Source organism: Sciurus carolinensis, chromosome 1 (assembly GCF_902686445.1).
Source record: "Sciurus carolinensis chromosome 1, mSciCar1.2, whole genome shotgun sequence".
NCBI classification, from domain to species: Eukaryota; Metazoa; Chordata; class Mammalia; order Rodentia; family Sciuridae; genus Sciurus; species Sciurus carolinensis.
Genome location: NC_062213.1, coordinates 109,918,040 through 110,028,105, shown reverse-complemented (window position 1 = coordinate 110,028,105; position 110,066 = coordinate 109,918,040). Strand labels below are relative to the sequence as shown.

The following is a 110,066-nucleotide window of genomic DNA, read 5'->3' as shown; positions in this document are numbered from 1 at the left end:
CCCAGCCCAGGGCTCTTGCATTCTTCTCAATGGACCAAAGCTCTTCCTCATCACCAATCCCTTCTCTATCAAGCATCATCCTCTATGTTCTTTTGAGTGTTTGATTCTCTCTATATCGTTGTTATTTCTCCATATCTGCTACAGCCAACCCTTCCACCCAGAGACCTTAGAGTCCCCTTTGCAAGTCCCAGTCTCTTCCCCTGACTCCATCCCCAGAATAATACATTTTTATTTCCTTCTCTGGCATCACTGTTTCCCAGCCCAGACTTGGGAGCTCTTTCTCTCCCCTCCCATCTCCTGGGCATGGGAAGTCTCTTAATTCTCAGTGTTGAAATTCCACGCACTAGTGGCCAGTAAGTTGCTGCAAAAAGAAACTTGGTCTGTATCCACAACTATAAGGCCCATAAGGGTAAGGATCACATGTGTCTAATTCACTGCTCTGTCTGCAAAAAGAAACAAAAATGCCACATTTGAACTGGGCACAGTGGCACACGCCTGTAATCCCAATGACTCCAGAGTCTGAGGCAGGAGGATCATGAGTTCAAAGCCAGCCTCAACAACTTACTAAGACCCTAAGCAACTCAGCGAGACCCTGTCTCTAAATAAAATATAAAAAGGGTTGGGGGTGGCTCAGTGGTTAAGCACCCCTGGATTCAAGCAAAAAGAAAAAAGAGAAGGAAGAAAGAAAAGAAAAATGCCACACTTAAGGGAAAACTCTTTGAGCCTGTAGGATGCAGACATTGCAGAAAGTGACTCTCCTTCCATTCATTCTTGACTCCCTGGGGAAGAGACAGCTGCCAAATACAATCTCATTGTGTACTCTACGTTTGTGTCAGGAGTCTGTGTATTTGTTTCAGGAAGAAACTATTTGCAAAGAACTTTGCCTTTCAGAAGAAATTAGACACTAAGCTTGGGTTCTACATTGTCCTCTCTCTCGGTCCTTGTGGACTCAGTTTCTTCTGACTTTCTTTCGAGGTTCAGAACCTGAGGATTCAGAAAAATCAATATCGTTTCATTCATAGGGAGTAATCTTGTCATTCATGGTGACAAAAGTATATATCAGGTACGTGTCCAGACACGGATCCCCATTCTTAAGGATGAACTTGGCTAGTTCTGGCGAATACTGGGACACATTGGTAAAGTTACACAGTAGCTTATAAGCTAAGCCTGAGAGCAGAGAGGGGCAATCAAAGTGATGGGAGACTCCATCTCATTTTTCTGATGAGCTCTTTAAGGGAGAATAACCTAGGAGTTAGTATAGCATGTACTAGCAGATGCTGCTCCATGTCTTCCCTATGTCCATGGAAGACCTTGCTAAACAGTCTCATCTGAGTAAAACCTAAGCACCTTTTGTGATCCAGAAATCTTTAAAAATCAATTAGAACCAATTTATAAAATAAAATCAATTTGCCACTACAGAAGCAAATGGTCAAGGTAATTATGCTCCTCAAGTACTATATCTAACTTCACATATACATACTGTTCAAGTTCATTATTGATAAAATAGCTCTCACTTGTAAATGGCATACAATGCAATTGATGCTTTATATGGAGGCTTTAAATACATTATTTTGATTAAATTTTAATTCTCACAACAATTCTAAGGAAAACATTAGTATCCTTATTTGTAGGTGAGGCTCAGAAAATCTGACTTCTTCAGGAATGCAAAGTTAAGATTAATACTAATTTATTTCTCCAAATATTTATTATGCATCTACTTTTTGCCAGGCAGTCTTTTTTTTTTTTTTTTTTTGGTACTGGGGATCAAACTCAGGGCCTTATGCTTGCGAGGTAAGCACTCTACCAGCTGAGCTACCTCCCCAGTCCTCTGGGTGGTCTTAACGTTAAAGTTTATACTTTTCCCACTCTCCTCTCCTGGGTCCCCTTTCTGGCCTTAGTCATGTCTCATGTCTATAACCCAATGCCCAGGAATGAGAAAAAATGTGAGGATGTGTGGGGGAGGAGAGACAAAGAAAGTGTAGAGTAATAGGCAATAGAGCCTATACACTCTTAGCGTCAGGATGCAGGTGTAAGTGCTGATGCTGAGTAATGAAGCACAAGTCACTTCTCTCTAGTTTTCTCACCTATAAAGTGAGGAGTGTGAGATCAATGATCTATATTCTCCCTCTCAGCCTGACCTTCTGGGATCCAGGAAAACAAGCTGGGGACTTGAAATTCTAGTCCTAATTTCATCATGGAAGGGGAAGGAAATGCAGAGCTAGAAGAAAGCAGAGACAGGAGATAACTAGCAGGAAGACTGGAGTAAGGAGAGGGGTTGTGCCTGTAGCAGAACAGCAAGTTGGAAACAAAATATTCAGAACAAGGACCTCCTCAGGGCGTCTTGGCATCTGCTGCTACCTGTCAGAGTCTGTCAGAGTTTCAGGGGCATTTGGATTTTTCAGTGGCTTTTCTCAAGGCCCCATTTCATCAATCCCAGGCTTAGAGCTCAAGTCCCTTTACTCAGAGCCCAGAGCATGAGAACTTCATGTAGAAACCGCACCGAAACAGACACCTGCCCTCTAGTCTCATTCCCAGGGACAGCCCACAACCTGTGAAAAGGAAAAAAGGGGGGAAAAAAGGGTGGGAGACTCTCAGGCCCAGAGCAGCAGCATCCCCATCCTGTCTCTGCACCAACCACCTTGTTTGGCGTCTTGGTTCAACCTTATATAGAGAGACCCTCGTTATCACTTTTGGGGCGGCACAGTTGCCACCTCAAAATCACAGGTCCCAAGGTTAACACCTTCCTATCTCCACCCACCCCAGACTTACCAGAGCAAACATCCCCCGGTCCCAATCAGAGGGAGAGAAACTAGGCAAAGCTCCCTCCCCAGCACAGCAGGACAGCTCCACAGAACTGCTTGCAGTGAGGGGCCCTAGGTAGGCCCTGAGGCTGAGTCCCAGGACTTGGAAGTGCAGGGAGAAAATGAGGGCTCGGTGTTGGGGATTAGGGCCCCAAGATTCAGATCCAGGACCAGGAAAGCATATGGGAGGTACAGCTGAGATATCAGAGCATTCATTTAAAGCATATAGTGTCCCACCCACAGGATGGAGCCCAAAGTCAATGGTAAGGGTCTTGGAAGGGAACCAGTTCAAGGGAGGAGTGCTACTGGCCTGCTCATGCACTCCCATTGTCCCCTTTTGCTGCCATTGCTCTAGAGAGAAAGAGCAGGGGCAGTCACAGGGCCAGCAACTGCCAGCCCCCTTCCCTTATCGCACCCCAGGGCACACACAGGGAAAGGGCAGCTGCTGCCAGAGGACCCCGGCCCCAGTCCTCACCCTGAGGTGCATGGGAGCAGTAGGGTATAAAGGACATTGTGACTTCTGCTGGAACCTGACTCTAATAGGCTAGAATTGGAGGAGACAGAGAGAAAGAGGCAGGAATTGCAGGTTCAGGCCTGTTTGATCTCACCTCGATGCCCAGGAAGTCACTGCCAGTCGCTACACCCCTCAGAACTGGGGCCAAGCCAGGTAGATAAAAGTGGACGTAGGGACAGGGACAGTTACCAGCCTCGGCCTGAAAACAGATCCTCAAACTGAATCAAGAACATCCTCAGTGCGTCTAGCTTCCTTTCAATCTGCTCAGGAGGGAGATGATTCATATCCCCTGAGTGCCAGGCTCATCGTTGGATCTCTGGTACCTGGCAAAGACGAGGCATTTGGTAAAAGTTGGTTGAACAACTTTTCCTCAACAGTTCTGGTGCTGGGCAATCTTCAATCACCATGCTATTTCTGATGCTATTTCTGATGCTATTGATTGTCTATCGCTGTATGATAAATTACTCCAAAGCTTAGCTATTTACCACAATAAGAATCATGTATTTCACATAGTTTCTGCAATTCAGGAGCAGCTTAGCTAGGGGATTCTGGTCTTGATCATTTCATAAGGTTACAGTCAAGCTGTTGACTGGGGCAGTCATTGAATGCGTAACTAAGTCTAAAGGATCCACTCTAAAAATGACAACTCCACATGTCATTGCTGGCTGTTGGTGGGAGGACCTAGTATCTTCTCTGTGGACCTCTCCATAGGCCCACGAGAGTGGCATCTGGCTTGGATTAGTTGGTACTTACTTACCAGGTAATCACTAAGTAATCCAAGAAACAGCATGATAGAAATCACATTCCATCATATCCACAATATCCTATGGTTACACAGGTCAGTCTTATTCAGCATGGGAAGGGATTCACAGAGCACAAATGCCAGGAGGCAAGAATCCTCGAAGGCTATTTTGGCCCTGAAGACAGTTTCCACGCTAACATGGCAGTTTTTGAACGACCACGGTATTAAGGATTCTGTAGTCCCCATCCCCATCCTCACTTCTCGCCAGAAACACAGATACTAGTTGAAGAGATCAAGGCATTAGGGAATGTCATGGAAGCACAGGCAGGAGTACCAGGCCCATCCTGAATTGTTTAACAATAGACTCCCAAATTTTGACTTACCCAACTAGAATTTTTACTAGAGTGTCAGATTTTTATCTAACCCACTGATCTTCAGGAACACATGACACATGGAGAATGGTCAATAAATCCTTTGTTTTACTCTTCTCCTTTCTCCAGTTCTGATTCCTGCCTCAGGCCCACTTTATTAGTGGGGTCATGATGGGTCTCACTCCCTCAGTTTGCTGACCGGGCTTCACCCAGCTGCTCTACTGTCCTTACTGTGTCCTGTGCACATACTGACAACTCAGCACAAGACTTGCCTGACTACGGCCCATATCTATGGTGCCTCCATCAACCAATTACTCCCAGATAATGGGCCAAGCTACATCTTTTAGATTAAAGATGTTGACTCTCTCTTCTTTACTGTTTTTTGCCGGGGATCAAACACACATGCTATATAGGCGCTCTACCACTGACCCACACCTCCAGCCCTTCTTCAGTTCTTCTTTGATGGTTAAAAAATACATTGACCTACAGAAGTGCAGATAATCCATCTCAAGATCTTTCTAGGAAATTAGTAGAGTCTTACTAAGTTTATAAAAATTAGTCCTCAAGATCCACAATATTCTCCTTACTACTTGTTTAACACCTAAAATAGGGTTGTTTATTCCCTTGAGAGAAAGCCCCCCTTTCATTTCACAGACCAAAAATTGACATGGAAATATCTTAGATCCCCTGAAAGAGAACTTATCATTCACCTCCTCCTTGCATCACTATGAGAACCCAGTAGCCTGATTGGCGTGAGCACTGAGTCACACATACTCATTGACATGATGGGAAAAGGAAAATAGAATAGCATTTAAGGAAACCTAATAGTTTGAAGAAAGAAAACCAGTCGGGAACCATGGCATACATCTGTAATCCTAGCAACTCAGGACACTGAGGCAGGAGGATCACAAGTTCCAGGCCAACCTCAGCCACTTAGCGAGATCTTCAACGACTTAGGGAGCCTCAGTCTCAAAATGTAAAATAAAAAGGAGCAACCCTAGGTTCAATCCCCAGTAACAAAATAAACAATAAATTAAAATTAAAAATAAAAAAAAATTTAAAACATATATTTTCTTAACTGCTCTAATGTATTTTTCTTGATGAATCTTATCATCAATTTGTTAAATTAAAATGAACATATCTATATCCCCACCCTGTATTTGTCTGTTTTCTGTTACTATAGCAAAACAACTGAGGCTGGGTACTTTACAAAGAAAAGAGCTTTATTTTTCTCACACATCCAGAGACTGAAAGTTCAAGATAAGGTGGCTACATTGGATTAGCCTCTGGTTAGGGCCGAATGGAGAATGGCATCATGGTGGGAGTACATGCAAGAGAGAACAGTGTCATGATGAGATAGGAAGGAAAAGAGCCTTGTATCACAAAAGAACTATGTTAATATTTTCCAAAGGTATGCCGCCAATGACCTAAGGTCTCCTACTAGGTCCCACCTCTTACAGATTTCACCACCTCTTAACATTACCACACTGAGGACCATAAAATGCTGGGCAACATACTTAAACCATATTCAAAACATCACACTTTCCTTTGAGAATTTCAATATATTATTTAGTGTTTAATATGTGAGAGCTAACATATTTATAATACTGAGTTGTCTCACCAAGAGGCACAATTCTTTTTTATGAATTCTTTTTTTTTAAGCTTTTTATTATGTAATACCCAACTATAGCCAATAACTATCTTGCATTAAAAAATCTTGTTATCTGAGAATTTAGATGTATTTTAAAGGCATTATTGATTCTTTTGTTCCCTTTAAAGCAAATTTATGTATCACACTTTTCTGAGAAAAAATTGTTTCATTCAAGTTTTAATTTTTGTGAGCTAAAACAATATGCATATTACAAAACAAAACAAAACAAAACAACAAAAAACATGCATCTGAGTTAATTTAGATATTTACAAAAGCAAAAAACATTCCAGAGTTGGTTGAGTTTATATGACTGAAATATTTTCAGACATTTCTTTTTTATGAATTCTAAAAATCACAAAGAAAAGAATTTTATGTATCTTGTTGACCTCTGAGCCCCAGAACATAGAGAATGCCTGGAAAATAATATATGCTCAAAAAATATTTGCTGATTCCTTATCAGGTTTAGGTTAAAGGTTTATGAATCATGAAAACATTTCTATGCTCTGAAAATATTTAATTGTTTCTAAATGTTTGATAGGGCCACCTGGTTCTGCTAGCTTAGGGGGACTGGACACAGGGCATCTCACACGCTAAGCAAGTAAGTGCTCTGCCACTTAGTCACATCCCCAGCTTAATTATTTTTAATAGAACTTTCAATATCTTCCAGGGTTGTTAGTCTGGTTAGGTTTTCTATCTCTTCTTATATCAATTTGTTTAATTCATATTTTCCTAGAACCTGTTTCCTCTAGACCTTTTAGTGTATTTACATACAATTTTTGTAGTGTCTGTTTATAATATGAATTACTTTTGTATTGATAATAATCTCCTTAAAGGAAACCACAGACTAATTCCACATTTGGGTATGGCTAGAGTGAATTCATCACTGGAACAGTATAGACCACAAATACTCTGGAAACCAAACTGATCAGGGAGATAAAGGTACTTCCGAACCCAAAACAGAAAGAGTGAATCATGGCAGACATGCTGGACTTGGAATCAGATAAGTGCATATTTAAATGTCCTCTATCACATATTAGATATGTGACCTTAGCCAAGTCATTTCACCTCTTCAAGTTTCAGTTTTTCTGTGTATAAATGCCGTTTTTATAAGGTTGTTGTAAAAATTAAATGTACTACTTATGTAAAATGGAGTTTAGTTACATAGATACAAGAAAAAATAAATGCTCAGTAACTATTATTATTAAGATATATTGTTAGATGATTTCTGGATTTGGTGAGCCAATGGAAAGAGTTGTATTTTCTTTTTGTAGTTTTAGATGGACAGTATGACTTTATTTTATTTATTTATTTTTGTATGTGGTGCTAAGGATTGAACCCAGTGCCTCACACATGCTAGGCAAGTGCTCTACCACCGAGCCACAGCCCAGCCCTGGAAAGAGTTATTTTTAAAATTTGTTCCTGAAGCCAGGTGCAGTGGTACATACCTGTAATCCTAGCTACTGGAAGGTTGAAGCAGGAGGATCACAAGTTCAAGGTCAGACTGGGTAATTTAGTCTGTCTCAAAATAAAAAATAAAAAGGGGTGGGGATACAACTTTGGTGAAAGAGCAATTCCAAGTACTGAAAAAAAAATTGTTCTTGCAGACTCAAAATGAAGGTATTTGACCATACAAAGACTCTAGAAACTATTTCTCAAGGCAGCAAATTAGCATGAACTTGCAGTGTGGAGGAAAAATGGATTCCAATGACCCTAGAAATGAAGACTAGTGGATCACATTGTAAAAGAATAAAATAATAATGTTCATTGCAGTTGCTATATGTGTAGATAAACTTTTTTTTAATTATTAGCTGAGTCTCTCAGCAGAAGTTGAGGAGTATGGAAAAGCCATGGAAAAGCATTTATAAAATGACTTAGAGGAAGTTAAGGTGTTAATAACTAGAGCCTGTTAGGTAATCCAGCTTCCCAAATCCATCTGTCAATCTGCCGTTAAGCCCACCTTTCCCGTTACAGGAATTTCCGGCTTACATCGCCGTAACCTTCCTGCCTCCCACATTACGTTCCAATATGTCATTGGTCCATCAGTCAGTCTGTAATAATCCTCCTCCGTGATTGGTTCCTCCCAGCCCGCGAAATTCCAATACAAAGAACCGTGCGCCATCTTTATTCTCCCTTTTCCCTTTCCCCTTTCCCCCGAGCAGACATGTTTTGTCCGCTTGAATAAAAGTTCCTCGTGTGAGACCTGGATCTGCGGAGCGTCTTTTCTGGGAGTTATCGACGAACCAAAACTGCTCCCCTTTACATCTAACTAACAGAGCCAATATTAGCATGGTTGAGCACAGGTCAGTATTGTCATGAAAGACCTTGTGCAAAGGCAAAGAACATGATCAATAAGCTTGGATCTTAAGTATTCTCAGTGGGTGTGCACACACACACACATACACACTCCCCAATGGCTATTAAGTTCAGGGTGCTCAGAGAAAGGCAACCAACTCTCCAGGAGGCCTGCAGAGGACAGCCTCTCTCTTCCTGGCTCATCATGCTCCAGGGTGGGGGGGTAGAGGGGGTTTGGAATTCACAATGAAGTTGAATTCCAATACACATTTTCCACAGCCTCTGAGAGGTGGAGACAAACCAGGACCCAGTCAAGGATCTTCATGGTGCTGAATTTCAACCACCCATCAACATTCAGGACACAGTGCGAGAGCCAAGGGTTGGGGCACACAGAGAAAGGTTGAGTGTCATTTTATACCCTACAGTTCCTGCACTTTGAATCTCTAGGTGTGGGGGCACTCCTAATTTTGTATCAGTTTATGTGCCTACACATTCATGGATTGGGTGTTTTTCCCTTTGATATGCAACAAGGACTTTCACATCCACTGTGTAGTAAATTTACAAAGCAATTAGAGACTTTGTTGATGGAATCTAACAATTAGAGTTTGATCACAAATATAAAATGCAGGAAAAAAAGATCCTGGTGTTTGGGCCTATTGAGAAATGGGTGCTGGCAAGCTTCTGCCAGAACAATGGAACAATGTTCTCTTTGACTCCAAAAGACAGGTGATTTTTTTGAGATCTACAGTCAACTCTACTTCTTCCCCTCCTCCTCTCTCTTCCTCCGATTATAGCCCCCCAAGATCACACAGTTAATGAAGGAGGAACTAGGATTTCAAGGCTGGTTTGTCTGAACTTGGAACCTCAATCTAAACACAGCCTCTTTCAGGCCTGGTGTACTGAAGCTGTCTTTGCTTTGATGTGAGTGAAGGTATAAAATTTAATGATAATGCTAAAGAGATTTACATTTGATTTAATTTTTTATAATTTTGATTATATTTTTTATAATTACTTTTCTCACAGTTTTCTTCCAGCCTCCATAAAGAATGGTAACCCTGTATGCTGCTGCCACCTGCTGGTAATATTCCTAATTTACAAAAACGTGTTTTTGAAAAGTTGTTATCAGTCTTTTATGTGACTCTTTAACGTTCAAGCCAAAAAATGACAATAGCTCATAACTTCTCCATGACTCTTTCCTAGACAGGGACCACATGCGCCTGTTCATGAGTCTGAGCCTGTTCCCTGCCCCCATTTCCACCCATGTCAAAACAATTAAACCATCACCTTTCCAGCAGTTCTAAAGACATCTCCCACCTGACATCTTTTAACACTCCAGGCTCTCTTACTGAACTCAAAAAGTCTTCCTTTCAGCATCATACTATATATAAACTCCCTAAGACTGTTTCCTTGGCATGAGATAAAATAATGCACGTAAAAAGCAACCTGTGAATTCTCTCAAATACATCATTGGAATACTTGTCTGATCTCTCATTAGTTTTCTAAGTCTTGAAGGAACCTGGTTCCTAACATATCATCCACTGTATTTAGTAGTGAGTTCCATGTAGTAGATACACAAAATCTTATATATAACTATATGGAATGAGCCATGAATCTTACATTTCTACTTCAGTCTTTTGCATTTGATAACTTTGCATTAATAGGCTAGCAATGACATAGACAACTCCGTAGATGAGAAAGAACAGTCAGAATTCTAAGTATTCTGTTAAAAATACATATTTTGCTTGTTTCAGTTCATTAAGGAGCTCCCATTCTTTTGCCTGCAATTTAGATTTTCAAATAACTGGAAATGATCAGGCTGCACACATTTTCAGTGAGAATGAAAGGAGGTAGGGACAAAGTCCTAAGCAACTGATGATACTGGGAAGATCAGCAGGGAACTATCTGTGGAGTCACAGGAAAGAAGGTGACAGAGTGAAAGACTGCCTTTCTAGAAATGAGGAGAAGCCTAAGCCCTTTGCTATGAGTTCACTATTAGACTACATTGATTCTAAGGTTTCCACATATCAACTGACATCTTGCCTTACCTCTTTCCTAAATAATTAAATTTCACTTGTTCTTCCCTGCCTTGGTCTTTTTCTAGAACCTGACTGTAATCAGCATTCCTAGTTATAGCACCAACAACACTGGAATATTGCAAAAATAACATGTGCCAGAATGTTCCCACACCAGTTGCAAAATTTCTGGGCATCTTTATGTGGGAGACAGAAAATGCTAATTTCTACACCAAGAACTATGGCTCTATAGGCATCCTATCAAATATTTTTACCAGAGGAAGCCCCACGGTCCTCCCATGAGCATTCTGTACAATAAAAATTCTGTTCCTGAACAGATTAGAATGGGCAGAAGTTACTCAGGGAAATTCCTGTCTTCTTGTAGGATAAATTGTTGGATAAGTTATTAGGAAGTGGCAAATCATGTGTCTGAACATGGTTTTTCCAACAAGATTATCATGAACAGAATCACCCCTGTCTTCTCTCCTTGTTGGTATTGATAAGGTTAATTGTAATGTTTCTTCTGAAACTTTTTTGCCAACTCCATTTTGAGCAGGAACCCATAAGCAGACTTGGTAAACAGTGATCAGTTTTACTAGAAAATACCCTCTAAAGGCAAATGAGAGACACACAGAAACCCATACTTTAGCTGGGTGCTATGATGCTCACCTGTAATCTGAGCTACTCGGGAGGCTGAGCCAGGCAGGAGGATGGCAAGTTCCAGACCAGCCTCAGCAACTTAGCAAGACCCTGTTTCAAATTTTTAAAATAGAAAGAACTGGGGATGTAGCTCAGTATAGTGTCCCTGGGTTGAATACCTGGGGGGCTGAGGGGGAAGAAGGAGAAGAAAAGGAGAAGAAGGAGAAGGAGAGGACGAGAAGGAAAAAAAATCTGTCATAAGCAAACTATGGTATTAACATAAACCAAACACATTTTGTGTCTTAAAAATGTCAGAATTTAGTGAATAATAATAAATTCATAGCCTACACCACTTTCAGTTCACCTGGTAGTCAGAAGCTGGGCCAACACAAGTTTTTTAATTCCAATACTAATTTCCAGTATGTATAACATTCAAGTCACACATCATATTTGACCCAATTTACACATACACACACACACACACACACACACACACACACACCTTGTGACTGTTTATAGATATACAGTGTAAAGTGGTGACAAAGCAGGGATGTGGTGGTATGGAAAAGTAAGAGAACAAAATAGTAACACTTTTAAAGTTCCTTTCCATCATCTATTTTGTTGATCTCTTCCTTTATTTTCTTTAACATAATCATAGTTATTTTAAAGTCTATTTGCAAGTCATGCTAGGAGTTCAGTCACCTATAGTTTATTTCCATTGTGTGCTTTCTTGATCTCTTCCTTCCCACTTCTGATACTCAATATTCCAGGATATTTCTCCCTTTACACACGCATTCACACACACACACACACACATAAACACAATTCCCCTTTATACAACAGCCTCTGCCTCATAAGGTCTTCCTCTTTATCATTTCCACAACTTAGATTCAGTCACATGCCTTCCTCTTATCTATTCATAAATACTACCATTAAAGAGGAGCACAATTAGTAGCTGTTGTGATTTGGAAATGAGGTGTCTCCCAAAAGCTCCTCTGTTAATACAGGATGAAATGATTATATCATGAGAGCTGTAACATAATCAGTGGGTTAATGATTTGAATGGACTAAGGGTGGTAACTGTAGACAGGTAGGGTTGGCTAGAGGAAGTAGGGCAGAGTTTAATTTCCCTAGCACCTTACTTGCTCTTTCTCTGCCTCCCAGCTGCCATGAGTTGAGCAGTCTTTCCTCCATCACACCCTTTGTCCATAATGTTCTGACTCACCTTCAGCCCAGAGCAATGAAGTCAGCTGACCTCTGAAACCATGGACCCAAAATAAATAGACTGTACATTGTCCAAATTGTTCTTGTCAGGTATTTTAGCCACAGCAATGAACACCTAACTAACACAAGAGTTGTAAAGGGAGTAACATTACCTTGGAGGAGTCAGCCCCAAATTCTCAGGCAATGCTTCTCAGGGTGAGTAACTTCTGTATTTTTAAGGAGAATAATTTACTACATAACTAGCACTCTAGAAGTATCCTTGTACTCCTTTCTACACACTAACCCAAGGGCAACCACTACACTGACTTAGTAGTTTTGTCTGGCTTTGTACTTTATAAAAATGGCATCATGCAGCTAGGCATGGTGGCACACGCTTACAATCCCAGCTACAGGACGCTGAGGCAAGAGGACTACAAGTTCAAAGCTAGCCTCCGCAACTTAGCAAGAACTTGTCTCAAAATTAAAAAAAAAAAAAAAAAAGCATAGAAAGGGCTGGGAATGTAGCTCAGTGACTAAGCACTCCGGATTCAATCCCTGCTACCAAAAAAAGAAAAAAATGGCATCATACATGTACTCTATTGCACTAGTCTTCTCTCAATCAATGTTATATTTTTAAAATTCATCCACATAGTAGTTGTCAATGATTTATTCTTTTGGCATGTGTAGTATTTCACAATGAAAGTATACTATGATTTGTTTATTCTTTCTATTGTATTTTGTCATTTGGGAAGTCTTAGATTTTCAAGTGTTAATAATAGTGTTGCTATTCTAGTGTGCACTGAACAATACAGTAGCCTCTAAATATTGTGGCTATTGAAATTTTAATTAATCAAAATTAAATAAAACTTAAAAGTCACCTCCTTGGAGTTTCATTAGCCACATTTCAAGTGCTGTTTATAAAACATCACCATTGCAGAAACTTCTATTGACTAGCATAATTCTAGTGCATGTCTTTTATTGAACATACATAATTCAGTTCATTTTTTATGGATTTTAATTCTCTGGTGAAATTCTCAATTCTATCATCTATTTTGTTGATCTCTTCCTCTATTTTCTTTAACATAAGAATCATAGTTATTTTAAAGTCTATTTGTATGCAATGCTATGATTCTAGTCATCTATGGTCTGTTTCCATTGTTTGCTTCTTCTCTTCATTCTTAACCATATTCTTTTGACTCTTTGCATGTCTTGTCATTTGTAAGTATATATAAGTGAAATAGAGGCTCTGTATTTGACCTTCACCTAGAAAGTGTTCTCCTTTCCTCTTATGCAAAGAGGACAAGGGGGATTGAGCTGGGTCAGAGTTGAGTTCATCTATTTCTAATTTGCCCCTGTACCTCTGATATGACTCCCTCCGGATTTTGTTTGAGAACCGGTGATATCAATTTCATAAGTCCTAAAAGATGGAAAGGAATTCAACTCTCCATCTTCCTGACCCATACAGCTGCAGATCCTGAAGTAAGCACATGTTTCAAGTAGATCCCTTCTCAAGGTATGTCTTTTGTTTCCTTAACATCATGAGACTATAGAATTCACTCTGCCTTTCAAAACTTTTGGTGAGGTTTGCCAGTCTCCTGCACAACTCCTAAGCCTAGCAAATGCCCTTTTAAGTTTTCTATGACATTCTGATTCTATGTGACCTTTAAATATTTTGCTGACCTCTTTCCTTAGCTATCATTTTTTTCTTAGCTACATCCCAGCCCATGTGCAGAATTAGTAAATGCCTGCAGACAATAAAGATGACTGGCCATGTTCATCTCACCTCAGAAAAGTTCTCCACTCTGTGGTATTTTATTGGTTTACCTCGTCTCAGTCACCTCCATAGCACTCAGATACATTTAAAAACATGGTAGTTATAATTTAGCTGACTTTTACTAGTTGTAGCAGGAAAAATATTTTCTTTTGTGTGTTCAGAATGGAAGCCCCCTTGTCTCTAGTAGATTTTTTTTTTTTTTTGCCTTAAAATGTGTTTTTGTTTGTTTGTTTGTTTGTTTTTTGCAGTGCTGGGGATTGAACCCAGGGCAAGTACTCTACCAACTAAGCTATATCCCCAGACCTAAAAAGTGTTTTTCAATAATATCAATGTAGTTCAAATGTTTTTTCTTTAATACTTTAATAGTATATTTTCACACCATTCTACTTGTAACTTTTCTGTGTCTTTATTGTTTAGGCCCTTGTAAACAAAAAGGTAGACATGAGTTACTCTAGGCCAGGGGTGGAACACTAGGGTTTTAAAACAGTTCAAATTCTCTAACTCACATGTTGGAATTTAATACCCACTATGAGGTTTTAAAAGGGTGTGAACTAAGTCTGACCATGGTGTTTAGAAGTGGGGCCTTTGGAAGGGATTAGGATTTAATAAGGTGCAAGCCCCATCGTTGAGCACTGGTAGCTTTATAAGAGAGACAATTCACAAGATACATACACATACAAATATGCACACACCCTGTCTCTCACTGTGTGATGCCCTGTGCTACCTCAGGGCTGCCAGCGAGGAGGTTATCACCAAATGTGGTCTCTTGAACTTGGACCAGAACTGTGATCCTAAATAAACCTCTTTACTTAATATTTGACCCAGTTTGTGGCATTGTGCTATCAGCAAAAGAAAATGGACTAATATGCAACATCAGTGATAGAAATTATACCCACTCTGTGAGGCACTGGCTCCTAGAAGTGAAAAGCTGGAACCCGGTCCTGTCACTGTAGTAATTGGTGAGAGTCACTCATACCCTGGGAAATGCTCCCCAGGCAAACTGCAGTGCTTAAAGTGTGGGAGTCAGTGTCTCTGGAGGAGACCTAGGAGCAAGGTACTAGTAAAACTATAAAATAGTTTAAAATACTATTTTGCCTTCTCAACCTCTTCTCGAGGAGAGATCAGATGGGGGTGTTTTTCTACCAATAATTGAGATTTTACCAGGCAGAGAATATAACTGGAAGCCTCAATTTCCCCCTCCTTCTCCCAGCTCCTCTTGAGGACTGTGGGAAACCCACAGTCTCCTGAAGAAATTCTGGCTCTGACCAACAGTGAAGTGAACGGTTGCTAATGGAAGGAGGAAGCCCATAATCAACACTAGAAAGCATTATTCTAAACTAGACACAACCCCCTTTCCAAAAATAGTACTAGGGGAAATGACCCTGAAAGGAGGAAGCAGGACAGGTCATTTTAAGCAAAGAATCTCAGAGACCTCAGGTGGATTCTTGTGTTTTCAGTTTATTCAACAGAAAAGACACTGACCCACTGTGGCTTTGTTGCCTACTTCACCCCATGAGCAACCGGGATCAAGTGGCTTCTATCTAAGACAAGGGTTTTGTCTAGTTTAAGCTTAGGCTCCTGGATCCACACTAGTGTTCTCTTCTTTTAGAGAGAGAGCACTTGTTGGAAGGATCACCAGTTGACATAGGAATTGTTCCCTTTAGTGGGAATAAAGGGATTGTCAGAAATAGGAGGAATATGTCTTGGGAGCCGGATGATGGGGTTAGAGGACAGCATCTTGTTTTCAACTTCCATCTTTAGACCAATCTCACCCACCCTGGGGTCAGTTCCCACTACAGAACTCAAATTCTTCCTTTGTACAATCAAAAATTGCTTATTATAGGTGACTGGCATCTTTCTGGCGGGGACAGTAACCTTGTCAGGGAACACAGACTTTACACTAGGGGTCATTGTCTTCTTGCTGAGAGTCTCTGTCTGAAGATGCACAAGGGCTTCAGTCGTCCCTGCAGTAGTCACAGACCGATGGTTCACTGAAGTCATAGTCTTTGTCCCAGGGACCTCGGTCCCTCGTAGAGCTACAGTGTGATTTCCAAGGGATGCTGTTTCCCTTCCAAGGGTCATGACTCCACCTCCAGGACCTGAAGTCATATTTTTATGCCTTCCATGGACCTCAGAGGCCACAGCTTCTCTTCCTGGGGACAAAATCTTAATAATATCAGTGTCTAATGCCTTTGTCACAGTCAGCCTTTCAGAATCAGATACTGAAGAACTCATAGCAGGTGAGAACCCAAATTGTGGTAAAGGAGTTGAACTAAACTCTAGAGAAAATCATCAGCAAAGGATAAGATTCCTACCTCTCCCTCCCTACCCTGCCCTACCGGAAGGACTACAACCACTCCAGGGCAGAAGCACCCTGCTCCAAAATTCCAGAATTGGACTTCTATTGCATGCCCAGCAAGACCTGTCCCTCAAGGCCTTATTCCTTACTCGTTAAATCCTCAAGCAGAAACCTCCTGTGTCTGTACATTGTAGAAGGCTCCAGGAACAACTCTGAGGATAAGGAGCTCTAGACAGCATGTTGTGAACAATTGAGCTGGAGTCCACCTGAAGACCTGACCTGCCTGAGCTCCAGTCTTGTCCATAAAGTGAGGCTTATAAACAATCCCTAAGGATTTGCAGCTCTTACATGCTAGGTTCCATCTCCTAATTGCCAGGGAAGCCTCTACTTTCAAAAAGAGATATCCAAAGAAACCAAACTCCCTTTTCTAGTCCTTGCCCATGAAAGCAGAAGAAGGAACAGAGAAATAAACTAACATATATATTTTGAGTGCTAACAATGAGCCAGTGCAGTTTTGATTCCATATCTTATTTAGTTCTCCTAATGATGTCATGAGTGTAAGGATTATTTCCATTTTACAGATTGGACAAAGGAAGTTCAAGGAGGTCAAATAAAGTCCAAGTGTCCCAACCAAGATTAGAGAATACACTGGCTGACATCAAAGTTTACTGTCTTCCTTCAGTTTCATGTCACTTCATCAAAGAATTTAGACCTAGCAGAATGAACCAACCCAGTGCCTGGTTATACAAATTCCAGTCACAGTTCCCAGGTCCTAGTTACTTACCCTCTTGCACCAGGAGGTAATTCAATGTGTACAAAAGGGGGAAAGGGCCACTGCCACAGAAAGCTCCCTTGACGTCATCCATGTCCAATGTCCACACCATGGCCCCCCCAAAATGCTCTGTCTTCACAAAATTTGCCTGTAAAAGCAACAGTCAGTCAACATCTTGTACTGGCCATCCTCCAGACTGGGTACAACAGCAAAACCTGAAGATGAACTGTCAGGAGACAACACAGCAGGTGGCTTAGGGGTGTAACCTGCATTTAACAGTAGCCTCTACCACTTCTTGGCTATTGACGTCAGGTAAGTTACAAAATTCTTATGTGTCTCAGTTGCTTCATTTGTAAAAAACTAAAAATTAATAATAACAATTTTAGGATAAAAATAATTCCTACATACACATACTACAACATGGATGAAAACTTGAAGACATTATGCTAGTGAAATAAGTCAGATGAAAAATGACAAATACTGTATGGATCTACTTCTATGAAGGACTTAGAGGAATCAAATTCATAGAAACTTGTGAGTCATAGACCTGCTCAGAAACGTCCCCTTAAAATGCCCACAGGTTGAAAACTAAACTTCTTCACCAGCATTTACATCCTTTCATTAAAAAACCTTTGCTCCGCCTAAATTCTTATTTTTTTAATTTTTTTATATGTTCTAATTGGTTATATATGACAGTAGAATGCATTTTGACACATTATACACAAATGGAGTATAACTTTTCATTCCTCTGGCTATATATGGTTGCTGAGTCACAACAGTAGTGTAATCATACATATATATAGGGTAATAATGTCTGTCTTATTCTACAACCCTTCCTGTCCCCTAAGTTTTTTAAACCTGTGACAAACTTTCTACCCCACCAAGTCTTTCCCCCATGCAACCTTCTCCTCCTCCAGCTCACCTCCCTCAGGAAGCCCTCCCTGACTTCCCCATCCTTGCCATATGTCAGTAATATCCATGGAGTGCTTAGGATGATCTACCCTGTATTATCATACAATCATCTGTTCCAAATTGAAAAGAAGAGATTGTCACTAAAAAGCTTTGTGACTGAGAAATATGTATTCCCTCAGAACTGAGATTCCTTATTATCAAAATTAGAGGACTGGACTAGATGGGATTATGGAATACTGCACACATAACATTCTCATTTTCTCTCTCTTTCTTCCTCTCTCTCTCTCTCTCTCCAAATGAAGGTCCATGGAAGCCAGTGGGAATCTATATGCTGGAGCAAGAAAGAAGTAAGGTCTCACCTTCTCATGGAAGCTCCTGATGTCATCATAGCCAACCCACTCCTTCCCCTTGTAGGCGTATGGGACATGCTGATAGACAATCCAGTTCTTTCTTGCTTTCTGAACAAAGGAGCAAATCTGCCAGGAGGGCCACAGGTGAGTTCCATGAAGTGCCATGGAGAGAAGCACCACGCCCTGGTGTAGAGAATGCCGGAAGCCCTCCCCTGGGCACGGGAAGGTAGCTCGCAGAGGGAGTGGGAAAGCCCCTCACGAAGGACCTCCTCTCTCTCCTGACTTTTCTTTTCCTCTCTTTCTCTCTCTCTCCCCTGAGTAAGTTTCTCCCTTTAGCTGTTCCTTCCTTAGTGTCCATGAGGGAAAAGAGAACAAGGACTGTGAAGTACCTAAGAGGCCAAGCCAGGGTTTGGTAAATAATACCAGCATCAAAGTTCTAAGAGGAACATACCAGACCTGTGCCTTTTTCAAAATGTTTTCGTAAACAAGTCTCTCCTCTGTTCATTTGCTCTCAATACAAACTTGCCTGATAGGCAGCTATTAACTAGCACTTGATCCTCTAGAGTTAAGGTCTTGAAAGCAGGGAGAACTAGGTTGTTACACTCTATCAAGCACTTGAGTACCTGCTAGATGGCCAGCATTGTGCCAGAAACTATACTGCAAGGAGGTAGAGGGGTTTAAGTTGTGCTACAGTTAATGTCGAAGCCATTTCTTTTTTCTTCAGTGCTTTAGATCTTCTGTCAATCAAAGTCTCTGATTCATTATGTCCTTCCAAAACATTATTACAACTATACCACCACTTATAACCACGCATCACTGGATTGAAAGAAAAATATCTCCAGCCATCCAGCATAGAGCAGAGCTCTGAGAGATGCTCAGCACCTCCACTATGCCCCATGGGAAGGTTATAGTTCTGCATCTGGTGCCCTCCACACCTGGATCTTTGTACCCCAGTCCTGTACCTGTGCACCAGGATTCTCCTGTGCTTCAAATCTACTCAAAGTCCACCTGCTCCATAAGACTTTTCCAGATCTCTATTTGCCACACACTCAGTTGCCTCTTAGCATCTCCTCTCATGTCTCACATTCCCTTAGGTGCATGTCTATGTCCTCTACTCCACTCCATGGCAAGCTTTGTTAAGATAGACATTAAGGGGGGAATTGGAGCAGAGGAAAAAGAACCTGTAATAAAAGATGTCTTGGAATTACCTCAAAATAACCTTCCAGTGGGGAACTGGGAGGCAGAGAACTTAGATGAAATAAGACTGGCCTTGGATTAATAATTGAATTGGGAGCTAGACAGAGGGCCCTAACCCCAATACCTCATAATAAGCCAAGATGCCAGCTTGCTTGGTGTACTTCCCTGGAGACGCTGGTCCTGTTGCTGCAGCCTGCAGCCCATTTTCGGAGGCTTTGAGGAGGCGAAAGGTGCGCCCATAGGTGGGGAACCCCATCATGAGCTTCTCTGAAGGCGCCCCAAGCTCCCGCCAGTAATTCATAGCATATGCCTAAAGGCAGGAAGAGCATAACCCTCCCTGTTATTAAATGCCAGTGTCCTGGGCTCAGCAAAATATGTCTGGGCCACCTGAAACCTTCCCTTCTCTTACCGAAGATTTGGGGTCTTCAGGAAAAGAGAACAGGGGGCTATTGTGTCCTGTGAACTTTTCCCAGCTTCCATGAAAGTCATAAGACAAGACATTGATAAAATCCAGAAGTCTGTAAGACACACAGGAGCAGATACAAAGATTGGGCAGGCAGAGTTTCAATTCAAATCATCACAGTGCTAACTAGCTAAAGAGGTGCACATTAGTCACCTGGGTTTCCCTGCTCTTCCTGACTATGGGGCTGGTCCAGGCTGTGCCAGCCCCTGAGAGATGGAAAAAACTGCTTGTTAGGGACAGCTGTGCATCAAGTTCTATGCATCCTCAGAGTAACTGTGGAGTTAGCCAGGAATCAGAAAAAACAAATACATGCAGGCCTGACTTGTACTAAAAGAGGTCTGCAGAAATCACCATGAGTAAAAGCAACACTGTTCCATAGCAGTTAAAAAAAACTTCTGTCCTTCTACCACTCCTCCAGAAGACTTTCATAACGATCAGGCAGACATGGGCATGTGCCAGGTGAGAGGTATAAGGATTTACACAGATTTCCTAATTCAATTTTATCTGGTCAGTTCCCTGAGTACCATGCCTTTTTCCATTTTAAAGCAGAATTTGAAACTCAGATAGGCAATTAATCTGCCTAAAGTCATCCAGTTGTATGAAGGCAGAACTCTCAATCCTGCCTAACTACAAGATTCATACTAACCAACTCCAGTCCCACTGGGTCCCTCATCTCTCCTCCCACACTGAAACAGCCCTCTAGAGCAACCACACTCAGAAACACCACATACACATACTCTCTTTTTCTGCATCGATTTCCTTATTTGTAAATACTTAGTTTTTGAGATTCAAGAAAATTAGCACACAGCCAGCTTGACCAGAAAGACTTATGTGCTATTCATGTCTACCTTTTTAACTTTTGCAAAGGAGATCTGAATTGAAAATTGTGTGTGACTGGGAATTCCTGTTTTGGGTTTTGTGGCTTATGGTTGTCAGCTCATCTGCCCATTGCTGCCAGCATTTCCTGCACAGTGTTTGTTTATAGCTCTGGGGAGGAGGAGGTCTGGCCCATGACATTCTCTCCTGTGAGACCCAGCAATGGGCCATCAGAAGATTCTACCCAAGATAATGTTGTTGGGGGTCAGTGCTAAGCACCTCCCTGTGTTCTTCTAAAAGAAAGTCCCAGGGTATGTATAATGGAGCTGACTCTTGTCCCCACCTATGATCCTCAGCCCACCCTACCCCAAACCTCAGACACTAGGACAGGTACATGGCAAGCTCAAGGACAGTGCTTGTTATGGTTTAGGTATTAAGTGTCCCCTCAAAGCTCATGTGTGAGACAATGCAAGGAAGTTTGGAGATAAGTGATTGAGTTATAAAAGGTTTGACCTAATCAATGTATTAATCCCCAGATAGGGATTAACTTGGTGGTAACTGTAGGCATGTAGGGTGTGACTGTAGAAAGTGAGTCCCTGAGGGTGTGTCTATGGGGTTTGTATTTCGTTCTGGTGAGGGGCTCTCTCTCTCTCTCTCTCTCTCTCTCTCTCTCTCTCTCTCTCTCTCTCTCTCTCTCTCTCCCTCTCTCTCTCCCTCCCTCCTCTCTGCTGTGATGTCTTGTGCTGCTTTCCTCCATCACACCCTTCTGCCATGATGTTCTGCCTCACTTTGAGCCCCAAGGAATGGAACCAGCTGTCTATGGACTGAGACCTCTGAAACAGTGAGCCCCAAAATAAACTTTTCCTCCTCTGTGTTGTTCTTGTCAGGTCTTCTTTGTCACAGTGGAAAAAGCTGACTGAAACTGCTTGAGCAGCTCTGAGGTCCTAGGCTCAATCCACTTACCTCCCTAGAAGGGGTACATCATAAGATGTTTGGATGATGTGTGGGGCACCAGAGACAGCAGCAGAGAGCAGCAGCCTGGGACGCTTGGTGAGCAGTGCCTCCTTCTGGAAGGCAAGGAGGAGCTCCTAGGAAGAAAGAACCAAACAAAACAGTTGGATAGAGAAGGCATCATCCAGGAAACATTGACCGGGCTCCTTGATCATGATCTGGGGACAGGTGTGAGGAAGACAGGTGAGTCAGCAAGGTAGTGATTTGCCAGAAGGGAGGCAAGCGAGCTGGGAGAATCCAGACTGATGCTGCCTGAGGAAGACCAGGAGACTGCACCAAGAAGGCACCACCCAGGCTACAGGGCTGGAGCAAGAACTTCACGCAAACAGAGAAAAGAGCAACCACAGGACCTCTGCTCAACAGCAAGGTGGCCCAACGGCTCCAGCATGATGGCATTGAAAGAGCAGTCTGTTTCTTCTCTCCTGCCCCTGTCCTTTTGCTCCCCCTCTGCCATGAACTCAAATATGATCAAAAGTAGAACCATTTCTGGATTCCGAAGCTTCCAAACTGGCCTTACTTCAATTAAGAAAAGAAAATTCCATCGGTCACTCATGGGGCTGTTCCTCAGTCCAGGGTACAAGAAGAAAAGGTCGAGACCATCGAAGTCATGTGTCCTCAGGAGGGATATAACTGAATCAATAAACGTTTCACGGTTGGCGTATGTGTACAGCATGTTGGTGAACCTGCAGGGAGAGCCGGGCTGAGGCCAAGAGCACTGTCCATAGCAGCACAGCCCGCTTTGGGGGCCCTTGCAAGTTTACCTGCTGGCAAGGAACTTGGCCTCTCTCTGCTGTCTCCTTAGTAACTACTCAATTCCCACCACCTGTCCTAGTCCTGACATTCTTTCTTGGACTGGACTGGGGAGGAGACATGAGCCAAGGGCCAGCACTTCCAGAAGGATCAGTGAACTAATCTGGGCCTGGGCTGCATAAATTGACACAAGAGATCGGGGCTGTGATAAGGGGTTCCTGGTCCCTGGCTCCTTTGTTAATTTGTTTCTTTGATTTTCTTTTTCCCATTTTAGTTTGTTTTCTCTTCCATAGTGAAGATACTTTGGGGAAAATTAGATCTTATAGAAGTTGAATTTCAAGCAATTCTAGGATAGCCCTGTGGACAATGATTAGAAAATAACCAGACTCAAAGATAGATGGGCCTGGTTCCATTGTCTGTTTGCCACCTCTCAGCTGGGTGCACTTTAAGGGACATTTGGGAGAAATCTGGCAAGTTCCTTAATACCTATGACTCTTCTTTTTCTATCATCTTGGTATACAAACAACCACTTCGTAAGCTTTTCCCCCATGGTTAAGAGATAATGCCCTAGCCCAGCATCTGGCATATGGTGTGTGTTCGAGTGGGAAAGGACAAGCCTAGGTTCAGGCTGAGCCAGTTGTTAGCTCACACCTGAAATCCTTTCTCCCTCATATCTGAAGATTCCTGAAAAAGGACAACCTCACACGCTCCAGGCCACCCACCAGCTCTCCCTCTAAGGCGAAAGGCCCGCAGGCCTCAGCCCTCTCCACATTGCCTTGAGGAGAGTGCAGTGTTGACCGGAGCACTAAGACTGGCACTTTATTCGTTGCTTCTTTTTCTCAAGCACTGCCCTTTAAGGTTGACACCTCTGGCTCCATTTATAAGGCGAGGAAACCCAGGCCCTAGGAGGTTTGGGGTTTATGCTTCTTGTCCTAAATAAGATTCCTCTCCTCAGAGACAAGCAAGACCCTTGCTTTTTATGGAGGACTGAGGGTTCTTTGTGAGTACCCTGTTTGTCTCTCATTTCCTTTCACCCCCTTTTTCACCACCTGCCAGGACTTTCTTGTTCCCAGCGACCTTCCATGGGCCCTTGAATCCAGAGCCATATCAGGACTTGGGGAAGGGTCTGCGCTAGCTTTGCTGTCTCACAACCAAGGTGGCTCCCACTCACTTCTAGCCCGCCCACTCCACCTCCCAGAGAACACGATGACAGCAGGGTCTTACCTCAATGTGCCAAAGTTCCACCCTCCAATGGACAGCAGTGTTTTCAGCTCCCTGTTCCTAGGATGTGGGAGAGAGGATTGGTAAGCTGGGTCCTCCACACCAGCAGGCAGCTACAGTCACTGTTGTTTTTTCCTCCACTCAATAAAAGAACAACAAGAAATGGGGGCTGGGAGACAGGGACAGGAAAGGGAGAAGGCTGGTGAAGGGAAGGAGAAAGAAGAGCACAGGATGGAGGGGAAGGAAAAGAGGGACTTGCAATTCGCCCAAGGGTCATCACAGCCCCACAGCTCCAAGGTCATACAAAGTTCACCAAATTCCCTATGTCCCACAATGTTTCCAGAACAAAAGAGTAGTCAGAAATGTTTCTCTTCACTTATCTTCTTACCTGACAAATATTGATTGAGCAATGACTTAGTGCCACTGACTGCTTTAGGTGCTTGAAACACCACAGGGAACAACACAGACATACAAGCTCCTCACTTTCAGGAAGCTTGTGACCCGGCCCATCTATAGCCATCCATACAGTGACAAACCTTCCCTTGGGCAGGGAAAGAGCCCAGAAGTTCTGGGAGGAGAGTACTTAAGCGAGCACTTACTGAACACCAACTCAGTGCAGGTACTGACCTAGCTGACTGACTGGGTGACCTAGAGACATAGGAGGCACTACCCCTACCCTTGAGGACCTTGCAGCTTAGGGTTTGCAGGTGACAAATGGTAATAAAAACACTAACATTTGTTGAGCATTTGCAATTTCATGCCCCCTTGAAGCACTTTAACATCATTAATATCAGAAATCCTCACAACTGGATTCAGGATGAATAGGGGTTTGCCAGGCAGAGAAGAGAGAGATGACATTCCAGGGGGAGACAACAGCAACTAGCAAGGCAAGGAGGCAAGAAGGAGCTTAAGACCCTTGTCAACATTCTTAAGTTGGGAATGCTTGGGCGCCTCATTTGAGGATTGGACTGCAACGATCAGAAGAAAGAAAGTAACAGGAAGAATGAGCATATATCTATAGCTATAAAGTCTTATATGTATAAAGTTTGAAAATACAACCCCACCTCCAAAATGAACAAACCTCTCCTTGAGTTTGTTGAACTGTGGGTAGAGAATTTCTTCATCCTGGAGATTCTCGGCAACGATCTGATTGTTGCTCATTGAGGCAAAGGCAAATATTAGGTGGGTACAGAGAAAGGGGTCCAGGTCACGGGGCAAGATGGAGGCAGAATCCGGGCGTCCGTGTGCCCAGTTGGTGAAATAACATACCAGTTTGTAGGCAGCACCTGATAAGCAATAGCATGCATTAGTTGGTAAAGATCAAGGGAGTGGGGTGGGGCCAAGAGGCCACCTTCGCACCCACACGCCCCAAAGTCCCTTGAGCTCCAGTCCCTTCCCCACCACTGAAGTTTCGGGAACCGGGGGATGGGTTGTGAAATCCTGTTCTGAATGGATCCTCAGGTCTGGATTCTGACACAACAGGGAGTAACACAAACAGCAGGTGATCAAACTTCCTCTGCAAACCTGCATGAAATCAGCAATCCCTGACCTAGGAGCCTGGGCAGGATGGAGCTGTAAGGGACACTCAGTGCAGAGGACTTAACAACCAGAGAATCTCCTTGGCTCTGGAAGAAAGAACACAATTTTCTTACCTTCCTGATGTTTCAGTACAAGGAACAATGCTGCAGAAAAGAAAGAAAGGAGTTACACACAGATTCATATACACACCCAGAGTGGCATGCCCATGTACACCATCCAGTCAGCAAGTACCCCCACCAACATGGTACCATGTCCAGATGCAGATACACACTTGGAGACACACACATCATTCACACATTCCCTCTCCTCTGAATTTGAGCCAGTAGAGCTAGGCCTACATTCCTCTTCTCTAATAAAAACTACAGGTATACACACACACTTTGCACAGGAACAATAAGTTAGACCTCCTAGCAAAAGTTCTAAGCCAGTGGTTCTCAGTCCTGGCTGCAAAGAGGAAGGTACTGGTATCCTGGCTCTTCCCTCAGAGATTCTGATTTCATTGCTCCAAAGTGGAACTTGGGCATAAAAATACCAAATATGCAGGAGAACCACTGCTCCCATCCTTCTTCCTTGGTTATCTCTGACCCTTCACTATGTTCCAGCCCATCTCTGTCTAATCCAGGCCCCCAGAGTCCCAGTCAACAAACTCATGAAACTCGGAACCTCTTGGACCAAGTGACATTGCTGGAAACTATCATACTCACCAACCCATAGCCACAGCTTCCCCATCTCAGTGGCTTAACAACTGTGAGGCCAAAGCTTGGACCCATTTATAGGAGCAAGCTGTAGCACTGGGCAGCCCAGCTACACACACACACACACACACACACACACACACACACACACTAGTGCCAAGACCAATGATTTTTGAGAGTCACAGTGACCCCAGTACCTCCTCTCCTCCCTCTCCAGAATAGCTGTAGCTCTTGGAGCCAACAAAGCCACAGCCCTTGGCTGACACAAACTGAGTGACCACCATGGGCAATGGCAAGGGTAGGGCAGCATTCCTGAGCTCTACCTGGTTCTCAGTCCCACTTCCTAGTATTCAGCCTCACATGGACTGAGGATTGGGGAGAAACACTATAAGAAAATTGTTAAGTCTATAGTTATAAGTTTATTGGTTGGGGAAGCAGTGTATTATAAATTTTAAAAGCCTCAGCTTAGACTCAGACTTTGAATCCAAGACTTGAGTCTCATTGTCACTGCTTAGAAGTTTCATAATCATGGACAAGTTACTTAGCCTCTGTGAACTTCACTTTATAAAATTAAGATGACAGCTCATACTAACCTTACAGGGTTTATAGAGATTAAAGATGTATGAAAATTTGTTAGTTCAGTGCTGTGCATATAATAAGGGCTCAATGAATGGTAGCTGTTGTTAGGGATGTCAAAAGGATTGCCCAAAAGAGCTGGGTTCTCAAACTCATATGTTGACACTCACCAGGCAGGCCATGTAAACATAAAATGAAGCACGCTTTACATTATTAGAATAGCAGCTAGAGCCCAGTGACATACATCAATGGACATGAAGCCTCTTAGGAGACCACAGAGATCAGTATGACCAGGGGTCATTCTCTGAGCAGCTCCCAATGGTTGTTCTGCAGGTGAATGGACCCAATGTTGATAGAGTCTTTGATTTCTCCAGAGAAGATGAAAACCTGAATTTTTATGAGTCAACAATATTTGAGCTAGTATATGAGCCAGGAGTGAGTATGTATCATGAATCTCAAGAATATGATAAATATTTAAAAAGTCTAAAATTCACAAGGTAAAAAAAAAAAAGAACATGATGAATATGATACTGGATAACTGAGTCAATTTTTTAAAAATATAGCAACAGTATAAAGATAAGCAAAATAGGTCTGTAAGTCAGATGCTTTTATGATTCATCAGTTTTCTTTCTCTGATGCAGAGATTCTCAACCATATTCCCATCCTCTCAGAGATTGATGCTGCTAATCCACATGCACTTACACAAGGTACTGACCAGATATTAGTGTAATGTGTGACACAGGAAATGATAATGACTAGCGATCAAATCCCCACAACATCTATCTTCATTTCTAGTATGAAGAAACCAGGAAAGTCATTGTTTTAAAATCAGTAATTTGCTTGGATATAATGGAATAAAGACAATAAGTGGTACAGAATGCTTGGGGTGGGATATTTCACTGAAACTCTGGGAAATCCTTATGGACTGCACCCAACAGAGATGGTGTGTCCATTTGTTCATCCATCTTTGCCTTCCATTACATATTTAATAAACATTTCAACAAATATTCATTAGGCCTGTGCCAGGCCCTGATGGGCACTAAAAACTCAGTTCTCCTTTCAATGACCTTGTGGTCTAGTGAACAGATGGATCACAACCCCAGGGCTGATGTGTGTCTTTTTGGAGAAGTAGCATTAGGGGTGCAGTGAGGAAAACAAAAGGAGTTTTCTTGTCAAACAGACATGATATCCCATCACTGGGGCCAATTGAGTCTGACCTGTACCCTCCATTCCAGTGGCTACTATTAGTCTAATAAAGAGATGATAATTACACCTCCTGAGGCCAACACTGGGTCAGAAGTGGCAACAACTTGTACCATTGGGGAGAACACTCCTGGTGTGTTTAGTAACTCCAATGACAATGCTCTTACTTCTTTCCAATTCCTACCTGCATGCCCTAATTCTTGTTACTGGGTCTGTTTGGACATCTATTCCTGTTCTGCAACCATTAGCACACAGTTGGTTCTTAGGGTCTGGGGCCTAAGTCATGCCAGACTCCCTCTACTGTACAGCCTAAGACCACTCTCAGTCTTTTAAGGCCTTCTTAATCTGGAATGCCTGCCTCTCTCTACTTCTCAGACTCCCTATCCCACACTGCACCCCCTGCCACCAAAGATTTCACATCACTGAGTTTCCCTATTAAGTTTGTGCCCTTCCACTCACACTTCAGCCAAGGCCAGCTATTAATGCTCTATCTATCACAGAAGTCAAATTTCCTTGCAGATCTGAACCTCATTCATCTGCACCTGAGTAGGTTCTCTGGGCTCCTAATCTACTGCAGTGCTTGTGGCTGGATCTTAGACCTGACCTCTCCATATCAGCAAAAGTGACTGATGATGCTAAGAATGCCAAAATCTAACAATGGGTGCTCAAGAATGACCTCTGCTTAATTCAGACCATGCCAGAATTTGCAATTACAACTATGTGTGTGTAGCAAATGATGAATAATAAAATGCTGAATGAGGGTTATGTTGAAAATCAGCGTGTCGTGTCGCTCTGTTTGAGCAAATTCTCTCCCTTGAGTTCTTGCTGTCAAAGGGAATAATAAACACAACCAATGCTTTTTGTTACACACCCACCCAGATACTTGGAAAATATCCCTCCTTGGTGCTTAGCCTGTTCTCATGACATTTACAAATGTCTTTTACTTGGGAACTAAAGAAATTCCTAAAGCAGTGTGACTTTGCTTGTATTTAACAAGACTCATCTAAGATGAAAGAAATAACCAAAGCATTTGACCAAATCTTTCATGATATTCATGTGAATGAACTGGAGAAGTATGATTGAATAAAATCAGTTAGTTGAATATTATATGAATCCAAAGACTATGCTGTGGTTCAGGTAAGCTTGAAAGAGCCTTTCTAGTCAAATACCACATCTTTAAAGTAAAGGATTTCCAAACTGGGTAAAGATGATTGTTGTGCATGAAGGATTTTTAAATTTTTTATATTTAATGTTTTTTGAATGTGGACTAGAAAATATAATAAAGTGAAGCCATGCTTTCATACATCTTATTTTTATTCTTTTCATTCCAACATATGTAAACTTTTTCACATGAGATTTAAAAATTATAGAAAATGCTTCATTTATGAGCTCTTTTAGTGAATTATCCATGATTGATTTCTCTTTTTTTGACCCCAGAACCAATGAATTAAGTGGTCTGCCTTTGGATGAATGAACTGAAAAAAAAAAAAAAAAAGAAAGAAAAAAGAAAAAACACAACCAAGGAGGCACTAGTGGAAACCCAGTTAGTGTCAAAATTTCTGTGACAGACAAGTTGCAGAGATTGCAGAACCAGAAGCTAATTTAGCTTATGCACATAAAATACATTTTTTAATGCAACCTTCGTTACTTAGCTGAGAGCCTAGAGTAAAAATTTTAAGTTCAGAACTAAAATTCCTAATGTTTATAACTCAGTATCCCAAAGTGAAATCTTGACTGGAAACTGGCATCCCATCATCACAGGGAGAGATGAAATATATCTGTATTCACTGAAGAAATTTTCAACAATGACACTGACTGGGCACCCACCAGGATATTTGGGGATTAAATGTTTCATTTGAATTTTGATGATTCATTCCTTACACACTAAAGCTGCAGAACATCTTTTACAAGACAGGAGTGTTTCCACAATAAGGGGAGGACCACAATAAACATAACACTGATCACAAGACTGTAGGATCATGGATTGTTGTCTCTACCACCTAAGAACACAAGTCAGTTCTTCCTTTCCAGATATTCACTCCTTCCTCAGCCTTCTGAACTGTTCTTGTGCTGTGAACATGTAAATGAAGACAAGACTCCATAACTGACCCTTTTGGGTAAAGAATTTAACAAGCAAATATGTTTGGGGTTCCAAGTGACCTACTTACTAGACACTTAAAAAAAAAAAAAAAAGGAAGTCTTACAGGCTGTAGATGAAGTTCTTAAAACATATTTTAGTTAGCTCAAAACAGGCTAAAGCTTGCTTACCCTTTTCCAAAGCACAATTTCCTGTTCAAGGGATTCCAATGATTTGTTCAGTGTGACCCACAGATTGGAAATAAGCAGCTCTCGCCTTACATATGTTGATTCTCCTTAGATGCTCTAGAGCTTTCCAGAATGCATTAAAACACTTTATTTAGGTGGGATAGAAGTTCATTGGATTAGACAAATAGGAATGAAGGGAAGGAAGGGAGGATGAAAATAGGAATGACAGTAAAATGAATTGGACATAACTTTCCTATGTTCATATATGAATACATGACCAGTGAAACTCCACTATCATGTATAACCACAAGAATGGGATCCTAATTAGAATAAGTTATACTCCGTGTATGTAAGTCAAAATACACTCCATTATCATGTATACCAAAAAAGAACAAATTTTTGAAAATAATAAAAATAGCCTGGCACGTCATGCATGCCTGTAATCCCAGCAGTTTGGGAGGCTGAGGTAGGAGGATCATGAGTTCAAAGCCAGCTTCAGCAATTAGCAAGGCCCAAAGCAACTCAGCAAGACCCTGTCTCTAAACAAAATATGAAAAAGGGCTTGGGACGTGGCTCAGTGGTTAAGTGCCTCTAGGTTCAATCCCCAGTACAAAAATAAATAAATAAACAAACAAAAACATTTTGTCTCTTACTCAAATGCTTAGTAAATAGATTTTGGCATGTCTTTTTTCAGTTTTCATTTAGTTTGTAGACCCAAAGTTAAGCCAAACTACTAAAATACAAAGAAAATATAAGACATTGCACAGATCATCCAAATGCACCAATATCTTTTAAAAAATCAGAGACCTTAATTTTGAGGTCTAGATGTGGTAAGAACATTTTAGAGCCCTCTGAAGTTGAATCTGATTTTTAAAATACAGGGCTGGAACCTTCTGGGAAATTGAGGCAGCAAGCAGGACCTGCCCTTCATACCCCAATTCTTATGATCAAGTCAAAGATTTCAGACACGTTGCTCAGAGTAACAAACAGGCATGTTTATTGAAGGGGTAGGAAAGAGAAAAGGGACATTCTCCAGGAAGAGTGGGTCCTCTCAGAGAAGAGGGACAGTGTGCCTCTTCTGCTCTCATTTTATTGGGGAAGTTTCCATCATCTCTTGACTTTTGACATCAGACTTTCAGGTTACCACTACCAAGACAACTTTAGGTCACTTAGGCCCATGTTCACTGGTTCTACTTGGATTCTTAACTATAAATTCTTACAGATTGTACAGTCAGGAGGAATTGTCATTATCTCTGAGTTTCAGGAGCTGGTTTGTGAAAAAGGTCACAAAAGTGTCCCCCTTCAGGGTAACTTGGGTTCCTCTTATTGACATTATTTGGGGCCTGCATTTCTCCTGCAGCCAACTGGTAGTTTTCTAAGGAATATGACATATCCTGTCCACTTAAGCCAGACAGGGCTGCAGGTAAATTGCTTCTTGTAAAAGGAAGCATGTGGAGGACCAGCCCAGTGAGCTGGTCCTTTAGCCTCATTTTCCCGCTGTTGACATGTCTGTCCCCTAACACCTACATCTCCTGTCCTTTCTAACATACTGTCCTGAGGAAACATGGCTAGAGATCCAAAGCAATTAGCGCTTGGGTGTTTCTGATGCTGCAATGGGATTGTGAACCAGTAATGTTCCCTGAATCTAGTGAGATCCCTCCAGATTCAGCTCAATGTCTGATACCAACTGAATCTATAGGTAAACCTTCTCCAGTGTTGTTATGGTTCCAAATACTACTCAAGGAATGAACCTCTTAGACCTTGCCAGGGATCAACAGTGAAATACAGTGAATCAGGCTAATAATGGACTTCAGAGTAAGAATAATTAAGTTGGGAAATGGATTCACTTCCATGTTCAGAAATTTGTACCAGTGAAATTAAATGCAAGATGTGTATTTTTTTTTTTTTTTTTTTTTTTTTGAGAAAAAGGAAAAAAATTAGTTTTATTGCTTTTCTAGTAAAGGAGAAACATTGAGGACTCCTGTCCCGGAGTCTGTGACTCTGCCAATCAAGGGAGAACAGGTTTTTAAAGAATTGACTCAAAGGCTACACTTCCCTCCCCACAACCATGTACCTGACAGGGGTTAAAATTCAGTGGTTAATTTTGGAGATTTCTATTTCATGTGGTGGGTACTCTCAAGGACAAAGAAGTCATTCGAAGGCAACACCCCTTCCCCACCATCACCTTGTACCTGACTGGTGGCAATTCACTTGTTAATTTTGGAGATTTCTACTTCATGTGGTGGGTGTTCTCTAGGACAGATTACTCAGCCTAAAATGGGGAAGAAGGGTAATCTTGACCCCTTCCCAAGATCAGGGTGTTATATGTTTTAAAACAAAATTATTCCATTGCACTGTCATTAGTGAAGTCCATGCTCTCACTACTAAAACTACTCTCATGACAAAGACCTAGTGAATTGCCCCATGGGATATCACATTTGTGATTATTTTGAGGTCCCCTTCTATTTTGAACTATATTCTTTGCTCAGCATAACCTACACTGAAAATTGTGCTGGTCCCTCCTGTTACTTTGCTTATGTTTACATGTCTTGTGGCATCATCAACAGATGTGAATTACTCCTTATGTAACAAATCAGTATTTCTAATTCTCTCCCTGATGCTGGATTTCAAAATGGGCACAGATCCATCTGAAGCCAGATATTGTTCTTCTAAAACTGCTTTCCTTCTTTAGTGTCATTTTAACCAGTCAACACATACACACATTTCCCTGGAGTCTCATCTCTTTCACTTAGTTTTTTCCTCCACTATTCCTAAGCCCAAGAGGAAAAGAATCCTGCAAATATAATACCCATGTTATGTCCCTTCCTTACTTCCTCTAAGTAACCACAAAAATTAAGCTTTTATCTCTGAGAAGCAGAACTTAATTCCACTTAATCATCCTACTCCTCCCCAGGAAGTAATAGTTAAGAACAGTGGAAGAATGTATTCCTTCCCTGCCCCAACCCTGGGAGATCACTTGACTACAAATTCCCTTGAGAACAGAGTTCAGGATTAGCAAGGATGAAATACAGAAGCTTTACCTAGAAATATTTTGCCCATATTCAAACTCTCCCAGTTTCACATGATTATCCCTAAATTAAATTTGCAAAGTTCATACATAATTGATTATATTTTGTTTCAATATAAACAGTAATATATCTGTTATTTTAAATGGCAGTGGCCAGTTAAAACCAACCCGAGTAAAGAAACATTACCTTAAGTTCTAATTAACTATTTTGGGAACTAAGGAAGTATAGAAAAGATTGTAGGCTAAGACTGACACTGATAATTCACAGAAGTGAAATGTGTCTAAGTGCAGATAACACAAAAGCATCAAAAAAGACAGGCAAACAATGCCTAAACTCTTTATTTCACCCATCAGTATTCTAATTCTCTCCCTGATGCTGGATTTCAAAATCTTAGGAGTCTATCAATACAGTAGACACCCTATATCCAGAGAAAGGGCCCAGAGACAGAGGGTCAGTTCTCAGGCTATTTTGGGATAGCAAAAGTGACAAATATTTCTGTTAATAGTCTGTGTCAGTTTTCTAACTTCACTGAAATGCTTTAAGCTCTCACCACCCCTAAACTTTGCTCTGTGAAGCTATGCCAGAAAAAAAGTTATCTTTCATACATACAAAGCCTTAGGGGTCAGGGGGGCATCACACAGGCACTAGCCAAACTTTTTATTCAGCCAGAAAAAAATGGATTTCGATTCAGTTTAGGCAAGGAACTGTGCAAAACTGTGGTTAGTGTATCCTACCTCTATGTCAAAGTAGCTGGGCTGGATTTTTGTGAATGGAAGCACTTCCTGTGATAATGGTAAATCAAGCTATATTTGAAAAATTAAAAGTTGTACCCATCTTTATGAGTAGCTAGAGTTTCTTCCAAGAACCCAGGGATGCCTACATCCCATACCCCATTCAGACATGGCCAATTCTTTGTAGAAAACTACATGGGAAGCATAAAACCTTTTTGTCAATTTTTGGGGAGAGAGCAAGGTGCTTGAGAAAGATGGAGGACAATTCTTTTTGGTTTCCTCAAAAACTACAGATCTTCATATACAGTGAGGTACACACACATATCCATTTTCGAGAAAGTTTTTCCTCCCTGTAACTAGAGGATACCAAAATTTAGCCTCCCTCACACTGAGAAACGATGTCTATTAACTGCACAGATCTAGTGTATCAAAGTCCAAGGCTCCTCTGTTGTCTCAAAAATTGAGGGGTCAGGGGCAAAGGAGTGGATTCTCATGAGGGGTTTACTTTCTTTCTTAAATCCAATCTACTCAGCAACACTCTCAGGTCCAGGGGCTGGGAGAGGTTCTGTGGGCACAATATGGTGAATAACCTGATGGTCCCAGCCCACTGTGGTGAGAAGGGAGTGATTGAGCGGAGACCAAGTAGCATCTCTCACAAAATCTCTATGGGTTCGGCTTCTAAACCTAGAACAGAGAAAAGGGGAGAAAAAATGTTTGCATATGGCTGAGACAAGAAGAAAAAGCAGACCTGAAGAAGAAAGAGAACCCAACACCCGGGGAACATTTTTTGATGTATTAGATACATTTCACCATCTCTATGGCCTCATCATCAGGAGAGCAGTGTAGCTATCCACAGTGGATGTCATCAGTCATCCAATCCAGTCCTCTATTTTCATAGATGAAGAAATGGTGGATAGAACGAGGTAGTGATGTAGGCCAGCGTTAGGCAGCAAATCACGGCAAAGAGGGAAGTACAACTCAGATCATCCGTCCAGTGCCTTTTACCCTAGAGCAGGATGCATTTCATATCCATGTTCTCCACGTGAAAAGGGTAGACTGCTCCGTTGTGTGAGAGGGCTGGAATGCTACTTAGAAATTCCACCCACCACCCGCAGTCCTCTACCAGGGACACAGCTGGTTGTGAATCAGCCCCAGGACTAGGGAGGTGGTCTACAGTGTGCCTGCTCCAGCACCCAGTCCCCTTGGATCAGTAGGAGAAATATCCCTCCAAAGAGGCAATGTACTTTCCTGAAGAGAAAAAGGCCCTGCTTGCCCACTGCATCCCCTCCCTGATATGAATGAAGCACTCCTCTTCACACTTACACCTCAGAAAGGCTCGAATCCAGAACAGCAAGTGAGCAGTCTTCACTGAGAGAGGCCAGGAAGGGAACACTAGCAGAGGGCACAAAAGGTAAAGTCCATGACTTTAAGACAAAGGCCCAAATGGGCAGGTCCCAACCCATTTTAAACTGACCCAGAGGAGAAGGCAGCCTGTTCCCCACTTTTGGTTAAGATCTGGCTACCAAATTCCAGGGAAAGATAAGGGAAATGGAGCAAAGCCAAGGTTCACAATCATCCTTTCAATGAACCATCCCACCTGGTCCCTCTACTGCTTTAGCAAGAACCCAGGAACACAGGTTTTTTCAACCAACTGTCCTAGAACCCCACAATATTAATCATTTTGGGTGTTGAGCAAGAATGAGACCACATTTTGGCCATTTTCAGACAGACTGTACAACCCAAATAAGGAATCCACAGTCTCAAGAGATCTTTGATACTTGGAAACCTCAGGTACAGCATAGCCTGCTTTATGGAACAATCAAATCATTTAATGCTTTGCCAACATATGCATCCCCCTACCCCCGTCACCAGCCCATTCACATCCACCCAATCTCTGATGACAAAGAAAAGTACCTGTGTGCAGAAAACACCAGCCTAGTGACACACTGGGAGTGCACAGCTGAGCTGAGGGCACAGCTTGCATTCTTGGTGTCCACAAGGGAAACAGTTCCATTCTCATCACCTATACAAGAGAGCACGTCACGGTGATTAAAAGCATGGGCTTTGGTGTGAGGCAGAGCTAGATCTGAATCCTACTTTCTTAAGCTTGAACAAGTTAACCACTTTGAGCATTGGCTTTCTCTTTTGCAAAGTGGAAATATTGAGTGATCATGAAAATTAAGATGAAGTAGTTATGATTTTAATCAAATTGTTACAATACACAAGCCTCCACACATCACAGCACTATACTCACCCACAGTAAAACAGAATACTCTATCTAGCAATCCACTCTCTTTGTGGCAAATTTCTAGCCATGCCCAGAACAGGGGAGCCAGAATAATCAAGAATTCAATCAACTGGGGGGAAAAACCATTGTCTCCAAAGTTACTAAAATGAGCACAATTCATCTAGTGCCCAAAGAGTCAATGACATCGAGGAGCAAGAGTATGTGCAGTGTGGATTAGTTCTTCCTCATCCTCCCCTTCTCAGAGTCAATATGCAATCTGACATGCTGCCTTACCAAAGACAAAGACTTCACTTTGTTGAGGATGCCAAGCCAGGGAGGTAGGAAGGTAGCCAGAGGCATTGCAGCCTGCAAAGAAGAAAAGGGAGGTTTGGAACAGAACTCAGAACTCAGAAGAAGTAATTTCTCAAATGCAGTCAACTTTAAATCTTAGGAGCACCATTTTTCATTTTCCAAAACACTCTGGCAGTCGTGTCCTCATCCTTGAGTCTAATAACCTATATTTATCCATCAGTTTTCTACTCTTTGTGGGCATGAGTTACAGGCAAGTTTCAAGCACAATACATAAAATAACAATTCTAGCCCCTTTGCTCAGCTTTACAGAGTAACCAGACCTTCTTGGTACTCATTGCACAGAATGGAGTTAGTAGAGCCTCAGCAGGAAAGGAGATTATATCACTTATACTGCTGTGACTGATCACCTGGGAACTCTGATTTCATTCTGGCAAAAAAAAAAAAAAAAAAAAAAAGCCTCTTCCAGGTAGCTTCATAGTCCCAGGCTCCCACTATTGGCTCTCAGACTCACCGATCTGTGATGCTGGCTTGGGACAGCGGGTATCCCACAGTAAAATTCTATTATCCTAGGAGGAGAAATAGAAAAAAGCTTCACAATCCAAAGAAGCAGCTGTTGGCCAAGTTGTGGTTGGGGAAAAGAGATTATGTCTCACCTCACTGCAGGAAAGAAACATGGAGTCCTTGTGGGGTGAGGCAGCAACACAGGTGACCTGTCCAGCATGAGCTATAAAGGACAGAGAGGACATGACAAAGAAACAGGGAACATTATGAGGCAAGCCTAGATAAAATAAAGGGGCAGTAGGGTGTGAGAAATAGGCCTGGTTTCATGATCCAATTGAACAAATTTTGTGGGAGTTTATGGATTAGACAAATCTAAGAGGAAAGGTTGATAGAATTATAAACCCAAAATGGCTTGAGAAAAAAGAGAATTAGGTAAGAGGATGAAGAAATCAGAGGTTTGGTAAGAACAGCAAAGGCATATGCAATTAGGATCTCATAAATGCAGGAGCTAAATAATTCTAGGAAAGCAGTTTTCATATTGGAGTACACATACCTCAAATAATATACAAAAACTTTCAAAGGAGTTGTGGACACTAAGAGTTTTAAGCAAATCAATTTCTCCAGTGTTCTCTGTCCTAAAATTGAACTGTCTGTACACAATCACCCTTCAACCATTTTATAAAGGAACATAAATATACCTCTTGCCCAGCTCAAATCTTCCCATGGTACAATGCTCAGGTGTATAAAAATCTAAAAGTCCCAAACTAGGGTCAAAAGGAGCTTTTCCCTAAGAGCCAAAGAGCAAAAGAAAGAGGATCTAGGTAAAACTCAGTAAAGACGACTGATCTTGTTTCAGTCACATCACAGTTTGTAACTTATCTCTCTGTTTCTAATAATAAGAAATGAAAAATAGATAGTTGTCATAAGGACACATCTACCAAGTTTCTCTATTTACAAATGAAATCAGATTTTTTCTGATAGAAAATATCTAATTTGGCCAACTGCTTTAACAATGCAGATTGGTTTTTGCCATTAGGCTGTAGACATTTTACATAAATGGGTTTACTCTACAAATTCAAAATTTTGACAAATGCATGCTTGGAATAAGCATACAATAAATCATATGCCAGAAATTATCTTCTTTGCAACTACCTAAACTTAAATTTTCTAGATATCAATTTAAAATATAAAAGGAAGTGTGGCTTTTAATCTTAGGAGGTCTACATGCAAAAAATTTTCAAATCACTGCTGCTTGTTGATTAGAGGATGTAGAAACCACCATCTCTAAAGTCATTTAACCAGAATTTCCAAGGTAGTCTGAATGAATCCTTGTCTTAAGGATTAAACTATCTTCCATAGTTATTTCCTAGCCCTAGAACTCATGGAAAGACAACAGGATAGTTAAGTTAGAAAAGGAATATATTGCTCACTTGAAAAAAGCAAAGCTCTCAGACAAACAACACAGCAGTATATAGGACATGAAGAATATATGGTTCTTCTACTTCCAAAGACTTGGAATTCACTGGGGAAATAAGATATAAACACAAAGAACTGATGAAGAAGACTAAATGGGGAGTGTGTCCTCAAAAAGTCAGCATTAACCAGGATCATGCCATATGTTCCAGAAACAAAAAGCAAGCTGGGTGTGGTGGCACAGGCCTGTAATTCCAGTGGCTCAGGAGGCTGAGGCAGCAGGATCAGGATTCCAAATTCAAGGCTAGCCTCAGCAAATTAGCAAGGCCCAAAGGAACTTGGTAAGACCCTGTCTTGAAATATTAAAAAAAAAAAAAAAAAAAAAGGGCTGTGGATGTGGTTCAGTGATTTAGCACCCCAGGTTTAATCCCTGGTACAAAAAAAAAAAAAAAAAAAAAGCAAGTACAGGAGACTTTGGGCACTAACATTTTAATATTATTATTTGACTACAAGAAGAACAGGACATGTATGAGTTTGTGATTTTATTTTGGCCCACTCAGAAATCAGAAAGGGAAGAGAAAGGAATTAAGCCATTGAAGAACCACTATGATTAACCAGCATCTAAATTCATAGTCACACATATATTAAAGCCCTAGTCCTTATCTTCATAAAGATTGGCTACTCAAACAAAGTCAACTGCTGGCAGTGTTAATGAAGAGGAACATTAAAGAAAGTGATGATACATTCCAGAAAAATGAACTATTTATGGTCATGAATATTCAAAAATTCAATATTCAAAATTCTCAGGGCTTATCCCATGAGAATGAAGTTATTGTAGTATTCTGGACGGAGAAATGACAGCAAAAGGGACTGAATGCCCTAACAAGAAAATGGGATTTTAATCTGCAAGAAAACAATGATGGATCAAAGAGCCAAAGATTATAGATGGAGAGATGAATACCACCACCTGTAGGAGGCAAAGCCTGAAACTGAATGGAGGATAAGAAATGGATAAGAAGGTAATTGATCAAATTGAAAAAGACTCAAAAGACCGTGGTGACCAACTGATAGTGGGAAAGTAGGAGGAGTAAAAGAAGACTGAGTGTGAACCTTAGATAGTCATATAGTAAAAGACAATCAAGAGAAATAAGGTAACTGAGAAAAGGGCAAGGGGTAGGTACTGGAGCCTGACTATAATTTTAGGGAAAAAACTACCTGGCAGGAAAACAAAAAACATCCTAATATCTAAGCAAAGTACAAAGAACCCAAATGAGAGAATAAAAACAAGACAGTTAAGACCGGGCAAGGAAGCAATATGTACCTCGATATGAATTCAATACCATCTGCTGAGCAAGGTCCCAAATCTTGATGCTAAAAAGCAAAAAGAAACAGAAACCAGACATTTAACCTTGACATATACTATCAACACAAAAATGTTTTCAAATAAGAACTTCCTTTAACCAACATGTCCCATGTCTTTGCCTCTTGGATTCCTGACATAGTCTATTTACAACAAATTACCAAACCTCTAAGGAGATCTTATAGACATGCTATAAATTAATGATTGGGTTCTTACAAAGAGCCTCAAACATTATTTAATAAGATTAAAAGGATGCTAAAGACACCCAAAGAAAGCTTAAGAGACAGGAGAACTGGGACCCACCAGAAGTCTTTGCTACCACTGACAGCTTGGGTGCCAGAGCTGAGGACACTGACTGTAGACACAATGTCATCATGCTCATACTTGCAGAACTTGCTGACAATAAGTGTCTCATTCTCATCCAGTTCCCACAATTCAACGGCACCTGTTGGGGATGGAGTGGGGTGAGATGAAGGGGTGAGGGATACATGAGCTTGGATAATACAAAGACAGCAATTCACTTCTAGGACTCAAGCAGCCATTGTCACTAAACTAACAAAGAAAGTTATTCCCATAACAGCAAAGTTCATATCAAGGATTTAGCTATCCAGCTTCAAGGTCATTTGGTTTTATCCTGCCTTTCTGTTTTGCTAATGTGGGAAAAGCTGCTAGGAAAAGGCAGGGAATGCTGAAATCGCCTGTAAAATCCATTCTTCTGCTTCCAGTGAGAGCACACTGGAAAATGGGTTCCCAGGGAACAAAGGTGAAGTCTACATAATTGTCTACACAGGCCACAAATGTTAACCTTCCCAATTAACCGGACACTGATATTTGCTGAACTACTTCAATAAATGTCTTGTAGTCTTTAGTTCAACTGTCAGAGATGCTCAATCTTTATTGTCATACTTTTCCACTTGCATTGCAACAATGCTTGTCAACTTCTAAATTTGGCGTTAAAATGCCAAACCCTCCACTGCTGAGCCTGACGTTCAAAACAAAACAAAAAATAAAAAATTAATTAATTAATTAATTAAGAGCAGAATGAAGATAAGTAAAAAGAAAAAGGGAAGAAATGGGAAGACAGTACACTCTGCTTTAGCATCATCTTCACAATCAAGATTATTCTTGGTCTGGGCTGCAGAGGTAAGAGAGATTACAAACTATTTCTTAATTTTGTTACGGATTTTTCTAGGAACTCCCATCAGGCAATTTTATAACTGGGAAAACATACATTTCACCTACATTAGAGTTCGCATTTGGGACATCACTCTCAGCTCCCCAAGCACTGAGTATGGGGCATCAAAGATTGAGCCTAGCGGGCTCTGTACCCCAAGCCTACATTCCATCTGGGCGGGGCGTGGTAGGGTACATGAAGGAAATGACCTCACCTGAATCAGAAGCCACCAGGATACCTCTGTCCCCCACCCAAGTGAGGTCGGCCACTCCGGCCTCCGTCTGGACTCCAGCGGAGCAGAAGCCTTCGTTGGGGGCAGCACATGGGTCCTTGAACAGCCACAGGGAGCCAGCCCAGCAGCGACCACTCAGGCTGGAGGCCCCGAGCAGAAGAGCCCCATCTATGGGGGGTACAAGCTGTCAGCGTGACAGGGGTGGATGGGCTCGTCTCCATGGTGACCGCACCGAACAGCACGCGGGCCGGGTCTGGATCTGAGCTTGGGTAGGTAGGGCGGGGTTGGGACAGTTCGAAGGCGCGAGGCAGGGATCAGGATAGCACGTGGGGCGGGGCGGGTTGGGAGGGTCAGTCCGGGGCGAGGGAGCTCCCAGGCCCGGGATCTCGGCTCACCAGACCGGTACCGCGCAGCCTCCAACTGTCGTTCCATACAGGCGGGCGCATTAGGGGGAAGGTTCCACTCCCGGGCAGCCGGGGGTACTAGGGGGGGCGGCGTTTCCTTTCGCATCTCCACGGTTCCAAATCCAACCTAAACCCAAACTGTACGTCTGTGCGATTCAGTTAGAGCAGCAATACACACGTGGTGCGCCTCTGGGCCTCCGCCCCTCTGGAAGCTACAGCAACACTTCTCGCGAGAACTGCTTCTATGCTTCCATCCCGCCTTCCGTCGGCTACCCTTCAGCAACAAGTTCTGAGTTTTGTGCCTCTTCTCGCGAGGAAAAAAAAAAAAATCGCCAGACGAAAGCAGAAGAGGACGCGATGTTCTCTTCTCGCGAGACTTGTGAGCCGCCATCTTCCTCTTGCCCCTGCTGTCTGCGTTCGGGGTCACAGGGACGCTAAGCCTGCTGCCTGGACTTCTGCTGACTATGCTCTCACGGGTGGTACTTTCTGCCGCCGCCACAGCGGGTGAGAGGTGTAGACCCTAGTCTGGGCTAGCTGGGGTGATTGGGAAGAAGAGTGTCGTAGGGGTCACAGGGAGGGGGACAGTGGGTGAGAAGAGCGCAGCGACATTTGGGCCTGAGTGGGCAGTGATCAGCTCTACTGGGAAGAGAGCACAGGGTCTCCGGGCACGGGAAAGTGGTGCATGGCCTTTAGTGTTTCGGCCCCGCGGAGACATAGCACCGGGCAAACTAAATTTCACATTGACTTTGCTTACCTGCGCCTTGTGTATCTGCAGCCCCCTGTCTCAGGAATGCCGCCTTCCTAGGACCAGGGTAAGTGTAAGGAGTGTAGTTTTCCCTTTTGCCCTTGTTTACACTCTGTTTATTCCTCTTAGCTTTAACTCAGATGTTACCTTTTTACATAATTTTGGGATACGTTCAAACACGTTCCTGTAACTGCCAGAAAAGTCATTTCACCTAATAACAAAGACTTAAGAGGATAAGTAAAGTATCGTACTAGACCAGAAACTGGTTTTGATGTCTTCTACGCCCCGCCTCTCTCTGTGACCTTCAGCTACACATAGCTGCACAGCCAGAATCAGAGTTACTCGATAACGGTACCCTAGCCAAATTTTGTTAAATAAGACAGTGATTCCTGTTGTTTTCATTGGCTCCCAGATTCCTACTTTTGACCACTGAATCATAAGAGTCAGAGAAGTCATTAATTTATTCAGTAAATGTTTATTTTGCCACTTCATAACCATAAATACAATAATGTAAAAGACTTAGTGCCATATTTCATGAAACTCGCAGTCTAAGCATAGAGGCAGCTATAGAGTAGTGATTTAGAGTAGGTCCCCTAAGGTAGGAAAGGGTACACTTGACTCACCACTTACTAGTTGTAGGGCCTCACTTTCTGCACCTGTAAAATAAGAGCTAATACATTATGGATTAGGAGAATTAGGAAACTCGATTCCTGTGTAACTCTAAAAATGGTGCTTTGTACTTAATATGTGCTTAGTAAATATTAGCACCTGTTAACTGTTAAAATTATTTCATCAAAATAATTTAGGGATGCAGCTCAGTGGGAGAGCCCTTGTCTAGCATACGTAGGCCCTGGGTTCCATCCCCAGCACCACCAGAAAAATGTCAGTTTTCTTTGAGATTTCTTTTTTTAACTCCTAGACTTCATCCTAAAGCTTGCAAAATTTGATAACCACCCTCTGACTTGAAAATGTGGCTTTAATCTATTTGTGGTTTTGTTTGCAATAAAGTAAGACTGTAATTCATCACTTCCAACTTATCAGAGAAAAAGAACCCAACATATTAAAAAAATATTTGTGACATAGGTAATAGGTTAAATAACTGTATATAAAGATATAAAGAACATCCTTCATTTTCTTTCAACGCTCCATCTCATCAGCAAGCCTCTTCGTTCAGATTACGAACTTCTTCTGTTACCATTACTGCTAAAGTATGAACCACCATCATTTTCACCTAACCTATTTTCAGCATCTTCTTAATTTGTTTCATTTCTATATTCCTTTTTTTTTTTTTTTTTTTTTTTTTTTGTACTGGGGATTGAACTCTGGGGTGCTTTACCACTGAGCTACATCCCCAACTCTTTTTATTTTTATTTTGAGACAAGATCTCACTAAGTTGCTGAGGCTGGCCTCAAACTTGTGATTCTTCTGTCTCAGCCTCCCAAGTCTCTGGAATTACAGATGTCCACTACCACACCTGACTTTGTGTCACTGTTCTTGTCTCAGTAGAGCCCATTCTTACATTAACTAGAGGGATTATGTCAGTCCCCCACCTCAAACCTTCAGAGCTCTTATTCTACTTGAAATAAAATGCAAAATGAGCTTAACCCAGAAAACCCAACATGGATGAGTACCATCCTACCTCTTGATTTCATCTCCTTCCATTTTCCTTTTAGGTCATTTTCCGGTTATATGGTACTTTCTGTACTACCGAGCTCATTATTGCCTTAGGGTCTTTGTACGTGTTCTCTCTTTTCCCAGTTTACTGGCTTAAGTGTCATCTCATCTACCATAAAGTTTTTTCACTCCCTTGCTTCCTATCTCCTAACTTTCCATTTTTCTTCATGGTACTGATAACTGTCTGAAATTGTATAAGGACATGCACACACTTCACATCCCCATGAGAATATTGAGGGCTAGAATTTAAGTCTGTCGTTACTATGTTCCTAGTGCCTGGCATAAGAAGGAGTCAGTTAATGATTTGTTGATTAAGTGAATGAATTTTAGCCCGGTTTGGGGATGCCTTGTACAAACTTGAGATGTTCTGAAGATTGGTTGATTTGGGCAGTCTAAATAAAAGGCATACCAGGCAGAAGGAGCAGCATAAGGCAAGTGTTTGGTTTTGAGAGATATAAGTAGTTCCATATGGATCAAGGTAGGAAAATGAAGGAAGATAACAGGTATTGGGTTATGTATGCTATATTAGTTTATTTTCTGTAGATAGAAAAGAGCCTGTTGAAGAGTTTTCAAGTCAAATTTGCATTTTAGAAACATTGGCAGTAATGTGAAGGGGCTAGATTTAAGGGATATTTGACAAGAAGCAGAAAGAGATGATTTTGGATTGTTTTGAATAGTTTAAGAAAGAGATGATGAAGCCTTCAACCAGTGTAGCCAGTTGGGGCGAGGATTTGTGTTAACCTGAAGCAAGTTCTCCAGTGCTATAATTTAGTTCAGTGATTTTCAATCTGGGTCAGTTTTGGCAATATCTATAGACATTTTTGCTTGTCATCACTGGGTGGCGGGTAGGGATGCCCTTGGTATTTAGTATATAATGACCAAAGAGACACTTAAAATGCAAGGGAATAGAGGTGGAGAAACCAGTGAGGTAGATAGAAAGTGGGACAAAATCATACTGAGAACTTGAAGGAGATAGCAGATACGAATGACTAATAATTTATGTTATCAGAAGCTTCATGAGACATTGGTATGCTATAACTGCTAAAAATGCATTCTTAGGCTGCTTTACCGTAAGAATAGTTTACAATAATCTATTAATAATAGTATAATGGTTCAAGCCCAGTGCTGGCAATAGCAAGTTCTCAATAATATCTGCAGAATGAGTAAATTGTTCAAACTATATTTAGAATATTATGTTTAGTTCTGTATACCTCATTTTTTAAAAAACAAAAGTAGATTGCTTTTTGTGATAGGCAGTCAGGATTGTGATGGACCTGAGATAACCGAGATACGTGAGTGTTAATCTTAACATAGACAAGAAAAATTAGAACCAATGAATTGAGGTTCCAAGGATGTAAGTAACAAGCAATTGAATTCAAAGATGAACATGATTAGAGCTACCTAACAGAAAAGTTCTGTTTCACATAGTTCACATTATTGCCCATCAAATGTTCAAAAAGTTCAGAGTTCTTAGCATCAAGGAACTTACAACACAATAGGCATGGAATAGCTATCTATTTACATAGAACAGGCCAAGCATCAATCTAAGCACATTGTATATATTAATTCAATCCTCAAAACAACACTATAAGGTAATGTGTTTTTTTCCCAGTTTACATAAAAGAAACCTGAGATTATAAAAGCTTAAGTTACGTGCTAAAAACAGTCAAGTGGCAAGTCTAGGATCTTAACCCAGAGATCCTAGCTGCAGAATCTATTTTCCTGCTAATAATAGACATACAAAGTGCTAGACTGGTGATCTATAAGACCTAGAGAAGGGATTCCAGTATTGGGTGCAAGTTTGCATTGACTTTGAGTGTGATTAAGTCATTGTCCTCATCACTCCTAACCCTCTTATTCCTAGTCTATTCTCTTCCCATTATGACAGTGGGATATTGCCTCAGTCTTCATCCCCACTCATGTTTCTGCTGATTCTTCATACATTGTATTTTCTTGGAAGGGTATTGCAGGCAACAAGGATCTTTCACACAGGGCAGCCACGCCTTGCCCCTCTACCACCTCTTCCTGAACATGGAGGGAAAGTTCGTCTTGGGCTGATCCCTGAGGAATTCTTCCAGTTTCTTTATCCTAAAACTGGTGTAACAGGTGAGCATTTGTTCAGTGTGTAGTAGTGTATTTGGATGGTAGTACTAAAATCTGATCTTTTTTTTTTTTTTAATTGTGAAGTAATTTAGTATGTCATTTAGTTGCTCTGATTTGTCTTTGGAATGAATTTATTTGGGATTTTAACTTAATTTCATAGCATTTCCACTTGTTACATACCAAATTTTTTGAATGCCTACTCAGTGCTAAGCACGATTCTAGGCATACAGTGGTGGACTAAGCTAAATGCTTGCTGTTATGAAACATACATTGTGTTGTAGGAAAGTAAATAAGTAAGACATGAGGAATTACATAATATACTGTCAGATAATAAAAAGAGCTGGTGGATAAAAATATAGTCAAATACAGCAAAAGAGACTACTAAATTTTGTGTACACATGAAAACAAATTGGACCATCATGATCAGTTCTTTAAAAAAGGCATAAAATTTCAAAACCTTACATTTTATAGTGAATATGACTTCACTTAATGTTACTAAAGTCTTACAGGATTTCTATGAAGACATTTTTATTACCTAGAAGAACGAGAAAAATAATTGGCTGAGGCTCTACTATCTTGCCAATAACAGATAGACTTTGAACCTAGGTTTCCTGATTAATTTAGCCTTCTGTCTATACTGCCTTTCTTTCTGTATCTGATTAAGCTTAGGATTCTTTCTGTTACATGCAATGCCTTTCTTGCTGTACCTAAATATTGTTGTGACTGGAGCATTAGAAATCTGGTTTTTGGTTTTTTTAAAACCCTAGTGTTAACTGAAATTGTAAAAAGATCATCCATAGATGAGTAAAACATTACATATGATAGGCCTTTCTTGCAAATTTACATTTAAAATTTATGTACTAAAGGTAATTTTTTTTTTTTTTTTTTTTTTTTTAGAAACTTGAAACTTTGTATGGGCAATTGGTAAAATATATTTGAGACTATAACTTTTACTCTCATAATGTATCCTAACGTTGTTTTATTATTAGTGCTGCCCAGAAACACTGTAAAATGCTACCCTAAAACCAAATGTATCCTAACCTTACATCTTGTGAGGCACAGAAGAAAAGCCTAAAGAAATGTTTGTGTCCTAAACATGGTTTGTGCCCTTTCAGAACACATGACCTGGTGTGAGTTTTTTTCTGTTTTTTAAGATAACTGTATTTGAAACATTATTATTAGGTGCTATAGAAGTTGAGCAGTTCAGAATTCTTTTACATACATGTTACTTTATTGTAGTTGTTGCTTGTCTGTTTCTATGTCAGATTGCAATTCAGTAAAATAGAAGAAAGGAGAAGATAACCTTTGTCCTGTTCAATGTTCCCATTCAATAAATAATGTAATTTACTGGCCAGATTATTTCAGAAAGTAAACTGATATCTTTGTAAAAATAGTTCCTGTTTGTTAAGTTATTGTGCTAAGTGCTTCATATACCTTATATCTCACTTTCTTCAACCCTGTGAAGAAGGTACCGTTGCCTCTTGTGAAAACTAAGTTCAGAGATTACTTCCATTGCTGTTTCAATTCTACCTCATTGCTTCTCAGTCTGATGTTTTGTCTTTGAATATGATTATTTTAAATCATCACTAAATTTTGCTTTCAAATAATTATAGAAGTATCTTTATATTTCCCCTGCTTTTAGGCATAGCATATCTTAATAAAAATAACTCTCTCTTTTAGGACCCTACATGCTTGGAACCGGGCTTATCTTATATTTTCTATCCAAAGAAATATATGTGATTACCCCAGAGACCTTCTCTACCATATCAATAGTAGGGTTACTTGTCTATGTAATTAAAAAATATGGTGCCTCTATTGGAGAATTTATTGATAATCTCAATGAGGTAAGAATCAAAACTATATCTCCCACTTTTTGATATGAATGTTAGAGGAAGAACATATAAAAAAAATCTGTGTTAATATCAGTTACTAATATAATTTTAAGTCTACCAAACTCTCCAACTTTTCCATACTACTGTGTAGCTCTTAATGGGCAAGTCTCTTTAAGGATTTGTGTATTTCTTTCGTTTCTTTTTGTTTCTGGGTATTTTCACATATAAGGGATACAACTTTGGGGAAGCATAAAATGAATCAATTCTTATAACTCTTGGAGCTTTCACTGATTTTTGTTGTTAATATAATTACAGCAAAAAATTGCCCAACTAGAAGAAGTGAAGCAGGCTTCCATCAAACAAATTCAGGATGCAATTGAGTTGGAGAAGGCACAGCAGGCACTGGTTCAGAAGCGCCACTATCTTTTTGACGTCCAGAGGGTAGGTTTCACTAGTTTCTGAGGAGAATGAGATTACTCATTTGTATGCATTAAAAAATAAACAAGCAAACACAGGGGCTGGGGATGTTGCTCAATGGTGGAACACTTGCCTAACATGCGTCAGGCCATAGGTTTAATCCTCAGTGCCGCAAAAGAAAAGAAAATTCAAATCTCTTATGAGGAATAATTAAAGATATTGGGCATATTTTATTTAGAAAAGAGAAGATTGGGGTAGAGATTGGCAATTACAGCTATTTAGACATTTAAAGACTATAGAAAAATAGGGTTATTCTGAAGTTAGAAACAGTAGAAGTTGAAAAGAACACATTTTGGTTTCACATGAAAGGAAAATAATCATTAAGTTATAGCTAGTTAAAAAATGGCATACTCTAAGAAATACCAGTTATTTCATACACACTTGATATAAGAAAATCTTATATATGTGCTCTTAGAAAATCTGATACCTTACATTCAAATTCACAAAACAATTTCAGATAGCAGTAGAGCTTTTTACCTTGTCAACAGCATATTTAGATTCTAAAATATTTAGTTTTTAAAATTAGGAATATGTTCAAGTATTTTATTATTTTTATTGAGTCATGTATTTTATGCCTAATATTTAAAAGATGTTCTCACAATGAATTTTATATTTTAGAAGCACCTTTGAAATGATAAATGCAGTGCTAAGATAAAGTAAGTTGCCTGCAATATTAAGGATATAAGCCAGTAACTTTTTGGTGTTGTCTGTGTGACATCAGAGTTGGTGTAAGTCTTTGGGCCAATACCAAGACTTGTGAAATCAAAACCTCTGTTGGAGTTAAGAAGCTACATTTTTTTAAATAGGACTCCTAAAGCACATGAATGTTTTAAAATCTCAGAAAATATTAAAGCCTCTTTCTATGCATATTGAGGTTAAAATTAGAGAATGCTTCTTGTCTCATGTATACTACTACACTTTAGCACATGCACAAATACGTCAATTATGCCTTTTTAAAAAATCAAGTCAGAACTTGTAGCTTTTTCGTAAGTCAGATGACTCATTTAATACATATTTGTTGAGTTTTTCATGTGTGGGTACTGTGGTGGTTAAGGCAGGGTACAGGAAATGTATTGGAGAAAGAAACAAGATTTCTGCTTTCATACAGTTTACTTTCTCTCCAGTTGTTGGAGAAGAATGGAAATAGTTGAGTAGATGTAAATGTCCATTGATAGTAAATGCTAGGAAAGACGGTGAATAAGTATTAAAGCAAAAGAGGTTATAGGATGAGGGAGTTAGTATTTTGTAGGGTGGTCAGGAAAGGCCTCTAATGTAGTATTTGAGCAGAAAGAAATGGTGGTGCAAGCTATGTGAATTTCTGAGGAAACAGTATTTCAGACAGAAGGAAAAAATAAGCGCAAAGACCCTAAACATAGAAGTTTTCTTGGTGTGTTCCAGGAAAAGGTTGGGAGGCATGAATTATGGGACAAATAAAAGGAAGCAAGGAAGAGAGTAGCTAGGGACTAGAATATGTAGTCTTATAGGCTTCCATAAGGACTTTGACTTTTTACACTGAGTGAGAGATAAAGTCATTGGCAGCTTTTAAGCAGAGGAATGATAAGATCTCACATTTTGAAGGATCACTTTAACTACCTTATTGTGATTAGCCTTCAGTTTTGTATGCATTGCTTTGAGGTGCCTGTGGTGTGGGTTAGTCATGTAGAGATCTTTAAGAGGATGGACTTTGTAGCCTGGATGCCTGTATTCAGATCTTCTCTTCACAGTTTATTAGCTCTGTAACCTTGGGCAAGCTCCTTAACTTTTTGCCTTAGTTTTCTCTCTAAAATGAATGAAATAGTAACTATCACAAGATTTAATTGAATTGACGCACACAAGAGTGTTCAGAACATGATACATACTCAAAAAGTATCAGCTATCATTTGACTAATCAAGTATTTGCACATAAGTAAAAAGACAAATATACAATCTATGCAGCATTATTCATAGAGAAAAAAACTGAGACCCCCTAATCTATTAATAGAGCTTGGTTACATAAGTCATAGAAACCAATATAGTAAAATCCAATATAACTTAAATTTGAAGTGGGTTTGCATATCATAATTAATAAAAGTGAAGAATTGTACATTACCAACATATGTTTATTAAATATTTCCAGGAGAAACTACAAGAAATAAAGGAAAATGGTAGTCTGTGGGGGAGTTGGGGAAGACTTTTCTTAACTGCCTATCCTTATAAATATATTTTTACCACATACTGTTATAATTATTTTTACTATGTTATTCATATTAAAAAAAATTTTAACTAAAATAACAGAAGAGGGGCTGGGAATATAGCTCAGTTCCTAGAGTGCTTGCCTGTCAAGCACAAGGCCCTAGGTTCAATCCACAGCACCACAAAAAAAATTTTTTAAATTAACAGTAGAGACATGAGGCATTCTAACTGGCAGAATCTTCAGAACAGAAGTATTACTTCAAATACACAAACATTATTCATCATTTCTTAATTTTTTTCCAGAATAACATTGCTATGGCCTTGGAGGTTACTTACCGGGAACGGCTACATAAAGTATACAAGGAGGTAAAGAATCGCCTGGATTATCATATCTCTGTGCAGAATATGATGCATCGAAAGGAACAGGAGCACATGATAAACTGGGTGGAGAAGCACGTCGTACAGAGCATCTCTGCACAGCAGGTACGTGATGTTTTGTAGCTTCTAGAGTTATTCTGGTATCTCTGGCAAGCTTCTGATAATGCTTTGTAAAGGTAGGAATAGCTAAAAAGGTCTTTAGCCTAGAAATAGCAGGGTGAGTCTAGTTTAAATTTTTGAATGGTCATGATCTAGAAGATACTGTACAAATGCTGAGGCTTTCCCTTTTCCTCAAAGTTTGTTTACCACAGGTCATTGAGATGACTGGTTGTGGCCTGCCCATGTTCATATTCTATCATTTGAGTAGCATTAATCAATATGTTTTATTTTTGTTATTTTTAAACATTTTTTTTTAGATGTTGATGAACCTTTATTTATTCATTTATTTATATGTGGTGCTGAGGTGATCCACTGTACCACTGAACCACAACCCCAACCCCCAGTATATTTTATTTCTCTTCAAAATGTAACATAAACCTCTTCCATTTCCTAATTCCACCATCTCCATTCCATTTGTTTGCTAGCTAAAGCTTAATTTATCTGTTTCGAACAGAAATGTTTTCATGTTTTCTGCTATTTGCTTAAATCATAATTATTTTTTCTTTGTTTTGGGGGGGACTGTTTTGGTTTTAGGGGGTTTTGTTGTTTGTTGCTTGTGTTCTTTATTTACTTAGGACTTGATCTCCTCTTTCCGAGTTACATAGCATTGAATATTGACCAGCCACTTCTGGTCATGTTCTGCATAACCTGGCACAAGTCACTGTCCTATAATCCACTGACTTGGGAAGCTGAGGCAGGAGGATCACAGATTTAAGGCCAGCCTTAGCAACTTAGCAAACTGTTGTCTCAAAATGAAAAGTAAAAAGTGCTGAATATATAACTCAGTGGCGAAGTGCACTAGGCTCAAGCCCCAATATCAAAAGCAGAAAACAGCCTATCAAAATTTGATGGGCTTTTTTTATTTATTTATTTTTAAATAAATTGTTTTTACATAAAAGTAACATACATGCTTATTTAAGGAACCTCAAAAAACAATGTCACATACCTGTAATTCTAGTGACGCAGGAGACTGAAGCAGGAAGAGTACAAGTTCAAGGCCAGCCACAGCAACTTAGCCAAGACCCTGTCTCAAAAATTAAAAGGACTAGGAATGTGACAGTCGTAATGTGCCTCTGAGTTCAATCCCTACTACCCGACTTTAAAAAAGAAAATCATACAAAAACTAACAATTATTTTCGTGACATTTTTTTATTACTAGTGTTTGTCAGGTTGTTTTTTTGGGGTTTTTTTTTTTTTTTTTTTTTTTGAGAATCAGCTCTGTAAGCCAACATCAGAGGCAAACGACCATAGAAGTATCTCCTCAAATTCTTTATAGATTTCACCCAAAAGTTGTGAGCCAAGGAATTTCAATTCACCTGAATTTGCTTTTAAAATAATTGCATCTCCGCTATAAATAATTAATTTTACTTATAAATTTTTCAGTGGTTTTACCATATTAAACCAGTATCATCTTGAGGTTCTGGTCTTGTAGGAAAGATGTCTTTTAGAATCAGTATTTATACTCTTCCATGTTTTAGAAAGTTCTAACAAGATTTCTCTTTCCTTATCATAGGAAAAGGAAACGATTGCCAAGTGCATTGCAGATCTCCAGCTGCTCGCAAAGAAGGCTCAAGCACAGCCAGTTATGTAAATGTATCTGTCCCAGTTGAAACAGCTGTAGACAGTTGACTGAATAAATGGAAACTAGTCTGTATTACTGTCTACTGAAATTACAGTTACCTTTCCTAAAAAAGAAAAGTTCAAGTTTCTCTTAGTGAGAAAGCTAAATCTGTTGGTCAGTCATATTTCTCATCATTAGTCTGCATTTTAAGTTGTTCTTTGATCACTTTTGAAAAAGCAGTTTGCTTTTATTAAAACATATTGAAAGATTACCAAGTTACAATTTAAATTTATAATTAATTCCATCATCTTGCAATAAAGTAATGATTAAAACAAGATTTTTCAAGTTCATAATTCTCTGCACTATATTTCAACATTTGTCGTATGAGTAAAACTTGAAGATATTATTGAAAATAATGTGTTGGTGAGCTATTTCTAGCTAATGGATAGGTTATGAGAAATGTATAGCTTTTAAGTACCCAGACTTAAAATAACTAAAGGAAATATTATAAATCATGCCATATCAATGACTTTATTATAATTTCAGAATGGCTATAAAAACTATAGACTAAGTATGTCATGAAATAATTAAGAATCCAGCATATAAAATCAAAAACACAGAAAATACTTAGATATGTAACTCAGTGGTTCAGTGTTTGCATAGCATGAATTTGATCCCCAGCAATGCAAAAATAAAATAAATAGAAACCTCACTCCTAATAGTGGAGTTTACCCTATTTTCAAAAAGACACATTTAAATATAGAAAAACCACAAAAAATAAGTGTTGGTGGGAATGTGGAGAAATTGGAACCTTTGTATGCTGTTGACATAAATATGAAATGGTATGGCCACTGAAGAAAAATAAGTTTCTCAAAAAAAATTAAAAATAGAATTAGTATGTAAAACAGCAACCTGGATGTGGTGGCACAAACCTTCCAGCTACTCAGGAGACTGAAGCAGGAGCATCACTTGAGCCAAGTTCGAGGTCAGCCAAGGCAACATAACAAGACTCAGTTTTGAAAAAAAAATAAAGGATCTCAAAATTCTTAGTAGCATTATTCACAGTAGCTAAAACTGAAGCTTCCCAAGTGTCCATCAACAGATAAATGGGTAGCAAAATGTAATATAGCTGTACAATAGAATATTTGACCTTAAAAAGGAAATTCTAACACTTGATACATCAATGGATCAGACTTGAGAACAATATGCTAAGTTAAATTACACCAATACAAAAATGACAGATAAATCATGATTCCAGTCTAAATAGAATGGTGGTTGCCAGGGAATAGAGAGTTATGTAAATGGACACATATAGAGTTTCAGTTTTACAAAATGAGTTATGAAGATGAAAAATAATGGTTGCACTTTATGAATATTAAAATGCCACCAAAATGTACACTTAAAAATGGTTAAGTTTTATGTGTATTTTACCATAATAAAAGTTGAACAGGAGGCTGAGGCAGGAGGATCATGCATTCAAACCAGCCTCTGCAACAGCAAGGTGCTAAGCAACTCAAGTGAGACCCTGTCCCTAAATAAAATACAAAATAGGGCTGGGGGTGTGGTTTAGTGGTTGAGTGCCCCTGAGTTCAATCCTGGGTAACCCCCCACCAACCAAAGGGGGGAAAAAAACCAGATAAATCCAAAAAGTCTTCCCTTCATAGGTATGTCTGCATTTAAGTTTCCTATTTTTACTCAAAGATCTATTTGTACTTAAGTGGACCTTTTGATAAGAAACAGTTGAAAATATGGCTCATGTAATTGCTATTTTCATTGACTTACTAAGATTGTAATCCAACAAACATTTGGGTCAATATTGATGGCTAATGTTATCAATCTAATATAGAAATCAGTTTGACATCTTTAAGAGATTTTGATTGGGTCAGTGGATTAGTCATTTAACAAAGAATTATAGAACACCTTGTTTGTGCTAAGTAGCATACTACCCTGGTCATACAGAGATAAAAGTCACTACCTCAAAAAGTTAAAAAATTCTGAAAACACATTAAGAATTTGCAATATAACATTTAAGCACAGGGTGGTTTGAGAGAGACAAGCATCATTTTAGGCAGTCTTACCAGACATCATTTCCCTGGTATATAACTATCACGTCAGGTCAGGGTTCAAACTACTAGAATGTATGTTTAAGGGATTTGACTTCATACTACTATAGGAGCTACTTAAGTAACCTCTGTAAGGCTGTTGTCTTTGTTTCTTTTTTTCTTTTTTCTTTTTTTTTTTTCACATAAGGGAGTTTATTAAGCAAACAGAGTGTCTCCCTGCAGGGTAAGAGAAAATGAGAGGAAAAGAGAAAGGAAAAAGAAAAGGGCGCACGCTAGAGAGAGTGGAAAGTGAGGAGGAGAAAGAAGTCAAGTCAGGAGGAGAGAAAAGCAAGAGAGAAAAGATGGCGGTGAAGCTACCTTTAAGAATCCCGCCTGGCTAACAGGGGACCAATAACGGAGAAGGATACTTGCAAGCTGACTGATGAACCAATAGCTAGCTAGGATGTTCACAGATTGACAAGTGGTTGGGAGGCGGGGAAAATGACTGCAACGGAAAGGGCGGGGGAGCAGCTTTATATATTACATTCCCCCGTTTCTGTTTTTATAAGAAAATCTTTTGTTCTCCAGTTCCAAAGCCTTCTCTCTCCTTCCTGCCTAAGTGACTGGGGCTGGTTTTGCAGGTGAGATGTAAAAAGTTCATTCTCCTTCCAGACTTCTAAAGGCAGATGGTTTTCATGGACTTCATTTCCTCGATTTGACTGATCCCCTATTTCTACACTAACTCCCTGTCCCCAATTCTGGCTTCATTCACCCCTCTAATTCTAGGAACTCCTTCACTGCTGTAGGGAAGGGGGGTGATGACCGATCTGACTTCTTCAAGCTGGAAGGGGGCAGCGTGGGGCAAGCAGTTTGGAGTTCCCTTTATAGAAATTGGGTCAATTGAGGGGTCCATGGTAGAAGTCTAGTTGGGAAAGAGCAGGTTGTAAAGGCATCTGGGGATGGATGCTTCTATGAGAGAAGAACAAAAAGACATGAGTTCTGAAATGAGATTAGTACAAGATAAATGTTGCAGAATCTGGAACATGCCAATGAATATCATAAAGATGACAGAAGTCAATAATTCCTCACTAGGGGGTGGAAGAACTGAGAAGTTGTTCCCATAATAAGGCCTAGCAAAGGCTGGAGAGGACAAGGCCTTTATTTGGGAACTTTAACATTGTCCAGGTTATCAGGAATGTAAACACAAAATTTAGTAGAGATCTCTATACTTCTGTTACTAGCAAACATAGATTAAGCCTACCTGTGTCTGTAGGCCTTAAACTGACTAAAACTTCTGACTCTGGCAGTTTCTCTTGATAGTTATCAGGCACATTTGCCTAAGAATCTCTCTTTTGTAGCTTTTAGTCTTTATTCTCGTGGGCTAACACAAGTGTACATCTTAAGTTACATTCAAGTATTATTTCTTTTAAATGCCCAAGAATGGCTATATTTTGGTTTTAACTGTTTTGCTAGGTGTTTAAGATCAAGCTGGTCAAAGTGACCTGTTCCTTTCTGTTAAAAGTCAGCTGAGTTTCCACAGGGGTCACTCATAGAGAACTTAAGAGCAGTTTCTTAGCTCCATTAGTGCTATTGGTTAGGCAGGGTCTCCTCAAGGAGGTGGCTTCCCTTGAAAGCACCAGGGATATCTCCCTTTTTCCTTGACCCTCCTCTGCAGCAGGTGCACTGAGTGGCTTTTCCTGTAATGGCCTCATTAATCTCCTTGATCAGGAGGTCGTGTGACCCAGAGTTGCAAACCTCCTTAGAGAAGTCTTCTTGTTCCCTGGGTTCAGGCTGACTTTGAGGGCAAGACCTAAATATGGACTTTTCTTGACCTCTGTATTTAATCTCAATCTCTAAGTTTGATCTTAACCATCAAGCAAGTCAGTCTCACCAGTCATAAAGTAAGAGTACTGGGCTTTAACTTCAATGTCTATGACTTTACAGTTATTTACACCTTTTATCTAATTGGGGTTTACATTATCTGTCCTATAGGTGATGGCTTACTATTCCAAGTTAATTTACAGTGTTCGCTCTTGAAGCAGTACTTCTGCAAAATATTGATTAGGCAACAATTAGAGTTTACAAGGAAAATACAAAATGGAATCACCAACAGTAAAACATTGAGTTTGTGCAATAGCTATCTTGAATTTTGGCTGAGTTATTCATTATATCCCCTTTTGAGATCACAGTAATCTTTACAACAAACATCAAACTTTTGAACACAACTTTAAATGAGTTAAAGTCTGGCTTACTTTGGAGCCATTCTGACATGCAGCAGGGTTGTGAGGCAGAGCCTTATCTCAGGTAAGGCAGGGCTTTTTAAATGTTCTAATCCTGAAGCTAATTTTTCCTCTTTTGTCATGACCAGCATGACCAAATTCTCAAGTTCAGTGAGGGGCAAAGGAGTATTAGAAAATAAAGGTTTATAAACACAGATTTTGAAGATTAAGCTGAGATCAGATGGAGCTCTGTTCTCTGATGGAATTGATGGATCTAAAGAGTTATGTCAGCAATCTTTATATACGTATGTAAGCATTATTCTTTGTTTTCAGGAAAGTAACAGAGACTAGGACATACATATATTGACTCCTGAGTCTCTATGAACATTAGTTAACACAATTTAACATTATATCTAAAACATGAATCAAAGAAAGGCTGAGAGAGCTTTTAACTTTATCTCAGTGTAACAAATTTTACATATACCCTATTGATGACAGGTCCTATAATAGAACATTAAATGATGAGTTTAAAATTACCATTACAGACAAGTTTAATTTGGAGAATAGCAGCTTGATAAATTTTCTGCTTTAAAGGCTTGTATACCTGGAAAATATGAACACATTTAATATATAAAGAATAATGTTTTTAAGTATGTTACTTCATGGAATAACTTTATAGATCAATCAGATGCCTCTAACAAACACATTTGAGTAATCCCATACATGTCAACTCTAATCCACTCATCTTATTGTAAAAAAACAAAGATATCAGACAAGTGTAAAAAAACCAAGATATCAGACAAGTGTACCAACAGTATTTGCCATCTCTTTCCTGTGGAAGAAAAGTCCTAGAAAAATTGATGTTAGACATTTTATAAACATCAATATTTAATGAGTTTGACCACCTGGAGACTTGTGAATTAATTTTAAAGACATTTTGCTTCTATTAGTTTACCCAATTTAAATTGAACCTTTTTAAATCACGGGAATTAAAAGTATTTGATCCATTTTTTAAATTTTAATTTTTATGCGCACTTATATTTAACACAAAAGTAAAGGCCTTGTAATGCTTATCTCCATTGCAATGTAACAGATGTTCAAAAATAACTGTAGAGTTGGATAAAAAGAACTGATCAAAAATCATTAACCTAGGTATGTAGGATCAAAATTGTGAGCTCAAAAATATAGCATTTAAGAAAAACAAGAGTCCTAGAAGAAAAATGATAATGACCATTAATTATAGCATGAGAAAATGGAAGAAGAGTAGAGCAGAGAGAAGAGGAAAAGGGAGAGATAAAGTGTTGTGTTGTGGCCCAGGAGAAATTTAAAATGGACATTTTTTTTTCCTTGGGTTTGAGACTGGTCTTCCACTGAGCATTCTGGCTTCCTCCATTTACATTTCAATGTAAGCTTTGACTGAGATTTGGATCTGAAAGGGGCTAAAATGTTCTAGCAGAAACTTGATGCTTAGGGCATTTTAACCCTTTTTCCTGGTTAGTAATTAATTCAGGTTTGGTCGCAGAAAATTGTCAAACAATTATCTCCCAATACTTGTGGGGAATGGGGCTGCTTATACTATACTCTTTACTGGGACATGCCACTGATGGTTGGGTTGATTACTCCCTCCACACCGGCGAATGTGGGACTTCGTGGCAGGAGGACTAGGTGGGTTGGGCCGGGGAATGGAAGCAGAAACAGAACAGGGTAAAGGAGATGGGGAAGCAGGGGGAGACAGAGAAGCAGGGTCTGGAGGCGCCTGAGCCTGCAGGAAGAGCCAAGAAGCAAGAAAGAAGAGACTTGAAGATAAGGAATCCCTTCCCACCTGCCCGCTCACTCACGGAAGCTGTGTGCCATTACACAAACGGATTTTGATGGCTTTAAGTACCGGGGTTCGGGCAAAGGGTTCCCAGGGTGGAATCTGCCACATTGGAGGACCCAGATTCCATGGTGGGGACTGATACAGCCAAGTCTGTGGCCAGCGCGTACGCAGCCATTTTGGATTGATTATCTAAAGGGTACTGTGGCCAAATATAGACTGGGGGTGAGGCAGGGGTTGAATCTGCCGGAATGGAGGACCTAGATCCCATGGTGGAGGCTGATACAGCCTAGTCTGTGCCCCGGCGTCCCGAGGCCACAAAGTAGTCAACTGGAGACGAGAAGGCAGCACATAGATGGTGTCGTCACACAAACATCAATGTGGGGCCAGGCGAAAGCCGAGAAGAGTTGAGGACCTGATATCAGGGTACGAGTGCGTGAGCACGAGATGAGAATCTCCACCACAAAATCAGGAATCCACCCGGCAGATAAGACCTGTTGAGACGGGGTGCCATCTGTGCAGCCCTCTTGTATAAACAAGCTATTTTGTGAACTGGGCCCCAGGAAAAGGGCGTGTAAGCACCGAGGATCCAGCAGCCGCAGCGGCGTCTTCGAAGGCCAATACAGGTCAATTGGGATGTGCTGGGCCCTAGGTTTATCAAGGCTGTTCAGGAATGTGCAGCTGTCGGGAGACCCCATCTATCAAGGACAGGGGAACCTAGCCCTGACCCCTCTTCCTCATAATTCACTCCTTCCCTCCTCCCTGCTCCCTCCAGGACCGTTCAGTTTTGGTGGGACCCAATAAGATTCAAATAAAGTGGAGGGACCAAACCAAAGGAGGACAAATATTTAGCTAGCTGAATTTTAACCAATAATGTATAGGTCCTTGTGTATGAATGCTGAAAAAGCTCTTAAATAGAGTGCTTTCTCGCCACTCGGGGCCGCTCCCCCCCCCTCCCCCGCAGTCATTGTATCGGTCTGAGGGGTTGGTTGCGGTCCAGGCTCGAGCTTGCTTTAATAAAACCTTGTTGTGTGATTTGCATTACTGTGTGTTCACTTTGACTCTCCGGGGATTAGTCGGACCGGGACCTTAACAGACTGACTATAGGGGCCAGGCGTAACTATGAAAGTTGTGGCTGGGGGTACCCCCACCCCTCAGCCTCCTCGAGGGTCCCGGATAAATCGGCCTAGGGGAACCGGCCTAGAGGACTCACCAATCTGAAGTTCGGTGATGAATGCAGAGCAGAGTGTCCAGGCAGAATGGAAGGTGAGGCTGTGTCCGGGGGGCACTGGGGCTCAGATGGGGTTCCACTTGCTTAAGAGACAGTGGAAGATCCCATCCAAGTCACAGCACCAATGTAAGGAATCCCCCGGAAACCATGCCGGACACGGGAAATCGCATAAGGGAGTTTATTAAGCAAACAGAGTGTCTCCCTGCAGGGTAAGAGAGAAAATGAGAGGGAAAGAGAAAGGAAAGAGAAAGGGCGCACGCTAGAGAGAGTGGAAAGAGAGGAGGAGAAAGAAGGCGAGTCAGGAGGAGAGAAAAGCAAGAGAGCTGTTGTCTTTGTTTCTGATGCTGAAGTTTAAATTCCATCTGGCAGGCAATTAAGGGAAGATGGGTACAAAGTAGAATATAGTAGATATGATAAGAGCAAGGGAAGATCACAAATCAGACTGAAGCCCATGTGAGTTTTTATTGTCTGATTTTGGTGATATAGTTGTCCTTCATGGCAAACACCTGGTCCAAAAGTTAGAGAAACTGATGTATGGGAAGAGGGGGCAGTATTTGTGATTATAGAGAAGATGTACTGTAATATTTTTAAAACTCTAAAGAAGTAAGATATAAATCATAGGGAGTTATGTTAGGGTCCTTAAACATTGCGCTTACTTATATTTTGTTCTAAAGTCAGGACAACCACCAAACGGATTTAAGTAGAGAAGGAATGATGACTAGGTTTTTGTTTCAGAAAAATTACTAGTAAGCCAGTTGCGGTGGCACATGCCTATAATCCCAGTGACCCAGGAGCCTGAGACAGGAGGATGGCAAGTTCAACGCCAGCCTGAGCAATTTATCAAGGCCCTAAGCAACTTAGTGAGATGCTATCTCAAAAAATAAAAAGAGTTGGGGAGTAACTCTGTGGTAAATTGCCCCTGGGTCAATCACCAGCCCTCCCTGCCCCCACAAAATGCACACACACACACACACACAGAAGAAGAAGAAATGAAGGAAAGAAAAAATATTAGTAAACACAAAGGACAGTTTGGAGAGAGATACAACTAATTAGGTTCAATCATTCTAGCTAAATGATGTGAAAACCTTGACCAAAGGCTTTGGCAGTATAGATGGAAAGGAAGGAATTGGTGAGAAATACTTAAGGCAAGAATTGAAGGACCTGCCTGAGGAGAAAATGGAAGAAGGGAAACATCAAGTCGAGTTGAGTTTCTTGCTTGAGAGAGTCAAAAATGGGGTATACTATGATTCAGAATCCAGGAGAAACCATTTCAGGAAAGAATTATGCTAAATATAAATTATGAAAGAACATCAGTGTTTGAGGGATAGCAGAGCAAAAGCATTCTGCAAAAGAACGGCCAGTCATTGGAGGAAAACAAGAAGAGAGTATATAAAATTGAGAGTGTGAAGTTGTATGTACGAAGAGTCAGCAGTAATCAATTTTGCAGGAAGATAAAGGACCAAAGATGCCTATTACAGATGAGAGCTCAGAACTCTCTGATGGCCCTACTCAGAGTAGTTTTGTTTGAATGGTAGAGATAGAAGAAAGATTACACTGGGGTCAAAGGACTGGAAGACGTGAGGAAGTGGACTTTCAGAGAATAATTTCCAGAAAGCTACTCCCCTAATAACTAGTGAGAGCAAAAGTTTGACTCAAGGGAATATTTTTAAATGAAGGAGGCTGAGTGAAGGAAAAGTCAACAGAAGAGAAAAAGGAAAAGAAACAGGATGATAGAGATAGTAAAATCCCTAAGTGGGACAACACATTCAGATGAAATGTGAGGGGATCAGCGTTGGACAAAGGGAAACCTCCTCCCCTGACGTGAGAAAGATAAGGATGAATCTTCGAGAATGTAGTTTTTCACTGGGGAAATGGGAAATTCATTCATGAATCATTTATAAACAGCACCTCTTGGATCAGGCACTGCTAGAAATGAGGCTGAGAAAATATGGTCTCCACAAAGCTTACAGTGTAGCCATCATGACACTGAACAATATCAGTGTTCTTAATGTTAAAATGGGATGAGGGCACATATAATAAGTGAGCTCAATCTAATACAGAAGCTCATAAAAGGCCTTCTGGAAAAATTACATTTAAATTGACATGTGAAGAATGGGAGATGACCTGAGGGAACAGCTTATACAAAGACCCTGAGGTCTCTACCACTAACACACCCCTGGCCATGTTAGCAAAGAGATGACAATAGCATGCATCTTACGTTTATCACCTCTCTTGATTATATCAATGGGCCAAACTGAGTGACTGGCCTGGTCTATGTCCATCACCTCCCACCTGCTACAAATGCCCATTCTTGAATCATGCTGATAGCCCAAAGCTGCCTCACTTGAAGCTGCCTCACTTGAATTCCAGCAGCCAATCCTGGGCGTGAACCAACTATCCCTCCCACATTCCCTTTCCCCTCTCCTGAATCCAAACCCCATCCATGCTTCAGCCTCCACCCCCAACTCAAGGTCCACCTGCACTTGCCTTCTTTCTCCAGCTATGCAGCTCTTTCCTACTTGTGTTCCAGGATTGGCTCTGCCCTCTTCCCTGGGCTGCCTTGCCTGATTAGCTCCTTCTCATGTCAATGAGAGAGGCCTTCCCCAGTGATCCACCCTATCCAAAGACATTCTCCTATCACTCCCTCTCTAGCTAGCACTCTTTCCTGTATGTCCCTTAACCAAGTGTCACTCTTCTATGTCCTTAAGAGGTGGTTCACTGCCCCTTTAAAATGAGACAAGGTGAGGAACCTTTCTGCCTTGCTCTCAGTACGTAGCCCACTGTAGGGTCCATAGCATCTACCTGATAGGCATACTAATTAATATCATTTTATGAACAAATATTTATAAATAAATTAGTCCCCTTCCCTCTAAAGGGATCTCAGCCCTCTGAACACACTTGACATCTGCACCACTGGGACTTAACACTGTTTGCTCTTCATTTTTCTGTATCAGTTTCATCTTCCTGGTGGGAAAAGACATGATCATCCAATCCTTGATGACAATAATCATGTCCTACTGTGGTGACCTCCACAACATCTGGCAGGGTGATTAAAGTGAATAATAAACACTCAATTAGGAATGAACTCATCCTCTTATGTTCTGAAGTTCATGTGTCAAAAGATATAAAAGCAGTTCTAACTGCTTATAGGATTTTTTTTTTAAATGCAGCATTGACCCTAAAGAGGAAGTCTACCCTTGAGCCTAAACAGGATCTTTACGACACACACACGATGGCAGCAGTGACAATGGTAATTTTTATTTCGTCATTTCTGCAAAACGGGACTTGTAACAGAAGCAATTCAGTCTTAGAAAACTGCATCTTATGACCGGATCTTTTCTTAAAAGGTAAATGATTCTCACAAAATTTTAATCTAGATGGAAGTAATCGCTCACCAAAAGACAACACCATCTACTTGTTAGTGGTTTCTATAATTTTTTTTTCTTTTTGTAAGGTGGGGGAAGTGTTGTATTTGAATGGCTGCATTTAGAAAGTTGATGAACTTTATGGCAAAGAGCAAGATTCTTCAGTGCCAGATAAAGCAGTATATACAACTGTTCCTGTTTTAATTTTTTGCTTCTGTTAAATGTTTAAAATATTGTTTTCAAAGGGAAATATGTTTCCTGCTTATCTTCACCTGAATTTGTAAGTACTTATTTCCCTTTAGCATTGTGTGATGGGTTTTGTTTTCTGGAGAGGGTTGGTCTAACTTTTTTAGGTAGTAACTCTTCCTTGGAATATTTGTACATTCAGAACCACTAATGTAAAGTTCAGAATTTTACACAGACCTACCATTCTCTCCATTTCCACCTCCCCAATGGTAAAATCTAATATAAGTGAATGCCTTCTTTGTACAAACACATACCTCAATACCTTAAAAGTATTATATTCTATGTGACATATTAATATATAATAAGATCTATGTCCATGTTTGTATATATATTATACCACTACTTAATGGTGTGCTGCAAGCCTTGAATCTCATGGCTCATACTTCTCACCAGACTTTTTTGTAGGCACCTTTCTTATGCACTGCAGGATTATTTAAAAATGTCTGGTGGAACTGTAAGTTACTTGATAATGATGCTGTTGTAGGTGGTACTTGAAAATGAGTTATCCTTCTCCCAGCCCTCCCCATGTCTAGGACTTGGAAATTAACTTTTTTGAGAACTGAAAAATGAAAATACATCAACAATTGATGACATTTATTATCTAAATAAATTATATTAAAATTCAGCAGAAAAAGTAGAGTCAAAATTTTTTAGCATGTTTACCTAAATATGAAGTAAAATCATGGCCATCTAAAATATATAATCAGAGATACATACAAAGGCTTATGTGCAAAAATGTCTGTTCCATTGTTGTTTAATTAAATTGAAAATAATTTATATTAATAAATGGGGAGCTGGTAAAGCAAGTTATTTACAGTATCCCCCCACACACACACCCATATTATCACTTGCCACATATTTAGTTACTTCCTGTTAACTGTGGTCTGAAAGTATGTAGTGAAATTTCCAGAAATAAGCAATGGTAAATTTTAAATAACTTTTGTTTCATCATATTGTTGTAATTGCTCTATATTGTTGTTAATCTCTTACTATGCCTACTTTATAAATTAAACCTTATCAGAGGCACATGTGTTTAGGAAAAGATAGTATCAACTGTGTAGGATCTGGTACCACCTAAGGTCTCAGGCATCTGCAAAACACCTTGGAATGTATCCCTCACAGATGATGGGGGTCAAGTGTAACAGAAAGTTCAATCATCACTAAGAATGTTACACAGTTTTTAGTGGCATGGGAGAATGTGTATGATAAAAAACTAAGTGAAAATGAAGGATATAACCTCTTGCAGAGTGCAGTAGTGCATGTGACTTGGGAGACTAAGTCTGGAGGATCAAAAGTTCGAGGCCAGCCTCAACAATTTAGTGAAACCCTCAGCAACTTAGTGAGACCTTATCTCAAAATAAAAAATAAAAAGGGTTGGGGTATAGGTCAGTGGTAAAGTACCCCTCGATTCAATCCTCGGGAGCAAAAATGAGAAAGGAAGATACAAACTCTTAAAGAAGTATCTCAAGCAACTTTAATAGAATGCATGGAGCAAGACTAAAAGGAAAGTTACTGAAATATTAATAATGATAGTAGGAGTTTAGATGATTTTACTTTTTTGCCTTTAGATATTTTATATTTTCTGGTTAAAAAAATAGATAAAAGAAGTCTTAACAGGTAGAAGTCTAGACAAGGATACTGGCATACTTGAAAAGACAACATGTGAACAAATTTAAAGCATCTAATGGAGCCTTGGAGAAGGGCCTGTAAGAGCAATTTGTCAAAGTTTACCTAGCACTGCCAGGGAAAAGTGAGGTAGATGCATCAGACCTGGAAGACTCTTCAATATTAAAACCATCCATTCATCTTCTCTTATGCTTACTTCAGTTCAATGTTTAACAAACAAAATAATGGTTTTAATTGGAGTTCATACAGGTTCTCATAGTATGCACTGATTACATCAACATACATCAGTCTACTGTGAGTAGGTGGATGGGAATCAGTTCTAGAGCAATCAGTCAGTTCTTGGTGATAAGTTCAAATTTCTGAACCTACAAACAACGGAGTTGGTGGCTAAGCTGTAGTAATCATACCAAGTAAATTCTTGACCCATAACTTGCCTTTCTCTCCTTGTTACTGCCCTTACATTACTATCAGTCTCAGACTTAGTCCCTCAGTTACTGGTCTTTATTAACCTAAAAGGTACCTTTTTTTATTTTCAGGTGAGGCCAGCATGGGAGGAGGTAACTCCAAACCTAAACCCAACAATGGTGAGTTCAGAACAGGAACCAGAAATAAAAACAAACTAGAAGAATAAGATATTGTGCTAAAAGGGCTATAATGGGACACCACAGGCTAGTGCATTTCTGAAGTTAGGAATATCAGCTTTTATCACAATACAGACTCTAACCACAGAAATGAAAAGGGGAACCAGAAAGAACTGCCAACCCTCCAGATTTGAGTTAGATCACCTGGGCAGTTCGTGAGAATCTAACTCACTTCCCTTAATTCTCTCCTATTTGAGGTGTAGACACTGGGGAAACCCACAGTGGCTGCTTTTGGCAGGATATTGTTTCTAGCTGCCCTGCAAAATGACAAGCAAAAAAGGGCGGCAACTCCCAAGGTCAAGGTCCTAAGGGACTGGGGAAGCATTGGCTCTGGGTCTCACTGCTGGTTCTCACTCCTTGCTTAGGTCAAAAGGAGCATATTTCCCCAAGGCTTCCTGCTAAAATCTTTGAGGAGGGAGACACAGCACATTTTTGTTTCTCTGAGTTACCCCTGTGGCTGCAACCCTAGACAGCTCTTCTTTCATTTGCATTTGTTTTAAGTTCCAGTTAAAATACTCACCTTAAATGACATAGAATCCTCTCTCATGTAGAGCCACCCAGTAGCTAATCTCCACTGGTTGCATGGGTAAGAGAGGCACCTGGGACACTTACTGGAAGGATTGCTTGACAAATGGCAGCTGCACTAACCCCTTTCATGTTCTCTCGTAGGCATCTCCTCTACCATCGCCCCGATGACTACTAGCTCCGCACCCTGTCTCTCCAGCCTTCCCAAGTAAATGAGCATTCATTCGTCTGCTTCATCCTTTACCATGTGGCATTTGACTTTGTGTTGACAGCTTTGGCTTGAGGACTGGGGAGGAGGGTGTGGGGAGAAAGAAGCAGAAGCAGTCAAAGAACTGTTTTTTGTAAGCTTGTAAAATGCATGTTGAGGCAGGAAGGGTGGGGAGAGAGACTGCCGCTTTCATGAACGCCTCAGATGCCTCTGGAACTCAAAAGCAGAAAGTTGCCAGCCAGTGGGTGAGGACAGCAGTCCACTAAGCAGGGTGACAGCTGGTCCAGGCTGTCCTGCAGGCAGGAAAGGCTGCACTGTGGCTTTTAGGAATAGCCATCAAAAGCTCAGCAGTTCACTCTCTTCCTTTTTCTGCCAAAAAGCACAGCACATTTAATCTTGGCCTTTTCTGCTGGGGTTCTACTGACACTGCTGCTGACAGCCATCATCTTCCTCATCATTAAGAGCTGCAGAAAATGTAAGTGGTCTATGAGGAATGGGGCACCCTTCTCTGTCACTGAGGACAGTTAGCCATGAGTGAGTAGGGGTGTGTGTGTGAACGATAAAACCTGCTTAATACAGACCAGAACTGCAGTCCTTCCCCTTTTCTTCCTCCCTGTCCTCCCCACCACCCAACACTTCCTCCACTCTCCCCTTCAGTTGAGATTGAAGGGAGAGGCTCCCCAAACCTCCAGACCCCATTGGTGAGACTTGTCCCTCTTCTTTCTGGTACTTGTTGCAGATCACTACAGTTCCCAGGTCCCAGATCCTGCCTCAGATTCTCCTGCCAAGGTAGGACTATAGTGTTGTTCCTATCTACTCCAGTTCCTCCAGCACTGGAGGCTGCCGCTGTTGGGCTTTCCCTCTGTGTTTCACTACTGACTGGGGTAGTTGTATTGCTTCCTGGACCCTGGGAAAGTGATTCTTTTAAGAGTTCTTCTTATCTCTTCGGGTTCCCTCTTTGCAAAGTTGTAGTTGCTTCTAAAGAGACACACCTTTTGCTCCAAGTTTAATTCACTCATTCCTTCTCTCTGTCCTTCTGAAGCATTCATCCATACCAGAGGACTCGCTAACCTACGCCAGCATGACTTTACAGTCCTTGGGAGAAAAGAGCAATCACTTGACTGCAAACCATTCTGCAGACTTAGACCCTGTCGTCTATGCTCAGATTAAAGTGACAAGCCAGTGAGACTTGAATCCAGTTCCTCTCATCTCAGCATATTACTTTTCCCTTTTCTACACTCTTCGGACTGCAGCCCATGAGAACATGCAGAGTTGTTTAGGTCTGACAGTACTATCCAGAAGTTTCCAAGACCAGTAGTCAGTCATTTTCCTGGCCAGAGGAAAGGTTGTTGGACCTTCCCACTTGAACCGACAGACTGACAACTCCTTGTGGTCCTCCCCTGTAGCCTCCCAAAGTGTGTGACACAGAGCTCAGTGTGCAAAAGATAGTTCCCAAAAAGAAAAAAGAAAAAAAAAAGGTAGTCCCCAGTGTCATTGATCAACTACGGAGGAGTCATCCCAATAAATAATGTCAAGAATTTCAAATAAAGGCAAACCCTTCCCAAATGTTGACTCCTTCTTCATCAGTAATTAGTCTGTCCCTGTCACCTTCTCCAGAAGTCAGCACCAGAGTTCTACACAAATACAAAGTCCATATTTATACAATAAATTTGTACTTTATTATATAAAGCACTATTCAAATGTGAGTTTCCACCTCCTTCCTATGGCATAAGCAATATGCATAACAACCTTATATGAAAACCAAAGATAAAGATTAATTTAAACATTAATTTCCCTCAAATCATAATAATTATGTAGACAATACCATTAAAAATATCAATCCCATTAAGAAGATCTAGGCAAGTTTACCTAAAGTTCCTATTTAAATAATAAATAAGAAAACAAATTCAGGAAAATTCATAAAGATAATTTAACGATAAATAAAATTTATATAGAAAGGCTTGCTCTAACAGCTAACTTAAAGTACCTGTTTTGTTAAGCACAATTAATTAATATGCTAATGATGCATGAATAAATAAATCAGTGGAATAGAATAAATAGACCAGAAATAAACTAAAGTACAAAAAGACATTTAGATTAGGAAGAATAGACCAGAAATAAACTAAAGTACAAAAAAGACATTAGATTAGGAAGATGGTTTATTAAATGATTTGGGGAAATTTGGTTTATTCAGTGAAGGTATTCAGATAAAAAATTAGCCATGAACCATTTCACTCCTTATGTCAAATTGAATTCCAGGTATGTCAGAAATTAAACTGTAAAATATCACTGAAGTACTGCGATACATATGAGAAAATTTTAAAAATAATTTGGAGTGGGTCATGTCTTTGAATGCATAACACAAACCGCAGAAATCAGAAAATATTGACTTATAAAATACCCTTAGAAAGTGAAAAAGACAAATGACATGTTTGCAAAACATTTGCAAAATAGCTCACAGATGAAGGACTAGTTATCTTAATTTATAAAAAAAATCTGTAAATGAATAGGGGAAAATCAAGAGATAGAAAGGCAAAGACAAGTTTGGGCCATTGGGCAAAAAGGAAACCAATGGTTCTTCAACACATGAACATACACTCACTCAAGCTCACTCCTAGTAAGAGCAACAGTAATTAGAACTGCAATTAGATAATGTTTTACATCAATAAGTTTAGCAAAATTCAAAAAGTTGCTAAGGAACTGTAGGGGCAAGGTGGTGGGGACCCAAGACAGGCATATACTGCCAGTGGGAGAAGTCGGTTCAACTACCGAAAGCAATTAGCCATACCTAATGATATTTTAAGTTTTATTTCCAAGAATTCCTAAGCAATTCTATTGCTAAGAATTTACCCTACTTAAGTACATTGAAAATTCACTATATAATTTTAACTGCAACATTAATCAAATTGGTTAAAACTGAGACTCCAGGCATTCTTCTAGGTGCTTGGAATTTATTCGTGGAATCCTCAGAGAATCCTATGAGATTATAATCAGTCTCATTTTAGATACAAAAATGGAGGTACGGAGAGGGTAAATAATTTGCCTAAGTTCACACTGCTAGGGAGTAGTGGCCCTGGATCTCAACCCCAGGTAGGCTGGTACCAGAGTTACCTTATTTATTGATCATCTTAACTCTCTGTAAAAGCAGAAGGCTGAAACAATGTCCCTTGAGAAGGGACGGGTTCATGAAATCCAGTGCAGTCATTAGAGAGAATGAAGAAGCTGTTCTTTTTTAAAGAGAGATCTACAAGGTGTACTATTAAATAAAAAGTGCAAATTGCTGAACAGAACCCTGAATATGCTTTATTCATGTAGAGAATACGTGCATGTGTGCATTTGTATATTTAGGATACCTCTGGAAGAAAACACAATTAGCTGGTTTTACTAATAAGCTCTGGGGAGGGGAATTTGTTACCCAAGGAATGAGGATCAGGGTTGGAAAGGGGACATGCTTTCCCTTAAAAGCCTTTTTGTAATTTTTGAAGTTCTTCATTTACAATCATGTTGAGGATCTTCAGGGGGTCCCACACCTAATGCTCCCATTCCCCACCTGATTCCTGAGCCACCTGAGAAATAAGAGGACTCAGAAATCAAAATATCATTTTTATTATAAATATGACTGACATGGGAGAATATAGTTTATACTGTAGCTGCAAAGAAGAGGACTTCAGATTCTGAGCTCCATAACCAACTCAGCTCGGCCACAGCAAGTCCTCCCTGCTCCTTCAAAGCAATTCAGTGGCTCGGCCTGTCCCTAAGGACTCAAAGAAGAGATCATGTGCTCTTCGAAACGTGCACCCAAAATATTTTTTAAAAAGGAAGAGGAAGGGCAAACAACATACGCCAGTTCCTACTTCAGTCTCACGTCAGACAGGATGTCCCAGGAAGAGTCCTTGAGGGGTGTTACCCAATGGAGCCTTGTCAACAGGGAAGGAAGCAGGAGTGAGAGAGAACCATCCACCACAAATCTCTTGAAAAATACATTGGGGCTAGGGGGTGTAGCTCAGTGATGAAATGCTTGCCTAGCCTGTGTGAGACCCTGGGTTCCATTCCCAGCACCAAAAAAGGACGAGGAGGAGGAGGAGAAATATATATTTTTTAAATCAAGGTAAAGAAATTGAGGTTTAAGAAGATGAAACAATTTATTCAATGTCACACAGCTAGTAAATGACAGAACAAGATTTAAATCAAGTCTTCTGCATTAAAATTCCTTGCATCTTGCCTCCACACCACGGCTGCCCCACAACACTAGTGGCAGGGGAATCAGAGAGGCAAAAACAGGTGTTGCAAAACAGCGTTAGAAAACTCATTCTTTCCAAGATAGAGCAGCAGCTCTGGGCAGCTGGACTTGAGGGAAAAGCCAGAAGAGGGTTTGATAAAGGTGGAAGCTCTCGGTGAAGTGAACTGGTTTAAGCAAATAGTCCCTTGAAGAAATCACAGCACAAACAGAGCAGCCAGCCCCAGGAATGGTCTTCAAGGAAGCCGCTGATATCAAGCACGTCTATCGGCCCCACAGCTGGGAGCCACATCAGCTTTCCCATTCAGAGCTGCAAGATCAGAGGTATACAATGTCCTGTGGCCATCAATTGATTACTCTTCCCTCTTTTCTTGAAGCTTCTCATTTTTATGTATTTCATCTCCCTACCATGAGAAGTAGTGCACAGTCAGAGATGTTGGGGGATGAAATGAATAATTAAATAACTTAACAAGGATTCTAAAGATCTTTGCTAAGTGATGGAAGGAAAAAGCTCTTGGATCCTGGATCATGGAATCAGAACAAACGTGTATGCTTCTCAGGGGAAATTGTTCTGACAGTGTGAGTGTAAATCTTTCAGAACACCTGAGGTCTTGACCTGCCATGGAAGATCAATGTCTGCATCTCATCTTGTACAATAGGATGTCCTAACTTGGGTGGAACCGGATTGCCATTTGCAGAACCAGAGGGCTAGTGACCCTTTGAGCAAATTCCATGTATGGCCACAGGGAGGGATTGGAGCTCTGTTTCGGTAGAGGGGAAAGGGAACACTTTTGATTTTGAGGCTGGAGCAAGGGAGGCTGTATGGAATCATCAGGCATAGTACCCATACCCTCATCCCTTCCCAAGCTGCTTAGGGGGTTCAACTTCGCTGCCTACGTAGAGAGGAGTCAGGGTGCACACTGATGGACTGTGCTCATGAAAGACTTTTCAAGAGTCCATCTAATCACACAGGACACGTGCAGAATCAACAGCCAATCTCCCTGTCCTAACCCTGCTCACATCAGAGCCACTTGAGTATTGTTAAGACTGAGGTTGGTCAGCACCTCCATTAGAATGAAACATGGCACTTTGAGGAGTAGGGTTCTGATGAGGACCGCTGAGCCTACAAACTCCCAGAAATAGGAGGAGAGGCACTATACAGGGAAGAGAAGAGCCGATATGTAGATGAGCGCTTAGAGTATTGGTAAGTCCGGCCCTAATGACAATAAAACCTCACAAGTACCCTGGCTGCTCATGCTTTGGTCTTGATTCGTGTTTTCTGATTTGAATGGATACATCCCTTACCAACTCTTGGTTCTTCGTTGATCAGAAGCAGCATCCCTTCACTCTGGCAGCAGTTTCCCGTAAAGGTTATAATTAATGGACAACAATCCTTTCATCAAGAGAATCTGAGATCAACTGATTTAATTAAGACAACATTTAATACCAATTCAGAAATAAATTGGAGATTATAATTTTGGGGGGTACCAGGGATTGAACCCAGGGGTTCTTAACAACTGAGACACATCCCCAGCCCTTTTTATTTTTATTTTGAACCAGGGTCCCAAGTTGCTTAGGACTCCCTTAAGTTGCTTAGGGCCTCTCTAAATTGCTGAGGCTGGCTTTGAATTTGTAATCCTCCTACCTCCACCTCCCAAGTTGCTGGGATTATAGGAATATGCCACTCTGCCTGGCTGGAATATTGTACTTTTTTTGTGTGTGTGCACTGGGGATTGAACCCAGGGCCTTGTGCATGCGAGGCAAGCACTCTACCAACTGAGCTATATCCCCAGCCCCAATATTGTACTTTTTAAGGAACTTTTCAAGAAATGATTTTTCCAGTAATATCCTGGGAGAGTTAGTCATACCCTGGAGTTCATTAAACATTGATCAGAAATTTATTGGATAACAAATAAAAGTGGTTTTCTGACCCCCTGACCCAGATGCATGAGAACTAAGATCTGGAGATGTTATTCGATTGCAGCTTTGCTCAGTGTGTTTTACCACAGCTTTTCTGTCACCATTGTTAACCCATTGCAAATGATTTGCTGGCGAGTTTAGAGGGTCCTTCTGAGAGATCAGAATCAGTCCCCAAGATGTGGGACAGTTGTCATGGTGATACTAGTTCTCATTTATGAACTAAATAAACGAAATCTTCAGTCACATCTGTTCAGTATGAGCCATTTCCTTTGGAGTCAGGACATATAGGAGGAGCTTCTGAGGGTTGCCTACTTTGTTGGGGAATAGAAAAAGGAAAATTAAGTTGAGATCTGTTGCCTACCTGAATGGTTCTGTAGCAAAAATTGCAAGCCCTCTCATGGGAGCTTCATGGGGACTAAAACCAAAGTTGGTTTTCAGGGCTGAAATCTGATGTCATTACTGTGAAACTCATTGGTTAGTCAGTGGGAAAGCTTGGCCCATGGGATTTGGCCTCTCTCTAGCTTAGATGAGGTGAATGCAACTGGGTTCTTTAGAACCCAAGAATGTCAAAATTAGCAGGGCCCGTGCTTCAGGCTATTGCACTTTAATTGCCCTAGTGGGAGGAAGCAGACTTGATGGAAGCAGCTTGTTGAACTCCTTGCTAAACACATAGTGCTGGCCTCCACTGTCTCATCTTTCATAGCACCCTGTGTTTTCCCCTTACTCCAACTGACAATCTTACATTTATGTGTTTGTGTGGTGGTTTGTCTCCCTCCCATTTTATACCACAAGCTCCATGTAGGCTGACTCATTTATTTTGCTCACCCTTACATCCAGCATCCAACATGGTTCTTACTGAATGAATGAATAAATGAAAGGAAAATCCTGGCTAGTATGGGAATGGGGGATCCAATTTAAAAAGAAAATGTAAAAGGTTCAAAAAAGTGAAGGATGGAGCTGGGGAGATGACTCAGTTGGCAGAGTGCTTGCCTCAAAAGTACAAGGCCTGGGTTCAATCCCCAGCACTGCAAAAAAAAAAAAAAAAAAAAAAAAAAAAAAAAAGTAAAGGGCTGCCCAAGGTCATGCTTTAAAACAGTGATGAAGAAGTTGTTTTGAAAAAACATAGAACACGATTGTGTCGCAGAGAGAGTGGTCACTGGCAGACCAGAGAAAGGTGTTGTTTTGTCCACATCCCCCACCTCCATGGCTCCCAGAGCTCCTAGAGGACTAACAGCCAGAAACGCCATGGGAGCTGCCACTTGGCTTCTCAGGCTTCCTACTCTGGCCACAGGTCAGAATACCCAAGGGAGAGCACAAGTCCTCGCAGTCTCGGCTTTGGATTTCAGCTTCTCCGGGCTGCAGACTCATGTGTCTCACATTACAGTTTGCTTTTCCCTCTTTCCTTGAAATGTTGCTTTTACATTTCTATACCCAGAGAAGGGTGGGGTTTATTTTATAATTATTTCTACAGTCTTCATTGCCTAACATGTTTGAGCATTAAAAAAAAAAAAAAAAAGTTGACCAGAGGCACGTGCATCTGTTATTTCTGCTTTGTGTGCATTTCAGAGCTTAGCAGAACCACCACATGGTGGCTAGAGGATCTTCCAGACAGTAAGACCAGCACTGGTGCCTCTGATGAACAAAGATGAACAAATCACACAGTCTCTTCTCTATTTAAGACGTGGGGAGACCTGAAGACCAGGTTGCTGTGGGGCACAGGTCTCTGAACAGAACTTACCAAGGGTGTGGGGTTCACAGGAGAAGCATGGCTGTTCTGGGGGCCTCTAGCAAGGCCTTTACCTGTAGCCACCCAAGGGAAAAAGGAGACACAAAGCTAAAGGGCAACTTCCTTGCATCAAGACTAAGGTTAAGACCCCAGAGAAGGACCCCTCCCACCCCACCCCTTCTCTAAGAAACCTCTCTCGCCTGCTTACCCAGGATCCCAGAAGCTCCTTCTTTTAACAGGGACTTTGGCTCCAAAAACTCCAGATAAGCAAAAAGTTTCAATCAAGGAGTAAGTCTGCCACCCAAAGCTTGTGTGCTGGGGAGGCAGATGACCCTCCAGACATGGAGGACATGCTGTGGTGGTCTCAGGACTTCCCTCCTCCCTGTCTACACACATCTTCAGCTAAGAAGGCTAATGATGCCTTTGTCACCATGATATAGATATCTTCTCCAGCCCATGGACTGGTCACCTTGGTCTCCAGGTGAATAGACAATAAGAGGAGGGTCACATTCATTCACTGGAAACTGCTCCTTGACCTCCTTTCATTGGCTTTAATTCCTGTCCTCCTCACCCCCACCCCCAAAGGCTACTTACCCCTTCTATTCCTTTGACTTCTCCTTCTCTTGGACAAATGGCTAATTATAGAGATGATCCCCAAACTGGTAAGCAGTATGCAAATGATAAGAATGGACATCCTAGAAGGAATCAGAGCCAATTTCATGTCCCTTGGAAGGAACCATTTTTTTGGCTTTCTGCTCCATTTCACATTTTCTGAGGTCTGCACTCTACCCCTCCCAACCCGACCACAGAGTTCCTGGGAACTATATCTCTTTAAAGTGACTCTGCCCCTGGACCACACATGCCTAGACCTGGTGGACATCTGATCACACTGGGCCAGTGAACCCTTTCCTCAGAAATTAACTGGGGACTGGGATGAGGTCTCAAACTGCCCAGTCTCATGAATGGGATGTGGTAAATCAAGATGCCGTATTTTGTGGCAGAAGAAGAAAGGGGGGAATAAAAGAAATATCAGTACAGAAAGAAAAAGAAACAAAAACATACAAGAGTAGTAGATTAGCGAGGGAGATGAAGTCCTGCTGATACTCCTGACAATTTCTGAGGTGGCCACATCCCAGCCCCTGCATTTGAGACACTGCTCTGTTCTTAAAATAAACACCCTCTGGGTTAAATTAAAGTAGCTAAAGGCAAGTTTTGCTGCTTCCAAACAATAGTCCTAAACTATTTATATATATATTTTTCCTTTTGAGGTACTAGAGCTTGAACCTGTGCCCTTGTGCATGAGAGGCAAGAGCTCTACTAAATAGTGTTTGTTTGTTTGTTTGTTTTAAAGAAGCCACATAGTCCTATTGAGGCTATGCAGTTCAGATGGAAAAACAATAAGCAGCTGAAAAGTAGCAAGTGCAAACTAGTCAATCACTATATTGTGTTGTTGTGTCCCTCCCTTCCGCTCCCCTCCAAACCCATCCATCTTCTAGGATTGTCACTCACCTGGAGCGGTCGGCTTTGTGGATGACTCTGGAAGCCCTGCAACTTCTGTTCTTGTGGCCTGGCAAGTCTGTATCAGAAAGGATTATTGAGAGTGAGTGAGGCCCATACCAGGTCCTTCCTCTGCCTTCTGGCTGCTGCTCTACCCACTATTCTCAATCTCCAGAGAGTGAGCTCCTTTTGACTTCTAGCAAAGGAAAGGCACCAAGCACAGTCGTATAAATGTGCCCTGCACAGGGAACAAGACTGAGGGGACAGGTAGGGGCTGCGCTCCAGGCCACGGTCTACTTGGTAAGCCAAGTGCCCTGCCACTGGACTCCATGCTCTTAAAACACCTTTTCCAGATTTGTATGAAGGCTCCGTGTGGAATACAAATAGCCCATGGTTAGAGACCCAGGCTGAGGACCACGTCCATAGGAGGTTACATCTGAGGCACCAGATAGCCAGTTTCAGGCTTAAAGAACAGATCAGTAGGTGATGTAATTGTCACATGCTTCTGACAACCACAAAGAACTCAGTGGGAGAAGTCCCACCAAAGTCACCCAACATTATGTCCTCTGAAAAGATCTAGGAGGGGTCTGTTTATCTAAACTGAAGAATACATTTAGATGGATTTCTCTCATCCTGAGCTTCAAACTCAGGGCAGGCTCTATAGTGAAATAAAAGCAGAAGCACACAAAGCAGGAAGACGGGGGCTGGGCAGGTGTGAATGACTCCACACACTCCATGTGACCCTGGGTCAAGTTCCAGTAGGTCCAGTGTGAACAAGGATCTCTTTCCAGCTCGGGAAGGAGTAGAGGGGAGTTCCCTTAAGTTCTCTGGTCTGTTTTCCTACTGTCATTGTGCTCCAGATTGTGATAAAGATTTGCTTCTAGAAATAGAAACAATAAGAAGTCACAGGAGAAAAAGAACAGCCAGTACCTTCCATAAGTCCTCTCCCAAAAGACAGAGACTTTCAGGTGCAAAAAGAGGTTTCCAGCATTCAGCAGAAGGAGTTTATGAGTGAGCATCTGCAGAGACCCCTATCTTAGCTCTGGCCAAAAGCTGCAAAGGACTGGTTCCACTGGATTTGTCCCTGTAGGTTCCAGTCCCACACACACCCTCCCAGTGACCTCTGAGCAGAGACTGCATTCCTTATAAGTAAAAGCAGATATTGACTGGTTTGACCACAGTATTTATCCATGTAGATTATTATTTAAGTTGACAATTTCCGGGCACCTGGGTCACATTGTGCACCCTGTGTCACTCTTCAAGAAGCTGACCATCAACACAGAGATCTCATACCTATGAGACCCCATTAGCCTTCCCATCAACCAGATTGCCATGAGGGAAGTGATGTTCCAACAGTGGACAGTGGTCCCAGGGACCAGACACACTCCCTTTCCCCAGACTCCCAAATAATCCCCAGCATCATCCATGACTGCAATACCTTGGAGGGAGAGACCAGGCCACCCCCAGAGAACCAGGGGAGAGCTTGAAATGGTACTCATATCTTCTGTGGGATTTTATCACACCAACAAATGCCCCCACCATAGGTTACCCAAGTAGACCCCTGATGGCCTTTACCTTTTCCAGACCAAAACTCATTGGCCTGGCCTCCTCTGTTGTCAGTCACAATCAGCTCTGTAAAATCCATGTCGTCCCTGGCAAAGTCTCGCTGGATGCCACACCAGTACCAGCCTGTGTCTGCCTTGGTCAGGCAGGACACAGTGATGATGAATTGACTTCCTGTGTCCTTCAGGGCCACACGGTCTGTGCTGTTGGGAGTCAAAGCAATGATGTGGCAGTAATCCCGGAAGTAGCCTCGGCACCAATATTTGGTGTGGTCCTTATAGTAGGCATCATAGTTGCAGATGGCAGAAGCTGTGCCCAGCACAAAACTTTCCTTCACCTTTTTGTCCATGACCATGGCATCTGTGAACACACACACACACACACACACACACACACCCTGTTATTCTTCCAAACATGCTGCAGCTCCTGCCCACCTGCCCACCTGAAAGATAGTTAAAGAATTGGAGCCTGGTTTTTATTGCCTGTTTTTGGTAGGCAGCTGTTATGGGCTGAGCTGTGTTCCCCTAAAATTGGTTATATTGAAGTCTCAACCCCCAATACTTCAGAATATGACCATCTTTGGACATAGGCCTTTAAAAGAGGTAATCAAGTTAAAGTAGGATCAATGAGAGGTAGTCCTTAATCTAACATGGCTGACATCCTTATTAAGTAAAAAAGAGATTAAGACATGGAAAGAAGGATAACCATGTGGAGTCACAGCAAAAAGGTAGCTACTATGAGCCAAGGAGAAAAGCATCAAAATAAAATAAAATCTGCAAGTACCTCAGTCTTGGACTTCTATCCTCCATAACTTTGAGGAAATACATTTCTGCTGTTTAAGTTAGATTGTGGTATTCTGTTATGGCAGCCCTAGAAAACCAACATGGCAACCCCTGAGAAGTCTCTACTCCTGGTCTAAGGGATGGTGCGCTGCAGGCCTCTCACCATTGCCTGGCAGGGAGCCTGAAAGAGTCCAAGGTTCACTGTCAGCACATCATCTGTCCCTGGCTGCCCACCTTACCTTGGCAGCCTCAAAATTAAAGTGAAAAGTTTGGAGGCTTCTGCTGGTTGCATAGGGCTGAAAAAAGAGGGATGCAGGTTCTGAGCCAGGAACTTACTATTTGGTCCATACAAGACCAGCATGGGCACCTCCATCATGTCAGGATATTGCCTAATGAGGAATTCATGCACACCAGGTCCAGCAAAGGAAGAGATGTCATGGTAGAGACCATCCCTCTCAGCCCTCCAGCTGCTGTGTGCTGGGGGCCCCCAGAAGCTGCCTCAAATGTAGCTTATGGGGACATCACCATCGGGCAAAGCATGGACACATGCTAAATGTCATTTGTTCTCCTAAAAACTCCACAGGGAGGATTGCATAATCCTCAGGACAGGCACACTGACGCTGACCCAGAGACAGGGGCAGCAACTCCCATGGTGACACTGCTGAGGGGTGACAGAGCACGGCATGCCCCATCCTGAGTCCCATCTTTGGTGTCAGGCATGGGCAGAAGGGAAAAGTGGTGTGGCCACATATCTGCACAAATATTTTTGAGGGAAAAGGGAGGGGAAGGGGAATTCAAGTAAACTGAAAGAGGAAAAACAGAACCCACATTTTAGCCGAGGGTTTCAAGCTCCCCACAATCCTCTTATCTGAGGTAGGCACAAGAATTAATAGGGACAAGACCTGCTTTCACCTTTTATTTTCCCACCCATTTAGGTGGCTTGAGCTAAAGAGCAGAGACTCCAAATAGGAAAGGAGAAGAAAATGCAAGGTTTCTGGGAAGGTCACCCGCCTGGAGGGCAGAAATGTTCCCTCCTCACATCTTACCTGAAAGAAGAGCCAAGGACAGCAGAATGAAGAGCCCCATGACTGGACCTTCAACTGGAACAAGAGGAAGAACCCAAGGACCTCAGGAATTCTGGATCTGTTCGAAGAAAACAGATGAGTTTGAGCTTAAGAGTTTTATCCATCTTTGGAGAGGTCAGTGAAAAGTGGGAACAACCAAGTAGTACTGGGCTGTATAGGTAACCAAATTGTCCACTGAACAATGGTTCCTCATCAGAGTGATGACATTCACCAATGTAAACTTATTATTTATGGGACAACTAGGAAAAGTCTGGGCTTCCCAACAGAGCCAAAGATAGCAATGGAGACACCCCTCCTGGATAAGTCCACTCTGGCACAATGGGGCTTCGTAGACTCTCAAAAACACAATATGCACACATCACTGCTGGCACGCTTTATGTGTGCAACCGCACCCTGTCTTGCTAGTGCTCTGGGTCTCATCAGAAGCCACTGCTTTTGCCCTTTCACCACTCTTGAGACCCAGTGCCTATCCAGGTGGGGGGAATTCCAGCAAAATTCCTACCTAAACTGACTCCCAAGGGGATGCTGCAGCTCACCTGGGGAACGTGGTTAGGAGTGGAGCATGCCAGCTGTCAGTAGCAGTTGTGTCTGAATCTGGAACACGGGGGCAGGTAGAGATGTGATTATTTTGGTGTCAGCAGACAGGGCTGCAGTCTCCAAAATTCTTGAGAACTTTCCTACACGGAGTGTCAGAGGCCATGTGTGAATTATGAAGTCTTTTGAGTCATAAGGAAGAGGGGTTGCTTTTCCGGGAACTCTCAGTGAAATTCCACCGATCAAGACTGCTCAGATTATGCCAACATCCTGCCTTGGCTCAGATAGCCTGAGGTTCAAATGCAGCCACCCAGAGGTAGAGAGGAGGTGGGCGTAAACTGCCAAGCCCCAAACAGCTTGTTTTTCTCATCATCGTCCTGTTTTCCTCAAACCTGTCACACTGAAACCCTTTGATGTTCCTACCTATAAACTGCCAGTCCTTGTTCTTTGTTAGACCCAGTCTCCATCAAAGCTGGTCCCCATCAGATCCTGCTTTGCACTTATTTCCATGTCTAGTGTTTCTTAAATTTCTCGTACATTTAATATTTCTAATCTGACTCATTGCCCTAGCTCAGGGAAACTGCATAAACGTCACACAGGTCGTGACAATAGAGCCAGGGCAAATCAAGGGGTTCTGTCTATGCAGCAGCAGCAGCAGTTTCTCCTGATTCCTAATGGGACTCATGCTCTGACCTCTAGTTTTAAGATTGACTTCTTGAACCCCCTTAATTCCTTGAATTTAAACTGGGAACTACTTATCACACCTCAGAACTAGCACTCCCATCAAGAGCCAGATGTGGATGGTTTTCTAGATCATGCAATGTCTTCCCTCAAGAAAGGAGAGCCTTCCTCTAACTCACAGGAACTCAGCATATGGGCCAGCAGTGAGCTTGTATCATGGTAGGTGTTTTGCCTACATTAACTCATTTACTCTTATTAAAAACCTCTGAGTTTGACAAACAAATTGCATGGGGAGAAAGAGGAAAGGAAGGCAAACCTACAGATTAAACTGGATTAAAGAGACATAGGGACAAATAAATGTAATTTATGTGCATCATGTTTCAACCAAACAACTCAGGACATTTGGACAGTGGATAGAGAGTTGATATTGATAAGAAATATTAAGAAATCATTGTTCATTTTGTTTCAGATGTGATCATGGTATTGCTACAGCCAGTCTTTAAGATGGGTCCTGGTGTATATTCCCTTAAATAGTCAGTCTGAAACTGATCATACAGGTTGACCTGTGAGCAACAAAATATGGCAGACATGATGTAGCCTTCAAATGCTAGATCATAAAAGGTTTGCAACTTCTACCTTAGTCTCTTACTCTGCCCCCTCTTGGGGAAGTAAACCACCATGTCCTGAAGACTCAAACAGGCTATGGAGAGGCCTAGGTGAAAAGGAACCAACTTGTTAGTATCAGTTCACCAGACATGTGAGAGCTACCTTGTGAGCAGATCCTCCAGGAACAATCAAGCCTCCAGATGACTGCAGGCCCAGTAACCTCATGAGAGACCATGAGCATGAACCATCCAACCAAAATACCCCTTGAATTCCTGACTCATGGACAGGAGAACACAAGAGATGATAAAGCCTTATTTTCATAAATCTCTGAATTTGGGACTAATCCCATATGCTATAATGAATAATTAATACAGATAATGTAGTCCTATTTTTTAAAGCAGTCTCTCTGTCAATGCTCTATGCAAAACAGTATAAGTCAGAGATGGCATCATGAAACCAAAAAAACAAAAATGCCAACAGAAAGAGAACAGATTATGCACAAATGGGTATCAGCAAAATGCCCAAGATGTGAAGAAGTAAAGCAAATGAGAGGGCTAGAGTTACAGAGAATGAGTGATGTGTGTCCTAGCATTCTGAGTATTACTTATTAGTTCCACTGCTCCATCTGCAGGCTGGAATTAATTTTTACTCTATATGTGTCAATAAGAAGGAAAATGGGTGCTAAGAATAAGCTGAGTAATAACTTTTAAAGCACCTTTTATAAATACAAACCAAAATGTTCACAGATAAAATCATTTGATGTCCAGAATTTCAAGACAATAGGGTAAGGCAAGCGGGCGTGGCCATAAATGAAACAAGGTTGATCGTATATTGATCCTTGTTTAGGCAGGATAGCAGATATTTAAGACTCATTATTCTAGTCACTCCGCTTTGTATGTTTGAAATTATCCATAATAAGAAGTAAAAAACAAAAACCACTTTGACTTGAGTATTACTATACTCATCTTACAAATGAGGAAAAATGAGGCTCAGAAGTTTAAGTAGCTGGCCCAAGTTCACACACCCAATAAAGCTACTGGGATCTGATGCTAAATCTGGGGAGGGTAAAGGGAACAACAACAACAACAAAAATGAAATGAAAAGAGAAAACCCTCTTTCCATTGCAGTATGCTTGCTTCCCCAACTGCAGCAATACTGTAAAGTTGTATGCACTTTAGAGTTTACTAGAAGACTTTACATACTGTGTCATCTGAGTGATTGGGGCAAGATGCAGCCCAAGCTTTCTTATTCCTCCTAGCAGGCTATAGTAACTAAGGGCAGAGTTTCTCTAGAAAATGTGCATTCAGTTGTAAGAAACTGAATGTGAACAATGCCCAAACTGTATGTAAAAACAGCCTGACTCATAACCTGCAGCAACCTGCTCAAGAAGCCAACAGCTTATCTATAATACACCATAAACCAACTGTGCTAAGTTAGGCTTAAAGGAAGTTAGATTGTTATCTCTAGTGACATTTCCGGAAGCCAAACAATCATCCTATAAAGATTCCCCCCAAATTTCCAGGATATAACTAATAAAGTGACATCTTCCCCAATTTTTTTTTTTTTTGTACTAGGTATTGAACCACCCAGGGCCACTTAACCACTGAGCCATATCCCCAGTGCTTTTTGTATTTTATTTAGAGACAGTGTCTCACCAACTTGCTTAGGAACTTGCTTAGGACCTTCCTTAGGACCTTACTTGCTGAGGCTGGCTTTGAACTCACGATCCTCCTGCCTCAGCCTCCTGAGCTGCTGGGATTACAGGCACATGCCACTGTGCCCAGTCATTACCTGATTTTTGTCGCCACTGCCAACCAGATATGCACCCTCAACCAATCACACAAAATGCCCCCAATTCAGTTAGCTTACAAATTCCCCATGCCAACATCCTCTTATTAGGACACAGTTGAAGTCTTCCCTTTTTCCCTCTGTTAAAAAAAAATTACCTGGACTGCAGTGGCTCCAGCACCTTGAGTTCCTACATTGTCAAATTGAAACCAACTCAATGTAAACGATAGAACAACACTTAAGATTAATCAGAAACCATTCAACTGGCATCTAATTTCCAACTTCCCACTGCAAATGATTAAAAGTATTTGGATCAGTTATACAAATATATTTTGTCTTGCTTCCACAAATGCCTTCTAAAAGTCTCCCACCACAATCCTTCTCAGTGTTGTCCTCAACTACTTGCTGTCTAGCGCTGCCCAGTTTATGAATTGTTGAATGCTCAGATAAACTCATTAAAATTTTCATGTTTATCTTTTCTCTCCACAGCACTATAAAGCCTTCCCACTCCTCTGCCCACCTGCGAGCCTCTTCCAAAGGCTAGTGATGATGGTCAGTTTCTTTGCTATAACAAGCTCAGAATAACAAGCCTTTGCTTATTCTCAGTAAGCTGGTCTTCATTTATTTTCACACTTGACTTCATAAAATAATAATACTTTTGAAAGATAAGCAATCCCAGTTACTCAACATTGACCTTTGTTCTAGCTTCTTCATATAGAGGACAGGAAAGTAAGATCTGTTTTGTCTGGGTGGTCTTTCAACCTACTCCCTTAGAACAAAAGCCCACAGCTACCCTTTACTGTTTGGCTGCCGAAGACCTGAAACCAGGGTGGATCTCCCTATTTCTAACCAACCTCCTCACCAATGATTTTTGGTTCATCTTTTTGAGTTTACTCTAAAAAGGCACTTTCTCTCTATGGGCTTCCTCTGGGTTAGTGGAACGCCTTATCTCATTATCTCAGGAGATTCCTATTTGACAAAAAATACAACTCCCTGCAAGCCATTGTGGCAATCAGAGAGGAGAGAGTGTCAGAGAGAGAGAGAGAGAGAGAGAGAGAGAGAGACAGAGACAGAGAGAGACAGAGAGAGAGAGAAGAGAGAAGAGAGAGAAGTAAAAGCACTTCTGGAACCCAGGAGCTATAGCTTTTCTAATGACATCAAAAGACCCAGGGCAGTAGTTTTTCTGACTTGAGGGAAGTAGTCACTTTAAATCCAGTTTCCAAAAACTAAAGGGTGGACAAGGGCTACATGTTGCTACAGAAACTGGGTTAGAGTTATGGTTTGAAGATTACCAGGAAACTGAGAGCTCTATGGCACTTCCCATTAATTCTCCAACTGGGCAGAGTTTATGAACTCAGGGCCTCTTCCTGGAGATGCCCATTAACTAAAACCAAAAATTAAGAAAATCTTGATTCTTCCTGAACTGACAAAAGGAGAAATAAGGACCCTTTGCTAAAATGAAATATTAACAAGATAAATTTGGTTATCAGGCTCTGGCCTAAGATTAGGTTTAGGAAAAATTTTCAGGAATGGCTAAGATACACTTATTCTCTTTGTTTAATTGGAATTTTCATCTTGCTGCACTTGTCAAGTTAATACATTGTCTTGGGAGTGTGCACCTAAACAATGCTGCAGATTTGGAGGCCAAACCAGAGATGCCTGGAGCCACACTCAATGCTGGACAGTAATGAGTGACACTTGTCCTGTCAATATCCTGATTAAGTAAAAATCAGCATAAGCAGCTAAAGCCAAACACCCACCAGTCCTCGCATATATGCTTTGTAGCTTGAACCCATCCATCCGTTAATAATACATGAGGTGAACTTGGGAGTTTGGATTTGAAGTTACCAGCTCTTCCTTTATGTCTGAGAATAAGTGGCAAGAAGCTTGAATTTTTCCCACAGAGCACAGCTGAGTTTAAATCTACTGCTTGTTAATTGTGTGAACCAGTTACTTCTCCATGGCATCAGTTTATTTTTTCTGTGAAGTGGAGATTAAAAAAAATAGTTGCAGGACCTACCTCACAGATTGCCAGGACCAAAGGGGATAGTGTAAACTGAATGCTTAGTGCAGAGAAAGTGTTCAACGAATAACTGTTTGTTGTCTCTTTTTGCCCTACATCCACTACCCCTATTAGAATGAAACACTAGGGTACATGATCAGGGCTCTTTTTCTAACAATAGATGAATAGTTCATAAAGCTGGCAAGCACTCTGATCAGCCCAGGAATAGGGAGCAGGAAGTCCTGGGACAACAGGTAAGAAGGCGATCATGTCATCTTGCTCCAGGTAACAAGCAGGCTGAATGCCCAGAGCAGCAAGCTGGGTCTTCAAGCCCCAAGTGACCAGCAGAGAGCTATACAACAGTTAGCTATCATCTTTTATTTACTCAAATACATCCACAGGTGAATGTAGCAGTTTATGTCCCATTCAACTCAGTTTACTCCTTCTGTTCCCACCCTCTCCTGGGACTCTTCTGAGAGCAGGTTCTCTTCTAGAAATGAGTCACCATCACATAAGTGTCCAGCCCAATTAGAACCTCCTGTTGGTAAATCAAGCAGACACCCTTCAAGTTCCATGACTTCTCCTGTTTTGGAAGGAGGAACATGGTCATTAATACACTTTCCCTCAAGTCAAGCCTCCAGAAAATTGAATTAGAGAAGAACAAGGGAAAAAAATTGGAGTGGAGGAAGAGGGTAGTCGTAATGGTATCACTGCAGGCAAACAACCTTCACTAGGTTACCCACCTAGTGAAGGAGTCAAGGGTACCTGGAAGGGCCCAGAGGGATAGGCCCACAGCATTGATGCTGAATTCAAAGGTCAAGGAGACAAAGAGGCATCTTTCATGGAAAATTACCCAGAAATTTGCTCAGGGCTTGGGTTGAACTGGCACACTCTATAGGTTTTGAGGATCAAAAAATAGGTTTCCTTGAACTTCTTTATTTTGCAAGCATAGATGATAGGGTTCATCATGGAGTTAGCATGAGATAGTAGGATGCTCAGGAGCATCACATACTCTGGCACCTCAATGTTAAAGTATATAATACAGTTGATGAAGGACAAAGGCAGCCAGCACAGAGCAAACAAGAAGAGAACCAGAAACAGGGACCTGGCTGTCTTGAACTCCCGTCCAAAAAATGCCCTTGTCTCTTTGGAGCCAGAAAAGCTCTGATTGAGTTTGTTCCGGATGACACAGAAGATGTCCAGATAGATGGTGCACATGATGATCAGAGGGATGAAGATCCAGGTGAAGAAGCTGAAGTAGACCATGTACTCCATACTCATGACAGAACGGAAACAGCATGGAAGGAAGGTGTCGTTTTGGGGGTACGTTGAGGTTTGTTTCCCATTCCAGCCAAGCATGGGAGTCAATCCCACCAGGAAAGACACCAGCCAGCAAAGACCCAGGGCCAGCCATATTCTTCTTTGAGTGGTGACCCTCCTGTATCTGTTTGAATGGAAAAGAGTCAGTGAGTTCACAGTAGGAACTGTGGAGATGGTAAAGGAGTGGGGGTGGGGCGAAGCACACACCCTCACAATTCCCCAATCTCCTATTAAAAGAGGAGAGCTCTAATAGTCTGTGGTGATTCTGGCTAAGACAAGATGAGTAGGCACTGATTAGAGAAAAATTCAGTGAGGACTTTTCTGAAGAACAACCATTTAGAATGGGTCAGGGATGTGCTGTCTAGAGTCAGGTGTTTGCTTGCCCCACTCATGGCTCCATTTGCAGCCCAGAAATTTTTCAATTCCTAGCATGCAAGATTTATGTAAGTCTCCTGGGCTCAACTACCTGGTGAGAAACTATCTCTTCCATGTATGCTTGCCTGCGGTGCTCTGCACTCTTTTCTGGCTGTTGCACAGAGGCTCATAAATTACACTATGCCTCCCCCTCTCTTCCCTCTCCCTGTGCCTGCCCCTGTGTCTCTATCCACATGGCATCCATACTTGGTGTTTGAGTTACATGAATCAATGGAGTTCCCATGTCGTGTTGAAGTGCTTTGGAGCCCTTACCAGACCCATCCAGTGACTCACCATTTCTCCTTGAAATGTCCCTCCTGACAACAATCTACACAGATGGCAAGAGGAAAACTAATTGTTAAGTGCTATCGACTCAGTAGACTTTTCCTCAATTAACACTCACAACCAACTGGAGATATATTTATGATAAAAAGAATAGCTACCATTTACTTATAGCTACCATTTATTGAGCATAGACTATGTAACAGGAATTTTCTAAGAACTTCACATTGAAGCTGATGAGGAAGATGCAATTATTATCCCCATTTCATAGATAAAAAAAATTAAAAGGAATCACAGACAAGTAACATATGCAATTGAAAGGAGGTGAGTCTGGCTCAGAGCATCTTAACCAGAGCATCATCTTATGATACAGATGAGGAAATGAAACTGAGAAAGTTAAACAACTTGCCCAAGGTCAGATCGCAAGATCAGAGATTTGAACCCAGACTTGTTTACCTCTAAAGTTTTGCAAGTTCCCTCAACAGACTCTCTCCCCAAGAGAAGAGAGAAGAAGCACAAGACCAATGCAATTTAGGACATGTGAGGAATTCAATTTCTCCTTTTGGCAGTCTGTTCTCCTCATATAGTCACATGTTCTTTGCACAAAGGAGAAACTTTTTTTTTTCAGGGGGGTGGGGGATCTTTCATACCTCCCAAGAAGAAGAAAAAGAAAATATATATTCAAAAATCCCTTTCTCAACATTGTGGCAGGCACAGAATAGGAAGAGAAGTTAAAATACTAACCTACATTTGCAAAGCAACACAGCCTTCTGTGCATCTCCTCTTACTTGTCTTCCTATTTCTCCTAAAGTATCTTTGTGGTAGGTTTTTCTCATTTCTAAAACTCAAGAGATTTTCTACTAAAGATGCATCCAGTTTTCTCTATTTTTAGCTGCTCTAGGGACTGAGCACACACCCAGGGTCAGAGAGAAGGGATTAGAACATTCCTCTGAGAACACTCCTCTGTTTTTCCTTCCTGAGTTTCAGCTCATCATTCCTAAACTCTCACAGACCATACAGTGAGAAGTCATTCGTTGTCCTCTTTCAACCTCAAGGGCCAATGTGAATTCATTTCTACTGGAAAAGTCTGCCATCTGAGCTTTGTAGCCCCTCTCCCAGGCACCTCTACCCCTGTGGCACCCCTCTTTAAGCAGGTTACCTGACCGTGAGCTTGACCCGCAGGTATCGGTCCACAGCGATGGCCAGCAAGGACATGATAGAGGCATGGGTGAAGATCAGCAGCATGCAGGACATGAAAAGACAGCTGTAGAAGTACATTGGGATGTCCAGGCTGATGACAATGGCAAAAGGTATGACCAGCACCCCAACTGCAATGTCAGCCAGGGCTAGGGAGACAATGAAAAAGAAGGTGGTGGTCCTCAGACTGGGGTTCAGCTTGACCACCCAGATGACCAGCATATTGCCCACTATGGCACAGAGCCCAATGAAAACCTCCATGGCGATGTAGGGAATTTTGACCCACAGCAGGGTAGTGCTGTTGTCAGACATCATCCTGTCCCAGAGAAGCCTCCCAGGTGACCCAGCAAGATTTGTATCAGCGAGTGAACCCAGCTCTTGCCAGACGTCTTCCTAGAGGTCCACACGCAGCAGTCTGAAACTCACAGCTCGCTCATTGCTTCTCTTCTCTGGTGGGGCAATCTCTTGGAGAGCTCTCTTAGAAAGGATCATCACAGGATGCCCAGGTCCAGCACCTGTGTGGGCCATACATCCCTGGCCTCCCAGAAACCCGAAGTACAGTTCATTGTGTACTAAATCCAAAAGTGTTGCTGTTTTTAGTTCCTGAGACAAGACACGCTCAAGGCCTCTGCCTTCTTCTGCCCCCGGTCCCCACCGGGCTTTTCAAGCCCCATCAAGATAAGCAACCCTCTTCAGGGTGTTTCAGGAAGTGAGATAGGCCAAGAGGAAGTACAGAGCCAGGAACTTTAAGCAAAAAGATGGAAAAAGCAACAGAAGGTGGCGTGAGTGGCATGGAAGAGGCTCAAGATGATACACATCGGAATCCATTCATTCGGGGACTGGAGAGAGCATAGGTTTGGGTGGAGGAGGAGCTGGAAGCACTGACTATATAATATCCTTGCTTTCTGCTTGCCTAGCAGAAAGATCCCATGATAAAGACACATAGGAGAAGCAGAGGAATAAGAATTAGATTTTGGTAACAGCACCCTAACCTCAGCCAGAACTTATTCTTGGTGCATAATAGCAAGCACTGAGAATTCAGCTGCACTTGTAGACTCACTGCTGAGCACAGCTGGTACCCAGCCTCTGTATCAAGAATCCTTTGTCAGAGGGACAAGCAAAGAATCCCTGCTCAGGAGAACAAAAACTCAGCACATCCAGTGAGCACTGCTGCAGAGCCCCCATCTCTTCTTTCCAGCTCATCCCCCAGAAAAGTCTCAGATGCCTTCACACTAGCAGTGGCCTGTGTCAGACCTATTTGAGGAACAGCCAGATAAGAGGACAACCAGTTGTGTAGAAAAAAAGAGGAAAGGTAAGGTGTGCACATAATCACATGGCATAGCTTGCCACTCTTGTTCCCTAAGCCCAAACCCCAGTCCCACCCCACAGGAATAGGCTTCTGTCCAGATACCAAACCCCTTTTCCCTGAAGCTGCTCACCTGGCCCCCAACTTCTGGAAACCAAACACTTGAATGCAATTGTTATTTGGTCCAGGTGCTTCTCAGTGCTGCCCACAGAAGTCATTTTAACCAGGCATGTTAGAGAGACAGCAAGAAGGAACTCTTGGACCCAAGCTCACAGAGTGGGATGAAGAGTTTGTAATTTTCACCTTAGGCACCTATATATGTTTTCCAGCCAATATTTTTCAATGAGGCACTTGAGAGATGCCTGGCTGGGAGGCCTGTTGGGGTCCTCTTCTTTAGTTCTGCACAGTCCATGATCCCCCTTCTGTGTCTCATATTGGTCCAAGCTGATCTACTCATGCTCACCCATCCCAGATGTGTCATTTCTCCTTAAACAAACTCCTCAGACATTCACGGGCAGTCCTCTCCAGCTTATTTCTAATGTTTGCTGTGCCAACATCCTTGTACTGCTGGGCCTTGCAAAACTTCACGAGCCTCCCATGTGGCCTCTCATTCGTGATTCTACCACAACTGCTTTCCTTATCTATGTTTCAGAAGAGGAAGCTACTGAAGGAAATTTCTACCATGCTGCATGACAAATGCCTTTCTTACTGTAAAGCAATCTGAATCTTGGTCAATCACAGTTAAAAAAAAAAGAAAAGAAAAGAAAAACTCCCTAACACCTGCCTCGCAACTGTCCAGTGGCACCAGATAACCTTATAAGAGACAAAGATCTTCCTGTGTAGGGATGAGTCGTGTTGCTTGGTTGTTGTATAGGTAACGTGTGGTTTCCTGAAGGGGTCTGGCTTCCTGGGGTCTGCCTCAGCACAGTCCATCCTGTGAGGCTGAGTATGGATGGAGCAGGCCCGATGGCGAGGCGGGAGCACAGGTTTGCTGTCAAAGGAGTGTTGGTTACGCAATGGGCAACTCCTACGTTTAGCAAGAAAAAAACTGATGAACCCCGGTGCATAGTTATGGTTAAGAAGGTGGAGTGAGGGAAAGGTGGTTGAAGCCAGGAATAGTGCTAAGTGACTGCTCAGCCCCTGGAAGTGGACTGGTGGACTGGCATCATTAGCAACATGTCTGACACATGGATCTGGAAACCCGGTCAGTTTGTGCTTTCAGATTCTTTCCCCTTTTGTTCTCCTTTATTACCTAGGCAGGCTCTTTTGGAACCAGCCTATCTCAGCTGAGGTAGAGAAATCAAGGGAAGGGGTCTGTGTTCAAGATTAGATAACCCAGGAGAGAATAACCCACTGGAAGAGGAGGGGCAGGAGACTTACTTGGGGCCACCAACTTAGCCACCTCTTCCCACCTGGGAATTCTGCCTTGAAGCCTCTGCACATACCTTAGGGTTCCTTTTTCTGTGAATAAGGCAGGCCCTTCTTTGATGCTTCCTTTTCAGGGGGTAGAGGCAGGTACCAGGGATTGAACTCAGGGGCACTTGGCCACTGAACCACATCCCTTGCCCTTTTTTGTGTTTTATTTAGAGACAGGGTCTCAGTGAGTTGCTTAGCACCTCGCTATTGCTGAGGCTGGGTTTGAACTCGCAATCAGCCTGCCTCAGCCTCCGGAGTTGCTGGTGCTTTCTAAAGAGACACAGTCCATCGCTGCTCAGGGAAAATTTGAGGGGTGAAGATCAAGGCTTTACCAGTCGCTTCCCATTTCAGTCTGTGAATGGACCCTAAGTGTCCTGTTCACTTTAGATTAACAACTGAAATGCTAGCTGGGAAAGAGAACAGACAGGGACCAGGGCAAAATTCACTTCATTTGCCTGTTCCACCACCTGCATTCACAGCACACAGTCAGGCTTAGTTAACTTGCCTCACTGCCCCTTATTGGCCTTGGTCCCTAACCCATGCTCCAGAGGTGACCCGAATGATACTGCTGAAACCATCCCAGGATGGCCAGTCCTCAACTTCAAAGCCACTTAGTCTCCATATTGCCTCGGGATCACGTCCACGTTTCTTGGAATAGCTTTCATTGGGAACCTGCCCACAATGGGGCCTTGCAGCCTCTGCAGGCTCCTGCCACCTGCTTCTCCCCTAGAAACCATATATCCCACCACGCCCAGGGACCTGTAGCTGGGTCATTCTCTTTCACTTCTTCTCCCCTGTACCCACCCTCTCTTGGCCTGGCCAGAGGGCCGGTCTCCTGGAGTCCACCTAGAAACAGGCCTGGAAGGAAACTTCCCTGACATGGCTCTTCCCAGGGTCACCTCCATGTTCAGTTTATATGAACCCTCCCTTGTTAGCCTGCGAGTTCCTAGAGAGCTGAGACATCCCTCTTCATCCCTGCATTTCTAGCCCCTATCATGATACCTGGCAGATAGAGGGTGCTCAATACATTTTTGATGCATGAATAGGAAAGCACCTCAGTGAAGCAGGTGGCATAACTGGCACTGGGTATATGTGGGGCTCCATCCTTATCTAGCAGAATCAGACGAGGCTGAGCCACAGGACACAGAGGCCTGACTTCTCGGAACTGGCAGACACGGAGGTCTGTCCCAGATTGCCAGGGAGTCTGTGGCATTGTGGGAGTGGTTCCCTGTCTAGTTCTGTGATAGTTTCCCTGAGCAAATGACTCTAACTCCATCCCATCCTGTCCATCACAGAAGCCCCTCCCATTCCAGCCCCCTTTACCTGTGTGTCTATAAATAAAAGACTGGTGGGCTACTCTATGTTGTTAGAGGCCAAATCTGGTATGGTCAGACTCGCCACACCCCGCTCCCATTTAAAAAAGAGTACTGGCTCTTGTGTGTTTATTGATTAGAAAAGTTTATGGGTAATTGACTGATTTATAGCCACCATCGTTCTCCGGCAGTTAACCCTTTTCTCATCCATGTGGGACGTGGCAGAAACCCCCACAGGTATATAATGACAATAATAAATCAGCTAGAACTGTCAAGTACACTCTGTGAAGCCAGGCACCATATTAGACATTTTCTAATGCATAGTCTTATTCAGTGTTCTCTGATGGAAAAGACATTGTCATTACTGCTGAACAAGAGGAGGCTCAGAAGGGTTAAATCACTTGTCCTGGGAGCACAGCTAAGGAAGGGCAGAGCTGGTGTTCAAACCCAGGCTGGTGGCTTCAGAGCCCAGGTTCTGAATGACAGCCTTTACCAAGTGGGGGAACAACCAACCATATGAAGCTTTCACAAGTACAAGGAGCCCCTGGTTTTGATGTTGCTCTATTATCAATATCAACAGATCAGTATCCTCAGATCTGGAAAAGAGAGTGACCATGAAAATTATGGGAACAAAACAAAAGCATATAATGCTTGGCAACTGCTCAGAGTTAAAAAGAGATGGCAGAACCAGAGATGATTGCACAATCAAGCTGCTGGTGCCGATGGGCCTCAAGGGGAGCTCTGGGTCAGAAAGAAAACCATTTATGGGATAAGAGTGCAAAACAATTTTTTATAGAGCAACAGAGTATAAGTGAACAGTGATCCAGGAGATTTTCCCACCTAGAAGGAGAGTGGTGCCAGTTTTCAGCTCTACTATAAGAACTCAACTCCAGGGTTTACAAATAGCTTCTACTTGAACTCAGAGAATTGACAGCTCTGAAAATGTTCATTTCTACTTGCATCTTAGTGTATCCTCTGTTTGGGAGAATCTTTCACAGTTTGTCTATGTGAAGAGGATTTGTTAAAACCAAACATTTCTACTTAAGAAGGTGCACTGTATTGCAACACACCCAAAGCACATGAGCAGGTGAAAACAACACTGAGCTGTTGCAGGTGCTCTCAAGACACCCTGGGTATCCTAACTACTTCATAGCAGACCATGGTGGGGGCACCAGAATCAGTCAATACTGTGACTATTCATGCGCTTAATTCCTTTCCTACATGTTTTAAATATATTTTTTTAAAAAATTAAAGTGTACATTGCAGGGGCAAGGCTCTTGGAGGATATCATAGGCCTAAATCACAGCGAAAGCCCTCACCAGTCCCACACCCTGGTCCAGAACCTCCAGGGACCTGACGCACCTGGACAAAGCTCAAGCACAAAGCTGCAACTTTGCTCCTGGAGTGCTGTTTAACATCCTGAGGGGCTGGCCCGAGAGCAATTCATTGGATCTTTTGCAGCTTCCCAGAAAAGCCTAGAAAACTTTAGCTGCCCACTTCCAATAACAGCAAGGCACAGTGTTTGGAGAAGTCAGGGGAAAGGACTTCTGGAGCTCCTAGAACTGGTCGCCAAACTGTCGGGACCGGATGTCGGGCAGCAGGCGGGCGGAAGATGGTGGCTGCTGCCCAGGACTCTTTCGCTGACTGGACTGCACAAAATCAGTCTGCTCACTTCCTCTTGGCTCCATCACCACTTCCCCAAAGCCTATATTTTTACAAAGCTTTATGTTTGCAAGCCAACAGCAGAGGCTTCGAAAGAACCAGTGCTCAGAGTCACCCCAAAAGGTGGCTCGCCCACCATGCCCACTCCTCACTACGTTCCCTTCTCTGCCTCTCTGCTAAGCCAGAGGGAAAAGGCTAGGTCTCTCCCACAGCTTCCTCCAGAGGCTGTTCTGGAGCTGCCAGGGTCTTCTTACACAGGCCTGGTCTTTCCAGGTGAGGCCAAGGATTCGGGACTTGCAAAGCCATAAGTGGGAGGACGTGAGGCTTAGTACTGGCCTGAGGGAGTAGGAAGAGGTGAAGGCTGGGAAGTAGGGGTAAGGGTCCTTTGCCCCAAGTTACAAGAAAGCCTGGCCAGGGAAGGGAACCTGTACAGGGTGCCCACACCCCACCCACCCACACAGAGTGTATCCGAAGGCCTCCTACCCCAAGTGGAGGATCTAGAAGAGAGTTCAGCTAATCCTAAAGTTGTTCCAGGATCTAGGCACTCAAAAAATGAGGAAGTCGTTCAACCGCCTGAGTCTTAAGCAGTAATATCAGCTTCAAGCGCCTGAAAAACTTATTCCTGCGTCCTTGCTGAGCGCTATGCTCAGCAGTGGCCACCAGAGGGCAGCACGTCTCCACTGCCACTCGGGATGGGGCTGCCACTGATAAAGCAAATGAGAACCTCAAACACAGTTTAGTCAATGATCTCAGATGGTGCAGATGATGAAAAGTGAGAACTAAAGGGCAGCAAGGGAGACAAAGATCGGTAGCCAACTGCCTACATGCACTCCAATCCCACAGAATATTCCAGGATGGTACCAAATCCAATTCTCTTGACTCAAAAAGCATTGAGAAGCTGCTTTGCCTTTCAAACCTATGAGCAACCTAATAAAAACAGCATTAGGCCAGGTGTGGTGGCACATGCCTGCAATCTCAGTGGCTTGGGAGGCTGAGGCAGAAGGATCATGAGTTCAAAGTCAGTCTCAGCAACTTAGGGAGGCTCTAAGAAACTCAGGGAGCTCACACTCTGTCTCTAAAATACAAAAAAGCACCTCAATGGTTAGGTGCCCTGGGTTCAGTCCTCAGTACAAAACAAACAAGCAAACAAACAAAAAACAGTATTGGTGTTTTGGTGTTCAAAGCTCTTCACACACTCCACCTCATTAAATTAACAAAACTCCATAACTCAGGTAGTAGTATTGCATCTCAGAGGAGGAAACTGAGGCAGAGGTTGAGTGATCTGCTCAGGATGGTACAACTGATGAGACGCAGCGCCCTGGTGTCCACATTCAAGGTGAAGACAAAGGCAATCTGGGAGGGGTTGCCAGTAGGAGGTCTTCCTGGAATTTTTAGCTACCTGCCAGTGTACTTCATTGTCCTTCCCTCGGCACCCGCTGATCTCTGACCTATCTTCCTCTTTCATTGGGCACAGGCCCACTGATCATTTTCCAGGCCTCTCTGGGGTGCTTTTTGTCTTTCGGAGCCCTTGACTTCTCTAAATGCCCTTGGGTTTCTTCACCAACCCCCTTGGGTCTCCTCTCACAGCCCACGTTCCTAATCACCCACAATAGGTGTACCCTCAGTGATAGAGCCTCAGCCTGTGATTTTGCATGGCCCACCATGGATCCCAATGTCATTCCCCAGGCGATAAACACCAGCAGGTGCAGGAATGAGCTCTGAATAGAACAACTGCTGATCCTACATATTTATAGCAAGGGCATGTCCTGAAACCCACCCTCCCCCATCGCTTCTTTAAACTTCCACCTAATGACTCCTTAATGAATTGAATGCAAACCCTCCTCCCATAGTAATAGACAAGTAACCTTCCCTACTTTGATGGCATGTGTCCTCCCTCCCTACTCCACTGAGACCTTCCATTATTAGTTTCCTAAGAGCTGCCATTGACAGGATGCCAATTGACAAGTACCAGGCAACTTGCTGGGTGTTTTACTATCACTTAGACAATCCCATATCAGCCCTGCGAGTATGCATGATGACATCCATTACACAGATGAGGAAACAAAGGCTTGCGAGAGCTGAGTGACTTATTCTGGGCAACACAGGCAGCAAGTGGCAGAGCTGAGACCTAAACCCAAGTCCATCTTGGCTTCAAACCCTGGTTCTTTCCAATAAACCATATAAGGGCAGTCTACTATTGATTATGCCATTTGGGGCAGAAACTCACTTATCCTAATGGGTAAGACTTGATTCAGCTGGTTGGGCCAGCTGTTGGGAGCAGCACATTTTGTGTCGATTTGTGTTGATTGTCTGCTTTCCAGCTCCTACCAAAGCTCAGCTAAGATTGTTGTACAGACCCGTGGAGAGCAGCTGGCCTCCCTGCCTCTGTGCTCTCCCCTCCCTACTGCTGCATCCAATCCAGGACCAGACAGTGGCATCCTGAGACAAGTTACTTTAGTTCCCTGCTGAACTGCCTTTCCACATAACCTTATTCCCCTACTTTTTATTAAAGGTTAATAGAGAAAACTGTCCTAAAAGTATGTCTCGGCATTTCATCATAATTGAAGATATCATGTTGCTATGTCTCTGTGAAGTTTCATGAGAAGTCAGGCACAGGGGCACATGCCGGTAATCCCAGCAATTTGGGACACTAAGGCAGGAGAATCACAAGCTCAAGTACAGCTTCAGCAACTTAGCAAGACTGTCTCAAAATAAAAAATAAAAAGGGCTGGGGATGAGGCTCAGTGGTAGAGTGCTCCTAGGTTCAATCCGTAGTACCAAAAAATAAAGTTTGATAGGACACTTTTCTCAGAGAAGTTTAGTGCTTGAAAAGAGGTTGCTTTTTGTTGTTTTTTTTTTTTTTTTTTTATGAAGATCATTTTTATGGTGCATTACAATTGTTCATAATAGTGGGCCTCCTTGTTACATATTTATATATTCATGTAAGATCATTTGATAAATTTCATTCCCCAGTAAGGGGGCTGCTTTTCTGTTTTTTAAATTGGTTCTTTTTAGTTATACATGACAGTAGAATCCATTTTGATATAATTATACAACATGAAATGTATCTTATTCTCATTAGTACCTCATTCTTATGGATGTATATGATGGTGGGATTCACTGTGGTGTATTCATATATATATACATAGGAAATTATGTCAGATTCATTCCACTATCTTTCCTCTTCCTATTCCCCCTCCTTTCCTTTCATTCCCCTTTGTCTAATCTATTGAATTTCTATTCAACCACCCCTTCTTATTGTGGGTTAGCTTCTTCATATCAGTGAAAACATTCAACCTTTGGTTTTTGGGAACTGGCTTATTTCACTTAGCATGGTAATCTCCAGATCCATCCATTTACTGGCAAATGCCATAAAATCATTCTTCTTTATGGCTGAGTAATATCCCACTGTGTATATATTTGACATTTTCTTTATCCATTAATCTGTTGAAGGGCACCTAGTTTGGCTCCATAGCTTAGCTATTGTGAATTGTGCTGCTATAAACATTGATGTCACTGTGCCATTGTAGTATGCTGATTTTAAATCCTTTGGATATATACTGAGGAGTGGGATACCTGGGTCAAATGGTGGTTCCATTCCAAGTTTTCTGAGGAATCTCCATACTGCTTTCTAGAGTGGCTGCATCAACTTGCAGTCCTACCAGCAACGTATGAGTGTGCTTTTCCCCCACACTCACCAATGCCGTTACCTATATTCTTGATAACTGCCACTCTGACTAGAATGAGATGAAATCTGTGTAGTTTTAATTTGCATTTCTCTAATTGCTAGAGATATTGAACATTTTTTCATATATTTGTTGACCATTCATATTTCCTCTTTTGATGGATTGTATATCTTCTTCTGTGAAGTGTCTGTTCGGTTTCTTTGCCCATTTGTTGATTGGGTTATTTGGGTTTTTGGTGTTAAGTTTTTTATAGTTCTTTATGTTTCCTAGAAATTAACACTCTATTTGAGGTGCAGATGGCAAAGATTTTAGCCCATTCTGTAGGCTCTCTCTTCATGCTCTTGTTTTCTTTGCTGTGAAGAAGCTTTTTAGTTTGATGCCACCCTATTTATTGATTCTTGATTTTACACTTTCTGAGTCTTGTTAAAGAAGTCGGTTCCTAACCCAATATGTTGAAGTGTTGGGTCTACACTTTCTTCTAGTACATGTAGGGTTTCTGGTATAATTCCTAGGTCTTTGATCCACTTTGAGTTTTGTGCAGGGTTAGAGATAGGGGTTAATTTCATTCTACTGTATATTGATTTCCAGTTTTCCCCACACCATTTGTTGAAGAGGCAATCTTTTCTCCAACGTAAGTTTTTGGTGCCTTTCTCTAATATGAGGTAACTGTATTTATGTGGGTTTGTATCTATGTCTTCTATTCTGTTCCATTGGTTTTCTTGCCTGTATTGGTGCCAATACCATGCCATTTTTGTTACTATAGCTCTGTACTATAAAGTCTGGTATTGTGATGCCTCTTGCTTTGCTTTTCTCACTAAGGATTGCTTTGACTATTTGGAGCCTTTTATATTTTCAAATGAATTTCATGACTGCTTTTTATATTTCTAAGAGGAACATTATATGGGAATTTTGATGGAAATTGCATTGAATCTGTATGGTGCTTTTGGTAGTATGGCCATTTTGACAATATTAATTCTGCCTATCCAAGAGCCTGGGAGATCTTTCCATCTTCTAAGGTCTTTCTCAATTTCTTTCTTTAGTGTTCTGTAGTTTTCATTGTAGAAGTCCTTCACCTCTTTTATTAGATTGATTCCCAAGTTTTGTTGTTGTTGTTTGAGACTACTGTGAATGGGATGGTTTTCCTAATTTCTCTTTCAGCTGATTCAGCTGGATTATTGGACTCTCATTGATTTCTGGGTGTTAATTTTGTATTCTGCTACTTTTATGAATTCAAATTTGTGGTCTAGAAGTTTTCTGGTAGTTTTTTTGGGGTCTTCTAAATATAGGGACATATCCTCAGCTCTTCTTTTCCTATTTGTATTCCTTTAATTTCACTTTTTTACCTAATTGCTCTGGCTAGAGTTTCAAGAACTATGTTGAATAGATGTGGTAAAAAAAAGTGGGCGTCCCTGTCTTGTTTCTTTTTTTATTTTTTAAATAATTTTGTATTTGTTCCAATTAGTTATACATGACAGTAGAATGCATTTACACATTTTGATTAGTTAATCAAAATAAATGGAGTATAATTTCTCATTTTTCTGATCGTACAAGTTATAGGATCACATCAGTTCCTTTCTTTTAGAGGGAATCTTTTCAAAAAGTTTTTCTCTACATTTAGAATGATGTTGGCCTTGGGTTTGTCATATATAACCTTTACAATGTTGAAGTATATTCCTTCTAACCCTGTTTTTCATAGTATTTTGAACATGAATGAATGCTGTATTTTGTCAAATGCTTTTATGCATCAATTGAAATAATTGTATGATTCTTTTAAGTCTATTGATGTGGTGAATTACATTTATTGATTTCTGTAAGTTGAAAAAAATTACATCCTTGGAATGAATCCCACTTGCTCATGATGCCCTATCTTTTTAATGTGTTTTTGTATGCAATTTGGCAGTATTTTATTAAGAATTTTTGCATCCATGTTCATCAAGGATATTGGTCTGAAGTTTTCTTTCCTTGTGTCTTTGTCTGGTTTTGGTATCAGGTGGATACTAGCTTCATAGAATGTGTTTGGAAGGGGTCTCTCCTTTTCTATTTCATGGAATAATTAGAGGATTGGTATGAGTTCTTCTCTAAAGGTCTGGTAGAACTCAGGTGAGAATCCATCTGGTCCTGGGGTTTTCTTTGTTGGTAGGTTTTCAATGGCTTCTTCAGTTTCCTTACATGAAATTGCTCTGTTTAAATTCTCTATATCCTGGTTTAATTGGGTAGGTAATATATTTCTAAAAAGTTATCGATGTCTTCAAGATTTTCTGGCTTATTGGAGTATAAATTTTCAAAATAGTTTCTGATTATCCTCTACATTCAGTCATGTCTGTAGCGATATTTTCTTTTTCATTATGGATTTTAATAATTCTATTTTTTTCTCTTTTGGTTAGCTTGGCTAAGCATTTATCAATTTTGTTTGTTCTTTCTAAGAACCAACTTTTTTTGTTGATTTTTTAAAAACATTTTTAGTTGTAAATGGACACAATGCCTTTATTTTATTTATTTATTTTTATATGATGCTGAGAATCGAACCCGGTGCCTCACACATGCTAGGCAAGTGCTCTACCACTGAGCTACATCCCCAGCCCTTGTTGATTTTTTGAATTGTTTTTTTTAATCTCAATTTCACTGATTTTGGTGCTGATTTTAATTATTTCCTCTCTTCTATTGATTTTGGTGTTGTTCTTTTTTCTAGGGTCTTGAAATCCTCTGAGAACTACCTTCATAGTGTTGCAGAGATTTTGATATGTTGTATCTCTGTTCTCATCTACTTCTAAATATTTTTTTTAATATTTTTTTATTTTTATTTTTACAGACTGCATTTTGATTCATTTTACACAAATAGGGTACAACATTTTCATTTCTATGGTTGTGAACAATGTAGATTCACACCATTCATGTAATCATACATGTACATATTTTTTAATTTCACCCCTGATTTCCTCTGCTACCCTTTTGGCATTTGATAGTGAATTATCTAGTCAAGAAGGCTGCTTGTTTTGTTCATCTAGTTAGTGAAAGAGTTTTATATAAAGATTTTTTTCTGGTCCCAGGCATTGAAACCAGGAGTGCCCTAACCACTGAGGTACACCCCCATGCTCTTTAAGAAAAAAAATTTTTTTTTTTGAGACAGGGTCCTACCAACTTGTGCAGGCTGGCCTTGAACATGGGACCATCCTTCCTCAGCCTCCTGAGTCTCTGGGATTACAGGAGTGCGCCCCCATACCCAATTATTCATTTTTGCCTGAGAAACTGGGATGTTCAGAGCAGGGCTTGGTTATCAGTGACCATGCTTTGCTAAGGTTTCCTAGGAAATTTGTATACCCTTGTCTCATCCCTTGACTCCAAGTGTTTAGTGATTGTGTCTTGCCTGGTTTTTTTTGTTTTTTTGTTTTTTGTTTTTCTTTTTTTTATTATGAGTAGTTCCACATCCTTTTTGGAAGTATGAGAGACGTCTAGTAAGTACCTAGAACTAACATCAGGAGGAGCACTAGCATTTATTTCCAACATGTCTGCTGGTTGGTTGCTCCAGTCTGTTGCATGGGGGTTCTTGTCAGTCCCCTTCTTGATGTGAAGGTGAGGATTTTTTGTCTCCCACAAGGGGTCCACAGTCACATTTTAGATTCTCAGTGTGGGCCAAAAGGGAGGGAAAATGATAGAACTGGAAATATCCCTCATTTTAAGTGAGTATTTAAGGAAGGTTCTCGATACAGCACTTGGGGCACCAATGTCCAGCAACATCCAGAAATATCTAGGAAATACTCCCTTAGGGATGGTGCCGTGTAGAGCAGAATGTTTTGATTCACCAACATAGATGTCATTGCTCCTTACGTGCACCCCATGCACAGAGGATCACAGTCACCGCCAGGATGAGTTAGTAGCTCCCTTCTTGGAATGGGATCCTACATCAGTTTATGCATTCCTTCTCGTGAGCACTTGTACAGTTTTTTGGAGTTATTCATTTACATGACTGCATCTCCCACTTGCTAGTAAAATCCTATAGAAAGTATACCTTGTTCATCTTTGTATCTACCTCCCACTCACTCCCTTTATCCTAAGGATCATCAAGAGCCTGATCGAGTACCTGGCGCCTAGGAGACCAGCAATTAACTGTAGTTGAATGTGTATAATGTGTTACTCTTAGGCGTGTCTTCTCCCTACCTGCATAAATGCTACCCATATCTCTCTATGCTCACTGAGGAATCAGGAGGGATATAGAAAGACCTCTTCCTCTGCACAAAGATGTTTCTGTGTCTTTTAATTTCAATCCCAAACCAGTACAAGTAGAAAACATCATGTGTCCTATTTGGGTCTAGTTAAAGGGACCCTCAGGGAGAATGTTCAACGTTTATGATTTCCACATTTTTACCCACCCCAGACTGTTTCCTTCTCTCCTCCCTGTGATCTATCTGAACCATGGGGACAGGTGGTCCCCACGAGGTTCACTGGCCACAGTCTCACCCTTAGAACTCTTACAGCCTTCACTCTGCTCCCTTGTCTTATTGATGCTCTGTCAAAACTAGAGCCCCTGCTGACCTTAGTTGGCTGCTTAGCCTGACATGCCTCCTGCACTAAAGTGAGGTTTTGGGGATACCAGGGATATGGAGTGGGGATGGGATACCAGAGGAAAAGGACACGCAGAGTGGCTCGTTCAAGGTCTAAACTGGAAGCTGCAACCAGGTTTCTTGGCTCACCAGCCCCTTTGCTAGCTCCTTTCTTACTCTGGTCCCCATCTCTGAATCCCCAGCTTGAACATCCTGAGTCCCACCAACCAGGTACACGGTCCTTCCCTCAGCACCATGGCACTTGCTCCTTGGCCAGTCTGCTGTCACGGCCAACACATTATGCTAATGGGTGCAGTCTGGGTTCCAATCAATGGCATTACCCTGCATTGGCAGTGCCTTTCCAGACCTGCCCTGCTTGAGCTGTTGCCAACACATGTCCAGCTATAGCCAGCCACTTGCAGCTGCTTGTGCAGCCTGCCCAGCCTGCAAGCAGTGCCTCTTCCTCTGGGTGTCAGGCCTGTCCCACTTTGCTCTCACCCTGATGCACTCCAGAGGAGAAATTACTATCAGGCTCCATCCTTGTGTCTCAGAACGTGCCGCATCTTTGTTTTTGTTTTGCACGGTTGAGAATTGAATCCAGGGGAGCGCTACCACTGAGCTACCCGCCCCCAGCCCTTTTTATTTTTTATTTTGAGACAGGGTCTCACCAAGTTGTTGAGGCCAGCCTTGAACTTGCAATCTTCCTGCTTTGATCTGCAAAGTAGCTGGAGTTACAGGTGTGTGCCACCGAATCTGATGCATCTTTCTTGTTTTGATGTCTGCTTCCAAATTAATAACCTTGACCACATTGCTTAATCTCCCTGTGTTTTCATTTCCCCTTTGGTGAATGAGAAGGGAATTCTGTGGGAACTGCAGCCTGCACAGGATACTGTCTCTCCACACAGCACCATCTCAGACTGGTACCAGAACATGGGTTTGTAGTTCACCATTAGGTCCTCTCAAGTGCCCAGTAAATGCTCCACTTAAAAGATGTTGGCAGATGCTGAACTAAAGGAAAATCCTTCCACTCACCCCTTCCTAAACCTTGAACTTGGCTTGTTGGGAACCCAGAATGATGCACTTGTTCTCTAGACCCAGGGTTTCTTCAGGGCTGATTCTTCAGTCTTTTACCGGAGGGTTCTTTTACTGTTTTAGCTCTCCCAGAGTGCACCTGGCTTCAGATACAGGATGTGTCCAAATGAGGTCGTGGGGAGGCAGTGATGTCTTCCTCTCTCCTCCACACTTGCCAGGAAGTCAGTGGCTTGTCAGCATGACAAGTCCTGCTGCGTTGACTCTCCAGCATCCCCTCCTCCATCTCCTTTGTGAGTCTGGTGGAGAGGCACACTGGGGCTGACACTGCCGTTTCCAAGCACATAGACTGCTATGCCACTGACTCTCAAGGGCTGCGTGGGCCCCCTTCAGTCGCTGCAGATGAACCTCCCAGGGCTGGATCTCAAGAGTCAGATTATTAGAGCAATAATCATAGTTTCCGTTTCTCACATGTCATTCATTCTGAAAGGCCTGGCAGATCACTCAGCACTATTCACTGCTGTAGAGGGGCCACCTCCTGTGCAGGGTATGAAGGTTACTGAATAACAGGGATATATTACAGCCAAGTCCTGCCAAAACAGCTGCATGACAGACACAGGGCATATGTGGCCTGTAATTTAATTTGCATTATATATATATTCATATTTGCTCTTGACCCTAAATAACAAACATCCTCTAATCTTTCATTAACCCTGGGATTGTTCCTAATTTCAAAGGGGACTAGAATTTGCCCTCAGTCGAGAGGTTAGCCTCAGGGCTGAGACATGAAACCAGGCTCTCCAATCACTCCTAGGCCTCCAAGATAATATCTCATTTCGACCTTGTCCCTCCAGGATGACTCAACTGGCCTACTCTGGTCATTCCCTGAGGTAATCTAGACAGACACTGCTTCAGTGACTGTGACTTCTGGGAGGGCAACAGAACTCTAGGTCCCCAAAGATGGTCCAGCCTATGCGCCCTCCCAGCTCCCACCTCCACCCTACCAGTGCCCATGACTAGGGCTTTTTGTGTCATCCTGGAGTTGACGCTCTCTCCATTTCCTGCCAATAATGCTGGCTGTTGTTTCTGAGCAAATGGAACAAGTGACCAACGTGAACTCCATACAGTCTGCAACTGGAAACATCTGCAGAAAGGCAAGGGTAGCTGCCACTGGGGTGGGGGGCGGGTGCTGCAGGGGAGCTGCTGGGAGGGTCGGGGGGAGGAATGTCGGAGCACCCCAGGGAGGGCAGCACAGGGTGAAGTCGCATCAGAAATCAGCAACTAGCAACAGGGCAGGTCCTCACAACCCTCCCCTCCTCTTACTTGCTGAAAATTAACTCTTTACTATGTGTTGACCAAATGAAAGGAGCCATGCAATTCTTTTTATAGATATCCTTTTAGCTAGGTGCTATGGTGCATGTAATCCCAGCAACTTGGGAGGCTGAGACAAGAGGATCACAATTTGGTGAGATCCTTTCTCAAAATAAAAAATAAAAAAGGAGAGCAGAGGATATAGCTCAGTGGTAGAGGGCTTGCCTAGCATCCACGAGGCCCTGGGTCCAATCCCCAATACCAAAATAAAAAAATAAGTAAATATCATTTTAGATGTGAAACCATGTGTTTCATAAAACTGAAAATAGATCTTAGAAAATGAAGTCCAACTCTCCTTTTCATAGGTGACAATAAAGGTTCAAAGAGAAACAGATGTAAAGGGTGAACTCGTGCCCAGCACCAGCCCTTCCCCATGTGTAAGTGTGTGCAGAAGGAGAGTGCATGCACACAAACGTAATTTACTAGGCTACCTTCCTTAAAGTCGTGCTAAGATGAGTCATGCCTCCCTCAAAGTCAGGAGCCATGCTAGGGACATTCCTTTGCTAGGGACATGCTAAGGACATTCCAATAAGAGTAACTCTCCTGGCTCTCTGGGCCTGGCACAATGCTGGCACATCATCTAATCTACCGTGGACTCTCCCTTGATCCTTGGCACAGGCGTATGATACAGCCTATCGTTTTCATCACATCTGCTTTTGCAGGTAAGGAAGTCGACATTAAGCAAGGCTAAACAGTTTTCCCCACATTGCACTGCTGGTGGGTCAGAACCAGCCTTGATGTCAGGCAGTCTCTCCGTGTTAACAACCATCATGTTACCCTGCCTGGAGCAGTTTGGTAATCCAACTGCAACTTTGAGAGCTGGGTTTCACTCATTTCTGCAGATGAATAGCTTGAGAGTTTAGAATTTCAAATTCAACAGAAAGCCGCCGAAAGCTCTTCCCCAACAGAGGGAATCGCTAGAGCGAAACCTACTTCTTGATTCAGACTCTAACCTGGCCAGAATTTTCCGAGCATCACATGGATAGTTCCTGTGGAGGGGACACAGACGGTCTCTTCCTGCCTGGTTTCACAGGGACCACTCAACCAGGACTCCCACCTGCTAAGCACTCAGCCTGGGGTCCTTGTGCTTTGGACAGGAAGCACTAGTTTCCTCATCTGTACCCTGCTGGGCCTCAGCCCTGCTTGTCTGATGAGCCAGAGAGAGACCTAGGAGATGGGGAGCAATGAGGGCTTCCTGTTCCCAGCGTGGGGACTCTGTCAGCCTCCTTCTAGCGATAACAAAGGAGGAGGTCTCTGCCAGGAGCTAACTGTCCCTAACACCAGAGGCCATGGGCACTGGCTGTCCCAGGCAGTTGTTGCCTCCAGCTGCACTTGGGACACTCCCTGTGGGCTGAGAACCGAAGGCCGAGAGAGCACGGAGGAAGCCTCTGAACAGGAGCTTGTGGCCTGGGCAGTCCCAGAAGTCACAGTGGCGTCAGCTCATCTCCCCTGCTCTACTGAGGTGGGTGGAGGGGGTGGGACCGTCACTGTGATTCATCTGGCCACACAATTTGAGGATGCTGGTGGTGTACCGGGCCGGACATGCTCCCCCGGAACTCCGCCAACCAAAGGACGCCAGAGGGAGGGTGTCCCCACAGAGCACAGGAATCAGCATAGTCTGAGTCCAGAAAGGGGAGCTCCCTGGAGGGTTGGCTGGGTGACGCCACAGTGGCATTCCACCATTAATCTTGATGCTGCAAGTTGCCCTACATGATTCCTGAGTGACTGGTCTGGCTGTCTCCCAACTCTGAGGCCAGGACCTGGGCCTCAGACTGGGAGTTCTCTGCACAGTCCTGTCATGATATCATAGAGTTTGAGCTCTACCTGTCAGAACAGTACCCTTGACTCTCCTCATTCGTGCCACTGTCCACATGCAGGCAGTTCTTGCCCCATTCCCCGAACCCCACCCCCCAGGGCTGGGCATGCTGCACCTCTGCTGGAGCTGGCCTACGAAGGAAGCTGCTCTCAGGGCATTTGAGAAAGGGGAGCAGGATGGGAGCCAAAAGGAAGTCACAAAGATCAACTTAAAAATAACCCCCTTCATGTCAATCATGAGGAGGAGCTTGAGGAGCCGCCAAGTTCTGCTGGTGATGGCTCAGGACAATGTCAGAAAGGCCCCAAGGCAAATCAGCAGGAGCTGCACTTGGAGCCCACCCCTTGCTCTTATCAGCCTAGGCAAGCCACTGCCCAAAGCCTGCTCTCCTCAGAGACTTCCGCCCCGGCCGGCATCTGTTTCCTTTCCTATATTTAAACAACCGGGTAAATGAACTTGCACGAGCATTTCTGCCCGGGAAGAACAGAGTCTGCCACAGAACACACAGGGCACACAGTGACTCTGGGGCCTTGCAGTTCTTTTGCAGCTTCTGCTGGCTGAGTGGGGCCCATGGGTCCCAAGAGGGCCTCAAAACCCCATAATTCTGTGCAACAAGCAGCAAAACCGATGGATGCAAGAGTCCAGGGTTGATGGAGGCAGGCAGGCAGCTGGGGAGGTCCAAGTGTGAGTGCTGAGTGACACCCTCTGACGCCTGCTGGAGTGAAGGGACCCTCAGGAAAATCAGAGATGCACTCGGCAGCCCCAGGCCTAAGCCCCTGTGAACGCAACCTCTTCACTTAGCTCTCTTGGGTTGGTTCAGGCCTCCTGGCTATTTCGGGCACCATTTCCACCCTTGTCTAAACAGAACTGTTTGTTTAGAGGAAGGTGACACCATCAACCTAGGACCTTTTCCTGGTTCTTTTGGCTCCTGGGTCCCAGGCTATTATGGTCCCATCTTACCATCCACACCCTTGTGCGTGCAGGCGCACACACACACAAATAGCCTCATGGGGGAGGGGCATCACAGGAACTTTCTAAAAGATCTCTCCTCCTGGTGATCCTGAGCCTACCTCCTTTCTCTGAGGCCACCAAGCCTCAGAAATCACCCAGAACTGTTGTGAGTGGCCTTGTGCTGCCATGCACAGCAGCTGTCATTAGAACATAGCGAGGACCTCCCCTGTCTGTTCATCCTGCACCCCTGGGCTCACTTCCACCTACCCTAGGCTGTTTGTCCAGTCAAGACACAAAGGCTTGGTTTTAAAATTGTCTTCCCTTCCTTAAACATAGAAAACTCCCAAATCACTGAATGTTTTGTACTTTGGGAATTTGCCCTGAGTTTCTGAATTTTAGCCATGAGAACACAGACTGGAGTCACCAGGCTCTGAAACCTCAACTGTGCCCCTTACTGGCTGTATAGCCAAAGCAAGTTATTTGAGCTGCTGTGAGCCTATTTCTAAATCTGTAAAATGAGACCAAAGTAGGTTAATAAAAACCACCTCAAAGAGATGTGGGGAGGAGTCCATGAGATGATATTTACAAACACATGACCAGGAACTCTTAGCCAGTCCTCAGCAGCTTGATGTACTCTCTATTGCTGTGTGAATTACCTGTTTCTGCTTGATTTGTGTTCCCCTTCTTACTCCACATCAAAAACTTCATAGCTTCTTATTAAAACGAGCATTCCACAGAGCGGTTATAGCATAACTACTTCCCCTGTAATAACTGCAAATATTGAGGACCTGCTATGCTGTACAGAATGGTCCTTTGTGTCTGAACACATCCCTGAGAGACAGGTATCCTTATTGTACCCATTTTATTTTGAGACAGGGTCTCACTGAGTTGTTCAGGGTCTTGCTAAATTGCTGAGGCTGACTTTGAACTTGTGATTCTCCTGCCTCAGTCTCCCAAATTGTTGGGATTACAGTGGAATGCCACCATGCCCAGCAGGATTGGATGTTCTTTGTCCTGAGGGGGTTGTTTGTGCACTATAGAGTGTTCAGCAGCATTCATGCTTCTCCCCACTACATACCAATAACAACCCTCACCCCCAAATCAGTACAATAAAAAATGTCTCCAGAGAGTACCAAATGTTCCCCAGGGAGCAAAATCATTCCCAGTCTAGAACTGCTGCCCTAAATAAGAAGTCTAAATTTCAGAGAGGTTAAGCAACTTTCCCAAGGTCACAAGGTTGACAAGAAACAATGTAAACCAAGGTTTACCTAACACCAGGGCCAAAATATTCATCACTGTATCATGCTCAGGAGCTAAGAGCATGTACAGTGATAAATGGAACATTGTAATCCTAGTGGCTCCAGAGGCTGAGGCAGGAGGCTTGTGAGTTCAAAGCCAACCTCAGCAACTTAGTGAATTCCTACAACTCAGTGGGACTCTGTCTCTAAATAAAGTATAAAAAGGGCTGGGGATGTGGCTCAGTGGTTAAGTGCCCCTGGGTTCAATCCCCACTACCAAAAACAAAACAAAACAAAACAAAAACAAACAAAAAACCCCTCAACAATAAAAACTGAAAGTAAATTCTTATCCAGGAAAACTAAGAAGTTATTTCAAAGATGGGTTCACTGCCAGAGCTAGCATGCTTTCCTTTATGGGGAAAATGCAGCTAATAGCAGCAGCTCCCAGGTTAGTTAAGTCCAAAGGCCATGGTTACCTTAGTAACTGCAGTCAGCAGTCAGGTAGCTACCATATTGGTGGTTCCTGACAACCCCCATGGCGTTCCTCCTGACTAGAGTCACCACAGAAGAATTTTCATTGTGAAATGACAAAATCAACAATCTCCCAAACAAGTCAGCAGGAGGGTGTGGACAAAAGAGTGAGTCTCCATCTCCAAGAATTTAAAAGATCAGGACTTCTGCATATGTTAAAGCTCTATAATTTGTCAACTATTCGAACAGAAGGAGATGAAGTTCAATGGTAAAGACAGAAACTGCCTCACCGGGGCTTGTCAATGTAATTAAGAGACTGGGATGCAAATCTTTTGTTTTCGAAATACATGTTAGAGCTGTGTGTTCAAACTGCAGATATCAACCCATTAGTGAATTGTGAACTCAACCTAGTGGATCATGACCAGGGTATATTTTCAATTAAGTGAAGTGGAATAAAATGAATTCCATTGCACCCAGTAGTTATTTTTGTTTTGATTATAAGTGTGAATTTTCTTGCTCTACACCTTTATTGACGTAAAATTAACATGCAATAAATGGCACATAAAGCGCACAATTTGACATTTTGGCATATGAATGACACCGGTGCAACCATCACTGCAATCAACATAATAAACATGTCCGTGGCTCCCCAAAGTCTCCTTGTACCCCTTGATAATCCCTTCTTCCCTCTCCTCCCCAGTCTACCTCTTAACTCCTGATCTACTGTTTGTCACTATATATGCCAGTTTGCACTTTCTAGAAACTTACATAAATAGAGTCATACCATAAATATGTACTCTCTTTCATCTGGTTTCTTTCACTCCATAATTTTTGAGGTTCACTCATGCCATGTGTGCATCCATGTTCATTGTTATTGGACAGCAAGATCCCATCACATGCATCTATCACATTTGCTAGGCATTCACCCGTGGATGAACATCTTGGTTGTTTCCACTTTGGGGCTATTACAAATACAGTTGTCATAAACATAAAATATACTTGTCATAAACATTGTTCATGTTGTTCCTTGGACGTATGTTTTCTTGGTAAATACCTGGCTATGGAATGACTGGATTTTGTGGTAGCTGTATGTTTAATGCCTTAAGAAACTTCCAAATCGAAGTGTAAAGTGACTAACAGTTTACATTCCCCTCAGTAATGTATGAA

The 110,066-nt window shown here is 41.9% G+C and overlaps 5 protein-coding genes and 1 pseudogene across 5 annotated transcripts; 3 read left to right on the top strand and 3 right to left on the bottom strand.

The window, feature by feature from the left end:
* Positions 1 to 1,012: 1,012 nt before the first annotated feature.
* Ovgp1 (oviductal glycoprotein 1) lies at positions 1,013 to 26,058 on the bottom strand. The gene is made up of 13 exons (XM_047561057.1): positions 26,034 to 26,058; positions 25,443 to 25,472; positions 24,872 to 25,076; positions 23,794 to 23,850; positions 22,337 to 22,502; positions 21,772 to 21,896; positions 19,939 to 20,047; positions 19,654 to 19,839; positions 18,342 to 18,458; positions 17,083 to 17,218; positions 15,636 to 16,278; positions 2,461 to 2,549; positions 1,013 to 1,167 (listed from the first exon to the last, which is right to left on the bottom strand). Exons 1-13 carry the CDS (start codon positions 26,056 to 26,058, stop codon positions 1,013 to 1,015), a joined length of 2,043 nt encoding a protein of 680 aa, XP_047417013.1.
* Positions 26,059 to 31,042: 4,984 nt separating this feature from the next.
* Positions 31,043 to 41,710, bottom strand: Wdr77 (WD repeat domain 77). Its single transcript, XM_047551852.1, has 10 exons — positions 41,443 to 41,710; positions 41,030 to 41,215; positions 39,945 to 40,086; positions 39,603 to 39,652; positions 37,021 to 37,091; positions 36,879 to 36,933; positions 36,350 to 36,421; positions 35,743 to 35,851; positions 35,152 to 35,220; positions 31,043 to 34,512 (listed from the first exon to the last, which is right to left on the bottom strand). Exons 1-10 carry the CDS (start codon positions 41,555 to 41,557, stop codon positions 34,353 to 34,355), a joined length of 1,029 nt encoding a protein of 342 aa, XP_047407808.1. The 5' UTR covers positions 41,558 to 41,710; the 3' UTR covers positions 31,043 to 34,352.
* A 109-nt stretch (positions 41,711 to 41,819) lies between these two features.
* Positions 41,820 to 52,889, top strand: Atp5pb (ATP synthase peripheral stalk-membrane subunit b). Its single transcript, XM_047551853.1, has 7 exons — positions 41,820 to 41,955; positions 42,227 to 42,263; positions 45,831 to 45,976; positions 47,654 to 47,817; positions 48,121 to 48,246; positions 50,758 to 50,937; positions 52,505 to 52,889. Exons 1-7 carry the CDS (start codon positions 41,916 to 41,918, stop codon positions 52,580 to 52,582), a joined length of 771 nt encoding a protein of 256 aa, XP_047407809.1. The 5' UTR covers positions 41,820 to 41,915; the 3' UTR covers positions 52,583 to 52,889.
* A 10,212-nt stretch (positions 52,890 to 63,101) lies between these two features.
* Positions 63,102 to 68,227, top strand: C1H1orf162 (chromosome 1 C1orf162 homolog). The gene is made up of 6 exons (XM_047520471.1): positions 63,102 to 63,207; positions 65,634 to 65,681; positions 66,408 to 66,471; positions 66,852 to 66,946; positions 67,211 to 67,260; positions 67,514 to 68,227. The coding sequence occupies exons 2-6, from the start codon at positions 65,645 to 65,647 to the stop codon at positions 67,655 to 67,657; spliced, it is 390 nt and encodes a 129-aa protein (XP_047376427.1). The 5' UTR covers positions 63,102 to 63,207; positions 65,634 to 65,644; the 3' UTR covers positions 67,658 to 68,227.
* Positions 68,228 to 72,429: 4,202 nt separating this feature from the next.
* On the bottom strand, positions 72,430 to 88,796 carry LOC124968054 (transmembrane domain-containing protein TMIGD3-like). The gene is given in 7 exon segments (XM_047530439.1): positions 72,430 to 72,939; positions 74,949 to 75,049; positions 75,864 to 75,930; positions 77,427 to 77,774; positions 79,243 to 79,290; positions 79,293 to 79,339; positions 88,068 to 88,796. Coding segments are annotated over 7 exon segments (1,035 nt in total). The 5' UTR covers positions 88,421 to 88,796; the 3' UTR covers positions 72,430 to 72,868.
* Positions 88,797 to 105,600: 16,804 nt separating this feature from the next.
* The window catches only part of LOC124990662 (glyceraldehyde-3-phosphate dehydrogenase-like), a 38,232-nt pseudogene continuing 33,766 nt past the window's right edge, over positions 105,601 to 110,066 (top strand).

What these genes read in the sequence shown, in the direction of transcription:
- Ovgp1 (XM_047561057.1), bottom strand. Translation starts at nt 26,058, where the DNA reads ATGGGGAAGCTGTGGCTATGGGTTG. An exon ending in TTACCTCCTGGTGCAAGAGG is followed by an intron (nt 16,279 to 17,082) that starts GTAAGTAACTAG and finishes GATTTTCTCTAG; the next exon opens with AGTTTAGTTCAACTCCTTTA. An exon ending in TCTCATGCTCTGGGCTCTGA is followed by an intron (nt 1,168 to 2,460) that starts GTAAAGGGACTT and finishes CTCTGCTCTCAG; the next exon opens with GCTTAGCTTATAAGCTACTG.
- Wdr77 (XM_047551852.1), bottom strand. Translation starts at nt 41,557, where the DNA reads ATGCGAAAGGAAACGCCGCCCCCCCTAGTACCCCCGGCTGCCCGGGAG. An exon ending in TGTTTCTTTCCTGCAGTGAG is followed by an intron (nt 36,934 to 37,020) that starts GTGAGACATAAT and finishes TTCTCCTCCTAG; the next exon opens with GATAATAGAATTTTACTGTG. An exon ending in CTGGTGTTTTCTGCACACAG is followed by an intron (nt 35,221 to 35,742) that starts GTACTTTTCTTT and finishes GCCCTCTGCTAG; the next exon opens with TGTTCCCTTCCTGGCCTCTC.
- Atp5pb (XM_047551853.1), top strand. Translation starts at nt 41,916, where the DNA reads ATGCTCTCACGGGTGGTACTTTCTGCCGCCGCCACAGCGG. An exon ending in TTATTGATAATCTCAATGAG is followed by an intron (nt 47,818 to 48,120) that starts GTAAGAATCAAA and finishes ATATAATTACAG; the next exon opens with CAAAAAATTGCCCAACTAGA. An exon ending in AGAGCATCTCTGCACAGCAG is followed by an intron (nt 50,938 to 52,504) that starts GTACGTGATGTT and finishes TCCTTATCATAG; the next exon opens with GAAAAGGAAACGATTGCCAA.
- C1H1orf162 (XM_047520471.1), top strand. Translation starts at nt 65,645, where the DNA reads ATGGGAGGAGGTAACTCCAAACCTAAACCCAACAATG. An exon ending in TGTCTCTCCAGCCTTCCCAA is followed by an intron (nt 66,472 to 66,851) that starts GTAAATGAGCAT and finishes TCTGCCAAAAAG; the next exon opens with CACAGCACATTTAATCTTGG. An exon ending in CCTCAGATTCTCCTGCCAAG is followed by an intron (nt 67,261 to 67,513) that starts GTAGGACTATAG and finishes GTCCTTCTGAAG; the next exon opens with CATTCATCCATACCAGAGGA.